The following is a 144,179-nucleotide window of genomic DNA, read 5'->3' on the forward strand; positions in this document are numbered from 1 at the left end:
CAATGGTTACCGAACAGAGCATTTTCCATTGATTCAAGCTCTTCCGCTCCCGCAACCAAATATTCTAATACAGCTGATAATAGATCAATGCCTCCAGTACCAACGCGTTCGGCGCACTCTACACCAAACAATGATCCGCTGCTGCTGCTGCTGCGCTGCGTTTTACCAGTTTGCCGAGTCCAGTGAGGGAGATATAACCGCAACTCTCTGCTGTCTGCTCTAGTGCTCTGTACCGTACCGATGCCAATGCGAAAATGATGCCGTTCGCCGGCTTACTTCTGATTATATACCAGAGCAAACGGCAGCAAGTTGTAACAAAGGCGGATCAACGTAGGGCAGAGAATCATAGACACGAAAGAAAGGCGGTACAACGAAACCGTACTCCGTATACATTGTTTGAACAAAACCGGTGTCCGGTGCTTCCTTAATGAAGAGCTACCAGTTTCTGCAGAGCAATCTAATATGAAGCATCGTCTTCATGCCACCGAAAACCAGTGGAAAGGCCGTAAAGCGCGATAGGAAAAAGAAGAAGAAGCCACGCCACTAGGAGAGCAACGCTATTTTCTTTCATTTATTGCCGACAGGGATGGCATGGCAGACGTGCACTCACAGTTGTGTGTGGTTGTGCCGGGTGAGTTTGCCAAGCGCGCCGTCTCGGAAGGTACCAAAGTATACCGGCCTATAGTAAATGTATCTGGTCAGGCTTCTGTAACTATACAACAATTGCCCTTTTTAGGGCCTAATATATAAATGTAAATGAAGATGCAATTCGATTTTCTCACTAAACGCTTAGTCTCGAATTACGAAGTGGCGCAGTTTTCTTTTGCCAGATAATGTGGCTTACTCGTTTCATGCTTTTAGAAAGAATCTTAAATTCGTATTATTTTGCATGTGTAGGTATATGAACAATTTTGTTCAGAAATATTCTTCGGAAGGTTTGTCTTAATACAGTTTAAACATATAATTTCTGACGGGCTCATACTTCGAACGCTCATACTAAACTGCCAACATCACTTTAAAATGTGAGAAAAATCAATTTAACTGCTTCGTATACTTTTATTCAGTAGTTCTTAAAAGAACTGATTGTTTTCTACCAGATAGTAGTAATGCAAATCAAGGAAATTTACATCTAGGCAGCAGTTTTTTTCGGGCACCTTCTCCGCTGGAACGACTTCCTTTGACTGGGGCTTTCGGTGCCTTTGCTACGGTTTTCATTGGCTTAGTAGATTTTTGTTTTAATCGTAGTACCGTAGTTAATAGTAGTACCGTTTTAATCGGAGCCGCCTTTGCAGCAGTTAGCAAAGATAAATTGTTTTCGTCCGTTTTATCAACCTTGAACAAATCGGAAGCGCCTGTTCTTTTTTTTTTGGACCAGCTTTTCGACAGCTAATTTCAAAACCTTTTTCACAAACGTGTCCAACCTTGGAACGTCACAATTGCGGCTAGCGGCGATTTACTTCTAACGGCTTGCAGCGAGGATCCATTGATTTTACTGGGTATTGATAGCAGCAAAAACCATATCGTTCGCTGGCGGGCGAGTCGGTTACTTCTTCGGTTTGTTGGCGTCTTGCTTGGTGAATTTGAATGTCTTTGTCTTCGATGCGTTATTCCGAGCAAGCAGCACCCACTGAAGCTCAACAATTTTCGCGCGGATTCTATAGAGCGTAAATTAAATACAATCAAAGGTCAGCTTAACCCATAGCTCATCTCGTATATAGGGTAGCACGGGGCAAGATGCCCACCTTATGCTCAGTATAAATTATATCCGTTATAATCTAAACCAAAAATGTTAAAACTCTCGACAGGTTCTCTTTTAGAGTCTTTTCTATAACCTGTATGCTTATTTGGTGCTAAAAGTTATAACGCTTACTAAATATACGCGAACACAAATTCATCGATTTTTGTGCATTTTACTAGCCTACGGGGCAAGATGACCACCCTTGCGGGGCAAGATGACCATGCTTTCCAAAAGGTATTAAACCTTCGTTATATTTCACGTATTATTTAAATAATCAATATTATGAGTTGAAGCTACCCATAAACTATTTTAAAAATAATTTGTATAATTTGGACTGGTTATTTTAAACCATAAAAAGTCAATCATATATATCTGTCCTATCTTAAACAACATACTTTTATAGAAAACAAATTAATATGCATGTTTATTTCAGCATTTTGCACAAATTATAAAGAAGATAAACAGAATTAATCAATTAGCAAGTTGGGCATGGTCCACCGTGGCACAGGTGATACCACTTGTCACACTCAGTGCATTTATTCCAATTTGCTCCATCGTTGGACAATGCAAAGTTACATCCACATTTGTCGCATAACGAGTCATGGCTTACCAAGTCAATTTTACGTTTTTTAAATCTTTCGGTGTTCGCTTTCGATGCTATTCGTTTTTGTTTACGGATATTGTTTATATCTTTAACAGCCATCGACGATTTCAAAAAATTTCGATTAGGACTGGATGTGATGTTGGCAGCTTTTTGTTTCTTCGAGCAAGTTTTCTTCCTGGATGCCATCTTTGGAAGTGGCCTTATCTCTGCTGGTGAAATCTTAAACACTGATTGAGCTATTGATTCTTCTTTCACTGGCTTAGATTTTGCAATTGTTTCCGACGTAAGATTTTTACCGGCAACATATCGACATGAGAATGATAATCCGAGCTCACATTCCTCGAATCCGAAAAACGGAGGTTCATCTTCAGCGATATGTGGAACTTTTGGCACACTAACAGGCTTGCCTTCTGTGACCAGCGGTTGTTCCCCGCATAGCATTGGCGACAGGTTGGTAGGAAAATTTTGGTTTTCATCAGCTATGAGTAGCGCACCACTAGATGCTTCGGCGGATTCGTTATCAGTATTCATCGTTTCCAGCGCAACCGGGGACACATCAGCAGGCTCATCTTCCGTGATCGGTAGATCTGATACATCGGCAGCGGCAAAATCATCTGCTCCGAATACAGACCTGTTTAGAGGCACTATTCCAGTTTTCGCGAAACCGTTTATGGAAGTGGAGGGTAATGCAGATGCAATGAAGGCTTTTCCGAAGAGTGAGCTAACGTTATTGATAGTCACGGTTCTTCCTGGGTTGTTTTTCATAAATATTTCTACGGCCTTCGAGAAATGGGACTTAAGTGATGCCATATAGCTGACGTCTAGTGGCTGCATTTTGTGTGTGCAGTGTGGAGGAAAGGAAATTACCGTCACGTTCGAAGATCTTGCCTTTTCCACAAAACCTAGATTTTTAGTATGCGAGCTGTGGCCATCCAACAGTAGAAGTACTGGGTTTTCCGCTGTAGGCCGGGTGTGCTGCACAAAATGGTCGAACCACTTACAAAATTCCTTTGCGTTCATCCATCCGGTTGGATTACATCCAAATAGTGAATCAGGAGGCGCACCGTTCCTCAACTGCTCTGTCATCCTTAGTCTGGGGAAGATCAGCATCGGTGGGATATAATGTCCTGTGGCAGACATGCAAATTACTGCGGTTGTCAGAATGCCTCTTTCCGCCGATGTGACACAACCTATCTGTCGCTTGCCACGAAGAGCCAACACCTTGCTTTTCTTCGATTGAATCTGTAGATAATGAAAAAACAACATAATTCAAAGATTTCTAAAATAGATCAAAACATTGCAAAACATGCCGTTAGAATAGACGTTTCATCGACATTGTAGATACGCGAAGAAGAAAATTTTCCAGTCGCAAAGGCCTCATCTAGAATATCAAAAAAGCGCTCAACTGCTACCTTGTTGAAGCCTTGAGCTCTTGCGACTGAAGTGGCTTCCGGTGTTCTCAACGATATTTCGGGATGCCGCTTTCTGAAACCAGCCAGCCAATCAGGCCCGGCCAACTCCGTCGACTTGTTGAATGGATGCGGTATCTGATTTCTCTCTGCTAAATCAAAGGCCAACCGTCGGATCTCCAGCGTCGTCATACCATAAAATCGTTTTTCCAAATCCAAAATATGGTTAATGAGCACCTGCTCTTGTCTGTCTGTGAAAACGGTGGCATAACGGCCCAATTTTTTCACCTCCTGGCTTTTTCTCAAATGGCGTGCCAGAGTTCGTCTTGGCAGACAATAATCGAAACTAGCCCTCTTAATCGAACATCCATTCTTCACTGCTTCGATTGCGGCACGAATGTCCCCAATACCCCACTTCTTCCGATCGGAAACGCGCTTATAAGTTCGGACCATTTTTCAACAGCCAACTTTTGAACTAAAAACAAACCTTTTATGTTATGACAGTTGCTGATTTGAGGTTAGGATACGCAACTGCAGGGTGGCGATCTTACCCCGTAAAAAGGTGGTCATTTTGCCCCGCAAGGTGATATAAGTTTTATTAGCAATTTGTGGTAATTACATTATCTGCATAATTGCTATCAATGGCAACATCTGATTCACAATTAAAATCAATACCACCTTAATTCACTTGTTGGGTAAAAAAATTTCAAAACAATGATTTAAACCTTATTTCATGGGCGCGTAACCTTATAACAAATGCAGTATTTTTCATCGTCGATCTTTTTTTCATGTTATCGAAGCTATCAAAGAATATTTTTTTCTATTTGTTTGAATTCTTGCTTGATTTAATGTTTATTCATGCATATAGTAACTAATTTTATACCATAATATCGTAATTGATGATTATTTGAAGGGTGGTCATCTTGCCCCGGGTGGGCATCTTGCCCCGTGCTACCCTATTTCTGTCATCTGTGCTAGGGAAGCATTGGCGTGGGAAGGCAAAAACATGAAAATAATGAAATAATGAATATACGTCTAATATTTTCTCAATTATTAAACGTCTGTTTGGGAAACATGGAATCTATTGTATTGTTATGGATTTTTTGAAAAATTTCCAATCGATTGATACCAGTATCTCTAGAATCTGTTGACGGATGACTGAGTTATAAGCGTGCAAACCATAACCACTTTTCGTTACATGTTCCCTTTTCGTTTTTCTAAAGTGCACCCCAATATAGAAATCAAAGAAGTAGTCCTACTTCAAAAATTTCTAAAGTTAACTTGAATCCATTGAGTACAGTAAACCGTCTTGAGCAGACAATTTTTCTTAAGCCCACTGATATAGCTGAAGTTTCCTCTTTAATAAATGATCTTAAGGTGAAACGGTACGGAAGCCAACATGGCCGAATCGATAGCACCCATATGCTCACATAGACGCCATTTTTTCGGCCATATTGGGATTCAGTACCGTATCACCTTAATATAAAGAAAAGATGTGGACCTGATAACCTTCCAGCTAGCATTATTAAACATAACTAGTATGCGTTTGCAAATATCTTTACACATCTTTTCAATCGAATACTGCTCCAAGGAATGTACCCAGACTGTTTTAAAGATGCCAGAGTGGTGCCTGTTTTTAAAGCTGGAGATGTGTCTGACCCTTGTAATTACCGTCCTATCTCCACACTGTCTATAATCAACAAAATATTTGAAAAGTTATTAGTAAATAGACTAGCCAGCTTTTTAAACAAATTCGACGTGTTGTACAAATTTTAGTCTGGTTTTAGAAAAGGCTGCAGTACTTCTACGGCGATAGTTGAGCTTGTTGACGTTTTACTCAACAAAATAGATAATAAAAGTATAGTTGGAGGTCTCTTTATTGATTTATGTTGCGTATTTTGACGAGGAAAAGAATGGTTTACTACTGACTACACTAAATTTATTAACAATCAAATACGTTAAGTAGTTAAGATTCAAACGACTACATTTTGCGACCCGAGAATAAGGAATGGTGTAATAATCATTTCCGCTTCGGCTGACAATTGTCAAGAGTGCCAACTATCGAGTAAGCACAGTAATTGGCTCGAGGGGCCTCAACATCTCCCTTTTTATCTGTAGAAGTACGGGTTGTATCTAGTGGACATCCGGCGGATCCGAGTGGACCTACGGAGCGGAACAAGCGGGCGGTCCCGCGGTAGACGTGGCGCAGCAGGAACCGGTTGATCTGCAGTGGTCCCTTCATGAACTTGAACTCTTGCAGCAGGATATGCAACGGCAGGTGATGGTTCGACGAAGCTTCTTCCATATGAACCTCGACTTTAGTGTTCCCCCGAGCACGGAGTTGATTGGTGTGTGATCTGTTTAGCCTGCTTCCATCCAGTAACACATTGTAATTGACACTACCAACACGTTCGATGACGGTACCAGCTAGCCATACGAGTTTTCCATGCTTGAGACGTATGAATCACGAGCTACAGAACCTATTTGGAGAGATTCCCATCGTCATCTGGCGAAAGTCAGTAGGTTACGGTCGGCCGGACACGTCGTAAGGATACCGGACGTCAGTGCAACGAAAACAGTTTGCTTCAATAACTGCACTAGCACCAGGAACAAAAAAGCTTAACGTGCAAAGATGGCTCGACCAAGTCGAAAGTGATTTGCGACTTCTGAGACTGGGAAATTGGCGACGAGTGGCCCAAGATCGAGTTGAATAGAGGCGACTGCTGGAAACACCATAAGTCGGGGTGGTTACCAGGCTGATGATGGCTACTGACGGCGATGACAACGGCGCGTTTGCGATACCTAGCAAAAAAGAAAACATTTACCCAGTGGGAACACATACACTGAATTTTTTTGCAGTTTTTAAATTACAATGGGAAAATTGTTGGAGGGGGCCTGGCACCCCACCCCCTCTAGCTTCGCCAATGTTTGTTTGTTGGGTTAATCTTAGTAGCCCTTAACCATTGTTCTCCACTCATTTCCACTACATTGTAAAAATAGCCAATTTTCTAAAAGTGTTATGGCTTCGTTCACCGGAACACTGGGGAACAAAGCCGTTACGTCAAATGATATCATGATTTCCTCAGCTCTAATGTACCTGAGGTATTCAAATTTTCAATGAAGTCTCTTATGCTCTCAACCGATCGGCTGGGAAACTTCTTTGGCATAACTTGAAATTCTTTGACTAGCCACTTTGCTACATTTTCGGTTGGGGATCCTACTGCAGACATAATTTCCCTCATTTTATTACCAAGTTTGTGGATTTTTAGAAGGCCCTTTATTCTCGGGAGAACAGGGTTAGAAATACGAACAAAAGTATGCCATTCGAAAAAAAGAATAAAATTAGACAAAAACTACGCTCAGTCTTGGATCGATTTTTTTTATTGATTTTACACCTCTTTTGTGCAGTAAGCAAAAATAAAGCAAATGTTTTGTTGATGCAAATAAACGATAGTTTAATAAGTTAATAGTTTAAACTGCCACCTGACAATTATTCAATATACTTTGGGATGGAGAACAGATTCATCAATGATCTTTTTGTACGCTTCTTTCACATCATCAACTAACAGCTGCGCGTATTGGGAACGTTTACTTTGAGATCGCACTTTTGCTTCTGGTCCAAGATAAAGTGTAGGAAGTGACGCCGACCGACCTAATGCAGATTGTGACTGTGCAATACGTCCAAGTTGTAAAAGGAACATAATACATTCCTCTATGAGTGGAGGGAATGCCTCTGCAAATCGAGCTATGCTTGGTAGAACTGTTCGAAACATTTCAATCCGTGTGTCACCAGAAAGTACTGAAAAGGAAAATAAGTTAAATCTATTAAATGATGTCTCTATTAATGATAACTTTGCTTAATTTGTTAAATGTGTTAGCACTATGCATAGAAACTGGAAAATACAGGGTGATTTTTTTGTGGTAACCGATGTCAAATAATACAAATACGAAAATAAATTACAAACTGAGTATTGCGGAGAATCTCCCTTTTTAGACTCCCACGCGAAAATTATTAGCGTGATTATTTTCTGCGTTTCCCACATATGCTTGCAATTTAGTAATTTGAACCATCAGTTTTTCATTATTGCCTCCCCACTGCACCCCGCGGAGCCCGGCCTGCTTGACATGTATATTTTCAATGTAATTGGTAAGTACAAAATAATTTTTATTAAAACACTAGCTGGCCCGAAAAACTTCGTATTGCCATAAATTAAACTGTGTTGTACATAAATCCTGAATTTGAATGAATTTTGGCTGGCAAATCAGTGAACATGTGCAAATATGTCACCTCTGTTTTCTAACTCCTATCTCTACCTCCACGAGGTGCCGGCTGGGGTACGATAGCCAAAGTTGCACACCCGGTGGTACGCAACCTTGGTTGTCGTATGCAGACAGAGAAGGTGGAACACTCGCCGTGTGGTTTCCGGCTACCTAATCATGCAGTTCGGCGCAGGTTTTTCGGAGGGCGCGGCTGCGGGGTGTGGGCATACCGGGAAAGAGTTATTTTCTTAGCTGGCTTAGCACACAGAGAGAGAGAGAGAGAGAGAGAGAGAGAGAGAGAGAGAGAGAGAGAGACTCTTAATCGGTCTGTTTTACACAATCTGCTGTTACGCCCTTTGGTGGTAGGTGCTGAATTGTACGTTTGGGCAAAAATTGAGCCACGGGACCTGATCCTACCGGGAGTCGGCAAATCAGGAGCCCCTAAGTCAAGGTCTAACTCCGTGCCGATGACTGAATGGCTGGAGGGGTGAAAACATGCCAGTCGCGTACGGAGTGCTTTGGGCATCTTGTCCCTACTGTGCCATGCGGGGCTCTGGTACGGTCGATCTTTGTTGTCCCTTGCGTTTCGTGGGAACAGCATAGTAGTCCTGCCCAATTTCCCTTATGGGTTTTACGCCAAGCGCGTTCTGGCCAACATAATTGGCTTCGCTTACAATTTGCTGCCTGATCTGTGTTGGAGATTGTTTGTGCATATACTCCGCTAGTCAAATAGTTAGAGTCGCACAAATAAATCTTCAACACAAACGGGCAGCAATGGCTCTGTCACCATCGCATTGGTTCAGGGGCCATATTTTCGCAAGGGGTACTTTCATTCGACGGATATTGGAAACCAGAACATTACTGTTTTCAGCAAGACTGGTATGACAAATCCTCGTTTGATGCCCAGGGCATGCATATTGTTGCATAGGTCAATAAATGCATGCCTTATCTCTGAGTTGACTACTCGAGATATGCAGTCACAGTAGAACTCGTCGTGGATGATGTCCATAGGCGCTATGTCTACTGTTCTGCATACTTACCACACGATGAACCGTCTCCCAGCGACGATTTAAAAAATGTGGTGAGATACTGCCAATCTAATGGGCTTCCGCTCATTGTAGGCAGTGATGCCAATGCCCATCACATCATTTGGGGCAGCTCGGATATCAATCTGAGAGGCTCTGATTTGATGGAATATTTGAGTAGTACCAACATTGGAATACTCAACATTTGGCAATTGTCCAACTTTCATACGAGCTGGTAGAGAGGAAGTGTTAGATATAACACTCTGCTCTAACAGGATCAGTCGTGAGTTGGCACAATGGCATGTTTCAAATGAGACACCAATATCTGATCATTGCTTTATATATTTTGATCATTTGAGTGTCTCCTTGAACGCTGCTACCTTTCGCAATCCGAGATTTTCTGACTGGGAACTCTTTGAGGAGGAACTAACAACGAAATTTCAAGTATTCGAACCGACGATTGAGTCATCGATCGACTTGGATGTGGCTGTAGATGTCACAACATCTTTTATTGCGGAATCTTTTGAAGTAGCTTGCCCGCTAAAAACTATTAAAACGACTAGAGGAACACCATGGTGGAACTCTCATCTCGCGGAACTAAAGAAACGATGCAGGAGAGCCTGGAATAGATGTCGTAGGAATGGCGTGGAGCCTTTCAAGCAGGCCCGGAAAGCCTATGCAAAGGCTCTACGATCTTCAGCACGCACGAGCTGGCACAGGTTATGTAGCAACGTTTCCAGTTTCGGCGAGGCAAGTCGACTTAATAAAATACTGTCAAAATCGAAAGATTATCAGGTTAATAACATTCGAAGTTCGAACGGTGAATACTGTTCGAATGACAATGAAATCCTTTTATATTTTATATATCTCTTTTATAGTCACTTTCCGGGCTGTGTGGAACCTGAAGTTCGAAACGATCCAGAAATCGTTTTAGGTGGCTTAGACTCATGGGCTTTTGCTCGGAGACTTGTCACAACTGAAGCGATTGAGTGGGCCGTGAACAGCTTCTCTCCGTACAAATCTCCTGGAACAGATGGAATATACCCTATCCTACTGCAGAAAGGATTCAAGTACTTCAAACACATTCTGAGAAGGATGTTTGTGTGTAGTGTTGCTATTGGGTACATCCCAACTCAATGGCGTGAAATAACCATTAAGTTTATTCCTAAGGTGGACGCGCGACATACGAGAAAGCAAAAAGTTTTAGACCAATCAGTCTAACGTCTTTCTTGCTTAAATCACTTGAGCGGATTGTTGATCACCACATCCGCGAAACAAGCTTTGTAGAAGTTCCTCTGCTAAGCACAACATGCTTATCAAAGTGGCAAGTCTACAACCACTTTATTACATGATGTGGTGGATAAAATCGAGGTTGCTTTTTCACAAAAGGAATCTTGCTTAGGACCTTTTTTGGATATTGAAGGCGCGTTTAATAACGTATCTTTCGCTTCCATTTTGGAGGCTGCTCGTTATCATAATGTGCCTTCAATAATCATAAAGTGGATAGAACAAATGCTTAGTAACCGAATGCTTTTTTCGTCCTTACGGCAAGCAAGCATTTGGAAGCAAAGTGTTTGTGGATGTCCACAAGGTGGCGTTCTCTCGCCTCTTTTATGACCTTGTGACGGATGGCCTACTGAGGAAACTCAATGGTCTAGGCTATCCGTCATATGGTTTTGCGGATGACTATCTCATCCTAGTAGTTGGAAAGTGCATAAGCACATTATTTAACTTAATGCAGCAGGCACTACGCGTCGTGGAAACGTGGTGCCGAGAAACTGCACTTTGGTAAATCCGAGCAAAACATCTATCGTCTTATTTTCAAGTCGTAGAAATACCAATGGAGCTCGCGCTCTGTGCTTTTACGATTCGGATGTTGATGTTGTGAACGAAGTGGGTTGATTCTCAACTCCAAGCTTGACTGGTCCACAAATATTGATTTCCGTATTAAACAAGCGTGCATGGCCTTTGGGCAATGTAGACGAGCAATTGGCAACTCTTGGGGGCTTAAACCCAAATACATACACTGGTTATACACGGTCGTTGTCAGACCAATACTGGCGTATGGTTGTGTTGTATGGTGGCAGAGAGGGGAAGTTGTGACTGTCCAGACAAAGCTAAACCATCTTCAAAGGATGTGTTTAATGGCAATGTCTGGTGCATTTACTACAACTCCTATTGCCGCCCTAGAAGCTATTTTCAATATTAAACCTCTACACTTCCACCTGAAGCAAGAGGCACTAATATGCGCTTATCGACTACACGCGATTGGCCTTTGGCAGTCTGTGGACGGTTCCACTGGTCATACTTGATTGTGGTCGCAAATTGTTGCTGAGGACAAGTTTGCCCTTGCTCCTAGCGATGTAACGCTCATGCGTACTTTCCCGTATAGGACTTTCTCAAGTGACTTTCCTCCTAGAGAGGATTGGATGTCAGGCTACATGGAAAGGAAAATTTCCGACTATGTGGTCTGTTATACCGATGGTTCCTTGTACGAAGGTCGCGCGGGTACTGGTGTTTACTGCCGTGAGCTGGAATTGGAGGAATCCTATTCGTTGGGTAGTTACTGCACCGTTTTTCAAGCTGAAATCTTTGCAATTATGTGCGGAGCTCAGTTTGCACTTCAGAAAGAACTGATAGGCAAGATTATCTACTTCTGTTCTGACAGTCAAGCCGCTATAAAAGCCCTTTGTGCGGCTAATTCTAAATCTAAAACAGTCATCCCCTACCACACCCAATTAGAAGAACTAAGCATTCTAAATGCCGTTCATCTGGTTTGGGTTCCTGGCCATTCTGGTATAACCGGAAATGAATGGGCTGATGAACTAGCAAGATCTGGAGCAGAAAAGTCGGTTTTCGGACCGGAACCTGCTTTACCAATTGCGGCATGTTAGATAAAACAAAAGATTCGATCTTGGTTTTCATCTGAACATGTACGTTATTGGGAAAATCTTGAAACTTGTCGTCAAACGAAAAGTTTCATTGTTAAGCCTTGTGAGAAGGTTGCGAAATTTCTTTGCGAAACACTCGAAGGTAAATTGCAGTATTCTTGTCAGATCACTGACTGGTCACTGCAGACTAAATTATCATATGGCTACGATTCAGCGAGCTGAATCGTTTCATTGTAATTTATGTGAATCCGACTACGGTACACCATATCACGTAATTTGCAACTGTCCTGCAGTAGCACAATTGCGTCATAGGATCTTTGGATCCTACGTCTTAAATGAATCGGATTTTAGGAAACTAAAATTACGAGACATTTTGATGTTTCTTACCGAAAGCGGTATTGAGCTATAAGCTCTTATTTATCCTGAGTATACCCCCCAGGGGGTGTACTTTTGATAACTGAACTACCAAGGATTGCAGTATCCCCTCGGGGGTACAAAAATCTCTCGGTATATATATATGTTTGTGTTTGTCCAAATTCCTCATCCACCTCTTCATATTCCTCCTGTTTTCCTTCCCATCCTCATCAGGTAAATGATGACACGGGCAAGATGGGCAAGGCACAAATCTTCCACATGATTGTGAGGAACGTGCTGCTCGAGCCTGCTGATACCTGGTACCTGTACATAAATCCTGAATCTCGGATGACCTTTATCACAATCTCGAATTTTGCAAGTTTCTAAGGAGCTCATGGATGTTTTATTATACAAATTTTCCTGATAAAATAAAGCGGATAGCATTTAAATATTCGCCATCATTAAAAACCATTTCGCCGAAGACCATTTTGCGGAACACCAATTCTCGGCTGACCATAAAGCGGAATATAGAGTTTCGCAGAATACCATTTCGCGAAAAACCTTACGCGGGATGTATCATTTTATGGAAAATCTTTTCGTAGAAAGTACTATTTCACTGGGGTGACCCAACTGAAGGAAAGTAATAGAGGTCAGTAGATCTAGGAAAATAAATAAACCTAGATAGTGATCTCTACGGGGGGCTACGGGGGAAGTAATGATCGTACCAATGCGCAGTATAGCGAACGAAGACAAAACGGATCGAAGTTGCCTGTTAGCTTTTGAGATAATCTCTTCAAAGTGCAAACGAAAGGTGAGAGCACAGTCCAGATTCACTCCCTGGTCACGAATATGATTAACCCGTTGCAGCGTATGACCCAGAATAGAGTAATTAAAGGTAATCGGGTTCAGTTTGCGGTAAAACAACATAACACTGCATTTGTTTACACTGATTGTTAACAAATTATTCGTACACCACGCCTCAAATAGGTCAACCAGCTGCTGCAATCTCAAACAGTCAAGTGTGGTTTTTATTGGCAGGCATATCTTAACATCGTCCGTGTAAAACAGACGACATCCAGCAGGTAGCAGTATAGAGAGCTCGTTGATGAATAGTGTGAAAACCAAAGGGCCCAAGTTGCTTCCTTGTGGAACCCCTGATAGATTACAAAACAGTTCCGATTCTACCGAACCGATTTTGACGCATAAACTACGGTCAATGAGATAAGACCTCATCCATCTGATAATAGCAACAGAAATTCCAAGTTTCTTCATACGATTCAACAATATCGCGTGATCAACACGATCCAAGGCAGCTTTTAAGTCTGTATATATAACATCCACTTGCGCATTTTCCTCCATGACGTTTGGGCAGAACGAGACAAACTGGGTTAGATTAGTGGCAACTGATCTTCTAGGGAAATATCCATGCTAATCAACGGATAAGTACTGCGAACTGCACTTTCGAGCAGGCATAAAGTGATGTGATACCCCGATAGTTTTCCACGTTCCTCTTATCTCCTTTATTGTGCACGGGAAACATGATAGATTTTTTCAATGATTCAGGGAATACATTCTGTCGGAGAGAAGTTTCGAATAACAACGACAGTGGGCGAACAATAGCTGCAGCACATTTCTTCAGAACACAAGAAAGAATTCCGTCAGATCCAGCAGCGAACGAATATTTGAACTTTTTGACCGCGGTTGATCATTTATATGGAATATATTCAAGTTGATTGCATCACATGAAGTATCTCTGATTGCAGAGGCAGTCTGCATTTCCGAAGCAATAGAAGTGTTAAAAGAATTCTTGAAATGTGTGAGTGGCAGTGAGTGGCAAAGAGCTCGCCTTTTTCCACGGCACACAGTGGGGCAGATTGAGCCGGCGCTCGGACAAAACCTCATAACTTCTTTCATATGCTTCGTAGAGCTTTATTGTCTTCAGCAACATTGTTTGTTATAAAATTTCGCATCTTTTTGTAAATTTTAAGTAGTTTTATTTTCATTCCTATAGATGGCGTTGAAGTCTAACTTTTTAAATAATGACTTTAGAAATATTGTGTCTTCAGAAAAGTTGTTTGTCCTGTAAAGTTACGTAAAGTTACTGAACATACCAAAATTGTAGGACTTACGGGAATCAAGTTATAAATATTTTAAATATCCAAACACCTTTTTATCAGAATGCAGTAAAAATTGGTAGTCAGACGACCTCCTATACAAATTATCACAATCTGTATATCAAGAGTAATTTAGTAATATTATTCTGGTATAGGGTATATCAACCATTTGTGGACCTTTCTATAAATTATTTTGAACTCGTAACGCTAAGCACCCAACCGATGGCACTTACAATATTAGTAACTTTCGAATAAGCCTAAATATAACAATTTATACTGCAAATCTTTAAATTTTACATATTTTTTAAAACAGATTGAAATGTCCATTTTCCTTTCATGGACCCTTGTAGTTTACAATAGAATAACGACCGAGTCCATTAAATGAATTCTAGTGTATTTTGCATGGAGAGGGTCCGCTAATGGCATTGTGAACCATATAATGGACCTTCAAACCTTCCTGCAAACACGTGTCAACATATTCGACTCAAAATAAACAAAATGGATGCTAGTTCAATCGAGTTGAAAGTCTATCCGAACATATTCTACTGCCAATTTGACTTGAAAGAGAGCTAATTGGGATATAGCTGTTAAGTGGTCGCCTTTCCAATGTCCTAAATGCCCCTTATCGACTCCAATGTATCTCATAACGATAATAAAGTTGTGTCTTATTTACACAAGCATGACTATTCAACGTACAGCAGGAATGAACTTCGCACTGGCGCGCGCATTTACTACTTTGTAGCCGAAAATACCGAAAAACATGCATTCGCAAAACTTGAATATCTCCGAACATCGCAACTAGTAGCAGCTAATTTTTTGCTTATTACTAGTTAACACCTTGAATGTTGATTTGATGGTAGTGTCAGAGCGGAAATCTGTGGAAATCCTTTTCTACACACTATTGAAAATTGACAAAAATAACAATTTTTTTTGTTCTACAGCACTTCGTCAGAACAAAACCTACTAGTAAAAAATCTGTCTTAATATCACCTAAACTATTAGTTTATAATCCCTTTAATGTGAATTGTCTTTTAAAAGTATAGAATTTTAAGCAGCATGGTAGCTAGATGCTAAAAGATTAAACGATATTTATTTTTTCATTTTCCAAATTTTTTTTACACTGTGTTTCACCTTCTTTAATGCCTATTGAAAAAACACTTATTAAAACAATTTATGCATATTTCTTATAGTTTCTATGTCTACTATACGCAGAATATTAGGTTTGACGGAATATCTCAAATAAAATTTTTGAGGTTTTGTCCGAGCTTTTTCGGGTTCTGCCCCATAGTGCGGCAGTGTTCGCACAGACGGTACCGTCATCCGGGGCGAGATACTGCCAAAAAAGCATATATTTTTGTTCTTTAGCTCAGTATACACACAATTTAGGAACTAAGTTGATTGCAAACCTGTCAATATATATTAAATTGTTCAATTAACAACTACCGTAGAGATGGTTTAGTAACAATGAAACCTAATTTTACTGGAAGTGCATGAACTTTGGCCTAATCTCACCCCTTCTAGGGGGTGACATTGCACAGTGGTCCAGGAGACAATTTTAGGCGGAAATTAAGGTTTCTAGCCTAAAATTGAGCTTCCAGACAAAACTTGTGTTCGACAAAGTTGTTGCATGCAGAAAGGCGCTCATTTGTGTGCTATCAAATTTTAGGGTGGTTCTTATTTTCAAAAAAATCGAAAATCTAACTTTTTTATTTCGAAAAATAGAAGTAAACATTGTTCGTCAAAGTTGTAGAGCTGTTAATTTTATGCAATTTAAAAAAAAAATTTTTGTTGTATCTCTGAAATTGACTGATTTGGAGCCTTTTTCCTGAATCGATTTAGGGTGACTCTTAAAAAAACGGTTTTTTCGTTGTAACTTTTTAATAGCGAAATTCTCGCAAAAGTTGTCTTCAGATGACTTTTAGAACTCTTTAAGACAAAAATTTTGCAGCATAGAGCGTGCTTATCTATTGAGCCAATCATGAGTAATTAGCATTTTTATTTATAAAATACGCCTTTTTCAAATGTTGATATCTTTAGTGGGGGCAAACGAAAAAAATATTTTTTGATGGCATTTTAAAGAACATACTTTGCTCTTTACTATATAAACGACTTGAAGATATGTTATTTTTTTATCTCGAATAAATTAAATTTGAAAACATCAAGTTTTACATATAATTCAACGCTTTTGAATCTATATTTGAACGCAAGTATGAGCTAGCGAGTACTAAATCGCATAAAGATGGGTTTTTTGGTTCAAACATTATTCCAGTGTGACAAAAAATTACCTTTCTTCACTATTTCTTTTATTGAAAACATCGGCAATGCTTCGTTTTTTAGCAACTAGTCTAGGCATCTATGTTTCGTGACTTTTTTGAACAGCGTGATTTTTTACAGAAATACCCATAAAAATTCCAAAATTATCAGAATTATCAAACACTTTTATTGATTTATTTATCTGCTTCAATTGTGGCCTGATTATTGTATGCGGTTGTTTATGCGCTTATTTACTTGAAAAGTGCTAAAGATGTCAAATACCGCAGAGAAACCATTCGTTCAGGCCTTACAGAACAATTGGGGATTAGCGGATAAGCAAACCTAGCTAGAAGGAGAAAACTCCAATTCTGGAAACATTGGCAGCCGTTTTTAAGAGACAAAAAAGTTGTTGCCAATTGGTATTGCTGACGCCAGAGGGGCATCTGCTGAATCCACCCCAAGTTCCTGGTCGAACTACCGGGAACCGCGTAGGGGCTGGGCTCTCACGACCTCTTTTCAGGCTAGCTGTGAAAAGCACGAAGGCTCTCAGAGTTGGCTCCGGGTCTACTTTTCAATCAAGGAATCAAAATCTCACCACTTACTACTCACAGAACTATTTTTATTAAAAAGTCTACAAACTCACTGTGCTCATTTTCACGTGGTCGGTCGATCATTCAGTTAACGATGACAAATTCATGACGTACTACGGCGGACTGCGAATGTTGTGTGGAATCGGAGAGCAGCTTCGTGATCCTATTGACTCAAACAACCTTTCCCAGCTGAGATTCAAGCATACGATGACTGACTTTTTGGACCAGCGTCTTACATCGGGGGTACATGGGAGGCGCATTCAGTATCTCAAATTAATTGAAATACTGAAAATCAATAGTTTCAAACATTAATACATAAACAACCGCATACAATAATCAGGCCACAATTGAGGCAGATAAATAAATCAATAAAAGTGTTTGATTTAGTAATTTTTTATGGGTATTTCTGTAAAAAATCACGCTGTTCAAAAAAGTCACGAAACATAGATGCCTAGACTAGTTGCTAAAAAACGAAGCATTGCCGATGTTTTCAATAAAAGAAATAGTGAAGAAAGGTAATTTTTTGTCACACTGGAATAATGTTTGAACCAAAAAACCCATCTTTATGCGATTTAGTACTCGCTAGCTCATACTTGCGTTCAAATATAGATTCAAAAGCGTTGAATTAAATGTAAAACTTGATGTTTTCAAATTTAATTTATTCGAGATAAAAAAATAACATATCTTCAAGTCGTTTATATAGTAAAGAGCAAAGTATGTTCTTTAAAATGCCATCAAAAAATATTTTTTTCGTTTGCCCCCACTAAAGATATCAACATTTGAAAAAGGCGTATTTTATAAATAAAAATGCTAATTACTCATGATTGGCTCAATAGATAAGCACGCTCTATGCTGCAAAATTTTTGTCTTAAAGAGTTCTAAAAGTCATCTGAAGACAACTTTTGCGAGAATTTCGCTATTAAAAAGTTACAACGAAAAAACCGTTTTTTTAAGAGTCACCCTAAATCGATTCAGGAAAAAGGCTCCAAATCAGTCAATTTCAGAGATACAACAAAAAATTTTTTTTTTAAATTGCATAAAATTAACAGCTCTACAACTTTGACGAACAATGTTTACTTCTATTTTTCGAAATAAAAAAGTTAGATTTTCGATTTTTTTGAAAATAAGAACCACCCTAAAATTTGATAGCACACAAATGAGCGCCTTTCTGCATGCAACAACTTTGTCGAACACAAGTTTTGTCTGGAAGCTCAATTTTAGGCTAGAAACCTTAATTTCCGCCTAAAATTGTCTCCTGGACCACTGTGCATTGTGCCAAAAACATAAAGTTAGGCTAAAAACCCAAACATGAACATTAGCATGTTTATAAACAATACACATAAATATCAGTATAACCCTCTAACGGGCAGCACCGTAAAAACGATGCGATCAAGCTGATGACTATTTTATCATGAAAGTACGTACAAAAAACCTTAAGTTCTGATTTTCATGCAAAAATAATTATCTGGAGGAGCGCCAGATAACAAAAAGTCCAGTTTCTCTTTTTCTTTTTTCATGTCTAACGCTCCGCCCAGATATTTTTTCAATTGAAATATATTACAAAATTAAAATAATGCATAAAATTTACTCACAGAAAAACTTTTTAGGTCTATCATTTTGTTCTAGATGTCCTTTTCCTTCAAAAGTAAAAAAGGGAATATTCGCGCAATAATTATTTTCGGAATTTTTCGAAATTTTTGATTTTGAAAACTTCTGAGTGCATGGTCAATGTTATAATATTAGTATCAAAATGTCAAGAAATCTGTTCTGAACACATTTTGGATATTGCCAATTAAAAACAAATTTCGTATGCGGCTCTGGAGCTCCAAAAGTAAAGGCCGTCTACAGACGGTCTTACCCGTTAGAGGGATAAAGTAGTTCACATGGGGCCGTCCATGAACTAAGTGGACTATTACGGGCAGGAGGTCGGCCAAAAACAACGCATCATACAAAAAGTATGAACGAAAATAACCCGGAGAGGTCTGAAATAACTAAAAATGAGTTCGTAGTCAATGGACAGCCTTTATATAGCCAGTAGCGTTTCTAGGGTTAACAAGGGGGTGATATATGAAGGGGTATATCCTAAGGGGGCATACCTATTTGATCATTTAACAAAAGTAACCATTACTTCGTTCGTGAGCCCGCGGCCGCAGAACATGTGGCCTATCCCACCCCCTCCCCCCTCCTTAAAACTGGCAGTTTATACACGGTATAATATATTCGTCTTACATTAGAGTGTTTATTCAAAGTATCTGAAATTTCCAGAGAAAAAGTAAAAATTAGTTTAAATTGTTTAGCAGACCTATGCACAGTGGTCCAATCAGCGAAATTCGTGATCGTGTGATATTGCGCCTAAACGTGAGGTTTTTCGCATATAGTATCTTTAGGAACATTTCTTGGTATAACAAGCCCCTTCTTGTGAGAGAAATCTTTAGGCGATTAATTCCCTAAACTGTTTTGTCCCTTAACTGTTTTGAAGGGCCTGTTCATGAATAACGCTTCATAGACAATTTCCATGACGAGATACAAGTATGGTGTCTTTGACAAAGTTGTTTGTATTAATATTTACTACAACTTTGCCGAAAGTACTAAACCTGTATCTCGAATATACAAGAAAATAAATCTCTTATCTCACTATTAAGGGAATTAATCACCTAAAGATTTCTCTCACAAGAAGGGGCTTGTTATACCAACAAATGTTCCTAAAGATACTATATGCGAAAAACCTCACGTTTAGGCGCAATATCACACGATCACGAATTTCGCTGATTGGACCACTGTGCTATGATGCCGTTTGCTCCAAAATGGATGATGCAATCTAATCTGTCAAAATATTGTGCTCAATAGTACCGAATGTGAGTGTGCCGGTCATTAAGACTGTCGCAGTGGCCCTTTAACCCAATGCCCTTCTGGCATACAAAAAAAAAAGAGTGTGCCGGTGTATACTGACGTATTTTTGTTCTGTATGTGAAATCCACAAATTGGATCGATCATTATGGCTTGGCACAATCTCACCCCCGTGAAGCTCGAAAAGTACAAAGTTTCGAAAAATATTATTTTCGTAATCAAAACTTATCCAACGCATAATAACCTTTCGATACCTTGTAAATGTTTGTTTATATACCTTCAAGATAGCAAGTTGATGCGATTTCTTGTTTGCGTTGGTTTATGCGGGACATTTTTTACAAGCATTATTTCAGCGTATTTTTGATCGCGAACTTTGAAACCCTGTTTAGACTAAATAATTTGCTAATATTATCTGTGTTCCATTCTAAGTTATGAAGAAATATGTTATGTTCATCATCATTTTGAATTTAGGTCGCCAGTTTCTATAGATATAATAAATTTTCACAAATAAACATGTTTGGTTTTTGGCACAATCTCACCCCGGATGGCGGTACCTAGAAACATGTTTACAGGCAGTCCTGTCTCATTTTTCTTGAAATTCACGAACGACCAGAATGACCAGAAGGATTCCTGCGCAAGTTGGATTCCATTCGTAAAGTGTTCCTTTTGTACGAGACTAGATTATAAGTTCGGTAATTGTTGCTGGCTATGTTAAACTGTCGCTTAGAGAATGGACATCGAAGCTTACTATATTTTCGTAGAGCGGAAGATCTAAGGCGCTTCAAAAATCGCAAATGAGCATCGCCCCACGCTGGTTTACGACGTGGTCTACGAGTGGGAACACAATCGGAGATCAGGTGTTTCATGCTTTGGGTGAAGTGACAAACAGCATTGTTAACATTCGCAAAACATTCGAGGCAACTCCAATCGACTCGACCGATTACTTCGGCTAAGGCAGAAAAATTTGCTCTTCGAGAGTCCAAGTCACTTGCGACGACAATATCTTCAAATTCAAAGGAGACTGGCAGGTCCACTATCACTTCAACAGCGAGATGATCAGCGACAAGTGGAACTACCGGGTCAACAACTCCATGGACTGAGCAAAACGAGGTTGCAGATTCGTTGCCCAAAACAAGATCAAGCAGGCGTGAGTTTCTGTTGACCGCCGTATTTATCTGCGTTAGACCATGCAGATAGAAACCGTCTAAAAGAGCATCGATCGCAAGCTGTCAACCACAGGCGGTGCATGCCCAGAAAAGCTCCAAACAAGACCAGATTGATTATAATCGCCGAATAATAGCGTGAAATCCGAAAGGCTGAGGTCTGAGTAAACCGCCTCGATGGAACTGATATGATCCTTAATGCTGTTCAGATCCCCTTTGCGATCTGGGGGAAGGTAGATAACTCCTACGCTCATTGTGTGACCAGGTAACTTAACTCTTATCCATTTTTGTTCGAGTGTATTGCATATGGGGGAAGGATCGCTGGAAGCACTTAGCCTCGTTGAGACCGCAATTAGCACGCCACCACCGCGTCATTTGTTGCTATTGTGTGAACTCCGATCACAACGAAATACCGTAATAATCGCCGAACAACTGCGCTGAGTAGATTTTCTCGTCGAGCCACGTTTCGGTAAGAACGATGATGTCGAAGTTTGATTCAGCCACAGCAATAGTCATCTATTTTGTTCCGCAATCCCCGTACATTTTGATAAAACACCAACAAGCCCTTTCTCACAGTGCTACGCGTGAGTGTAGTATGCTCCGTGGGAGATGGTAGAGGTGTGAAGCCGCTTGAATTTTGAGATACTTCAGGCAAAATACCGTCACCGGATGATAAGTAGTTGCCTGAGTCTGCGGGCAGGAAGACCCCTCCTCCGGTTCCAACCGCAGGACCGGGACGACGGTCACGAACGCTGGCGGTGGGAGGCTCGACTGGGTCGCACGAATGAGGGGCTTCCGAAATATTGTACACGTTGCGTCCCGGAAGAGATGATCCAGCAGCTAGGTGGTTACATCGATCGGTGTGAAAAGCTAAAATCCGAAAAGCAGTCAGGAAGCGATGGAAGTTCATAAGCATTGCGGTGCTTGCCAGATATCACGGGTTGGAAGACCCCGACCCGAAAGCCGAACCCAGGACCGAGACCACTAATAGGAACAGTGACAACGAAAGGAACGACCGGGTCGGGGAGGGGCTTCCATGATGCATCAGGTATCAGCATCTTTGGCTCGAGCAGCACGTTCCTCACAATCATGTGGAAGATTTGAAGATTTGTGCCTTTCCCATCTTGCCCATGTCATCATTTGCCTGTTGAGGACGGGAACAGGAGGAATAGGAAGGGGTGGATGAGGAATTTGGACAAACACAAACATATATATATACCGAGAGATTTCTGTACCCCCGAGGGGATACTGCAATCCTTGGTAGTTCAGTTATCAAAAGTACACCCCCTGGGGGGTATACTCATGATAAATAAGAGCTTATAGCTCAATACCGATTTCGGTAAGAAACATCAAAATGACTCGTAATTTTAGTTTCCTAAAATCCGATTCATTTAAGACGTAGGATCCAAAGATCCTATGACGCAATTGTGCTACTGCAGGACAGTTGCAAATTACATGATATAGTGTACCTTAGTCGGATTCACATAAATTACAATGAAACCATACGACATATGATAATTTAGTCTGCAGTGACCAGTCAGTGATCTGACAAGAATACTGCAATTTACCTTCGAGTGTTGTACAAGAAATTTCGCAACCTTCTCACAAGGCTTAACAATGAAACTTTTCGTTTGACGACAAGTTTCAAGATTTACCCAATAACGTACATGTTCAGATGAAAACCAAGATCGAATCTTTTGTTTTATCCAGCATGCCGCAATTGGTAAAGCAGATTCCGGTCCGAAAACCGACTTTTCTGCTCCAGATCTTATACTTATACCAGAATGGCCAGGAACCCAAACCAGATGAACGGCATTTAGAATACTTAGTTCTTCTAATTGGGTGTAACAGGCGATGACTGTTTTAGATTTAGAATTAGCCGCACAAAGGGCTTTTATAGCGGCTTGACTGTCAGAACAGAAGTAGATAATCTTGCCTATCAGTTCTTTCTGAAGTGCAAACTGAGCTCCGCACATAATTGCAAAGATTTCAGCTTGAAAAACGGTGCAGTAACTACCCAGCGAATAGGATTCCTCCAATTCCAGCTCACGGCAGTAAACCCCAGCACCCGCGCGACATTACTTACTTACTTAGGCTTGCCGTCCTAAGACAAAGCCTGTTAAACAAAGTTTCTCCATGTAACTCGGTTGAGGGCTACCGCTCTCCAATTCCTCGAACACCGGGTACTCTCCGCCAGATCTCGCTCCACCTGGTCTAACCATCTTGCTTGCTGCGCTCCTGGTCGTCTTGTTCCTACCGGATTTGAGGCGAACACCATCTTTGCAGGGTAGTTGTCCGGCATTCTTGCAACATGCCCTGCCCATCGTATCCGTCAAGCTTCAGCTACCTTCTGGATACTGGGTTCGCCATAGAGCTGTGCGAGTTCATGGTACATCCTCCGCCTCCATACTCCGTTCTCCTGTACACCGCCGAAAATCGTTCTTAGCACTCGTCGTTCGAAAACTCCGAGCACTCGCAGGTCCTCCTCGAGCATTGTCCATGTTTCATGCCCGTAGAGAACAACCGGTCTAATAAGCGTCTTATACAGGGTACACTTTGTACGGGGACTTAGTCTGCTCGACCGCAATTGCTTGTGGAGCCCATAGTAAGCACGACTTCCGCTGATAATACGCCTCCGAATCTCACGGCTGGTATCATTGTCCGCCGTTACCAGTGAGCCAAGGTAGACAAACTCATCGACTACCTCAAACTCATCGCCGTCGATCAATATACTACTGCCCAAGCGGTGCCGTTCGGCCTCGGTTCCGCTGGCCAGCATGTACTTTGTTTTAGACGTATTTACCTTTAACCCAATCTTTTCTGCTTCGCGCTTTAGTCTAGTGTACTGTTCAGCCACCGCCATAGATGTTCTGCCGATAATATCCATGTCATCGGCAAAGCAGACGAATTGATTAGATTTGTTGAATATCGTGCCCCGCGTGTTGATATCCGCTCGGTTCATAACACCTTGTAGCGCTATGTTGAACAGCAGGCATAAAAGACCATCACCTTGACGAAGCCCTCTGTGTGATTCGAATGAACTTGACAATCCACCCGAAATCCGAACACAGCACTGTGTACCATCCATCGTAGATTTAATCAGTTTGATGGGCTTCCTGGGGAAGCTGTTCTCGTCCATGATTTTCCATAGCTCTTTCCGGTCGATGGTATCATATGCGGCTTTGAAGTCAACGAATAAATGATGCGAACCCGCGTGCCCTTCGTACAAGGAACCATCGGTATAACAGACCACATAGTCGGAAATTTTCCTTTCCATGTAGCCTGACATCCACTCCTCTCTAGGAGGAAAATCACTTGAGAAAGTCCTATACGGGAAAGTACGCATGAGCGTTACATCGCTAGGAGCAAGGGCAAACTTGTCCTCAGCAACAATTTGCGACCACAATCGAGTATGACCAGTGGAACCGTCCACAGACTGCCAAAGGCCAATCGCGTGTAGTCGATAAGCGCATATTAGTGCCTCTTGCTTCAGGTGGAAGTGTAGAGGTTTAATATTGAAAATAGCTTCTAGGGCGACAGTAGGAATTGTAGTAAATGCACCAGACATGCCATTAAACACATCCTTTGAAGATGGTTTAGCTTTGTCTGGACAGTCACAACTTCCCCTCTCTGCCACCATACAAGACAACCATACGCCAGTATTGGTCTGACACTGGCCATGCACACTTTTATAATTCGGAAATCAATATTTGTGGACCAGTCAAGCTTGGAGTTGAGAATCAACCCCACGTACTTCACCTCGTTCACAACATCAACATCCGAATCGTAAAAGCGCAGAGCGCGAGCTTCATTGGTATTTCTACGACTTGAAAATAAGACGATAGATGTTTTGCTCGGATTTACCGAAAGTGCAGTTTCTCGGCACCACGTTTCCACGACGCGTAGTGCCTGCTGCATTAAGTCAAATAATGTGCTTATGCACTTTCTAACTACTAGGATGAGATAGTCATCCGCAAAACCATATGACGGATAGCCTAGACCATTGAGTTTCCTCAGAAGCCATCCGCCACAAGGTTCCATAAAAGAGGCGAGAGAACGCCACCTTGTGGACATCCACAAACACTTTGCTTCCAAATACTTGCTTGCCGTAAGGACGAAAAAAGCAATCGGTTACTAAGCGTTTGTTCTATCCACTTTATGATTATTGAGGGCACATTATGATAACGAGCAGCCTCCAAAATGAAAGCGAAAGATACGTTATTAAACGCGCCTTCAATATCCAAAAAAGGTCCTAAGCAAGATTCCTTTTGTGAAAAAGCAACCTCGATTTTATCCACATCATGTAATATAAGTGTAAGTGTAATGTAAGTGGTTGTAGATTTGCCACTTTGATAAGCATGTTGTGCTGAATGAAGAGGAACTTCTACAAAGCTTGTTTCGCGGATGTGGTGATCAACAATCCGCTCAAGTGATTTAAGCAAGAAAGACGTTAGACTGATTGGTCTAAAACTTTTTGCTTTCTCGTATGTCGCGCGTCCACCTTTAGGAATAAACTTAATGGTTATTTCACGCCATTGAGTTGCGATGTACCCAATAGCAATACTACACACAAACATCCTTCTCAGAATGTGTTTGAAGTACTTGAATCCTTTCGGCAGTAGAATAGGGTACATTCCATCTGTTCCAGGAGATTTGTACGGAGAGAAGCTGTTCACGGCCCACTCAATCGCTTCAGTTGTGACAAGTCTCCGAGCAAAAGCTCATGAGTCTAAGCCACCTAAAACGATTTCTGGATCGTTTCAGGTTCCAGCCCGGAAAGTGACTATAAAAGAGACATTCCAGGATTTCATTGCCATTCGAACAGTTTCCCGTTTGAACTTCGAATGTTACTTATTTTTTTATTATTTATTTATTATTATTAAAGTCAACAGGTAAAACATCACCCCAATGAAAGAGCTAACTACACAACTACAGATAAATTATACTACAAGCAAATATACAACATAAATCAACATAAAACACGTCTAAAACTACACTTATTTGTTTCTCGTGATACATTAAAATTAAATACATAGTAACATGTGTTGAAAATACGAGACATACCACGTACTGGCTCATGTAAGCCATAATTTGTTCTTGCTGCAGTAACGTTGAGAAACGAATGAGATCGAAGACTACGGCGACGTATATTGATATCCAGCATGCTGAGCAGTGTAGAGGAATCAATATTACCCTGCAGAAGACCACCAATAAAACATGCTTTTGCCACATTTCGTCTCTCCTCTAGTAAATCCAAGTTGATGAGCATACAACGACTTTTATAGCTGGGTAGGTTCAATGGAGCCGTCTATCTAAGATGACGTAAAGCGAAGCGGATGAATTTTCGCTGAATAGCCTCGACGCGTTGAGTTTCATTTTGGTAATACGGGGACCAGACAACCGACGCATATTCCAGCACAGGTCGCACAATTGAGCAATATAATGTCTTTAGGCAATAGATATCCTTGAACTTTTTCGCAAAGCGAAATAAGAAGCCCAGCTGTGAAGAAGCTTTAGTCACTACGTATGAGATGTGGTCCTTGAATGTTACTTTAGTGTCCAGCAGAATTCCCAAATCCTTCGCTGTGGATTTACGGTGCAAACGTGCGCCTTCTATGACATAGTCAAAGTGAAAGAGTGAGCGTTTTCGGCCAAATGAGATTACCGAGCACTTAGATACATTTAGCGATAAACGATTGATTCGACACCATTCAGCGAAGACTTCCAACTGTTTCTGCAGAAAGACTGTGTCTTGGGGCTCCTGTATCGTATGGTAAAGTTTCAAATCGTCAGCATACGGGAGTTTCAGGCATTTTAAGATAAAGTTCACATCGTTCATGTACAGTAGGAATAAAAACGGCCCTAGGTGGCTTCCTTGTGGAACACCAGAACAAACTGGAAATGGCGATGAAATGTGATCACTGATTTTTACAGACATGCTTCGTCCGCTAAGGTATGATAGAAGCCAGAGAAGCATATGTTCATTCATGCCAAGTCGTTCAATAACCCTGATAATCTTTCGATTTTGACAGTATTTTATTAAGTCGACTTGCCTCGCCGAAACTGGACCTGTGCCAGCTCGTGCGTGCTGAAGATCGTAAAGCCTTTGCATAGGCTTTCCGGGCCTGCTTGAAAGGCTCCACGCCATTCCTGCGACATCTATTCCAGGCTCTCCTGCATCGTTTCTTTAGTTCCGCGAGATGAGAGTTCCACCATGGTGTTCCTCTAGTCGTTTTAATAGTTTTTAGCGGACAGGCTATTTCAAAAACTTCCGCAATAAAAGATGTTGTGACATCTACAGCCACATCCAAGTCGATCGATGACTCAATCGTCGGTTCGAATCCTTGAAATTTCGTCGCCAGTTCCTCCTCAAAGAGTTCCCAGTCGGAAAATCTCGGATTGCGAAATGTTGCAGCGTTCAAGAAGACACCCAAATGATCAAAATATATAAAGCAATGATCAGATATTGGTGTCTCATTTGAAACATGCCATTGTGCCAACTCATGACTGATCCTGTTAGAGCAGAGTGTTATATCTAACACTTCCTCTCTACCAGCTCGTATGAAAGTTGGACAATTGCCAATGTTGAGTATTCCAAGGTTGATACTACTCGAATATTCCGTCAAATCAGAGCCTCTCAGATTGATATCCGAGCTGCCCCAAATGATGTGATGGACATTGGCATCACTGCCTACAATGAGCGGAAGCCCATTAGATTGACAGTATCTCACCACATTTCTGAAATCGTCGCTGGGAGACGGTTCATCGTGTGGTAAGTATGCAGAACAGTAGACATAGCGCCTACGGACGTCATCCACGACGAGTTCTACTGTGACTGCACAAATATCTCGAGTAGTCAACTCAGAGATAAGGCATGCACTTATTGATCTATGCAACAATATGCATGCCTTGGGCATCAAACGAGGATTTGTCATACCAGTTTTGCTGCAGCAAATTGTAAGCGAAGCCAATTACCAATAGTGCCAGAACGCACTTGGCGTAAAACCCATAAGGGAAATTGGGCAGGAATCCTATGTTGTTCCCACGAAACGCATGGGACAACAAAGATCGACCGTACCAGCCCCGTATGCCCCGCATGGCACAGTTGGGACAAGATGCCCAAAGCACTCCGTTCGCGACTGGCATGTTTTCACCCCTCCAGCCATTCAGTCATCGGCACGGAGTCAGACCTTGACTAAGGGCTCCTGATTTGGCGACTCGCACGACAGGATCAGGTCCCGTGGCTCAATTTTTGCCTAAACATAAAATTCGGCACCAACCGCCAAAGGGCATAACTGCAGATTGTGTAAAACAGACCGATTGAGAGTCTCTTACTCTCTGCGCTAAGCCAACTGAGAAAATAACTATCTCCCGGCGTGCCCACACGCCCTCCGAAAAATCAGCGCCGAACTGCATGATTAGGTAGCCGGAAACCACACGGCGAGTGTTCCACCTTCTCTGGCTGCCGTACCCCAGCCGGCACCTCGTGGAGATAGAGATAGGAGTTAGAAAACAGAGGTGATATATTTGCACATGTTCACTCATTTGCCGGCTCCGATAAGCAGTCAGCAAGCGATGGGAGTTCATAAGCATTGCGGTACTTGCCAGATATCACGGGTTGGAAGACCCCTACCCGAAAGCCGAACCCAGGACCGAGTCCACTAACAGGAACATTGGCAACGAAAGGCACGACTGGGTCGGGGGGATGAGGGGCTTCCATGATGCATGGTGTAGCGCGTCTCGGTGGGGAACTGGGACTCTCAGTTGTGAAGTGAACCATCTTGCAGCAGAGTGAGTAGAATGACGAGCAGGGCAGTGTTTCCTATCATCAGCAGCAGGCACGACTGTGACGGGGGGATCAGGGGCATCCATAATGCCTGTTAAAGGGAGTCCCGAATCAGCAATTGAAGAGTCACTCGAGCGTATGAATGAAGTCAACATATTGTCAGAAGTGCGCGCACTCCGATCGCCACGAACTACAATCATTTTCGAAGAGTCGGTTAAACAGCTTCGGGTAGATTTATCCCCAACATCGATCCAACGTATCTGTTTTTTGGCATGTCCCGAAATAATAAGCCCGTTGGCCGGGAAGAAGCCGTTAGTGCAAGTTGCTTGAGATGTGGGTTCAATTCCATTTTGAATGACACAAACGTAGTTTCGATGAATCAGATCCTTTTGGAACCAAACGAGCGATCTCAAAAGTATCATCATCATTAAGATTGAGACAGCGAGATACTACTTTAGTAACATCAGCATTTGTTATTGCCGGTAAGAAACCAGACAAATAAGGCCACCACTTTGCTGGACGGGGGGTAAGAGTGATAGAAGCAACCGACAAATCCGTAAAGTCGATCGTGCTAGTGCCACGGTCTGCTGAATCACGTACAGCTTTATCACTATCAGCGCGCCGACGTTTAACACCCAGTTTCGGCCAGGATGTAATAGTTTCGGCCTGCTCATTTCGATTTTGCGTTAGACGATCAACTTTTTCGCTCAAAGATCCAACTGTTTCTACTAGCTGTTGGAATTGAGTCGATATGGCAACATTCATCGGCTGATTCGACACGCAATTCAATTTATCAGCCAGATAGGCACGAATGCTTCTACCGTTCAATTCTACTTTGCAGGCCGGGTAAATAAATATAGCTTTGCCCTGGGCGAACAGCTCTTTGTGTGCGCGGCCGTTAAATCAACAGTACTGCTGACCGATGTGAAAATACGAATCACAGAAGCCGCTACGCACGGGCTCCAGATCATTGATAGGTAGCTGACATTCTCCGCAGAGTTTTTTATCCATATTGCTGTCGGGTGCTTCCACTTATAACAAAAGAACCGCATTCAAAGCGCTCGTTCGTCTGCAACTATTAGCGATCAAAAACACTGTCGAATTTGGGACCACAGTCAATGATACCGATAAAACTTCACTATGAGCGGGTAGATAATTGTTCAAATAGTAGGATTCCACGAAAATTAGAATAGAAACAAGCGTTTTACATCAAAAATAATTCAAAAATTCACTTCAATAAATAATCGTTACAACGTAAACAAATAACAAGGTTGTCGTGTATGTATAGGAGCCCTCCCCCCACTATTGAAGGAGGAGGGATCATAATTCCCCTCCTAAAGAGGGGAGGGGTCTCAATTCACCATAGAAAAAAATTTGCCTGCAAAAACACCCACATGCTAAATTTGGTTCCATTTGCTTGATTAGTTCTGGAGTTATGAGGAAATTTGTAAAACTTCACTATGAGCGGGTAGATAATTGTTCAAATAGTAGGATTCCACGAAAATTAAAATAGAAACAAGCGTTTTACATCAAAAATAATTCAAAAATTCACTTTAATAAATAATCGTTACAACGTAAACAAATGACAAGGTTGTCGTGTATGTATAGGAGCCCTCCCCCCACTATTGAAGGAGGAGGGATCATAATTCCCCTCCTAAAGAGGGGAAGGGTCTCAATTCACCATAGAAAAAAATTTGCCTGCATAAAAACACACACATGCCAAATTTGGGTCCATTGGCTTGAATGGTTATGAGGAAATTTGTATTTCATTTGTATGGAAGCCCCCTCTCTTAAAGGGGAGAGGAGTCATAATTACCCTTCTAAAGGGGGGAGGGCTCTCAATTCACCATAGAAAAAATTCTTGTCTCCAAAAACTCTCACATGCCAAATTTGGTTTCATTTGCTTGATTAGTTCTCGAGTTATGCAGAAATTTGTGTTTCATTTGTATGGCAGCCCCCTCTTAGTGGGGGGAAGGGTCTCTAACCATCATAAGAACCTTCCCTGGCCCCAAGAAGCTCTATATGCAAATTTTCACGCCAATTGGTTCAGTAGTTTTCAATCCTATAAGGAACATCTCGACAGACAGACAGACAGAAATCCATTTTTTATAGAAATTACGTCAGTTTCCATCATCTAATATCCAATAAGTATTTTAATTGAGTGGGTCAGAAGGAAAGGGGTGTAAGTGACAAAAAGTAAATTTCGAGAAAATCAGGTTCAAAGTTAACATTGTCTAGAAAATTCGTCAGATTATATAATAGAAAACTAATGGCGCACTATGGTTGTGTTAGCTTTACTTTATTAAATTCTATTGAAATCTTGGAAAAGCACTTTGATTTTCGGAATTTATAAGACATTTTTGAAAATGTTATTTGCACTTACACCCCTTTCCTTCTAAGTTATGCACTTGTATCCCTTTCATTCCAAGCGATTATAAGGAATTACTACTTGGAGTGAAAAGGGGCAAGTGCAAATCTTGGAATCATATTACAATCGTCTTCATTGAAAGGTTGACTAGCGGGCAGGCAGCAGTAGTTCAGGACTTTCTCGCTACGTGGCGCTAGTGCAGAGGTAATATTCTTGTATAGGCTGTATCTTTCGCTACTGACTATTTAGAAAGTTGCAGTCTTCGGGAAGGTTGTTCAAATGACTGTCATCTCGGAAATGACACTGAAAATAGTTCAGAATATTCTCAACGTGCAGCGCTAGTGTATATGCGAACTCGTTTTATTTGCTATAGCTTATAATTCATGTAACCTAAGGTATTACTTTCTTAGGCAAAGTTGTTTGAGTAATAGCAGCTTTTCAGATGGTATAGAAAATAGTGCGGAATTGCCTCACTACGTGGCGCTACCGTATATGTAATATTACAGTATACGCTGTAACTTACGCTACTGATTACCTAGAAAGTAGTGGTCTTCGAGAAGTTTATACAAGTGATTGTCACCTTCAAGATGGTATGAAAAATAGTTCAGAATTTTGTCATCGGCGGGGCTAGTGTATATGCGTATACGTTATATATCATGATATGAGTAACTAAAAATGTTACTTTCTTCGGAAAAACGGTTTTAGTAACAGCAGCCTTTTTTCCATGTGTAGACTCATTACTGCGACCAGTATAGAGATGATCTATTGTAATATCGCCCGGGTGCTTGCTGTATGACCTGCACTGCATTTCTTTTTGCTATAACGGCTATTGAGAAAGCAATATAGTTATTAAATTTTATGCGTGCTTGTGTGTATTGGGGTTTACCCTTCCTTCAAAGCTTGATCTACTTTTCTCACTTATTCTTCGCTGCCAGCACTATCCCATATTATAGCCGTCCCTGGCGAGGACTCCCTCGTTCCTCTGACCTATAACTATAGGAGGGACTTTTGCACTGTCAAGTCAAGAGGCTTCAGTGGTAAATATATAGAAATTCAGCATGAAGGAAGGGTAAATGAGGGGCCTGAGAATAAACCCATGCTAAAGTTATTTGACATCGAATGGCTTTGATTCTACTAAGATTCGAACCCACGACCACTCGCTTGTCAAAGCCGACTCGGTAACCTTGCGGCCACAGAGCCCCCCTTGCTGATAGTAGGGAAAATAGTACAGAAGTATCTCATTGCGTGGCGACAGCGTACATGTAATTTACTTATGTGGGCTGTATCTTGCGCTACTCATAGCGCACTCATAGCGTTTCGGAAATGGAAGCATCGTTAGACATCGATTTTCCTAGAACGCTAATTGTATGCAATCCCCGATTTGCCTGATTAAAAAAATCTCATTGTTTGTTTCTCGCTACCATCCCCCCCCCCCCCCGGCAGCCATCTTAAGATCAAAATTTTGATTAAATATTTGTAATGGACTAATTCAGAACGGCTGAACCGAAGAAATAAGTTTATATGACGTAATTTGTTCAATTATTCTCGGCTATAGTGGTAGCCTGCTTAGAGCACTCTAATTTGTTATGCGAAGAATTTGATTTGTTATTAATTTTACAGAAATGAGTAAAATTTGGAAATTTTTGAAAAATTGTCAGAATAAAACAAAAAATCCGATAGAGTGCCCATTAGTAGCTCTTCGCCAGATTTTAGAACATGTTTTAACTTATCATTAATAAAAATAAGACGAATCAGAGGGGACATGTTTTGAGATAATTCATGTTTTATGCTTTTTATTTTGATTTTGCAAAGTTTTTTCTTTCAGCGTATTTTTTTCGAAAATACACTTAATTTCCTTCAACTTTTCCGTTGACGTCATTTTTAACAAATAAAGTAGTTTTCAAGATACATTTAAAAAAATTATTTATAAATACGCCTTTTTGAAAAGTTACTCCAGACGAAAATAATTATGTTTCATGGAAAATGAATCCTTGCGTAGCGTCCAACATATCAGCTAAATTTCATCCCAATAAAAAATATTCGAGACAAACCATCTGTTAGTTGAGCTGGCATTGCTCATATAGTGCACTTACACCCCTTTCCTTCCAAGCGAAAACCAACTTTTATTTTGCTGATTTTTTTCATGTTTCTAAAAACGTCATCAAACGGTAAAATTTTGACGTGAATTTTCTAGCATGCATAAAACCATGCTCAAAGTATCGTTTGCTACCATTAACTCGATTTTTTCAATTTTGTCACTTACACCCCTTTCCTTCTCACCCCCTCAATTTTTACGATATCCATGTGCATTATTTAAGCTTGTTACGGTTCTTAATTGTACAATAGGAGGTGCTTGAGCTAAAACGAAACAAATAATTAAAATAACATATTATTACAGAACAGAAGTGGAAGTCCGAACGATTCGGCGATCAAAACTGGTAACAGAGTCTTTCTTGTTTTTATTTTTCTTTCGGAAGGTTTTCGCATAAAAGCGAATAACAGCAATATAAGCAGAAAGCTCGCTACCAATCGCATAGCAGCTTTCACATGCTTTCGTGTGCATTCGTCTGACATATTTTCTTCCGGAGTGAATCCACAAATGAACGTTGTATTTTCGAACGTGGCAAAAAACAAAGGCCACTCCTCAGGTTCGCCGGTAAATATAGGCAGCTCTTTTGAGACTGCGTGACGAGCAGCGATTTGACTTTGATTAAGCACCGCAGCTCCTACTGTGGACGGATCGTCATGGTAATACGATGAGCAGAAACCTGGAACACCAACTCGTGGACGGTTTCCAAATGAAGCGAAAGCAGGTGCAGCCGAACGTCGATTCCCATCAAAGTGAGGATGTGTTGGAATGTTGGGACTGCAATTGGCCCGTAATGGAACAAAGCTTGATGTACCGGGATGCTGATTGACGGGACGATCAGAAAACGCTGATATATGCGATTGCTGGTTCGTTTGTGGAATTGTCGTATCATTAGCACAGTCACTAACTGCCATACGAGACAATGTATTAGCAGAAACGGGGGGACTATTATTCTACTAATTAAATTTAACCGAACGAATAGGCGCAGAGATGTTACTCATTCCAGCATCAACTGAAATTTTCTTAGTAAAAATTTGTGTTCAAGGGCTTCTTCCTCTTTCAAGAGCTGGATCCGAAGCTCTGGTGGTAGTTTGTATATCAAGTCCGGATCGATACTCACATCACGATCGGAAACCAGTGTGTGAGAGATTGGTGTACGTGGATGAGGTATGGGCTTTTGTTGAACCACTACTTGTGGCGTACGAGGGCGAGGGATCGGCATCTGCGGAGTTGACACTCGTTGAATAGGCATAGGTGTTGCTGACGGTCTAGGCGCTGTCATTTGCGGTGCATCTGAAGACGGTTGAGTATGCGGCCCAGCGGCAACTGCTGGCGGCAATTGTGGAGCAGGAACTGTAGCTTGATGGCATTCCTGGCAGCTCCAATCTCGATTTGCCACATCCTCGTTTACTCCGACGCATAAGAAATGAAACCACCGCTGGCAGTAGTCACAGCTTACCATTTCGAGGTTATCCGGATCTTCACAGAGCGGGCAAGATCCCTGCTCTCGTTGACGTCTTCGGTTCCTTTTTGGCATTACGGGTTAATCCAAACGAATTTTTTAAAATGTTGCGTATGCAACGAAGGAAATGATTCCGTATTTTTTAATTCGATATAGTTTTATTGAAAACGTGAAATTAAAAAATTCCTGCAACAATGATTTGTTATCTAGCTTTTTTATAATACCTGTTTTTCAATTTTATTATTTTACTTACGTTTATAAACTTTCCTTATCTTTATTTTATAGAATGGATTGATGCTTCTATTGCTTGTCGCCAAGAAATCCTCCTTTTAATAGTATTAATTAATTAAGTATTATGCTAATTCTCTATGTGAAGCGCAAACCATACTTGCAAATTAACTTAGATGTATGTCCTTTAACAATTTAAGAAGCACTTGTCCTCCAACCGTACTACCTAGCTTGTAAGTTTTATATTTTATTTAGCTGCGTACAAATTTTAGTTTAATGTAGCAATTAGGTTTTATGAAATTTTCGACGACCAAAGGAACACGTTTTAAACAACTTGTCTAACTCACTCGTAGTGACAGTTCATCGTAACGCGAAGCAAATTAATTACAAGGAACGGATGTGTTAGCGGCCAATGCGACTGTGAGTAGGTGCGACGTTAGCGAATAGCGTACGCAACAACAGGAATAACAACAATATCAACAGGAATAATTACAACAACAACAGGAATAACAGCTATATTTCTTTCGATCATCCACAACACAATAACATCAGCAATCATCGAAATCATCTTCCCCCGGATAGAGTACTACTTGCGGCTGCTAGACATCACTTTTCTGGACCACCTTTGAGACCTGCAATACAATTTCAGCGGAGAGAAACGCTCAACCCTTACACAACAGATGACGAACCGCAACGACCGATGGCATCTAATTCTTCTGCTACACATTGTATGGCTTGCCTGCAGCAACACTCGTGTTTTTGATGGAATAAGTCATAGTTCGGTAAATATGTTTGATAACCACGCTACTATTAATACTCATTCCAAACATTGCTTGGAAAATATGCCAAATAATTTAATCATTGAAACCCCATCAACTTCTTCACTTAATTATTCTACGGTAACTGAAGTTTCGGTATACTGCCAAAATCTAAACCGCATGCTCATAAAATTAATGAAATTCAAAAGAAAATCTTATGTTGCTCCTTTTCTATAATTCTTGTAACCGAAACTAGTTGGGATGATAGTGTACATAGCGAGGAAGTTTTTGGTAATAGATATAATGTCTATAGAAATGATCGTAATTATCAATTGTCTGAAATGAAATCAGGTGGCGGTGTATTAATTGCTATTCTATCAGAACTAGACTCAGACATCATAATCACTCCATCATTTACCGAATTTGAACATGTATGGGCGAAAGCACGAATAGCTGGTGAGACACATGTCTTTGCGTCCGTCTATTTTCCTCCAAACAATGCACGTAAGAAAACTATGAAAAGTTTTTTGAAGTCGCGGAAAATGTCTTATCTGAGCTCTCTCCTGAAATAAAGCTTCACATATACGGAGATTTCAACCAACGCAATCTTGACTTCATTACAGACATTGACAACGACAGCATTCTTCTCCCAGTCGTTGGTGAAAACGAAACCTTGCAATTAATATTTGACAAATCTGCCAAGGCCAACTTGGGCCTTTATCAGATTAATCACATAAAGAATAGGCAAGATTGCTACTTAGACTTATTGTTTACTAACATAGGCGAAGACTTCTGCGTAACTGAATCGCAAATTCCATTATGGAAAAACGAGGTATTTCATACCGCCATCGAATATTCGTTATTTATACATGAAAATCTGCGACCCTACGAGTGCGAATATGAAAAAGTATCGGACTTTCAGTCCGCAAATTATGGGAACATAAAACAAAGGCTTCACAATATTAATTGGCAACATGTATTTCGAAATGAAAACAATGTAGAAATGGCTGTCGAAGCCTTCTATAAGCTCATATTTGAAATATTAAAAGACGAAGTTCCTATGAAACAAAGAAGACGTCAGGCTCATTCAAAGCATCCTATATGGTACAACAGTCAAATAAAAAATATAAAAAATCGCAAGCAAAAGGCACACAAAGCATACAAAAACTATAACAATGACAATAACTTAGCAAATTATCTTGATCTCTGTGATCAACTAAACCAAGCAATAAATGTTGCCTTTGAAGAGTATATACAAAAAACCGAGCGTGAGATAAAATCAAAACCAAAAAACTTTTTCAACTATGTAAAATCAAAATTAAAATCAGAAAACTTTCCATCTAGAATGCATTTGGACGAAAAAACCACAGATAACATAGAAGAAATTTGCGACCTTTTTGCCACTTTCTTCCGAGATATCTATGGTACATTCACAGAAGAGGATCGCGATTACGGCTACTTTACACATTTTCCAGAATCCTCAAATGACGTAAACGTTAGACAAATTAGTGTATTAGAAATATTAGACGCCTTAGAAACATTAGATTCCTCCAAAGGCCCCGGACCAGACGGTTTACCTCCAGCATTCATAAGAAAACTAGCAACAGAGCTAGCTACTCCACTATTCTGGCTTTTTAATATGTCCCTTCAATCTGGAATTTTCCCAAGCATCTGGAAAAGATCTTTCTTAGTGCCTGTGTTCAAAGCTGGTAAGAAATCTGATATCCGTAATTATAGGGGTATTGCAATTATCTCTTGTATTCCAAAACTTTTTGAAGCAATTGTCAATAAGAAGGTATTCTCGCAAATAAAAAATAGAATTACTCATACACAACATGGTTTCTACAAAGGACGCTCAACCACAACAAATTTACTCGAGTTTGTTAACTTTTCGCTTAACGCAATGGATAATGGAAACTACGTTGAAGCCTTATATACCGACTTTAGTAAAGCCTTTGATCGTATTGATAAACCAATGCTTCTCTTCAAATTGCAAAAAATAGGTATACATCAAGAACTTTTGATATGGATCGAATCATATCTCACATACCGCCAGCAAATTGTTAAATTTAAAGGAAAAACATCTAAACCCATTCAAGTCACTTCTGGAGTCCCTCAAGGGTCTCATTTAGGACCGCTATTGTTTATTTTATTCGTTAATGATATCTCATTCGTTCTCAAGAATATAGAAATCCTTATATACGCCGACGATATGAAATTATACTTAGAAATAAAAAATGAGACAGATGTCAACACATTTTGTAACGAAATTCAAATTTTTTATAATTGGTGTAAGAAGAGCTTACTTCAACTAAACGTGAACAAATGTAAATCAATTAAATTCAGTAGAAAACGAAATACACCTATAACCAATTGGAGATCAAATGATAGAAAATTGTGAACGAATTAGAGATTTGGGAGTTATTCTAGACTCAAAATTAACGTTTATAGATCACTATAATACAATTACTTGTAAAGCAAGCAACATGCTCTCTTTCATAAAACGCTTTAGCTTTAATTTTCGAGACCCATACACATTAAAAACACTTTACATTTACTACGTTCGTTCAATTCTTGAGTACTGTAGCGTGGTATGGTCTCCGTTTGCCAATGCACACATAAATAGAATAGAATCAATACAAAAACAATTCTTGTTGTACGCACTCCGTAATTTAAATTGGACGAGCCTTCCTCTTCCGTCATATGACGACCGCTGCAAGCTTATAAATATCGAACCATTAAAGGCACGTCGTGAATTTGCAATGGTCTCATTTGTTAATGACATAGTCTCACAACGTATTGACTCTGCCGAACTCTTATCTAAATTAAATTTTTACGCACCTACTAGAAATTTACGTATTCGTACACTGTTTGCCACGGATCATTATCGAACTAATTATGCTAAATTCGGGCCCATAAATCAAATGATGGTGCTATACAACAAACATTGTAATTTTATTGACTTCACAATTAAAAAAACCAAATTGAAGCAATATTTTAGGACAATAAGTAATTCAAGTCAATAACAACAGAAAACTAGCAGAAACGAGCAAACATAAATAGAATATGTAATCGATTGATAACATTAGGTTAAGCTTGTATCACGGTCTACACACGATTGACTGCAAATAAATAAATAAATAAATAAATAAATAAATAAATAGAATATGCAGCAGCTTGAGACGAATTGTATCATATCAATACAAAAATCATGCGTTAATACTCAATACATTCTCGTTTAAGACGTACTCGAATTTAATTTGAGTTTACTTTTAGACGAAAAACACTTCAAGTTGATGTCTTACTTCATTATATTACACGATTCAATTCTACTCGCGCGCGATTATAATAAACAGCACATCGATTTAAAATTTACTAATAAATCGAACAAAACCGCGCAAACCGCCCGCCCGAAACAACACATCTCGCAAAGAATCGAAGGCATGATCTTGAAGATATTTGTTTATTTTTTTGTGAGAAATATTGAAAAGGAAGTATTTTTACTTGAGTTAAAAATCTTTTCTACTAAGAAAAACCCCCCGGTTTTCTTCCCCATCCCCATCTCTACTACTAACAACCTAGGACAGGACATGACACGTTGTATCGCAAAAAAGCCAATTCGCTGTCAAAAAAGAGCCAGCTTCCTGATTGGCTGATTTCATGCGTGCAACTGTAGAAACAAAAATTCACAAGGGAAGCGCAAAAGTGTTGCTGGAAACCACAGTAAACCTTGAAACAATCAAGTTTTTCACGTTACTAGGTTTTTAAGAGTTTGTTTATCGTGGCGTGTTAACATAAAACAAACTAAATCAAAACGTAAGTATTATTCGATCAGATTGGATCTATTTTTGTGTAATTAGTGATCAACTAGGACAAGTGGCTTCTATCATAAACTGCAGCTGCATTCTTGGAAACACTTTTCACAAAACAAAACAAAACAAAACAAAAACAAGAAGAAGAAGAAGTCACATGTCATGTCCTGTCCTAGCTAACAACAAGAAAATAAATTCTCTACATCTCCCAGCTAATATTGAATCTGAAACTACAGTATGTTATTGATGCCAAATCTTTAATTTAAAAAAAATCTATTATAGATTTTTCCCTATCTGCAAGATATCGCAAGACAAACCGTGCATTTAAACGCGCACACTTGCCAACAAAGCTCACGGCTCACGCATTTCCAAAAAGAACCGATCTAACCTATAAAAAATCTACAAATATCACAAACACCAAGTTATTCATTCATAGATGTTTTCGATAAACGGGCTTCAAGCGTCCCCAAACACGCTCATCTGCCATCCCAAAGATGGAGCGAGTTGAGCGAAGCAGGGAGCGAAAAACGATGCATTTGCAAGGGGTGCACACAAGCATTATTACATTACTCGTAAGTAGCAATTTATAACGTTATGAATGAATGCACAACGGTATACTTATCAAATATTTCCAATATAAGTACTTGAAGCAGATTTAACTGATTACACGGAAATATTTTTTGAGACTTCTCATTGCTCAAGAAAGGTAAAAATGTGGGTCTGTTTGGATTATGTGCAATTATTACAATGCAAAGAAAATTATTGAACACCCCCTGTAAATAAATCAAGTATACTCAGCTTATGACAGGCGTTCAAAAAATCTTTTCGTTGATCCCATCAAGAACAGCGGTCGAAATGCAATCCTTTATTATCCTGGGTTAACTGGCACTAATTTCCACCCATCACACACTAATTTCACTGCCAATACGGCTTAAAACACAAATATTTTATCACATTTTTACGGAACGAGCCAAACAGGCTCACGAAGCGATCAGTGTTCCCAAATCTCTCATCCAGTTTTTAACAAAATTGTAGAAGAAAACTGAAGTTCTCGAAATACTATGTGATTGACATTAAGGGGACATGAACAACTAAACATTTTTTAAAAAAATATTATTTTTTTTTATTTCAGATTTTGATTCCGCAATCTTTTCCGCTTATTTTGATACTAAATTTGTAATGATCCGACCACGGGAAGTTTTCGAAAAACGATCATAATACACATAAGCAATCCAGTGCGGCGTGGAACAACTTCGGCGGAATAAAACGCCGTTCCTAGAAAACCACGATTTTCTTCTTTTTCGTTTCTCTCAAGCTGTGTTTTGTTTACGAAACTGAAAAGTTATAAAAGTCTTTGCCAAGCTACTACCAACAAAACAAAAACAACTTTGTTTCAATACGTTGTGTAGTTTCTGAGAAAAAGGTACATAAAATTTAAAAATCATGGTTTTTCAGGAGCGGCGTTTTATTCCGCCGAAGTTGTTCCACGCCGCACTGGAATGCTTATGTATATGATCGTTTTTCGACCACTTCCCGTGGTCGGATCATTACAAATTTAGTATCAAAATAAGCGGAAAAGATTGCAGAATCAAAATCTGAAATAAAAAAACTATGAATTTTTCAAAATGTTTAGTCGCTCATGTCTCCTTAATAAAAGGACAGGCGTTAATAAGATAGTCCATAACCGCATATGTCGCTTGTTTACAGTATTATGTAGCAAGCAAAACGCCTGAGCCTATCAGCTGGCTTCGAGGTACGGCACTGGTTTAACATGCCAGACGTCGCATGTTCGAATATTGACTGGAAGAGGCAGTAAAAGTCAATAAGATTGTAGCACTAGTCCTACAATTGTCTTGTACACTCACAGTTGGCCACGAAGTCTGTCGTATAAAAACAGAAAATCAAAATTCCAAATCGGAATGTAGCACTTAGGCTTTAGTGTGCTTTATAGATCGGAAGTGAGGCTTGTACAATAAATTTCCAAACGATAATATCCAATTTTAGATTACAGTGGAAAGATGCTCAGAAGTCGAGCAACGAATGAATGACGATAAGAGCCAGTTTCTTTTTATGTCATTTCAATAGTCTTTACATGTCAAGACGGCGGAACTACGCAAGTTTATTTTGCTTCTTTGTCTTGAAGTAGCAGCACCCACAAGCTTACTATATGTAATGGTTGTCCGTGGCCAGCCACGTAAGGGAGGGGGAGGGTAGGTACTGGGGCAAAATGCAAGGTAGCGAAAAGACGATGAAAGAACGATGAAATGACAGCAAATAATAGACGAATAGACAGTGAAATGCCTGCGAAAAGATATGACGAAGAATTGAAGACAAGTAGGCGAAAAAAGACGACAAAAATACGGTTAAAAGACGCCAAAAACGTTACAAACAGCGACAAAATTCCCAAAAAAAGCCATACAAAACGACGAAAAGTCTGTAAATAAATGTAGCCTTTGGCTAAAGGTATAAGAAAAACAATTAAAAGTCTGCAAAGCAGTGACAGGTTATGCCAAAAAAGGCACTAATGACGATTTCATCAAACCAAAAACGCCACAAAAAGCAATAAAAAATGACAAACAACCCAAGCAACAATGTAAGTTTTATTGTACTCTTATGGCGGTCTTCATGACTAATTTTTGTTTTAAATGCCATCATAAGAGTGTAATAAAACCCAAAATGTTACTTGGAAAATCACTGAAAAGAGACAAAAAGGCGATGATAGAATACCAAATAACGAAAAACGACCAACAACCGTTAAAAGACAACAAAAAAACGAGAGGTCAACACGGTGTAGTGGTTAGCATTCACATTTCTCACGTCGAGGACTCGGGTTCAAATTCCAGTTCCACAGAAACCACGAATGACCCAAGCTATTAAAGTGACTATAATTACATTACAACAAACAAAACCCCCGAATTAATTTACCTAGCGGTGTGACCTAGCCTTTCTACTGCCGCAATAATTATTTTTTAATTCCTCAGGAACATCTATAATTAACTTGACTATATTTTTAAATATCCGTTCCTCATTTTTCAAAATCCTTATCCAGAAAAGGTAATATCTGAATTTGAAAAAATAACTGAGTAGAGAATTAGATATGAAAAACGAAAAAGAGAAATTGGACTTTTTCTTAGTTGGCGCTCTTTCAGTTAATTATTTTTGCATGAAAATCAACTAAATACTAAACTAAATAGCTTCTTTTGAATAAACTTTAATGAAAAAATAGTCATTAGCTTGATCGTATCGTTATACGACATTGCCCGTTAGATGTTTTAGGAAACGATGAGATCAAAGAAACAAAAGCAGCGCCATAAACATGCTTGAGGATGGCCATATGAACGATATAATTTTTGGCGCTTGTTATTTTTGCTGGTATGAGTGGACCCATATTTATTTATTTATTAAAACATGATACATAACATTTGATATTATCTTTTAAAGTGTCACTAGCGAAAACAAAAGCAGCGCCATAAACATGCTTGAGGATGGCCATATGAACGATATAATTTTTGGCGCTTGTTATTTTTGCTGGTATGAGTGGACCCATACTTATTTATTTATTAAAACATGGTACATAACATTTGATATTATCTTTTAAAGTGTCACTAGCGAAAACAAATCGTGCAGAATTATTAGTAACCTTTCTTCCTCTTTTTCATATAAAATTTCTAAGTTCTAGCATCTATTGATTGGAAAAGCATCTATTGATGCACAAAATTGGTTTGAAATTGGTATAAACTTATTTGGGAAAATCAACTCATTAGTATATTAGTATTTTCAATACTATACACCACAATCCCTATACGATTAAATCAAAAACTTTTCTTCACTTTTTGCTTTGCTCGTCTGATTGTGAGTAACAGCAAGTAAAGAAAATGACAATTGAAATGTTTCTCACTCTTCTTGTATTTCTATGCAAATTTCAAAACTGCAAATCGCATATACAAACATACACACATACACGCATACATACACACATACATACATACATACATGCATACATACATACATACATACATACATACATACATACATACATACATACATACATACATACATACATACATACATACATACATACATACATACATACATACGTACATACATACATACGTACATACATACATACGTACATACATACATACGTACATACATACATACACGCATGCATACATACATACACATACATAACACACGCATTGAATACAATCGACCCTAATTTATTTCGATTTTAAACATTTTAAAGGTTTAACCCATTTCCTTCCAGCGTTGCGAAAACGCAACGCACTTTCATTCGATTCTAGAGAAGGCCCGGTTTAAGATATCAACTTGGATCCTGAGAAACATTGGAAAAAAATCTAATCGACCTGTTTTTGCTCAAAGGTCAGATGTTACAGCTGTGACAAAACAACAGGTTTTGCTATTTTTCAGACAGTTAAGGAAAAATGCTCATAAAACTCGATTTTACCTATATTTACGCCTGACCTATTAATCAGTGTTAGTAAGAATCGGTTGCTTGCCAAAAAACACTTTGTTTCATAATTTTGATTATTTTTGTAATTTTAAGAAAGCCTTTAAGCATTGCGTTGCGAAAACGCAACGCTAGGAAGAAACGATATTCAAAATTTGCAACGGGAACCTTTGTTTTCGTTCGTTCGCTGTGGTGTTTCATTTGATGTCGTTGTTTTGCCTTTCTACTATATAAATATATAGTACCGTGACCGCACATAATTGCGATCAGCTCCTAATTCCGATCACTCAACCTACATGGTCAATTTTTAGAAAATTGAGCCAAAATCTGTAGTAAATGAGCACGCTTAGTTATTGTGCTATGTGTTTATGTGTCAGTTGTTGAAAAATGACTGCCTTTGGGGCACCATGCACTTCAAAATAAATTAAATTCGACCGGCAGTAGCAAAAAACGTCATCAAAATGTATTTTCTTAGCCAAAGTGCTAAGCGCTCGATCAAATTTGCTAAGATCATAGCAGCGTGAAAACATATTACCTTCTTCGGTATTCTATGATAACAAATAGACACAAGCATATGTAACCGTTCTATATCAAATTTGGCTGAAAAAATGCTGAATTTGCGGAATTTATTCCATTAAAGTGATTGATCGGAATTATGAACATAATTTTTTTTTCTGCTTCTAATTCCGATCACTATATCAAAGTATATAAACTGGCAAAATGCAAGCTAACGAAGTAGCTATTTGGATTTTAGAATTAATTGCAACATGATAACATGGTAGGATTATCGAAATTTTTTGACGTAGAACTACGTCTTACGGCAGGGTGTCAACCAAAATTTGGAGTCTAGCCACCGTCACGAAAGAATGAAAGATTTTGAACGCTAATAGCTCTTCCAATTTAAAACGGATTTTGATCATAAACGATGCAGCAATTGTATGGCTTTCTTGACAAGATTGTTTGCCAATCGCTAAATAGTGAAAATTAACGAAAGCTTTCAAGCTAAAAAATTTCCATACATTTTCCATATGATAGTCTTGCTTCCCAGGCACGGACGACCATTACACACACCAAGCTTGTGGCTGCTGCTGATTAGCATAAGCAAGCATAAGCATAAGATTCCGCCTGTGCTCCGTTATTGACCAGGATCGATGAAAATTGCAAAATGGTGCTGGAAAAAGCATGCTTAGGACAGCGCAGTTTTACTTATCGTGCAACCTTATCAGGTCCCTGCGTGCTGATCAATACCGACGCCGGCAACGTCCGAATACGGTTCCTGGTGGGATGGGAAGGAATGTTAGTCCAATACTTGTTGACCAGGGAATCTTCTGCATCTTCACATGCATCAAGCTTGTGGCTGCTGCTGATTCAAGACAAAGAAGCAAAATAAACTTGCGTGTTTTTTGCTTACTACAGAGCACAGCATAGCCTAGGTGCTACATTCTGATTTGGAATTTTGACCTTCTGTTTTTATACGACAGACTTCGCAGCCTGTAAGACTACGGGACAATTGTAGGACTAGTGCTACAAATCCTTTGACTCTTTCAGCCGAGATTCGAACATGTGACGTCTAGCTTCCCGATCAGATGATTCTAACAAAAATCTTACAGAATTGTTACTCAAGTTGATATTTCTATCAAACTTTGTTATAAATGTTTCTACTAAGTTCTGTTACTTATAAACGCAAGCAGAAGATGACTGGTAGGGGGATTGTCGTCAAACTACATAAATGCAATACATTTCAGATCCATTAGGTACGAGTTGACAATAGTTTTATAGTTTAATAGCTCATCATGACGTGATCGGAATTAGATACACCTGTGATCGGAATTAGAATCACCCCTTATAATTGATGATCGGAATTAGGTGCACTGATACATCATACTTTGATGCATTTTTTTAACTTTCGGTAAATAATTTAGGTATTTTAGTATTTTTCCATGAAACAACTGAAAATACTTGCCAAAGACACATACCGTGTAAATAATTACCAAAGCTATATTTTTCAGTAGGGACTCAAAGATGAATCATGCCTTAGGTGATCGGAATTAGGTGCTTTCACGGTATAAAGGTATAGAAATCACTTGGAAAACCGGAAATGGAAAGAAGGTCCTGCGGGCCGAATGTCATATACCATTCGACTCAGTTTCGAAAACTGGGCATTTTCTGTGTGTGTGTGTGTGTGTGTGTGTGTGTGTGTGTGTGTGTGTGTGTGTGTGTGTGTGTGTGTGTGTGTGTGTGTGTGTGTGTGTGTGTGTGTGTGTGTGTGTGTGTGTGTGTGTGTGTGTGTGTGTGTGTGTGTGTGTGTGTGTGTGTGTGTGTGTGTGTGTGTGTGTGTGTGTGTGTGTGTGTGTGTGTGTGTGTGTGTGTGTGTGTGTGTGTGTGTGTGTGTGTGTGTGTGTGTGTGTGTGTGTGTGTGTGTGTGTGTGTGTGTGTGTGTGTGTGTGTGTGTGTGTGTGTGTGTGTGCGTGTGTGTGTGTGTGTGTGTGTGTGTGTGTGTAACGCTTTCAATCTCACTCACTTTTCTCGGAGATGGTTGAACCGATTTTAATGTTCTTAGTGTCAAATGAAAGGTCTAGGTGTCCCATAGGTTGCTATTGAATTTCATACTGATCGGACTTTTAGTTCAAAAGTTATGTATAAAAATACGAAAAATATGAGACTTCATTATCTCACAGGTCCCTTAACCGATTTGAACAAAATTGATTGCATATGAAAGAGGAGTCTTGCAAACCCTTAACTTCCAAATTTCATGACGATTGGCCTTGAAGTTTGAAAGTTACATAAAGAAATGTAAAAAAATAGTATTTAAAACATATTTTTGAAACATATAAACATTAATTCAATGAAAAACATCAAACATTTTATTATTATTTGAAAATTACTGCTGAGATCTATCAAACGAAACCGAGTTATTTAAAATCGGACGGTTCATTCAAAAGTTATTCAAACTTTAACACTTGAGCACCGTATATTAAACCGTTAAAACGTGTGAAATCAAAACATATCAATCAAATGTTGATTGTATTCAATGTGTGTGATGTATGTATGTATGTATGTATGTATGTATGTATGTATGTATGTATGTATGTATGTATGTATGTATGTATGTATGTATGTATGTATGTATGTATGTATGTATGTATGTATGTATGTATGTATGTATGTATGTATGTATATATGTAGGTATGTAGGTATGTATGTATGTATGTATGTATGTATGTATGTATGTATGTATATATGTAGGTATGTATGTATGTATGTATGTACGTGTGTATGTGATGACAATTTGCAATTTTCGAATTTGCATTGAAATTCAAGAAAAGTGAGAAACATGTCAATTGTCTGAAGTTTTTGAAGCCTCTTAGTGGAATACGAACTCTGAAATTAAAGAAAAGAAAAAACTTTTACTGACTAAATTCCACTATTTAATATTCATTCGCGACAGATACGTAAACGCTTTGAAATAAGACACTGATGAAGCCTGCACGTCGTAGGCAAACTACGTATCTGTTGCAAATAAATATTAAATAGTGGGATTCAATCGAAAAGTTTTTTCTTTCTTTGATTTAAGATTTCAATTGTCATTTTCTTCACTTGCTATTACTCACAATTGTACAAGAAAAGCAAAAAGCGAAAAAAAGCAGTTAATTTAAGCATGTAGGTAAAGTGGTGTATAGGAATAAAAATACTTCAAACAAATTTTGCGCATCAATAGATGCTCTTTTCAATCATTAGATATTAGAGCTTAGAAATGTTATTTGAAAATTAGGAAGTAAACGGTGCACGGTAGTAATTTTGTAAGATTTGTTTTCGTTAGTGACATTTTAAAGGACAGATGTCTTATGTCATGTATCATGTTTTAATGAATAAATCCAAAATGACACGCGCTGGAAATCATGTCGATCATATTTTTCATTCTCAAGCATGTTTATGGCGCAACTTTTGCACTATTTTTCGACCTCTTCTTGTTTTCCTAACCCTCTAACATTGTAAAAACGATGCGATTAAGCTAATGACTATCTTTTCATGAAAGTACATTCAAAAGAAGCTCAAGTTTTGATTTTTATGCAAAAATAATTATCTGAAGGAGCACCAGCTAAGAAATTTCTCTTTTTCATATCTAATACTCTATTCAGTTATTTTTTCTAATTCAGATATGTTGCAAAATTGAAGCCAAACAAACTAATAGTAAAATTTTCAGATTAATCATTTTGTTGTATCCTTTTTCTTCAAAAGTGAAGTATAATAAGAATTTTTCTGAACTCTTGTTTTTCAACGATGCTAACTTTTGAACGCATGGTATTAATATCAAAATATCAAAACATCTGCTGTGAACACATATTTCATATTGTCAATTCAAAACAAAACAGTCTAAGTTAGTTAGATACTGATGAAGGTCACACGTCGAGACCAGGGCTTAAAAAGGGATCGCAAGTTGAATGTGACTGCCGTGAATGCGAACTTTCCGCATTCATACTCCGATTTTTGAACGATCATTTGACCGTTTTTTTAGTCCAGTCAAACTGCTGCTTGCGCTGCTGCCGTCGTACAATTCATGCGGCATCTCAGCACAAGCAAACAGTCGATCTCCCGTTTTGCTTTGCGCTTTGAGAATATAAACTGCAAACTGACTGGAAGCATACGGTGACGTATTTTTTCGTTTCTCTTTTTGTCTCCAAATCGGCTGCTCACAGTAAAAGTTTGTCACCCAGACGTCGGTCCGACGCAAGCAAAATATTCGTTTGTATTGGACGGAGTCCGACCGACTTCTTCCATGCACATGTAGTGGTTGTTTTTTTGTAGTATTGAATCATACGATTGTGCGGTTGCTTTTCGTAGCGTGGTGATTGCCAGTCATTTGACTGTTTTGCAGTCATTCGCTGCTCCAAACGGTAAAGGCAACTTGATCGAAACGAAAATGTCAAAAAGTTTTAGAAGCCGTTCGTTCTGCAGCGTGCAGTCGGCGTTTGACTGAGCAAAATGCCAGTTGTGTTATGCATAGCATTCGTATTCCACCTCTAAACGGACGGTGTGAACTTGAATGCGCGTTGGTGTGACTGCGGTAGAAAAAAAGGATCGGTCGAAGCCCTGGTCGAGACCGAAATACGTATTTATCAATAAAATACAGTAGTAGAATTAAAGGATATAAATAACTTTTTGTTTTTCTTCTTTTTTATCAATTCAAAACAAGTTTCGTATGTGGCTCTGAAGCCCGAAAGTTAAGACCGTCTGTAGACCCGTTAGAGGGTTAATTTCTAATTTTCTATATATATTCATTCAAGTCTGCAAAAATTATCTTTTGTGTTAACATTATTTTTCTGTTCTGTTCAGATGTTTCTGAGAAATTAAATAATGATTATTGTGGAAGTATAAAGGCTAGGTCACGCCGCTAGGTGGATTAATTCGGGTTTTTAGTAAACAAATGAATGTAAATCTTATCTTTCGGTTGTTCAAAATATCCCGGAAACATTATAAAAGTTTACATAACATAGAATTCGCAGCTTCAAACACTGATGGTAGATGTAGCCGTTGTGATAAGAGCGTAATAAAATCGTTAAAGTAACTTTGCCTCTGGAATATCTGGAGGAATTCAGTGACAGCAACGACTATTTCATGGACCCAAATTTAATGTTACAACCTTTCCGGAACATGTTGGTAGGCATTTAATCATCTGCGATGACATGCATTTGGCATTCAAACTGCATACTATGCGTCTAGTGCAAAGATGGTCTCCAACCCAAATGTTTCGATATCTATCATAAAACATAACATGTAATACTCTTAGTCGTTTATTTGATCTTTATTAATACTCAAAACCCCGAAAAAAATCCCAAGTTTGATTTAACGGTAAAGAAGTATGAAATATTTATATTCATAATAAGGCCATTACAAATATTTTATAAAGTTTTTGTGCTTCCGGTGTTCGGCCACTGAAGGGGGGGGGGGGGCGAAAAAAAAACAAAGCGAATTTTTTAATCGAGCAAAAAAAACTTGGGTTTAAGCATTTTTATTGAAAGTTTAAACCGAAACCATGAAAACCGAATCTATTCTTGCTTATAATATATACGTTATCATTTTCTATGCAAAAATCTACGAAAAAAAACAAAAACGAAGGAAAATTTTTTTGAACGATTTTCGGAAATTCGATTGTTTGAATTTCCATTTTTGTTTCGTGCTTTTTCTGTCTCCCGATTTTTCAAGCCAATTTCCAAGGGGGGGGGGGGGGGGTGGTGACAAAAACTTTGAAAATGATTTGCAATGGCCTAATGAAGGTATGCAAGAATGGTACTTATACCCTTAACGCCCAGCGTTGCGTTTTCGCAACATGGCGTTGCGGGACACAGGGTCAAAACTAAAAATACATGTCAGCGGCTTTTTCTTAGTTGACCTAAAAGAGAATTTTTCTGAAAGTTTCAACTTTCTATCCCTGAATTTGAATCGATCGTCCGAGGATGTTTCTTATTGAATTAATGCTTATATGCAACAAAAAGCAGTTTTAAATACATTTTTTTTTCACATTTCTTTATGTAACTTTCAAACCACAAGCCCATTCGTCATGAAATCTTGAAGTTAAGGTTTAAAAAGACTCCCCTTTCATATGCAATCAATGTTTGTTCAAACCGGTCAAGGGACCTATGAGATACTGAAGTCCCATATTTTTCGTAGTTTTATACATAACTTTTGAACTAGAAGTCCGATTAATATGAAATTAAATAGCGAACAATGGAACACCTAGACCTTTCATTTGACACTAAGATCATTAAAATCGGTCAACACACACACACACACACATACACGCACACACACACAAACACACACACACACACGCACAGAAAATGCTCAGTTTTCGAAACTGAGTCGAATGGTATATGACATTCGTTCCGCTAGGCTTTCTTTCGATTTTCGGTTTTTCGAGTGATTCCTATACCTTTATACTATATTTTCATATAGTAGAAAGGCAAAGCGACAAGAAGATGACAATAACGGCGGAAAAGTTGACGGAGTATACTTATCAAAACAAAAATAAACGAAAAATTAACGACAAAATACAAAATAAACAAACGATGAAAAGAGAAAGAATTTCTTTTTTCTTTTTTTTCCTTTTTTTCGGGTTATCCAACTGGTCGCTTAATCTATACCTATAAAAATGGATTTCTGTCTGTCTGTCCCTATGTATATTCCTTATAGAATCGAAAACTACTGAACCGATCGGCGTGAAAATTTGCATGTAGGGGTTTTTGGGGCTAAGGAAGGTTCTCTCGATGGCAAAAGACTCCTCCCTTCATTAGAGGGGGGGGGGTCTTCCACACAAATCTATGCCTATAAAAATGGATTTCTGTCTGCTCTATGTTCCTTATAGAATCTAAAACTACTGAACCGATCGGCGTGAAAATTTGCGTGTAGGGACTTTTGGCGCCAGGGAAGGTTCTTATGATGGTTAGAGATCCCTCCCCCACTAAGAGGGGGAGCTCCCATACAAATCTATACCTATAAAAATGGATTTCTGTCTGCCTGCCCGAATGTTCCTCATAGAATCGAAAACTACTGAACCGATCGGCGTGAAAATTTGCATATAGGGGTTGTTGGGGTCAGCCTCCCCCCACTAAGAGGGGGAGATCCTATACAAATGAAATACAAATTTCCTCAGAACTAATCAAGCAAATGGAACAAAATATGACATGTGGGTGTTTTTGGAGACAAGGATGTTTTCTATGGTGAATTAAAACCTCTCCCCGCTTCAGGAGGGGAAATACAAATTTTTTCATAACTCGAGAACTAATTAATCAAATGGAACCATATTTGGCATGTGGGTGTTTTTGGAGGCATGATTTTTTTTCTATGATGAATTAGGACCCCTCTCCCTTTCTAGGAGGGGGGCTCCCATACAAATGAAATACAAATTTCCTCATAACTCGAGAAGTAATCAAGCAAATGGAACTAAATTTGGCATATGGAGGGTTTTGGAGGCAGGAATTTTTTTAAGATGGTTTGAGACCTCTCACCCCTGTTGTAGGGAGATAAAGATTTCCATACAAAAAAAACAGAAATTTTTGCGTAACTCAAAAACTAATCGAGCTCGATAAATTTTAGACTTTTTCATAAAACATCCCCCCATTCATTCATCAATAACAATTCAGTGTGAGACGGCCACAGGCCGCGAGTGTTGCCGGCGACCTGCCGTCGGAAGCGCCGGCCACTGTGGGAGGCAGCCCCCGTAGAGATCACTTCTATTTAGGTTTATTTATTTTCCTAGATCTACTGACCTCTATTACATTCCTTCAGTTGGGTCACCCCTGCGAAATGGTACTTTCTACGAAAAGATTTTCCGTGAAATGGTACATCCCGCGTAAGGTTTCTCGCGAAATGGTATTCTGCGAAACTCTATATTCCGCGTTATGATCAACCGAGAATTGGTGTTCCGCAAAATGGTATTCGGCGAAATGGTTTGTAATGATGGCGAATATTTAACTGCTATCCGCTTTGTTTTATCAGACTAAGCAATGGGGGGAGTTGTTTTCTACTTTACTGTGAGGAAAATTTGTATATTAAAACACCCATGAACTCCCCAGAAACTTGCAAAACTCAGGATTGTGACAAAGGTCACCCGAGATTCAGGATTTATGTACAACACAGTTTAATTTGTGGCAATACGAATTTTGTCGGGTCAGCTAGTCTATACCTATAAAAATGGATTTCTGTCTATCTGCCCGAATGTTCCTTATAGAATCGAAAAATACTGAACCGATCGGCGTTTGCAAATGGGGGTTTTTGGGCAGGGATGCCACATATAATTCTGTGTTTTTTGTTGGAAAAATCTGACAATCTGTACGGCGAGGAAAAATATCTGTGCACAAATCTGTCCAATGCAAAACAATGAGAGTGAAAAAGATAGAGAGTCATTTTGCTGACTATTTCCGTCTCTTTCACTCTCATGTAAAAGCTCAAAAATCTGTTTAATCTGTGCAATTTGGCGAAAATCTGTATTCTATGCATACAGATTCTGTACAGGTGATTTCTTTTAAATATCTGTTAATCACAGAATAATCTGTGCATGTGGCAACCCTGTTTTTGGGGCCAAGAAAGGTTCTTATGATGGTTAGAGACCCCTCCCCCCACTAAGAGGGGGGGCTCCCATACAAATGAAACACAAATTTCTGCATAACTTGAGAACTAATCAATTTTGCACGCAAATTTTTTTTCTATGGTGAATTGAGACCCCTCCCCTCTTTAGGCGGGGAATAATGACCCCTCTCCCTTTTAAGCTCCCATACAAATGAAATACAAATTTCCTCATAACTCGAGAAGTAATCAAGCAAATGGAACCAAATTTGGCATGTGGGGGGTTTTGAAGGCAGGAATTTTTTTATGATGGTTTGAGACCCCTCACCCCTGTGGTAGGGGGATAAGGACTCTCATACAAATAGAACAGAAATTTTTGCGTAACTCAAAAACTAATCGAACTCGAGAAATTTTAGACTCTTTCATTAAACATTAGTCAATAACAATACCACCAAAAACTATCAATAGTAGTGTTTGGGAACTGGACCTTAGTTCCCGGACTGGTTCTTCCCTTGCGCGTGGACTGTATCACGGAATCCGAAAATTAGCCAAATCACAGCGCCAATCGCTGTCGCCGGGGTAAAACATGCGTGTAGTGTTGGGGGTGAAATTCACTGAAGGCACCGTTACTTCACCAGGAATTTTTCTGTCGCCAAATCAGAATAATCGCGTACAGAAAATACACTTTTATTGCTTTATAAAACTCCTACACCACAAACAACTTTATTTAAACGTAACTAGCATATATTTTCTTGTAATTATAAATTGAAAGTAATTTCAGCGTCCTCGCTGTTTCACGGCAAAAATGGCAATGGTGACCACTTTTAAGAATTTATCACAGTTCGCGCTCGTCCCTCCAATCAGCTCTAAACCGAAGTTTTACTCCACTCCGCCTCAGGTCGATTATCGTAGAGCTCCATCGGATGAGTTGATCCTCTTTCGGATAATTGCTGCCACTGGATAATTGGTGTTGCCACTGATGATGATGATGACAGTTGCCGCTTAGCGTTAAGCCCGCAACCGACAGGGTTGGGTTGAAATGGCTCGTGATTGTGATATTCACTATCGAGTTTGTGATATTCGAAGTTGCCAACAAGTAGCATTAGATGATTCAGAACGAGACGGTCACAGGCCGCGAAAGCGCCGGCCGCTGCGGGGGGGCAGCCCCCCGTAGAGATCACCTCTATCTAGATTTATTTATTTTCCTAGATCTACTGACCTCTATTAATTACCTCCAGTTGGGTCAACTCTGTGAAATGGTACATTCTACGAAAAGATTTTCCGTGCAATGGTACATCCCGCGTAAGGGTTTTCGCGAAATGGTCTTCTGCGAAACTCTATATTCCGCGTTATGGTCATCCGAGAATTGGTGTTCCGCAAAATAGTATTCGGCGAAATGGTTTGTAATGATGGCGAATATTTAAATGCTATCCGCTTTATTTTATCAGGCTAAGCATTAGGGGAGTTGTTTTCTACTTTACACTTAAGTCTTTTTTTACACGGTTTGTTTTTTTCGATTACTCTAGAACGGTGCAACTGAGGGACCATTTACAAACTACGTGACGAATGTTGGGCCTCTCACAAATGTAATGAGAAATCAATGAATGGTCCCTGAGTTGCCCCGTTCTTAATAATCGAAAAACAAACCGTGTAAAAAAAAGTACTTGAGTGTACTGTGAGGAAAATTTGTATATTAAAACACCCATGAACTCCCCAGAAACTTGCAAAACTCAATATTGTTAATATTTTTTTGAAACGATGATTCTACATGCCTACATTCTATGCCTGACCGCATTTCAAGGTCATGACTAAAGTCACGAGTTTGGTCAATATTGTGACAAAGGTCATCCGAGATTCACGATTTCCGATTCACGATAACTGTGTTGTTTAATTTGTGGAATACGAAGTTTGTCGGGTCAGCTAGTCTATACCTATAAAAATGGACTTCTATCTGTCTGTATGTCTGTCTGTCCCTATGTTCCTTATAGAATCGAAAACTACTGAACCGTTCGGCGTGAAAATTTGCATGTAGAGGTTTTTGGGACTAGGGAAGGTTCTCTCGATGGCAAAAGACCCCTTCCCCACTTAGAGGGGGGATCCCATACAAATCTATGCCTATAAAAATGGATTTCTGTCTGCTCTATGTTCCTTATAGAATCGAAAACTACTGAGCCGATCGGCGTCAAAATTTGCATGTAGGGGTTTATGGTGCCAGGGAAGGTTCTTATGATGGTTAGAGATCCTTCCCCCCATTAAGAGGGGGGGCTCCCATACAAATCTATACCTATAAAAATGGATTTCTGTCTGTCTGCCCGAATGATCCTTATAGAATCGAAAACTACTGAACCGATCGGCGTGAAAATTTGCATATAGGGGAAGAATTTTTTCTATGGTGAATTGAAACCTCTCCCCACTTTAGGAGGGAGGGCTCCTACAAATGAAATACAAATTTCCTCATAACTCGAGAACTAAATAATCAAATGGAACCATATTTGGCAGTTGGGTGTTTTTGGAAGCATGAATTTTTTCTATGATGAATTAGGACCCCATACCTTTTTAGGAGGGGGGCTCCCATACAAATGAAATACAAATTTCCTCATAACTCCAGAACTAATCAAACAAATGGAACCAAATTTAGCATGTGGGTGTTTTTGTAGGCAATTTTTTTTTCTATGGGGAATTGAGACCCCTCCTCTCTTTAGAAGGGGAATTATGACTCCTCTCCCCTTTAAGAGGGGGGGCTTCCATACAAATGAAATACGAATTTCTTCATAACTCGAGAACTAACCAAGCAAATACAGTGAGAACCCGATTTTGTCACTCCCCGATTTTATCCCTCCCGATTTTGTCACGTTCCCGGCAATAAGCAAATAATAAAACAAAGCCAAATCATTTTGGTTAAATCTAAAGCAACATTGCGCTGTTGTGTAAGTACATAAACAGTTTATAATACAACTAAAGTTTGTTTTTGAGCGTCTTAGCAGAATACGAAAATTGAGTGAACGAAAAGTCAAACAAACAATTCCTAGATTCTCATGCCTTCAACCATGTGAGATGGCAGCAGCAGAGGTGACACAATGTCAACTGTGCAACAATACCATTCACTTGCGCAAAGCAAAATGCAAAAACAAAATATCAATGCCTAATTGCTTTTATCGAAAATCTGTATTGTATTGACGAAATGAGCAGTATATATCATTGTTTAGGTTTCTATATAATTTATATGAAATCAATTAGTTCTTCGCCGGAGTAATACGCATCGTTTTGCATCTTTCGATAAATCCCTGTTGCTTATATCGCCTTATATAGTTTTGATACAAAATGAAGTGCTCAATCGGAATGTTTTTGAAAAAAAGTGTACCACTGAGAAAAAATTGCGTACGTACGGACAGTTCTCTTCGCGTCAATGGACTCTATTTAAGCTTCGGTCTGGTGTAGCAATTTTGAAAAATGTTTGCGATGGTCATGCTGAACAGTTTGGTCGTTTATACTCTGTGTCACAAAAGGTTTGCTGCAACCCTTTAAATTTGCACATTAAGCCTCGTCGCAGGCAGTTGAAAACTGTATCAAATGTTTATCATCACAAGTTTAAACGGTTCTTTCCACAAGCCATCGAAGGCCAAAAGTTGTATATAGATTGTTATCAAGCAGTGAAAAAGGCAACTGGGAGTTCATCGCCCGAAAGAATTGCTATCAACCCAACATGTAATGATTAGTTTACTTTTTCGATTATGTTACGAATAATTTCTTTTATAATAACAGTGGATGTAAGACAGAGTTGTGATAGCTCTGACAACGTGGACAACGACACATTAAATTTTGATGCAAGTCTACAGAGTCTGAACTGTACCCTCTGCTCGCTCAATCTATCGCCGGTGCAAAAGCACAGCATTCTCCGTGCTAAGAAGTACCCGTCGCAGAAACTTGCGCTGGCTTCTACACACTTAAAAAAAAGTGCCGAAGTCAGCAAAATTTTGCCGAGATTTGGACAGCCGAGCGTTCGGTAAAATTTTTTATGATGCCAAACGTTAGTAAAGATCCGTAAACGTCGATTTGCAAAACTGAAATTTTTACCGAACGCTCGGCTGACCAAATCTCGGCAAATTTTGCTGAGTTTTTTAAGTGTGTAGGGCACTAAAAAAATCATTCAACTCAGTTGTAAAAGTTGAAAGTGACTCTGTAGACGAGTTGAATACCACAGACGAAACGGAAATCGAAATCATTAATCAACTAAAGGAAAAATTTCAAATGTGCAAAAATGCTGACGAAAAAATTCAAATTTTATCTGTGCTGCCCAAATCCTGGAGTGTTTTGAAAATCCAGAGTATGCGATGCTGCTAAATCGACTCTTATCACTTTTAATCATGATTTTACCATTTTTAAATTTTTCAGTTGAATTTAAATGCTCAGAACGTTTGGTTCGAAACACGAAGCGATACGTGGAAGAGAAAGGTGTCCTATGTTCGCCAAATCCAAAAAAGGCAAGCCTTTGTCACTTGATGTGTTGTCGAAAGTGCAACCGTTCTACCGAGAACCGGATGTTAGTAAAGAATTGGCCGGAAAGAAGGAATGCATAAGCGTCCGAGAAGATGGCGTTCGTGTCTTAAAGCAGAAGCGTTTGGTTCTGGCGAATTTGAAGGAAATATATGCCCTCTTTAAAGAAAAATTCAGGCTACGATTCATCCGTTTGCGGCATATACAGTACAGGAAGGAGTTGTTGGACCTCTGAATTGTGTCATAATTTCAGACACTTTAGAGCACAACACAAATACTTTCCATGTTTTCCAGCGACACTTCATTGAATTTTTAAAGGGCAGGGTTACAAATTTGATGAAGATTATCTATTTTTCCGATGGGGCAGTATCCCAGTATAAAAACAGATTCAACAACTTGCTTAATCATAAAAAGGATTTTGGTGTTCCTGCTGAGTGGCACTACTTCGCTACAGCACATGGAAAAGGACCGAGCGACGGATTAGGAGGAACTATCAAAAGATTAGCAACACGAGCAAGTCTGCAGGGTATAGACTGTGTGCAGAATGACAAGTGGCGCTGCCAGCGGTCAACGTGTAAGTTTTTGCGTAACCATTTTTAAGGACCATATTACCGCGCATGGTAAATAGCGCAAAAAAAATGACTAAATTAATCGTATTAGCACATTGATGGTTAATTTCGAGCATGCGGGATTATTTATTATTATTTCATAAGCAAGTAAAGTAAAAAATCCTGTATTTTGTGCTTTTATCAGAATGGAAATACGTTTGCGCTATTCGGCTACCGTCAAGGAACTGACTTTTTGAAAATCGATGGTTGAAACGGAAAAGAAATATCAAGACTGACCATATCAATCCATAGCAAAATCTAGATCTAAACGGTAATAATATAATAATAAAAGTTACATTATCCGTCAATCGTCAATCATTGCGACTGCATCTATTGCACAGCTTCACATAAATTTCAACAAGATAATGATTTTGAATTCAATAAACACGCAATGGAAACGGTTAGACTTTTGTTAAATTCTATTCTTTTATGGAAAAGTGTATAAATTCCTGTACTTTTAGTAAGAATTTCGAAAGCTCAGTACTACTCACCAGTTTTAGAGTTTCATACGCGCTCTCTGAACTACAACTTTTTGGAGCAATTATTTTTTTTTATTAGTTATCTGAACCTAACCTTTAGTTACCTAAGGCCCATTTGAGTTGAAAGAACACTAATTAAGCCGACAATCATACCAGTTATACGAACAAGTTGCAGTAGAGTAGGGCTTATCTTTCTCCAAACAATGCCTGTGGTGCGTAAGTCGGGTGTTCTGAAACCTAGATTTAAACGAACAAGGACATGTACAGTTTTCTAGTAGTGAGCACTGATCGTTTTTAGAAACTGCTGTCTGTCCTTTTGTGGAGTTATTCAAATCTATGAAAATATGCATGTAGTAAACTAAACGTGATTAACGCAAAATACATGGATTGACCATCGATTTAGAATTTTATCTTGCATTTGCAATGCAAACTGAAATTAACATGGAATCATTCTGTCTGAAAATTTAATATGAAATAAAATATGTTTAATATCCAAAGTCACAAATTCGTCCTGCTAAGAGGATAATAGTACAACCATTTGTATTTATTTAAAAGTCGAAAAATTGGATGTGAGTTCGATCGGTACTTGATGCGTTGAATATGAAAATTTGCTAACTGCTAACAGCTGAGTTTCATAAAAAAAAATCAGCAGTAAAGTGTTAATTACGAAGCACATTTATAGTTTAGAGGTGAATTATCGTGTGATTTGGTTCATATAAACACAAAATTCTTGTCAGCTAAAATCAAATAAAATCAAATTGTTTTGTTCCAAAAGATTTAGGGTTAAATTTTGATGCTATTTCAACGTCTCGTACCACTTTTTACATGAAAATATTAGCTTAATCTGGATTGAGTGCCTGTTAGAGAGTTAACGATGGAAACAGCTTTCCATTCTTTTCTGAAACCGTTAAACTGAGTTAAAATGTGTATTCAGAAAATAGTTTTGTTGGGAAGCAAACTAAATTACATTTGTTGGTGTGCTTGTTTTTGAAACTGGGTTTGTAGCCAGCACAGTCTTTGCAAGAAACTTAGTTTCTAATTTTGTTCGAAAGCATAAATGTATGATTTAGGTATGGAAAAATAATATTTTTCTGGTAATTACCACTATAAAATATCATTAAAACAACCGGGTAGAACTATAACATTAAGCATCAGCGCATAAATGTCGGAATTAGAGTTCCACAAAAGCTTACAAAATCCACCACTGGTAACGCTGGTGGTCATGCAGGCTATCGCCCCGCCTTTCTGCACACTGTCTATAGCCATACAGACGCCCAAACAACTTCATGAGTGGGCGCTAAATAATTGTAATCTATGTAAATTCAGGGACTACATATAAAGTATCAAAAAAATAAGCAGAAAAGGCACAAGGAAATAATTATTTGGAGAAATGAAAATATATTAATACTGTTAATACTGATATAAACAAACTTTAGTTGTATTATATACTGTTTATGTACTTATACAACAGCGCAATGTTGCTTTAGATTAAACCAGAATGATTTGGCTTTGTTTTATTATTCGCTGATTGCTGGGAAATTTTATTTTGTTTATGATTTTACTTGAAAAATTGGGAATTGTTTGTTTCAAAACGCTATATCTCGAGAACGGGACGGAACACCTCGTGGTTTTGAGTGATTCTTATGTAAAAAAGTCTGAGGAACACGATGGTGTCGAAATTTTTGAGATCAAATTCTACTCATTGAGAGAAAAATACAAATTTAGTTTTCAGATCGAAAACAAAAGTATTTGGCAGCACTGCCGCAAAAAATAATATTTTTTTCGGATTCCTCCGACGATTTCCCATGAAAATGTAGAATACAGTTTTTTCTAAATTGAATATTTACGAAGATATAAGCAAAAGAAAATAAGCGAATTTGACGAAAAAGATGTTTTTTCTACTTAAAGGGAGGGTTCCCAAAAATCGAGGGAAAGTCCAATCGGCACCAAACTTGGGATTGGGATTTTGGGATGACCCAAAACGAACAATCTGACCGAGTTTGGTCAAATTTCGAGAAGGTCGATTACAAGTTTGTACTTTTTCTCGGTCACTTGACGTATATTATTAATATCATATATGTGGAAAGCTGGATGATGGAGTGGATTCCCAACCTGAATCCTTAAGGTCTGAAGCAAATATGGCACTTCTCAATTCAAAACAAACAAATCATCACGTGGGTTAAAGTTGGTACAGCGAAATTGATTATTACATGGAAGGATCATAATGCTGGAAGGCGACACTTATAACCCCGGAATGCGCACAAGTGCCTCTGCTTGTGGGTCCGCCCAATCCCTTTTGGCACTTCTGTAACAGCATTAGTGTGAAATTCATTTGATAATCAAATTTGGATCTACTGTAATTCTACCTACATACATAGGCAAATCCTTGAAATGATGGTGGCTTTCCCCTACTAATTTCATCATAACTCCAGAACTAATCAAGCAAATGGAACCAAATTTAGCATGTGGGTGTTGAAAACAATTTTTTTTCTCACCAGCAGGCAATTTTTAGGAAGGGAATTATATCCCCTCCCCCTTCAATAGTGGGGGGGCTCCCATACAAATGAAATACAAATATCCTCATAATTAGAGAACTAATCAAGCAAAAGGAACCAAATTTGGCATGTGGAGGGTTTTGGAAGCAGGAATTTTTTTTATGATGGTTTGAGACCAATCACCCCTGTGGTAGAGGGTTAAGGACTCTCATACAAACAAAACAGAAACTTTTGCGTAACTCAAAAACTAATCGAACTCAAGAAATTTTAGACTCTCTCATAAAACATTAATCAATAACAAGACCACCAAAAACTATCAATAGTAACATTAGATACTTCAGCGCGAGTGTTGCCGGCAACATGCCGTCGGAAGCGCCGGCCACCTCGGGGGGCAGCCCCCCGTAGAGATCACCTCTATCTTTATTTATTTATTTTCCTAGATCTACTGACCTTTATTACTTTCCTTCAGTTGGCTCACTCCTGCGAAATGGTACTTTCTACGAAAAGATTTTTCGTGATATGGTGCATCCCGCGTAAAGTTTTTTGCGAAATGGTATTCTTCGAAACTGTATATTTCGCGTTATGGTCAACCGAGAATTGGTATTCCACAAAATGGTATTCGGCGAAATGGTTTGTAATGATAGCGAATGGGGGGAGTTGTTTTATACTTTACTGTGAGGAAAATTTGTATATTAAACACCCATGAACTCCGCAGAAACTTGCAAAACTCGAGATTGCGACAAAGGTCATCCGAGATTCACGATTTATGTACAACACAGTTTAATTTGTGGTAATACGAAGTTTGTCGGGTCAGCTAGTCTACATATAATATTAGGAATACTGTTAAGTCACTAAGCACGGATCATTTGTACTTCACTTGAAGGTCAATTCCTGCATGAATTTATCAAAACATAAATTTCAAGCTCTTGACGCTTGTTTCAGACCATATAAAGCACGATTCAGACGACACACTATACCATTACTCTGCTCGTATCCCCCCGGTGGCATCATATAAATCTCCTCAGTTATTTTGCCGTTCAAAAATGCAGTTCGTACGTGTATCTGATATATGTGCAGTTTCTCTTGATTTGCAATCGCCAAGATAGTTCGGATCGTATCCAATTTGGCAACTGGAGAATTTGTTTCGGAATAGTCGAATCCAAGTTTTTGAGAAAAACCACGCGCCACGAGGCGAGCTTTGTAACGATCATCCCTTCCATCATCAGATCGCTTTATTTTGAATACCCATTTACAAGTGATCGGTCTTCTTCCTTCTGGTAGCTTGACATATGTCCAAGTATCATTTTTCACCAGCGAATTTATTTCTTCACTTATAGCTTCTTGGCATTTTGGCCAATCGGTACGCGTTTTCATGTCACCTATCGAAGTTGGCAAATTATCAACGAAACTGTCCGCGTTCAGAGCAAATCCAGTGTAATTCAAATCATAATCACTATGCCAACCTGGAGCATTACGCATTCTTTGAGGTCTTTGACTGCCGTTGAGTATTGCTTCGTCCTGAATTTCTGGCTCCCTGCATAAATCCTCAGTTGCACTGTCGAAATTGTCCTCAGTATTCTCACTGCCGGAGTCTACTTCAACGGGACCAATCGGCATGCTTTCACTGCGCGAATGCTTGTTTTGTACACACGCAATCTCGAAGTAGTCGTTTGGCGTCATCTTCCTTCGGAGCGATATGACCGAAGTTTTCCAAAAATATGACATCACGTGCTGCAACTATTTCGCTCCGCTTAGGATTCCAAATGCGATACCCGTTAGTGGTATACCCGATAAAAACCCCTCGCCATGACTTTGCATCTAGTTTCTTTCTACACTCTTCCGGTATATGCACGTATGCATCTACCCCAAAAACTCGAAGTCTATCCACATTCGGTTTAAAACCATTCCATACTACGAAAGGAGTCTGGACCATTCCATATTTCGAAACTAGTTCGAATGGTGCGGAATTAATAGCTCTAGCTGGACTGCAATTCATCAAAAACGCCGCGGTTTGAATTGCTGAACCCCAAAGTTTCTTCCAGCCTAGAACGTGCGTTCTCGACTAAGGTTCTGTTCATACGCTCAATTGTACCATTCTGTTCTGGTGAATATGGTACCGTCCATTCAATTTGTATTCCTTTTTGTTTACAAAAATCAGTAAATGTGCGGTTTTTATATTCTCCTCCATTATCACAACTGAATCGGGAAATATTTCTACCGAATTTAGCACTCGCGATGGCCTCGTACTCAAGAAATAAACGAAACAAAGTAACAAACGTCTGAATGTATAAGTTCGAGCACTCTAGAAGAACGACTATCTTTATGCGTGGTGAACGGTTCACGTGTCTGCTTACCGGTGATGCACGACTCAAAAAAGATTTCAGTTTCACACCTTTTTACGGTTTCGAAATCAGTAAATGTGCGGTTTTTATATTCTCCTCCATTATCACAACGAAATCGGGAAATATTCCTACCGAATTTAGCACTCGCGATGGCCTCGTTCTCAAGAAATAAACGAAACAAAGTAACAAACGTCTGAATGTATAAGTTCGAGCACTCTAGAAGAACGTCTATCTTTATGCATGGTGAACGGTTCACGAGTCTGCTTACCGGCGATGCACGACTCACAAAAGATTTCAGTTTCACACCTTTTTACGGTTTCGAAATCAAGGCCGTCAACCATCTCGTAACACGCAAGCTCCTTCAAGTTCTTCGCGCTTAAATGACCGTACCAACGATGCCAAAGTTCGAGCTCTTTAGGAATCCGACCGCAAAAATGCGAAGATGAATCTATGTCGCGGAAAAAATCCATTTCATACAATTTTTCCCGTCGTGTTCCGACTGCGATCACTAACTTTACCGTCAATAAACACGATTTTTGTTACGTTGTGATATATAATAAAAAGGCGTACACGTAACAACTAACTAATTACTACCCAGGTAACCAATAAGCATTAAAATAAGCAGTAAATCAGTCGTTTATTAGCATCCCTGGCGTTTTATACTGCAGGGTGTTGTTTATCAGCTTTTTGACTGCATAACTGTTGCAAATTGGCATCCAAAATTCTATTTAAATTCTTCTTGTTGGTAACTAGCTGCAAATAAGCATTGTCAGCACTATAAGAGGGCTAGCAGTAAAGTAGCCGCATATTTTGCCAAAATATACGATAGTAAGACGATGACATGTCGACGCTACCACTTATGTCGAAAATGCTTCTCCGATTGTGTAGTAGCGTTAGAGGGCCTACCCCAATAATTTTTAATCCCGCTGTTTCCATTTTTCGCACAGAAAGTAAGTTTACTCTCGATTCCGGAATATACAGTACGTTATTCAGAGTAATCGGAATGGACTCACCATTTACGATGGATGTCAGATTCACCTTGCCACAGTGCTTCGCGGTGATGCATTCTCCTATCTCCTTCCTTTGCAACAGCAATTTGAACCGGTCTCTCGATCGGAACCAAACACTCGAATAGACTCCGGTCGTTTGTCAAGTGTTCCGAAGATCCCGAATCTATGACCCAGCTCACCTGTTGTATTTGTGAAGTGTACCGTAATTGTTCACCTATGAAGCATACACCGTCTTCACTTTTTCCAAAATGCGCACTCTTTTTCATAGCATCATTTTTCTTATTTCTGAGTCTGAAATTTTATGGCCTTCTTCGTTACAGCCAAAACACCGAATCTTCTTCTTTTGTTGCAGTTGCTTCCTACCACTTGAACCGGCAAAAGCAGCATCGTCATTTTTAGACACGGAAGAATCATTGCTAGCACTATTTGCTTTATTTCGGCATCTAACAAACGACACTTCACGACTTCTATTGTTAACTTTTTTGCAGGTATAGTTTCCAATGCCGTCACAACGGTCGCATACTTCTCATCGAGTGTTAGTGTTAGTAGAAGGTGACACACTATGTCAATGTCGTCCAGCACAGCACCAGTCGGTTTGTACTCGCGACCAAAACGGTCAAACACTAAAATTTATCCTGTAGGGAACCACCATTGTATCGCAATAACACCAATGTCTTTAAATGGAAACGGCTAGCGATACTTCTTCGCTCGAAAATTTGTTGTAGTGCTAACCAAATTGCTCTCGGTGTGGGTTTATCTTGAATATATAATTCCAGTTGACTATCATGTATCCGTGCGATTCAAACGGACTTGCAGCGTCGATCCTTTCTCTTTCGTTTTTCAGCTGCGTTCTCTTTTTGCTCCTTAACGGGAATTGCATCTTCCGGCTTTGCGACATACTGATCCACTTCTTGAAGCTCCGATTCAATGCACTCTAAAAGTTCATGCTCTTCTAGCACGACTTGCAACCGGAACTTCCACGATGGATAGTTTGTACCGTCGAACTGCGGAACAAGAGCAATTTCGGCCTCCTTTTCCATTTTAGTTTTCACATTTGAACATGATCCACTCGCACTCGCGCTCGCGAATTCACTGGGCCAATACCCTTTTGAGAGGACAGTGATGACCAGCTCAAAAAGGAAAAACAACGAGTTTGCTTAAAAGTACGAGTTTAATATAGAAAGGAGGTTTTTCAGCTTCGTTGGCCCTCCAGCGAAACAGGGGGTTGGTGTAGCAGGCTTTGCAAGCCGTCACCACGAAAAATACTAAAGCACGGAAAGAAATACAGAGTTCCCACGCATCATTTATTCGTTGACTTCAAAGCCGCATATGATACCATCGACCGGAAAGAGCTATGGAAAATCATGGACGAGAACAGTTTCCCCAGGAAGCCCATCAAACTGATTAAATCTACGACGGATGGTACACAGTGCTGTGTTCGGATTTCGGGTGGATTGTCAAGTTCATTCGAATCACACAGAGGGCTTCGTCAAGGTGATGATCTTTCATGCCTGCTGTTCAACATAGCGCTACAAGGTGTTATGAACCGAACGGATATCAACACGCGGGGCACGATTTTCAACAAATCTAGTCAATTCGTCTGCTTTGCCGATGACATGGATATTATCGGCAGAACATCTGTGGCGGTGGCTAAACATTACACCAGACTAAAGCGCGACGCAGAAAAGATTGGGTTAAAGGTAAATACGTCTAAAACAAAGTACATGCTGGCCAGCGGAACCGAAGCCGAACGACACCGCTTGGGCAGTAGTATATTGATCGATGGCGATGAGTTTGAGGTAGTCCATGAATTTGTCTACCTTGGCTCACTGCTAACGGCGGACAATGATACCAGCCGTGAGATTCGGAGGCGTATTATCAGTGGAAGTCGTGCTTACTATGGGCTTCACAAGCAATTGCGGTCGAGCAGACTAAGTCCCCGTACAAAGTGCACGCTGCACAAGACGCTTATTAGACCGGTTGTTTTCTACGGGCATGAAACATGGACAATGGTCGAGGAGGACCTGCGAGTGCTCGAAGTTTTCGAACGACGAGTGCTAAGAACGATCTGCGGCGGTGTACAGGAGAACGGAGTATGGAGGCGGAGGATGTACCATGAACTCGCACAGCTCTATGGCGAACCCAGTATCCAGAAGGTGGCTAATGCTGGACGGATACGATGGGCAGGGCATGTTGCAAGAATGCCGGACAACTACCCTGCAAAGATGGTGTTCGCCTCAAATCCGGTAGGAACAAGACGACCAGGAGCACAGCGAGCAAGATGATTAGACCAGGTGAAGCGAGATCTGGCGGAGAGTACTCGGTGTCCGAGGAATTGGAGAGCGGTAGCCCTCAACCGAGTTACATGGAGAAATTTTGTTCAACAGGCTTTCTCTTAGGACGGCAAGCCACCTAAGTAAGTAAGTAAGATTTTTCAGTGATGACAATGTAAAAAGAACGAATATAATGTTTCCGTAGAGAGCCTTAGAGAGTCGCCATCTTAAACCGAAAATTCCAATCGAACGAAATCAGTTGTCAAAAGTAAGTCCAATCGAACAAGAGACTTGTCAAAACACCGATTAGAGAGCGTAGCTTTTTTGCACCAAAACTGTTCGTTTTAGATTTTTGTGCTACACCATTGCTACACTTTTTCTGCACCAGCTGCACCAGAAAAAAAGAGTGTAGCTGGCGCAGATAGGAAAACACCAGGGGGGATAGGGTTCGTAACAGGGGGAGAGGCCATAACTCCGAAATTCCCGGACGGTTATTCATCAAACTTGGCACAATTGTTCCTTGACGTAAGAGAATCAGCACTGGGGGGTTAACAAAAACGAGCTCTCCTTGATAGGGGAGAGGATCCCTAATAGGGGGGAGGCATAACTCCGAAACGCCTTGACCGTTCTTTATCAAACTTGGCACACATGTCCCTTAACATCAGGGAGTCTGAACCGGGGGTTGACAAAGGGGGATGGGAGACGATAACTCCGAAACGCACTGACTGTTCTTTATCAACCTTTCATACATGTTCCTTGATATAACGAAATCAGAACTGAAGGGGTTGATAAAAGAGGAGGTAACAGGGGAAAGACTCCGAAATGTTTGGACGGTTGACTCTTCCTTAAGTGACGGTGGGACAAAAGAGGGAGCTGATGACAAGAGGTTGCTGACAGGAAGGGGGGAGTAACGCCCACATGACTATAACAATTTATCCGTAGAACAGAAAAAATCAGAACCAGAAACACTAAACGGCAATGCTCGCAGCTGTAGATTTGTAGATCAAGTGTAATTATTCGCCGAATCAAAGTGACCCGTATTCGACAATTAGTTTTAAGTGTGTAACAGGTCCGCCTTTTCGCTGATTTCGGAGTCAGCCGCCCCAGTAGAAAAATACTCAAAGAAACTAACAAGAAACGCAAACCGAACACATGAAGAATCCCTTTCAACCCGACTGCATGGAGGTTCGACGCATGAACTTAAATGCTCGTTTCTATCGTACTACTGCAGTATATTCTCGACGTTAACAATATCAGTTGATACACTACTGGCATTTTGTGTTTCCACATATCCACATAGATTTATTCTTTCCACTTGCCTAGGCCTAATCATTTCTATTTTCTAATCTTTCCCATTCATTCCCTACTCGCTAGCGGTGTGTGCAAAAAAAGAACGTTCGTTCACTGTGCGGTGCGGTGGGTTGCTACCAACCGGCTGCTGTTGGTTTGGTTAGGATCTCGGCCCTATTCCAGTCACATGCGCATGGACAATTTACAAAAATAAATGTACTCACTCAATACCCGGGGTTTACATGAGATTTACCGTTGCTGCTGGAGGTCGGTGAGGTTTAACAACAAAATGGCGGGGCCGCCATCGCTATCCTGGGCAATACGCAATCTATCTGATCCGCGCCACTTACTTACTTACTTAATTGGCCTAACGTCTTATGACAAGGCCTGCGCAGTATAATTTCTCCATCTGTTTCGGTCCATGGCAACTGATCTCCAGTTCCGCGGGCACCCAGTGCTCGCCAGATCTCGCTCCACCTGGTCTTGCCACCTCGCTCGCTGTGCCCCTCTTCGTCTTGTTCCTACCGGATTTGATGCGAGAACCATTTTTGCAGGATAGTTGTCCGGCATTCTAGCAACATGTCCTGCCCAACGTATCCGTCCAGCTTTAACCACTTTCTGAATACTTGGTTCGCCGTAGAGACGCGCGAGCTCGTGGTTCATTCTTCGCCTCCATACACCGTTCTCTTGCACTCCGCCAAAGATGGTTCTTAGAACCCGCCGATCGAAAACTCCGAGTGCTCGTAGGTCCTCTTCTAGCAATGTCCACGTTTCGTGCCCGTAGAGGACAACCGGTCTAATTAGCGTTTTGTACAGTGTGCACTTTGTACGGGGGCTCAGATTGGTCGACCGCAAGTGTTTGTGGAGTCCGTAGTAGGCCCGACTTCCGCTGATAATACGTCTTTTAATCTCACGGCTGGTATTGTTGTCCTCTGTTGCCAGCGAGCCAAGGTATACGAACTCGTCGACTACCTCGAACTCATCCCCGTCGATTACCACGGTGCTGCCCAAGCGAGCCCTGTCGCGCTCGGTCCCGCCCGCCAGCATATACTTCGTTTTAGACGTATTTATCTGCAATCCAATCTTCTCTGCTTCGCGTTTCAGTCTGGTGTACTGATCTTCCACCGCCTCAAATGTTCTGCCGACAGCATCCACGTCGTCAGCAAAGCAGATAAATTGACTGGATTTATTGAAAATCGTGCCCCGCATTTCGATCGCCGCTCGCCTTATAACACCTTCAAGCGCAATGTTGAATAGCAGGCAGGAAAGACCATCTCCTTGTCGAAGTCCCCTGCGAGATTCGAATGGGTCCGACAATCCACCCGAGATTCTCACACAGCACTGGATCCCATCCATCGTAGCCATGATAAGTCTAGTAAGCTTACCCGGAAAGCCGTTTTCGTCCAAAATTTTCCATAGCTCTTGTCGGTTTACGCTATCATATGCGGCTTTGAAATCGATGAACAGGTGGTGCGTGGGGACTCGGAATTCGCGGCACTTCTGGAGGATCTGCCGCAGGGTGAAGATTTGGTCTGTTGTAGACCGACCCTCCATGAAGCCGGCCTGGTAACTTCCCACAAATCTATTGGCTATTGGCGATAGTCGATGAAAGAGGACTTGGGACAGCACTTTGTAGGCGGCATTCAGGATAGTGATGGCTCGGTAGTTCTCACAATCCAGCTTATCACCTTTCTTGTAGATAGGGCAGATAACCCCGTCTTTCCACTCCTCCGGTAGTCGTTCCGTATCCCAAATCTTGACAATCAATTGATGCAGACAGCCGGCCAACTTGTCCGGGCCCATTTTAATAAGTTCCGCTCCAATGCCATCCTTTCCCGCTGCTTTGTTGTTCTTCAGCCGCTGGATGGCTTCTTTAACTTCCCTTATCGATGAGGGTGGCACATCTTCGTCGCTTGCTGAACCAATGTGGTCACTTCCTCCGCTATCATGGTCTTCCGCCTGCACGCCATTCAGGTGTTCATCGTAGTGCTGCTTCCACCTTTCGATCACCGCACGGTCATCAGTCAAGATACCTCCATCTTTATCTCTGCACATTTCGGCCCGCGGCACGAAGCCTTTGCGAGATCCGTTGAGTTTCTGATAGAACTTCCGTGTGTCGTGAAAGCGGTACAGCTGTTCGAGTTCTTCGCACTCCTTCTCCTCTTGGTGGCGCTTCTTTTCCTTGAAGAGTCGGGTTTGCTGCCTCCGCTTCTGTTTGTATCGCTCCACATTCTGACGGGTGGCTCTACGCAGCATTTGTACCCGCGCTGCGTTCTTCTCATCCAATATCTGCTGGCATTCCTCGTCAAACCATTCGTTACGTCGATTCGGTGCCACACTGCCTAGGACGTTCTCCGCTACGCTGTTAATGGCTGTTTTCACGGCATTCCAACAGTCTTCAAGAGGGGCTTCATCCAGCTCTCCCTCTTCCGGCAGCGCGGTTTCGAGAGATAACGCGTAGTTTTCGGCGACCTCTGGTTGCTTCAGTCGCGCTAGATTATACCGTGGCGGGCGGCGGTATCGTATGTTGTTCACAACAGATAGTTTTTGACGTATCCTTACCATCACTAGGTAGTGGTCCGAATCAATGTTAGCGCCCGGATAGGTTCTGACGTCGATAATGTCTGAAAAGTGCCGACCATCTATCAGAACGTGGTCGATTTGTGATTCTGTCTGGTTGGGTGATCTCCAGGTGTACCGATGGTAGAGGTTATGCTGGAAGAAGGTACTACGTATGGCCATGTTCTTGGAGGCGGCGAAGTCGACAAGTCTTAGGCCGTTTTCGTTCGTTTGCGGGTGAGCGCTGAACCGTCCAATCACCGGTTTGAATTCCTCCTCCTGACCAACCTGAGCATTACAGTCCCCGATGATAATTTTGACATCATGTCTTGGGCAGCGGTCGTATTCACGCTCCAACTGCGCGTAGAATTCGTCTTTGTCATCATCGGTACTTCCGAGGTGAGGGCTGTGCACGTTAATTATGCTTATATTGAAGAATCGGCCCTTGATTCTTAATCTGCACATTCGGGGGTTGATCGGCCACCACCCGATCACCCGCTTCTGCATCTCGCCCATCACTATAAAAGCTGTGCCCAGCTCGTGTGTATTGCCGCAGCTCTGGTAGATGGTATGACCATCTCTATACGTACGTACCATCGTTCCTTTCCAGCATACCTCCTGCAGCGCTACGATGTCGAACTTGCGGCTCTTCACTTCTTTAGAAAGCACGTGGGTACTTCCGAGGAAATTTAGAGACCGACAGTTCCATGTTCCTAATTTCCAATCGTTAGTCCGTTTTCGTCGCCTGGGTCTTTGCCGATTGTTCCGATTAGAGTTATTATTATTACTTACGGAGTCCATTGCTTTGGTTTTTTTAGTGGTTCAGGCTTGCAAAGCCCGCAACCAACCCCACAGTATCGCCGGAGGGCCAACGTAGCTCGAAGGAGCCCTCCTCCCCTGTCAGCATACGACCTTGGTTTCCACCGGGGTTGGTTACCCGATCTCCACCCGAGGTTGCTCGTATCCCGGCTGGTACCACGAGGAGGTTGGGGTAGGAGTTGCTAGGTAAGAGGCTGTGAACCACTGTGGGGTCTATTTTATGCCCAGTGCACAAGGCACCGATGGTACGCATTACCTAGCCATTTACCAGCGCGCCACGCGGATCCCGAATTTCACTCCTGCTGTTAACAAAGCACGGTTTGTGCGAAACTGGCTGCTTTATTCGACGCTAGTAGTCTATCCACTCGATGCTAGTTGCTTGGTGTTGGATGCTGTCGATTGTTGTTCGGCCAGCCTATCCCGTACAGGACGCAAATTGACGGCGCTACCCTCGTCCGGCATTGTAGCGGGCCGGGAAACCTTGAAGCTGACGGTGGGGTCAGGAGCAGTCGATGACAATGTTGCAGGGTGTCGATGACGTGTTCCGTGGCGAATCTATCATCCGAAATTTAAAAGAAACCCACACGCAATTTTACGCACACCGCCTTTTGGTAAAAATAGGTGCCCTACCTCTCGCAGCACACTTGCAGGCACGAACTGCGGTCGCACACGGGTAGCACTTTTAAAAAGAGAAACGTTCTATCACTGCCTATCTATGGGAAAGGGAAAAACTGCTTATCTGGCTAGAAAAAGAATCTCCATGTGTTTCACTACACTCTAAAAAATCGTCAGGTCGCATCCACGTGAAAAATCATGTAAACTTCTGTACAGCAACTTACATGTACTAGTTAATGGGAAAGTTGATAAAATTTACCGGGATTGCACGTAAGCTGGTTAGTATGTGTGCAAGTTACCAACAATCCATGTGAATGTTACATGAAAAGTGTGATGGATGAGAATTACCTATGTTTTCACGTAAACTTGACGTGCCGATTTTTTTGAGTGTACCTTTACTTCCAATCACGTCGCGAGTCGAAATTACGGACACTCCTGCCTCTTCCACGGATCAGATTAAAGTGAAATATCAGGGCAAAGTGATCCTCAAATAACCGTCCTTGATCGAAACCTGCCTAACGAAATTCTTTATCACTGTGTTCGAAAGTACGAAGTTGCATTTTCGTTTAAAGTGATCTTCTTCTAGCGCACGGCTTACATCTTGCCAACCCGATTAACCCCCCAAGGTTAGAGAGCAAAGTGAAACACTCTCCCGACTGCGGGTGGGTCATCAGCCTTTATCAACAGGTCAACCTCCTCGATCGAGTTAGCGATGATAGGTAAATTAGGCAATGTAAGCGAGCGTCTGGGATATCATTCTGATAGCAGCACGTATGCAAATTTGATTTGATTTTGTGAGTCGGCGCGCGGTATAGCCAACCACAGATTTTTATTGAAAATTTACTTGGAAAAGTATCGATATGGAAAATGAATTAATATTTAAATTTACAAATAATACTAACAATACTAATTATTGAATTTTGGCAAATATTAAATTAATTCTAATTACTATATATGTGTGAGTTCGTTACAAGTGTTGCTGCCCAACTCTACTTGAGCCACAGGGGCAATCATTCAAACAGTGTGGAGTTGAACTGAGAAAACCCTGTTTTTGACATGGTCAACTTTATGTGGCATGTTCCAGAGTGGGCTCGGCCAATAATTTGTGCATACTTGCTCCTGGTGGTGAAATTAAAAACATTGTTTACGAACAAGTTTTGTCTTAAAGCGAGATGAAAGGAATAAGAGGTTTTTTGTATCCATGTATCCAAGAAACACTATTGCACCTTCTACTTTTTTTGAAAAGTACAATAACAAAACATATATAACAAGTAACAATAACAACAAATAACAAATAGGATAAATATATTTGTTTCTCTTTCTTTATAGGGTTTTATAGGGATTTCCGTAAAGAAAACAGATGTGTAAGTGGCCGGGTAGACAAAAGAGGCGGAGCTAACAAATGGCGAGGAACGCCCAAAAGAGGAACAAGCGTTATATTTTTGCATTATAAGCATTTCGGTTACAATAACTGATGTACAAGTGACTGTGAGACAAAGGCGCCCCTAGTAAGATCGGGTACTCAGCTAGTATATATATAAAAGTGAGCGTGAATATGTTTGTATGTTCCACCATAACCCCAGAACGCGTTGACCGATCTCCACCAAACTTGGCACGCATGTTCCTTGATATAAGAAAATCAGCACTGGGGGGTTGACAAAAGAGGGGGGTTCATAACAGGAGGGGAGCCCTTAAGTTCGAAACACCTTGACCGTTCTTCATCAAACTTGGCACACATGTTCCTTGACATAAGAGAATCAGCACTGGGGGTCAACAAAAAAGGGGGGAAGGTTCCCTATTAGGTGGGGGAGGGTCCCTAATAGGGGAGAGGCCATAACTCCGAAGCGGCTTGACCGTTCTTCATCAAATTTGGCACACATGTTCCTTGACTTAAGAGGGGGACCAAACTGTTTGGACGGTTCTCCCATAAGTGACGGTAGGACAAAAGGAGGAGCTGATGACCGGAGGTTGCTGACGAGAAGGGGGAGTAACACCCATGTGACTGTAACAATTTATCCGTACAATAGAAAAAATCGGAATACGAAACACTAAACTGCAATGCCCGCAGCTGTAGATTTGTCAAGTGTAATTATGCACCGAATTAAAGTGCCCTGTATAAAAAGTGTTCGATCTTTAGTGCTAATTGTTGTTGGCCGACTCTGTTTGAGTCACAGGGACAATCATTCATACAGCGTGGAGTTCATCTGAGAACACCATATGTTTCCCATGGTAAATTTTATGTGGCATGCTCCAAAGTGGGCTTAGCCAATAATTTGTGCATACTTGCTCCATGTGGTGACACTAAAAGCTGAGATGAAAGGAATGACAGGTTTGTTGTATTCATGGAAGAAACACTGTTGCACTTTCTACTTTTTTTATTAGGATAGCATGTAATACTAAACTAATAAATAAATAAAATGCTGTATTTAGAAAAGTACAATAACAAAACTATTCATTTCCTATAGGTGAAGTGGCCATTGTTAAAAGCGGAAGGTGCAAATAGGGAAAATGTCTTTGTTTCTCTTTCTTTATAAGGTTTTATAGGGACTTCCGTAAAGAAAGCAGATGTGCAGGTGGCCGGGTAGACAAAAGAGGGGGAGCTGACAAATGGGGAGGAACGACCGAAAGAGGAACAAGCGTTGTATTTTTGCATTATAAGCATTTCTGTTACAATAACCGATGTCCAAATAGCTGTGAGACAAAGGTTTCCCGAGTAAGATCGGGCACTCAGCTAGTCTATACCTATAAAAAAGGATTTCTGTCTGTCTGTCTGTCCCTATGTTCGTTATAGAATCGAAAACTACTGAACCGATCGGCGTGAAAATTTGCATGTAGGAGTTTTTGGGGCTACGGAAGGTTCTCTCGATGGCAAAACACTCCTCCCTCTACTAAGAGGGGGGGGGCTCCCACACAAATCTATGCCTATAAAAATGGATTTCTGTCTGCTCTATGTTCCTTATAGAATCGAAAACTACTGAACCGATCCGAGTGAAAATTTGCATGTAGTGGTTTTTGGTGCCAGGGAAGGTTCTTATGATGGTTAGAGATTCCTCCTCCCACTAAGAGGGGGGGGGGCTCCCATACAAATCTATACCTATAAAAATAGATTTCTGTCTGTCTGTCCGTATGTTCCTTATAGAATCGAAAACTACTGAACCGATCGACGTGAAAATTTGCATATAGGGGTTTTTGGGGCCAGGGAAGGTTCTTATGATGGTTAGAGACCCCTCCCCCCACTAAGAGGGGAGGGGTTCCCATACAAATGAAACACATATTTCTGCATAACTCGAAAACTAATCAAGCAATTGGAACAAAATTTTACGTGTGGGTGTTTTTGGAGATACGAGTTTTTTCTATGGTGAATTGAGACCCCTTCCCTCTTTAGGAGGGGAATAATGACCCTTGGGGCTTCCATACCAATGAAATACAAATTTCCTCATAACTCAAGAACTAATCAAGCAACTGGAACAAAATTTGACATTTGAGTGTTTTAGGAGACAAGAATTTTTTCTAAGGAGAATTGAAACCTCTCCGCACTTTGGGAGGGAGAGGACAAATTAAATACAAATTTCCTCATAACTCGAGAACTAATTAATCATATGGAACCATATTTGGCATGTGGGTGTTTTTGGAGGCATGAATATTTTCTATGATGAATTAGGACCCCTTACGTTTTTAGGAGGGGGGGCTTCCATGCAAATGAAATACAAATTTCCTCATAACTCGAGAACTAATCAAGCAAATGGAACCCAATTTGGCATGTGGGGGGTTTTTGAGGCAGGAATTTTTTTAATGATGGTTTGAGACCAATCACCCCTGTGGTAGAGGGTTAAGGACTCTCATACAAACAAAACAGAAACTTTTGCGTAACTCAAAAACTAATCGAACTCAAGAAATTTTAGACTCTCTAATAAAACATTAATCAATAACAAGACCACCAAAAACTATCTATAGTAACATTAGATAATTCAGTGCGAGACGGCCACAGGCCGCGAGTGTTGCCGGCGACCTACCGTCGGAAGCGCCGGCCACTGCGGGGGGCAGCCCCCCGTAGAGATCACCTCTATCTAGATTTATTTATTTTCCTAGATCTACTGACCTTTATTACTTTCCTTCAGTTGGGTCACCCCTGCGAAATGGTACTTTCTATGAAAACATTTTCCGTGAAATGGTACATCCCGCATAAAGTTTTTCGCGAAATGGTATTCTGCGAAACTCTATATTCCGCGTTATGGTCAACCGAGAATTGGTGTTCCGCAAAATGGTATTCGGCAAAATGGTTTGTAATGATGGCGAATATTAAAATGCTATCCGCTTTATTTTATCAGGCTAAGCAATGGGGGGACTTGTTTTCTACTTTACTGGAACATTTGTGTATTAAATCACCCATGAACTCCCCAGAAACTTGCAAAACTCGAGATTGTGACAAAGGTCATCCAAGAGTCATGATTAATGTACAATACAGTTTAATTTGTGACAATACGAAGTTTGTCGGGTCAGCTAGTTCCTAATAAAAACAACGTGTCGAAATCGAAAATATTGATTACACGTTGCGGGAAACTGCAAAACTCGCACTGATTGACTTGAACATGCAAACTAAAATTGTTTTTTACTATTTTTAACTTTACTCTATCCTACAAATTTAAGGTGAAACGGTGCTGAATCCCAACAGGGCCGGATCGATGGTACCCATTTTTTCGACTATAGGATATGAAACATAATTTCTATGGCAGTTCACACATAAATATAATTTCTAAATCATATACCTTTTATGGGCTGCCTCATAATAAATGAGAAATTTCTTTTGATACATATTTATTTCACAGGTCTGCAAAAATAAAAAATTTCCGGATGCATGAGATATTTTAAGTGAATTGTGTTTTTTGGTACTGAATCCAAAACTGATTTCTGTTTTTCTCCATCACGTACAGATTTTTTGCAAATTATGCTTCTTATATGGATAAGTCAAAAATTAGATGGAAAAAATATTATCACAGATTCATAATAAAAAACCTAAATAAGAACTATTTTTATTATTTTTGTGAATTTTTACTTAATAAATACAGGAAAAATGCTATTGGACTGAAATATTTTATCTTCACTATTTTTTTTCTCTTCAACACAGGGTTACTGTACTCAGCTGCGCTCACTTACGCACATTCAACATTCAGAAGCAAAATCTGTAAAAAAATGTATGAGGCATTTGTAAAGCTAAATGTAATCTACAATTTTGTTGAATAGAGCAGTGTATTATTTTTTCCATTTATAATAGAAACGGCATTTAGACCATGCTATATAAATAGAACGTTTGTTTGTGCTAAGGATAAAGTTGCAACACTATTACTGCGTAAATACAAATAATGACGGAAGATTGTAAATTACATTCAGCTCTAGAAATGTTTCACACATGTCTTTAACCGAATTTGTTTCTATAAGGCAATACATTCGATTGAGCGCTAGTGGGTGTATTTGAACGCACCAAATCTTTAAAATAATATTCTCCATAGTTTCTCCATCACATATGGTTTTCTTCCAAAACATGGAAAGGTTTACATTAATAAATACAATTCTGATGTAAAAATTAATTTTTTAGAGTATGTAAACTACATCCGGGATATTTCTGCTGCTTTATGTCTAAAACTAACTTTCAAGATTATTCAACAAGTATTGCATGAAAACGTGACGTGATGGACAACTTTTAATATTTTTTCTGAATTCAGTGGACAAAAAGCAGAGGTGGGCACCGCTAACCGAAATTTTAGCTTCGCTAACAGCTAATTCGCTAAATCAAAACGTTAGCTTCGATAACCGCTAACCGCTAAATCAATCAACAATTTAGCGGAAGCTAACGCTAACCGCTAACAGCTAAATTTGTAAGCACTGTAGAATCAACATTACTTAAGCGAAAAGCGCTGATTTCGGCAATAAAAGATAATTTTTGTTTCAAAGGTAGTAATAAAATTTCAAGTTTTTAGTAAAAATACATTGAAATCAGAATAAAGGGAATTAGCAGAAAATTTGTAAAAAACATATTTTGTTGATAATAATTGTCCTTGGTTGTTGTGAAAACTTCATTGCGTTGATACTTGGCCCAACACTTATGAATTTATTTAACTAGTGATGTTCGAGAAAATTGAAAAATCTCCCTTGATGTTTTCAGTGAATGTAGGAGGCCTCGATTTTTTTTAAATATCGATTTATTTGAGCCCGCGTACAAAAGTAGTCCTCTACGGACTTGAGACAGCAACTTTGTTTACGGAAGTGCACTTGCCGTATTTGAACGAAAGGTATTGCGAACTATTTTTGGCGGAGTACAAACGGATAGCGGAGAGTGGCATAGGCGTATGCACCATGAGTTGTAGTCACTATTTGGAAAAAGTTGGGAGACTACTGTGGGCCGGTCACATCGCAAGGATACCGAACGATTGTGCAGTAAAATCTGTTCTCTACAAGAGCCCCACTGGCATTAGGAATAGAGGGGCCAAACGAGTTAGATGGCTTGACCAGGTTGAAGCCGACTTGCATGTGCCGAGACGCGTAACGATTTGGAAACGAGTAGCCCAGGACCCAGGGGTGACATTGCGATTCTCGTTTCGAGTGATTTTGGTTCGTTTCGACCACGTTAAACGAACGGGCGAAACGAACCAAAATCACTCGAAACGAGAATCGCAATGTCACCCCAGAAGTACAATGGAGAGGAATTCTTGATACGGTAAGAGCCACCCTGGCTCTTGGCTGGTAAAGTACGTACAAAAGTTTGGAATTTGGAACCCTTCAACCGAAGCCTGTGTGATATTTCTCACAAATTTTCCTTCTGCCAAAAAAAAGTTAGCGGTTTATTTAGCGGTACATAAATTTAGCGGAAGCTAACAAAAACGCTAACGGTTATAAAAATTAGCGAAAACGCTAACCGCTAACCAAAATGTTAGCTGAGCTAATTAGCTGTTAGCGGATTAGCGGAATTGTGCCCACCTCTGACAAAAAGCTATAAGAATCAGTTGTAAAATCCTATGCAGTTTTTTTGATGCAGACCTGTGTATTTAAACATATAAAAATAATATTTTGAGTAACATAAAAAGTATGTGTTCAGGTCCAATAATTGTTAGGTTTAAAATTTTATAAGTGTTGATTTTTTTTCACCAATGTATGGATGTTTAACATATAACAAATTTGTTTATTCAACCCGAAATGAAATGAGATAAATTTTATCTATCAAATAGGAGCAAACGAACACCAAAAATTCATCCAATTCCAACCTGGACTGAATAAATAAATTCGCTGTTATGGAAGCATATCTTCATCCTCACCTTATATATGCACTCATTGAGTAAAACAACCATCAATCTGTCAAATATGAAATGGTTCGCATTCTGAACTGATTTTAACCACTCGAGGAGAAATAACCATCGAACTGTCAAATTTTAACTAAAAGGTTAAAAATTTCGCGAAAAAAGATTAAAAACAGGCTTAAGCAGTTGCTGAAGGCTCGACAAACCACCTACCATTGGGAGGGAGCCATGTCAAATAAATGATTACGAATAAAAAAGAGATCTTACAATATTACACTACTTATTAAAAAGCGAAGAAATGCGCTACTTACCGCCCAGTAGTGTGGTTAAAGTATTCAAACAAAGTTTGGTGATGCTAAGAGACTTCGGTAAAGCATACTGAAGAGAAAGATGTGATGTTAGATCAATGGCGAATATCTGCTTGTCCATCTCTGCCATGCTTAATAGTTCCGGTATAAAATCCAAACAGATATGCATAGAAGGTATTCCTCGAACAGTCATATGTAAAAGTCCTCTTGGATATCCTTGAAAATGAACCAATTTAGCAAGCGATGGTTCTGCTATAAATATCTGATGGATGTACGAACACACAACACCACGCACTTCACGAAGCGCCCACAATCCGCCAGGTTTTGTGTTGTCGTTTTCTGACTCAAGACATGCTTCTAGTAATATTTGCACAGCTACACTTTCCTGTGAAGCTACCAAAGCAAGTTTGAGTTCTTCTCTATCCGTATCAGATTTAATTTGCTTGCCCATTTCAATTAACGGTTTATCAAGCATATGCCGAGAAAGTTGGCTTTTGGAAGCAGCAAGCGTGGACTGCAAAATTCTTAACACAACAAATAGTGCACTGGCACATCTAAAAACACGCTCATCACATCGTAATATCTGAAGCGGATCAATGAGTATTATTTCCTGGGAGAACATGTAACTGCTGTTGGTAACATTGTCTTTCGGCATGAGCGCATTTATTGTCATGACCCAAAGTCGTCGAGGGTTTATCGTATTTAATCGTATCCACACATTTTTATATAGTTCCTGCATCAAACGGGGTAAGTTACTACAAACAATTTTTTTAAAATAACGAATAAACGTTTCAGCTATTGGCCATAATTCTTTTGGAGACTTTTTCAGCATTAATTTTAAGCACTTTATTGTCTTTCCAGGGTTACTATTGATTTGCTGAAGGGCCTCTACAACATTACATTCGCTGATAGTTGCGTTAGACGAAGGTTCCGAAGAAATATTTTCTTCATCAATCCAGTCATCTACTAGTGAAAGATGAGGAAAATGTGTAACAATTAAACGAAGTAAGGGACTGAATAAAACGCTATATTCCTGTTGGTTCTTTTGGGCTTGTTGCAACAGATATTTTATAGGCAATTCAGACATGAATTCGGCAGAGTAGGCTTTCACTTGCCGCCCACTAGTAACAATATTAACCATATTACTTAAACGAACGTCCTCGTACAATAGTAGGTAGTACAAAAGCAGTAGCTGTGGTGTTAAATTAACATTTTTGTTGCATCCTTCGTCTTTTTTGCCAGCCATTGACAAATCAGAGTCATTTTGATCGCATTTATCATTTTTCTGAAAGTAGATAAAATATCGGGTATTAAATACATGTAAAACCAGCAGCAGGGCTGTCATTCGTTCACACTATGCGCCCAATGTTCCAATTTTATGCCTTGTCGCAAAGAGCGATTCGGCAACACACTTCAACAGCTAATATGCACACAGCGTATGAGCGAAAGCAAAATGCGAGCAAGCGACGGCACTCAGTAAAAATCGCACCAGAAAGAGATCATTTAAGGTGCAGGTCGTTAGAGACCAGCTGCTTTTTTACTTTTTTGACGTAGGACTATGTCTTTGTTTATTATACACTGGGACTGGGTAGCACTTTGTAAAAACGAAAAATAGAAGTGTAACGTTTGAATGAAATATTTCAAACGCTAATAGCTACTATACTACTGAACGAAACATAACAATTAATATGTCGTTGGATAGATAAAATAATTTTTTATACGCTAAATAGTGAAAATGTGTGTAAAGTTTCAAGGTCGAATTTTCCCATACATTTCCCTTGTGATCGCCTAGCTCCACAGGCACGGACGACAATTAGATACACCAAAGGATTTGGATCCAAATGATAACCTTTGAGACCACTTTGTAAACCACACCCCTTTTCCAATCCAATTGGCAACATCGATGGCTATTGACGGCAACACTGACCCCGAAGACAAGCGGAATCAGCGGGCAATGGCCAACGTGAATACCACACGATGCACTTTACGTTACATTTTGCATTATCCCCATCGCAGACATGCGAAATTGTTCGATAGCTTGCTCAATCAGTGTCGGACAATCATTTAAGCAGCAGCAGCCGATATGGTTTCCTCCACCACCTACACTAGCTTACAAGCAGCAGCGGAAGTGCCAGTGACTATAAAATGGTACACTTAGTTCGTCGCCTGCTCATTTATCGCACGATCGCACTGACGGACGGTCAGTATTGATCGTCGACGGCTATTGGTGGCGAAACCAACGGCATTTGGCGGCAACACCGACAGCAATTGGAGGTAAAAACTATGGCATTTTGGCGGCAGCACCGGCAATTGGATGCAAATCCAAGGACTTTTGCGGCAATTAATGGCAATTCGAGGCATACCCGATGGCATTTTGGCGGCAGTTTCAATGGCAATTATCGCAAACCAACACTGAAGGCAAATGAAAACGGATCGACTGACGGGCAGCAAATTCAGCAGCAGGCCATTGTGGTCTTAAACAGTTCTTATGAGAACTAAATAGTAATTGAAAAATGGAAAGATTTTTCTACATTTTCTAAATGGTTAACGTTCCATTTTGCGTTAGACCATGGTAAACATGGAAAATGCTTGCTCATTCAGCGTCGGATAATCATTTGAGCAGCAGCAGCCGATAGGTTTCCTCCACCACCTACACTAGCTTACAAGTAGCAGCGGCAGTGCCAGTGACTATAAAATGGTACACTTGGTTCGCCGCCTGCTCATTTATCGCACGATCGCACTGACGGACGGTCAGTATTTACCATCGACGGCTATTGGTGGGGCAACACCAGTAATTGGCGGCAACGCCGATGGCAAATGGCGGCAAAAACGATGGAATTTCGGCGGAATCACCGGCAATTGGAGGCAAACCAAGGGCTTGGGATGGCAATTGGTGGCAAGACCAAGGACATTACGCGGCAACGCCGGTTGTTAGTGGTAACATTAATGGCAATTGAAGGCAAAGCCGATGTCATTTTGGCGGCAACTTCGATCGCAATTATCGTAAACCAATTTACTGACTGGCAGTAAATTCAGCAGCAGGCCGTTGTGGTCTTAAACAGTTCTTATAAGAGCTATAGTAATTGAAAAATGGAAAAAAAATTCTACACTTTCTAAATGGTTAACGTTCCATTCGGATAATTATTTGAGCAGCAGCAGCAGCCGATCTGGTTTCTCCCACAGCTACACTAGCTTACAAGTAGCAACGGCAGTGCCAGTGACTATAAAATAGCACACTAGGTTCGCCGTCTGCTCATTTTATTTCCTATCACTCCTGTATTAGCGGGCAACTATCATCCTAGAGTCTAAAGGACCGAATAGTGACATCCATCTATATATTGGTAACAGTAATTATTTTTAAGAAGTGCTATCAGCTCAAACATAGTTCTTTTCAGGGCCACCAAACAATTTCAAACGGTTTTTTTCAAAACCACCATTGATTCAAGGAAGAATTAAATAAGAATATTTCGCTCTTCTTTTACAAATAAACACTCAAACAATGATACTCACAGATACTCAAATATGCAAATGCCATAAATGCAGTTTGCATTAGTCTTTGATCTTTGATCTCCGAAGACCTGTGCTGAGAAACGCGGACTAACACGCTTACGGCCGAACAACGTCAAGATTTAGATAAAAACTTCTCGGTCGGTGGTCTCTACAGTAGGTGGAGGAAGAGGCACAATTTGTGTCTAAAAATTGCCCAACCCATGTCGCTACAGTAATAAAAGGGTGTTCCGGATCGTCGTTAGGGGGGCCGATTACCAACGGGACTGGATTTCTTCACACTAAAATAAAACGTTAGATTCATCTTACGGCAACCATCCGCCAACAGCGGTGGTTGCTAGTGCACTGTATTGATTGCTATTTATTATTCGCCTTTTATACACTTGCGGTAGATATATTACATGGTCAGAATAATAGCCTTTGTGCATCACGTTCAGTTGAACGGACAATAGCGTTTTGTGACTAGCTTCGGCTGGACAATAGACGCTAACTGCGATGGATTACAATGCGGCTTTCTGCCGCAACATACTCCACTACCAAAACCAACGGTTTTTCACTATGGCGTGCGGAGGAACAGATGATCACATTTAGACGGAACGGATGAACGATGATGTCAGTGGGTTAGTTGAATTCTGCTTCTGGCGAACGACGCGGACGGTAATTGCTCGCTGGTCACAGCGGCGCAATCCAAGCCTGACTATGCGTAGTCCTAGGCCTGCATTCCCAGACGAATTTCTCGAACCGCAAACTGACCACTTCCAGAAATTAATACATTCTCGGATGCTGCAAGCTTCCGTGCTGTACAGCCCTCCTACTACTACGCTGAATCCAAGAACCGGGGACTCAGGAGCTGAATGTATCTTGCTAAGCGGCTGTGATTCGCCCACACCGGCATAGCTCCGCTGGGGGAATTGATTGCTAAGCGGCTGCGAAGTCACCCACACCGGCATAGCTGAAGCGTAAATGTCCGATAACGATTGCACACCGCACTACCGCATACCAAATGTTCCACCTCTAGCAGCTAGCCAGCAACACGGTCGACGAACTTGATGTCCCGCGAGTAAAATGATGTTGCTGAAATCACTAATTCAGCGTCGAAAATGTCACGTGTTGCCGCGAACCGATAGCACGAACGATAAAACTGAAGTCCCGTTGGTAAAACGTTGTTAGTGCCAGGACAAATCCTGGTCACGGCACCAATGTTCCGGATCGTCGTTAGGGGGGCCGATTACCAACGGGACTGGATTTCTTCACACTAAAATAAAACGTTAGATTCATCTTACGGCAACCATCCGCCAACAGCGGTGGTTGCTAGTGCACTGTATTGATTGCTATTTATTATTCGCCTTTTATACACTTGCGGTAGATTTATTACATGGTCAGAATAATAGCCTTTGTGCACCACATTCAGTTGAACGGACAATAGCGTTTTGTGACTAGCTTCGGCTGGACAATAGACGCTAACTGCGATGGATTACAATGCGGCTTTCTGCCGCAACAAAGGGTTTGTGCGAACTCCATTTGTCCAGCGCCTCTGTGGTTCATAGGTACACGGGTACCAACGAGCCACATGCCCTGGCGTGTGTTGTGGGTTCAAATCCGGTTATAATCTCAGATTATAGCTTGGTTCGACCCATGCACCTTCCAGCATTGGACAAAAGGTAGGAGTCACAAAGACAACTTGTTAAGCGTAGCTACCTATCCCCCCCTTCCTTTCCACTCTTTCCCCTCTATTCCCAAAAAATCCTTCTTAATTACTTTGCCTTACCGTCCCTTGATCAATTGTAGAACCATCGTTTCAAAAAAAATGCCTGACCGCATTTCAAGGTCAAAAGACTAAAACACAAGTTTGGTCAATGCTTTTTACTGATTTCAGTACTTGTTGCCACTATCGTTTTGTTTATGCTAATTTTATGCTGAGTTGCTAGTAGTAGGTAATAATCTGTTATGAACAATTATGAAACGTAGAATCGCGTAAATCTATTTTTGCTGTTGAACTAGATCCGAAAGTAATTCTATCACATAAAATGTTGTTTACGGTGAATTTTATTATCAGCGAATTTTATGAGTATATTATCGACGCACTACGACACTTAATTTAATAGCAAAAATAATTGGTCAATTTCATGATCAAATGTTTACGTTGGCATCACTATAGAGTTGGGTCCGTTTCCTTGGGAACGTATCAATAACGACGGTCGTGGATTCGGAATTGCAATCGAAACGAAGTGAAGTTTTTCCTATCAATTTAAGTGAACAGGTTGGGCAAAATCATTATAATATCTTACTAACTTATTACGGCTTGCAGGTTAGTTGAACTAATTTTATTTTTTTGTGATGGTTTCCCGAGTCTATGGGAGGATGTTGGTACACTGAAGAAGGGAAGGGAAGGGTGATATTCGGTGCCATGCTGACTGCCATAAATGTATTCTGACGACCTTGTCGTTAAACAGCACTTGTGAAGGGGCCTTACGGGCCCCCTCGATAAAGTAACAACTGCGAAGGGAACCGGATCGAAATGTTAAAACCCGGATTTACCTTTCCACCGACCTTAACCGGCCGGTGGTCAAGTCACAAGAAACCCGTATATTTTTCGTTACATTGGTTTTGTTACTTAAGTCTAATGAGAGGAAAACCGTCTCCTATTCTTAATTTGTCACAGTGACACTATAGTCACCCTGCTCTAACAGTTAATTAATTGCCGCGCCGCGTCTGTCTGCCGTCGCCCTTCACCTTCACTCGGGTGTTCATCCGGTCGCTCGAATTTGCGACGAGAGAACCCTGATAAATAATTTGAGTTAGGTGAGAAGTCTCTCGGCTTAACTCTCACGCTGTGCAATGCAACTCTTAGATGCCCAAGAGGCTAGCGACTTGGTTGCGATTGCGCAACAGAGTGTCTATATTTCGTCAGCCACAAAGGTGCGCTAAATCAGCACTTTGATGGCTTATTTGATTTCTGTTTCTAGAACGCGAAAGGCTTGCGCAAGGTGAGTTGAAATAGGTGATCTAGTTTTCATACTTTGTAGAACAGAAGTGCGCAGTACGATTGGTTAGCAACCATCGACGTTGTTTATACATTCAACAGTTTCCGCTTTGAAAATTTCGGTGATCGTCAAGGGTAATCCAGCGGGGGTGAAAAACAAATTTGAACATCAGAAAACCTCTCTTGACTAACCCTGGGCTTGCGTTTCTTGGAAATGTTGTTCGAAATAAATTAAGTAAATTGAGCTGGGCGTTGACCATCCTACTTTGGGTTCAACACCACTTGATGGCGAGATATGAAAAAAAAAGTAATGGAATGTAATTGAAAATGACCTGATTTGATCCAGGATTTTGTCCTTCGGATCCAGGCAGTATTAGTATATGGGAGGGTAGCGGCAGGGTCGCAACACTTCCCCCCCTCCCCACCTTACGAGCTGTTGAGCACCGCTGGAAGAGATGCTCGACGAATAGTGCAGGGTGGCCACTCAGTCGGGAAAATCGGGAAAAAATCGGGAATCACTAACAGTCGGGAAAACCGAGAAAAAGCCGGGAATTTCACAAATAAACCGGGAAATACCTGCCCGAGAAGTTTTTTTTTCAATAGCTGCATTTTTTCAATCAAAATCTTCAGGGCGCCTTTCAGGTTTTTTTTCATCTTGCCACTTCAGTTTGACTTCAGCTCAGTTCATTCGGCTCACTTCTACGGAATTGTGATTTGAGCCCGAACCCCGCTCGACTATCCTCTTGGTTCGATTAACAGCGTCCAACTGACCGAAGTGTCTTAGTTCGGCTGGTCAATACTTACTTCGTTTGCTTACGAGTTAGATCGACACTACACTAGCAAATGGCACCTTCACTAGTCGTTCACCGAGCGGAAAACAAAATATTCCAAAATCTTTTGGAGACTTGTGAGGCATTATTAGGGGCAAGTCACCCATAACCGGACACTTAAGGATTTTGACATATAAAAAATCAACACTGCATAACTTCAGTTTTTTCACTGGAAGAGTAATATAGAAAGCTATTTTCCAATAAAAAAGGATACACGTACTTGAATCACTAATAAACCATTTTAGAAGCGAAATGAGAAATCGATAAAAATCATTACTTAAAAATTGTGTCTCCCAGTACCAGACACTTATCAGAAATCATAAAATAAACCAATTAAGGACTTATATGTCTGAATAAAATATGCCAAAATGTTTAAAATCTCTTATTGCTTGCATACTTGCATACTTGAATGAAACAGATTGCTTTGCTTTTCCCGTGTAAATCTTATGGGAGAGTTTGCTCTAACTCTTTTGTTCATACGGCTTAATCGTACGTGTCCCACCCCAGTGTGGGATGGAACCTGGACACGCCAGTAATTAACCTTCTAACGGGCAACATAGAAAAAATAATGTGAACAAGCTAATGAATATTTTTTCATGAAATTTAACTCAAAATTTGATTTTCATGCAAAAATATTTATCCAGAGCAGTGCCAGAAAACGAATAGTCTAACTTCTCTTTTTCATTTTATGTATCAAACGCTCGACCCAGATATTTTTTTAATTCAGATATATTACAAAATTTAAATAAATCATTTAAATCACTCATAGAAAAAAATTAAATCATTTTGCTCTAGATGACATTTTTCTTCAAAAGTAAGAAAGGGAAAATTCGCGGAATATTTTTTTCGCAATTTACCTGAATTCTTGTTTTTCGAAAACATCTACATATCAATTTCAAAACAAATTTCGTATGTGGCTCATGATATTACACGTCACAATTTTAGTCAAAAATTTAGGTTTTCTTGCCACAGGAATTGATCCCTAGCCATATCATACATTTTTTCACGAACTTATCCGCTAAAACAAACTTGCATCCGTTAAGAACCATCCCGCGAGTAGGAGCTTTGAAAAACTTGACCCCCGATAATTGGTTGTAATTGACTTTTGCATAAATTTCTCCTCCATGATCCATCGCGCTTCGTCAGCACCTAGGACACATTCCAGCGTTACGAGACACCACGAGCAACCGTTTTTTCGAAGCAAAATCGTCCGTATTTTACCAACAGTCTGACAAATATCTTCCAAAATAGGTGTTTTGAGCTGCTATTTAGTAGTACTTTCTCAATACGAGGGCGAAATATTTGTTATAATAAGCAACATTGAATAGTAGCTGGATACTTTTCGTTACGGGATATGATACAAACATGATATGAACATGATACAAACATTTGCAAAACTCTGCTCTGTTTGAAGTTTTTAAGGTCGACCTGTTCCGAAGATTTTTAGCTGATGGCAGCCTGAAACTCAAAATGTAAAAGTATATTCATGTTTTGTGTTTAGTTATTAAAATATAACAAAAATCATTTCGTTACGGGACACCATGCGCTGTTGAGCAAACGGTATTCTGCAAATGGTGTCCCGTAGCGAAAAAAGTAATCTGCATTATATGGTTCATTTTCTCTAGATTTCTGTTCAGGCCGTCATATTTTCTGTATTTAGTCTATGTGTACTATATTCCGTAACAATAGTGTACTGATTTGGTGTATTATAGGCTTGTGATAGACATACGTAACGAAGTATATGTAAGGTAAAGTTTACCTCCAGGTAAATATAGATGCTCATATGAGAACTAGACTAAAGTATTATGAAATGATTGCCTAATCATCGGATTTGGACATATTAGTTATTGAAATATAGGGGCTGTGCATTATGTAACGGGTTTTTCCCATTTTAGGACTGGCCGCCCCCTCCTCCTATGTAAGATTTTGCATGATTTTGGCCAAAATAACAAAATTCAAAATATTTATTTAAACGAGGTTAAAAGGATAAAAAAGGTTCGTGTTGATGCGAAAGGTATGCTTTGTTTGCGCTGATGCTAAAATGATATTAAATAGCAATTAATCGAAAAGTAGGTGAGGGGACTAGGGGCAAGACGACCAACCGGGGCAAAAGTGCCACTTTTCAGTTTTTCATGAAAACGACGAAGATTTTTAATATGGTAATTTTTTATGGTTTCTTAAGTGCCTTACCATAAGAAAGTTCATTAAAAAAAATTAAACTCACGCATAAAAATGATTTTGAAGTTTTACTTTTTGAAATTGGTTAGTTATGTTTATGACGAAAACTAGCATTTAGAAATCTTATTTGTCTTTATGTGTTTATTTTTGGTATGACAAATTAATTTGACCTAAATCCCATAGATAGAAATGTAAAATTCAACATTTCTCCACTTTTGGCCGAAAGATTTTTTTTTCATTTACACTAACTTTAACATTAACTTAAGCCAATTATTCTGATTCTTGAGGTTGTTAGCATAAGGTCCCTATCCCGCTGACGGGGCTATCATTTTAAGGTGAACCGGAGCCACTGTGTACTCTTCCCTGTTAGCAGGGCTTGTTCGTTCACGTTGACTCAATTTTGATTCATTTGATAGTACCGTCTCAGTCGAGCAAAATTTAACAAAGTTATGTATGGAACATTTGTAGAACTAGTAATCATCTTCAATTTTGCTGAATAAAGTTTTGCTGTATCTGTTGTAGTTACGATGATACAATGCTAGTACGTCGTTAGTAACTAAATGAGCATTCATTTAGTCACTAATAAGGTACTAGCATTGTAGCACCGTAAATACAAAAGATACAGTAAAACTTTATACAGCAAAATTGTAGATAATAACTGGTTCTACAAATTTTCCATACATAACTTTGTCAAATTTTGCTCGACTGAGACGATACTGTAAAATGAATCAACATTGAGTCAAAGTGAACGAACAAGCCCTGCCTGTTAGTGTACGACAACCGAGGTTGCGCACCCCAGTCGGCACCATATGGAGGTAGGGTAGGAGTTAGTGAACAGCGGTTATGAAATGCCACCCTCTGCCAGGTCAAATCGAGAGACTCTGCAGATAGTTATTAGAGTACAAAACAATTACGGTGATTTATCTATTTTGGGTAGGCTTTAGGCGTATTTTATTTTGGACACTTCCATTTGATTTTGCTGTAAATGTCCAAAATAGCGTACGCGAAACGCCTGTCCAAAAGAGATAAATCACTCTACGAGGCTCGTACAAGGATCCTACTGACTATGGCAGCACCATCCAGTCGAGATTCGAACATACGACGACTGGTATCGCACTTCGAAACTAACTGGGTGATTACGTATTACGCATCAGGCATCATCATTTTTTGCGGGTGTCTAACTTTCAAAAGTGTCCGTTTTTCCGTACAATGTCCAGAAACTATGATTACTAGGTAATATTTCCGATGATAAAGTATTAATTTTGTAAGAAATTTACTAGTAGTATGGTTATATCAAACAGATATTTGTGTAGATAATAAATTTTAATTTTGTCTCTGCCGCACATTCCTTAATATTACAATAAATTATTATATTGTAATCATACTTATACATACTTATAATAAATACATATTTACTTGCATTCAGTCATCAAAATAACAGATTTGTTATCGACGATAAAGATTAGATGAATCATGATGTGATAAGTGCTTTTTCAGTCAATTACTTTTTGCGCTAAACAAAACGTTACGGGACACCATTTTGAAGCACCTATATAAAATAGGTACATAAAAATGCTTATCAAAAGTCAAGTACATCGCGATTTTGATGGTACATATATGAGTGAAGAAAATCCATAGTTTCAAAAAATTCGGATTTGAATTATCTGGTATACGGAAATAAATGCAACATTTTCGTTACGGGACACCACTCTAAAAGTACCTGTTTTTAATGACCGCTTATCTGGAAAAGGCTCTGAGTTTTCAAAAAACTCTGTATGAACAAAATGTTACCCTGATAATGGAACATGTTTTGACGATATACAGTTTTAAATTATTTTGGTTTACAACTATTGACAGCGAATTATCTTCACCCTTATCTAAATGTTTAAAAAATCCATATTGTTAACCTCCCATTTGAAAGGCGCTTTTTATTATGAATTGTTAATAAACAATGTTGCAATTCATGATTTTTGTAAGCTTTAGAGTATGTTTGAACATCCTACATACAAATACTTTTAATATTGCTACTTTCAAAATTTGCTCTCATGGGATAGATACGCGTGGAATGTGTCCTAGTCGTACATCTTACATGCCCGAATTCTGGCCTGCTCGGTACCACCTGTAGCCTTTCAAATTCGCCGTACAGTGTAGCAGCCATCTTCAGTTTTTTCTCCAAATCAATATGAGATATTGGGATTAACCTTAACTTTCCGAATGATCTTTACCCGCAGTTGACGATCAAGGGTTTCACTCCCACGTTTGGTTTGCAGTTTTGCACTTTGCGGGCAGTCGTGAGAATTTTCTAACATATTTTGTTAAAAAGTTTTTGGTAACCCACGCCTCTATAACTTTCATCATTCATTTTTATTTTCTCCTCTTGCATGATAAATATTTCTGAATCACATTAGTTTTAGACTACAAAAAATATAAATCAAGCAGAACTGTTTACAAGCAACATAACGCAGTCAAAAACTTGCATATCCGACTGAGAGCACCGCTATCGCCAAAATAAATTACCCCGTTTCTAAACCATCTAAGCTTAATTTATTTAAATTCAACAATTATCTTTATCAAGCCCTCAAAACGGTTTCTCAAACTGTCAAACAATTTTAAAGTAATCCGACCAATTGAAAAATTTTTCGGTCGGGAAAATCATACATAAACCGGGAAAAAGTCGGGAAAAAATCGGGAATTTCAAATTTGAAATTGTGTGGCCACCCTGCTGGTGGGTAATGGGCACTGTGCACTGTGCAAATCAAAGTGAAGTAGCGAAAATGGGGACACTCAATCGCGGGTGGCGGATAAGTAATTCTTCAATGGTAAATACAATATATATGGATCATTCCACGGGAAATTTAGTCAATTTTTTTTTTCTCTTCGGAATATTTTTTTACGTTCTTTGTTAAAAAAAAATCGACACGTATTATTTTATTTTGATGTTACTGTTGGAATTCGCAAGATATAATTTTTTAAATTATTGTAATCCGAAAAAATCACTATTTTTTAAATGCTGATTGTAAACATAGTTTGTAATATCAAAAAATTACTTTCTACCAGATGTGTCCACTATTCCACAAGCTTTCAAAATTGGTATACCATACCTCCTCTCGATTGTTTTTCAATAGGTAAATAGTGCATTTTTATAAATAATTGCAATTTTTTCAAAGTTGGAACTTTTTTTCTCGATTTTTTATTTAAAATATTTGCTGATCTTTCTCGAAAAAGCCATATGTGTGGTGTAAAATAGCGTTAAGTAAATAAGGTTACATCAGTGTTGCCACATATTCATCTGTACTGGAAGGTAAAAAAATCTTTTTCATCTGTACTTTTGCTTTCAAAAATCTATACCAAAATCTGTACCACAAAGTTGGTTTGTTACATAGGGAAACCTGGTTTGTTTGCTTTAAAAAATAGAAAAATCGCAAATTACTGATTTCTTTGATGATATTGGTACATTACCTTAAAGACAGACATGTTTTGTTTTGTTTGCATTCATGTCAAGAGGTGCTCCTCTATTGATTTCAAGTAACAAAACTGAAAGAAAAATATTAGTTTTTGACACCCAAAAAAATCTGTACCCATCTGTACTTTATGACAAAAATCTGTAATCTGTACCGTACAGAATCTGTACCAAAAACTTCGGAAAAATCTGTACTTTTCCAGATAAATCTGTACATGTGGCAACACTGGGTTACATAACATTTGCCCGAAAACCATTCCCCAGAATTTTTTGCCAGAATGCAATTTGTCCGAAAACCATTCCCCAGAAAGTACCATTTCCCAGAAAAATTTTTTCTAGAATGTACCATTCCCCAGAAATATTTTTAACTTTTAAAAAATTTAATAAATGAAACCATTTTTCGCATTTTAGTGAAAACCATCTTGCGGAATATATCAATCTGCGTCGTACGACTTTTCCCCGAAAACGATTTTCCATTTTCCAGAGTATACTATTTTCCAGTGGCGTTGCAGTGGAGTACGCCAGGAAGCTTCACCAGCGAATCGCAGAACAGCAGGTAGAAGAAGAAGATATAAATGGGCTGTGGAGGAACATCCATGGTGCCATCCAAACAACAGCGAGAGAGGTGGTAGGCACGACGCGTGGAAGACAGCGTAACAGCTGGTTTGATGCCGAATGCCAGAGAGTGACAGACGAAAAGAACCAGGCCAGGAGTCGCATGCTCACTGCGGCAACGCGTCAAAACAGAGAGAGATACAGAGAGACTAGAGCTGCGGAAAAAAGAATCCATCGTCTAAAGAAACGCGAGTACGAGGAGCACGTGCTTGCCGGCGCAGAGGAGCGATACGCCAGCAACGACACACGGAGTTTCTATAAAACGGTGAGAAGCAGGAATTTTGCCATGCCTGTGATGTGCAATGATAGTGCTGGCAACCTGCTTACCGACAAAACGGCGGTAGCAGCCAGGTGGAAGGAGCTCTTCCAGACACTATTGAATGGAGAGGTAAATGAGGAGATCAGCAGGGACAGGATAGAAATTGTAAGCGATGGTCAAGCTGTGGAGCCACCAACACAGGAGGAGGTTAAGAAGGCAATCAGTGAGCTGAAAAACGGTAAGGCTGCTGGGAAGGACGGTATCCCGGCTGAACTTCTAAAAGCGGGGAGCGAGCGGCTGTACGAAGCAATCCACCGGATCATTGTCAGGATCTGGGAGGAAGAACAAATGCCGGAGGAGTGGTTGGATGGCCTCATCTGCCCAATTTTCAAAAAGGGGCATCGAATGGAGTGTAAAAACTATCGAGGAATTACATTGCTCAATTCTGCCTACAAGGTGCTTTCCCGTATCCTGTTCTGCAGACTGAGACCGTTAGCGGAGTCCTTCGTCGGCGAGTACCAAGCTGGTTTTCGTGAGGGTCGCTCCACGACGGATCAGATGTTTACCCTGCGCCAGTTGCTAGACAAGTTCCGGGAGTACAACTTGCAGACACACCATCTGTTTGTGGACTTTAAAGCGGCGTACGATTCAGTTAAACGAAATGAGCTGTGGCAGATAATGCTAGAACATGGTTTTCCGACGAAACTAGTTACGCTGATTCGTGCGACGCTGGATGGATCCAAATCATGCGTTAGAATAGCGGGTGAGACCTCAGCTGCTTTCGTGACGTTGGATGGACTGAAGCAAGGGGACGCACTCTCTAATCTGCTATTCAACATTGCCTTGGAAGGTGCATTACGAAGAGCAAACGTGGAAAGGAATGGAACTATCATCACGAAATCTCACATGCTTCTTGGTTTTGCGGATGACGTCGATATCATCGGAATCAACCGTAGAGCAGTAGAAGAGGCCTTTAGGCCCTTTAAAAGGGAAGCTGCGAGATTGGGACTTACCATTAATACCGCCAAAACGAAGTACATGGTTGCTGGTAGGGAACGTGGGAGCTCAAGTGGTGTTGGTGCCGAGGTGGAGTTAGATGGGGAACGATATGAAGTAGTGGAGGAATTTATATACCTTGGTACACTCGTGACATGTGACAACGATGTAAGCCGCGAAGTGAAACGACGAGTTGCAGCCGCGAATCGGGCTTTCTACGGATTACGTAGCCAGCTGAAGTCCCGTAGCTTGCAAATTCGCACAAAACTGGCGCTCTACAGAACACTAATCCTCCCGGTGGCCCTTTACGGACACGAATCATGGACGCTAAAGGAAGCTGATCGGCGAGTGCTTGGGGTTTTTGAGCGTAAAATTCTGCGATTTATACTTGGTGGCAAAATGGAAAATGGAGTGTGGCGCAGACGCATGAATCACGAGCTGTACCAAGTATACAAATATGCTGATATAGTGACGGTAGTGCAATGTGGCAGGCTGCGGTGGGCTGGACACGTGGCCAGAATGCCCGATGAAAGAGTAGCCAAAACTATTTTCAGCAGAGAACCAGGAAGAGGCCGTAGACTCCGAGGCAGACCCCGCACCCGGTGGGTGTGTGCTGTCGAAGACGATGCACGTTCAGCTGGTGTTCGTGGGGATTGGAGTACGGCAGCCCAGGACCGACGGTACTGGAGGACTATAATTCGTTCGGCGCAGGATCGGTAACGTACCGTTGCCACTAAAGTAAAAGTAAAGTAAGTACTATTTTCCTAAAAAACCTTTACGCGTAGTATAAAGCAAAGACTTGACCGTTCTTTATCGACATATTCCGCAATCGGTAATTAAGGTACAGGATAATTACGGAGCTAGTGTAACGATCCTACTGTCTATATAGCAGCGTTACGCGTAGTACAACTCTCCCGAATAGACTGTTTCATCTCTTTGCCCAGTTTCCCCTTTTTCCCGATATTTTCTTTCCCGAAATTATATTTCATAAAAACAATTCAAAGTTAATCTTTTGCGTTTAAGCACAATACGGTATAACGAAGAAAAGAAAAAACTTCAAGCAGGATGTCGATTATTCAGCGAAAATAAAATTCCCTGACTTTTCCAGGTTTTTCCAGGTATATTTCAAAAAATCCAGACGCAAAATATCTCGTTAATTTCTCTTTTTAAAGTGTTCATTTGGTTGTTTACTCTTAAATTATTATTTTCTAATGAGTTCGTTTTTCGTTTTCATGCGAAATTTCTTTGTGCAAAATTAAAACTAATTCGAACTTAATTAACGCACATCGATATTAAAGAATTGAGCTAAATAAAAATTGCAAGATGTCTTTTCGGAAAAATGAAAATAGTCTGCTGGTTTATCCATTTGCCAAAAGGTGGTGGGATAAGCCGTTTTGTCTATTTGATCACATGTAATGAATAGGTATAAATCCGTTTCAAACATTTAACTATGCAAAACAATAAATATAGAAGTTGGTTGATGCTGGTTTTTTCTAAATATAAATGAAGATTTGTTCTCCAAGCAACGAAGAGTGTTTTAACAATCTTGCTGAATTGGCCGCAGTGAAAACAGAAAAAGTATTCTTCCAACAAAGTATGCGCTTTGTGTGTCAACATTCACCAATGAACTACTGGTATATACCGGGGGGCAGCCCCCTCGCAGCCTCACCTTAATTTAGGTGCAACTCGATTTTACCTCTATTAACGCCTGACCTATCAATCAGTGTTAGTAAGAATTGGTTGCTTGCCAAAAAAAACTTGGTTTCATAATTTTGATTATTTTTGTAATTTTAAGATAGGTTTGAAGCTTTGCGTTGCGAAAACGAAACGCTAGGAAGTAACAATATTCAAAATTTGCAACGGGAACTTCAAAATTTGTTTTCGTTCGTTCGCTGCGGTGTTTCATTTGATGTCGTTGCTTTTTAGTAAACAAATGAATGTAAATCTTATCTTTCGTTTATTTAAAAAATCCCGGAAACATTATAAAAGTTTGCATAACATAGAATCCGCAGCTTCAAACACTGATGGCAGATGGAGAAGCTGTTGTGATAAGAGCGTAATAAAATTGTTAAAGTACCTTTACCTCCGGTATATCTGGAGGAATTGAGTGATTACAACGACAGTTTGATTGACCCAAATTTAATGTTACAATCTTTCCGGAACGTGTTGGTAGGCATTTAATCATCTGCTATGATATGCATTTAGCATTCAAACTGCATACTATGCGTCTAGTGCAAAGATGGTCTTCAACCCAAATGCTTCGATATCTATCATAAAACATAACATATAATACTCTAAGTCGTTCATTTAATCTTTATTAATACTCAAAATCACAAAAAAATCCCAAATTTGATTTAACGGTAAAAAAATATGAAGCATTTATATGCATAATAATGAAGGTATGCAAAAACGGTATAACCTTAACGCCCAGCGTTGCGTTTTCGCAACGTAGCTTTACGGGACACAGGGTCAAAACTAAAAATACATGTCAGCGGCTTTTTCTTAGTTGATCTAAAAGAGAATTTTCCTGAAAGTTTCAACTTTCTATCCATGCTGGGAAAAGGGTGGGGCTTAATGGGTCAATAGGAAATTATTCGAAAACTAGACAGCAAGACATTTTTATTGTTTCAAGTATTTATCATACACTTGATCCATGTATCCAGCTTTTTACGAGCCATAATGGCCGACGTGTTCGTAATATTTGAACGGTATTTTTGACATTTCAGTAATACATCACACGGCTTGTTTCCGCATGTTCACGGTAAAACTAAAGGAACTTGCGGAAACAATGAACTCTTCTTCGGAAGTTTTCTTCTTACTCCATATCAGGTATGGAGCCTAAATCCCAAAACGGTCATTGGCTTTATAAACCATGTAGTACCGAATTGGAACACAGGATCAGGCTTCCTTCATACTCTGGGTTTTTTCCCTTTCTCCAGCTTTTGCTGGCAAAATGCAGAAGAGAAGTTTATATGCTCCCACTGTCATGGAGACGTCATGCTCTTTCGAACGAAGTTGCGTTGCTGTTTTTCTTTGTGCCAGCTTTCGGCTTACGTCCATAAGAGATTTATATTTCATCGAACAGTGTTGGTGCGTGCTTGGAAGATTTTTTTCTCGCTCTATTTCTGCCAGAGCTTTGCATAGCGTTTGCTCTTCAGTTAACTGAGCAAGTGCAATATTAGCTAATTATTCGGATTAAAACTGTTTTAGTGGCTGTGATTCAACATTTTGCTCAACATCACAAAATGGAGTAAGTTATGCTTTTCAAATAATATGTTGTTTCTGATTTTTAACTGAAAATAATTAGCAATAGTGGCAGTTCTACGTCATCAGTCGGATTGTTCTATTGATGAGTTTTATTTAAGGAACACCTTTTTAAATCCTGGAAAGCGATGGAAGAAATAACCGGGTCTTTCGAAACGATTCGAGCGCCTTCGGATCCGTGTAATGCGTCAACGTCTCAACCTCCCTGTAAAATAAGTCGACTTGAACAGATGCTCCAGAAAAATTTTGAATCTACAGCTAATTGTGAAAGTATGGCGAATAAGTTGCGAAAATTTTGTGTTGTAGAACGACTTCCTTTGGAGACAAATATCTTAAACTGGTGGAATGAAAACAAATTGACAGATCCAGACCTCTACCGATTGGCTTGCATTGCTCTTGCCGTTCCGTGTACACAAGTGAGCGTGGAACGTGCATTTAGCGGTTTTGGACAAGTCCTCATACCAACCCGTACCAGATTGTCCAAGGAGAAGCTGGAAATGATCTTGTTTATAAAGCTTAACGCTGAATTGTTCGAGAATTATGACGTTAACATAAATTTGGAAGCGATAACTACATAAGAACGAAGTTCGAGATGCAGTAGCCATATTTTGTATTGATCCTTGTTTCGTTTTACTTACATTTTTGGGCAGTTTCTTTAAACAAAATTATTAAAAAATTATCATTTAATTTATTCGTTTTAAATTTCAAAAATAGATCACAAGCCCTAATAAAATGCACTATTTTATCGCAGGAATAAAAACAAACAAACTGTGTAAAGCTATGAAACTACATACCTGGCATCGCTGTCTAGAAAATCCCAATGAAAAATCGATAAACTAGGTTTTACCCAATGGAGATTTATTTTTTAATATTTTCTTCTTGTTTATCAATTTTAAAGTTTTTTAATGGTAACAATTTCTCGATAGCATTATTTTTCGTTCTTGATTTACGGCCGAAAAATTAGCAATTAACATTGGCACATAGCCGCCCCTGAAAATTTTGTCCGAACCTTTTTTCCAGATTATATTTTTCTTGGATTTTCCACGTCGCAGCAGGATTAAAATTTGTAACCGCACTGGCAGTTACTAAATTCGTAAAGTGCACGTATGTAAAACATAGTAGTGATTTATTTATGCAAGCGCTAACATATCGCCATCAAATAAATATACTGCGGCTACTAGGTATATCGTCGAAACAAACACATAATCCTGCAGAATCTTATATGTTGTTTAGCATTGGGGAAAAAATGGATAAAAAAAAGCCAACATCGATTTCTATTACTATGATCGATACAGAATGAAACTCTCCGCATTGTTGCAATCTATTAGTTTCAATATAATCAACCAAATTTAAGAAATAAAACATTCTATGGAGAAGCTTCATTCTATTCTCTGCTGCCCGCAGAGCATCTACTTTCAGTTCTCCCCATTGCAAAGGGGAGATATTTACGGAACACTCAACTGCCTTCTCCTCAACGCTGGTCGGATGGTAGAATGAAACAGAGCCGAAAAGAATTCATGCTCACACAGCAGCAGAGCAAGTTTCTACAAAAAATTGAATCTCACAGCTGCTGTGAGACCCACAGCTCTCCGCTGCTTTGTTGTAACGTTGAGTAGAAGAAAGCCTGGTTGCAATCAATGCCGCCTTAAGAGAAGTTTTTCTTTTATTAAAGGTACTTTATTAGGCTATTTTTGGCATACATACCATCTTAAAGCTGTTATATCTATAGTATAATTTGGTGTTTCCCCTTAAGAGAAGTTGACTGGAATTTAATCAGCAGTTGCGATGATCCGGATGAAGCAGTCTCTAGGTTTACCGTAAAAATACAAGGTCTTATTCTGCAGCATGTTCCCAGAGTTCGACAGCGTCCTAAGCTTATCTGGGGAAACCGGCTTCTTACTAGGCTTAATCGCTTACTGAAATCCGCTCTTCGAGCCTATCAGAGAAATCGAAACCCTGTTAATCGATATCGTTTTACTTCGGCAAGCAGAACACATAAAGCACTGAATAGAAATCTTTATAAAAGTTTTCCGAAAAGTGTTTGGAGGTTTATTAATTCGAAACGAAAAGAGGACGGGCTTCCCTCTAGCATGTTTGGGCTTCCCTCTAGCATACAGACCTGAAGGCGGCATTTGATCGTGTCGATCATGGAATACTGTGTGCTAAGTGCAACAAACTCGGAGTATCTGTCGCGAAGGTAGAATGGTTGGAATCGTACCTGCGGAATTGCAAAATTGCTGTGAAATTGGGTACGTCACAATCCAGTTGGTTTAATAACAATTCAGGGGTTCCACAGGGCAGCATTCTGGGACCCCTGCTGTTTTCGTTATTTATCAATGATATCACAAAGCTGTTACCTCGCGGTACACGACTCGTGATGATTGCTCCAGACTTCAAGCTTTAACTAATCTGTTCGAAGACTGGTACCGACGTAACTACATGACATTAAGCATTTCAAAATGCACTGCGATGAACTTTCACCGCAAAAAACAGCCTTTGTTATTTAACTACCGTATTGATGGCCCAAGTAACAATTTGGGTTTTATTACACTCCTATGATGGCATTTAAGACCAAAATTAGTCTTCAAGACTACCATAAGAGTACAATAAAACTCACATTGTTGCTTGGGGGGATATCTCTTCAACGCAAGGAAATCGTAACTGATCTTGGAGTAATTTTGGACGCTCAACTGACATTTAAGCAGGATTACTCCATGATCATTAGCAAGGCAAATCGTCAGCTAGGTTTAATTGTCAGAATCGGCAAGGAGTTTGACGATCCTGTGACCTCTATAACTCGCTGGTACGCTCCATTCCAGAGTCTGTGTGTGTTGTATGGGACCCGTACTATGACATTTGGGTGCAGCGTATTGAGCGTGTTGGAGACGTGGATATCCCTACATCGTTATTGTCGGAGACGTCGACATTCGTAACATCGTTACGGCCAAGCTCTCTGGTCACAGTGACAGCTGTCATCAGTTGATGCTCGCCAGTGCTGACAACAGGACGTTCCTGTTCCGTTTTACCGCGAAAATGAGACTCGCACAATTGTACCTCGTTATCTATACCTATAAAAAAGGATTTCTGTCTGTCTGTCCTGTGTTCCTTATAGAATCAAAAACTACTGAACCAATCGGCGTGAAAATTTGCATGTAGAGGTTTTTGGGGACAGGAAAGGTTTTAGTGATGGTTAGAGACGCCTCCCCCCACTAAGAGGGGGGGCTCCCATACAAATGAAACACAAATTTCTGCATAACTCGAGAACTAATCAAGCAAATAGAACCAAATTTGGCATGTGGGTGTTTTCGGTGACAAGAATTTATTCTAGGGTAATTTGAGACCCCTCCCCTCTTTATAAGGGGAATTATAACTCCTCTCCCCTTTAAGAGGGGGGGTTTCCATACAAATTTCCTCATAACTCGAGAAGTAATCAAGCAAATGGAACCAAATTTGGCATGTGAAGGTTTTCGAGGGCAAGAAAATTTTCTATGTTGAATTAGGACCCCTCCTCACTTTAAGAGGGGGGGCTCCTGTACAAATGAAATACCAATTTCCTCATAACTCGAGAACTAATCAAGCAAATGGAACCAAATTTGGCATGTGTGTGTTTTTGAAGACAAAATTTTTTTCTATGATGAATTGGGACCCCTCCCCACTTTAAGAGGGGGGGGGGTTCCTATACCAACGAAATACAAATTTCCTTATAACTCGAGAGCTAATCCAGCAAATGGAACCAAATTTGGCATGTAGGTGTTTTTGGAGGCAAGAATGTTTTCTATGATGAATAAGAACCTCTCCCCACTTTAGGAGGGGGGGCTCCTATACAAATGAAATACAAATTTCCTCATAACTCGAGAACTAATCAAGCAAATAGAACCAAATTTGGCATGTGGGTGTTTTCGGTGACAAGAATTTATTCTATGGTAAATTGAGACCCCTCCCTCTTTATAAGGGGAATTGTAACTCCTCTCCCCTTTAAGAGGGGGGGCTTCCATACAAATTTCCTCATAACTCGAGAACTAATCAAGCAAATGGAACCAACTTTGGCATGTGAAGGTTTTCGAGGGCAAGAAAATTTTCTACGGTGAATTAGGACCCCTCCCCACTCTAAGAGGGGGGGCTCCTGTACAAATGAAATACAAATTTCCTCCTAACTCGAGAACTAATCAAGCAAATAGAACAACATTTGGCATGTGGGTGTTTTTTTTGGTGACAAGAATTTATTCTATGGTGAATTGAGACCCCTCCCCTCTTTATAAGAGGAATTATAACTCCTCTCCCCTTTAAGAGGGGGGACTTCCATACAAATTTCCTCATAACTCGAGAACTAATCAAGCAAATGCAACCAAATTTGGCATGTGAAGGTTTTCGAGAGCAAGAAAATTTTCTATGGTGAATTAGGACACCTCCCCACTTTAAGAGGAGGGGCTCCTGTACAAATGAAACACAAATTTCCTCATAACTCGAGAACTAATCAAGCGAATTGAACCAAATTTGGCATGTGTGTGTTTTTGGAGACAATTTTTTTTTCAATGATGAATTGGGACCCCTCCCCACTTTAGGAGGGGGGGTCCTATACAAACGAAATACAAATTTCCTCATAACTCGAGAACTAATCCAGCAAATGGAACCAAATTTGGCATGTAGGTGTTTTTGGAGGCAAGAATTTTTTCTGTGATGAATTAGGACCTCTTCCCACATTAGGAGGGGGGGCTCCAATACAAATGAAATACAAATTTCCCCATAACTCGAGAACTAATCAAGCAAATAGAACCAAATTCGGCATGTGGAGGTTTTTGGAGGCAAAAATATTTTCTACGGTGCATTAGGATCCTTCCACACTTCAAGAGGGGGGGCTTCTACACAAATGAAATACAAATTTCCTCATAATTCGAGAACTAATCAAGCAAATGGAACCATATTTGGCATGTGGGTGTTTTTGGAGGCAACCATTTTTCCCATGATGAATTAGGACTTCTTACCTTTTTAGGAGGGGGGGGGGCTCCCATTCAAACGAAATACAAATTTGCTCATAACTTTAGAACTAATCAAGCAAATGGAACCAAATTTGGCATGTAAGAGTTTTAGATGGCAGAATTTTTTTTCTGTGGTGTATTACGACCCCTTCCCTTTTAAGGGGGTGGGCTCCCATACAAATGAAATACAAATTTCCTTATAATTTGAGTACTAATCAAGCAAATGGAACCAAATTTAGCATGTAGGAGATTTTTGAGTCTTGAATTTATTTTATGATAGTTAGAGACCTCTCACCCCTGTGGTAGGGGGATATGGACTCTCATACAAATAAAACAGAAATTTTTGCGAAACTCAAAAACTAATCCAACTCGAGAAATTCGAGACTCTTCCATAAAACATTAATCAATAACAAGAACACAAAAACTATCTATAGTAACACTAGATCATTCAGGACGAGCCGGTCGCGAGTGTTGCCGGTGACCCGCCGTCGGAAGCGCCGCCCACTGGGGGGCTTGCAAAACTCGAGAAGTGACAAAGATCATCCGAGATTCATGATTTATGTACAACACAGGTTAATTTGTGGCAATACGAAGTTTGTCGGGTCAGCTAGTTGTTCAATAAAGTTAAGTTTTAATTTGTTTAATGTACGGGTCGTGTTTAAATACATTCATATCGGTCACCCACGAACGCGAACCGTAACAGTGGCGACGAGTACTGAAACGCGGAATTTACTCATCAGTCAAAATTCCCTCACCCACGTGGACAATTAAGCGGGTTCATCAGGACATAACCCCAAACAGCAGCAGCAACCACCGGGAGTTAATCAGCAGCAAGGCCTATTTCACAAGCAACAGTAGGTCAAAACCATCCCAAATGCACCGTTTGCCCAGTTCTTCCAGCAAATGATGCAGCAGCAGCAGATCTTCATGCAACAGCAGCAGCAGCAGCAGCTAATGCACCAGCAGCAGGAATTCTTCAGAAACGTTATGTCATCCATAACTGTCCAGGTCCCATCAAACCCGGAAATAATTCTCGATTCACTGGCGAATAACATAAAGGAATTCCACTACTGCCCGGAAGAAAACATCACGTTCACTGCCTGGTATGCTCGTTACGATGATCTTTTTGAAAAAGATGCCGCACGACTAGATGATGAAGCAAAAGTTCGTTTGCTTATGCGGAAAATGGGAACGACGGAACATGAACGATACATCAGCTTCATTCTGCCGAAAGCTCCGAAAGAATTCCCATTCACAGCGACAGTCAAACAACTGAAATCGCTATTGGGTGCTGGTGAATCTGTCATCAGTAAGCACTATCGTTGTCTTCAAATAGCGAAGCAGCCGTCGGAAGATTTCGTCACATATGCATGCCGATTAAACAAAACCTGCGTCGAATTCGAGCTCTGCAAACTTACAGAGGAGCAGTTTAAGTGTCTTATGTTTGTATGCGGGCTTAAGTCGGAGGAAGATAGTGAGGTGCGTACACGACTCCTTGTCGTGTTTAAATACATTCATATCGGTCACCCACGAACGCGAACCGTAACAGAGCGTGTACAAAAACATTTCATCAGACGTATCTGTCGTACACTGTAATGGAGAAATCCTGAGAGTTTGCCATCATATGAAGACCTCTGCTTGCTAATTGGAATCAAACCCCTCGAACAGCGACGAAGGCATATCATGTCTCAAATGGCCCACAAAATTCTAACCGGTGGCTACGACTGTCCTAATATCCTCGCTATGTTACAAATGCATGGTCCTTTGCGCCCGCAACGCCATCAACATCTTCTACGCTTAAACGTTTATCGTACGAATTACGGCCAACATGAACCCATCCATCGTCTGGAAGTGGCTTACAATCAAAGTGATATTACTTTTAACTTTTAATATTTGTATAGATCATTACACGGGAGCTCCTAACCACATTTTTTTGACAGCACTTGGTGGTTTGTTTACATGGTATTTAAATTTTGAATTGAGTTTTCTATCTTTGTCCGGCGGAAAATGATAAAAATTTATAGTTTTTATTTAAGAGAAAGTGCCTTACATGCATTTTACAGAAACTGATGCAGTAATCCTTCACAAAATTTCAAATCGAAACTGCTGGATGTGACAAAAAACATGTAAACAAACCACCAAGTGGTGTCATTTACGGCAAAATGACGTCATCGCAAAATGATCTATACTGCTGTTTTTTGTTCATTTTAAATTATTGTAATTGTTATTCTTATCCATTTAAGTTATTGTAAAGTTGGGATTAATTGATAACTTTTATTACTTTAAAAAGATGCAGGGTTTTTGTGCCGGCTTGAAACTGTCATTTGTGCATTTCAAGGTGGCTTTTCCCTGCCATATTTCAATATTACAACCTATGTCGGATGGAATAATCAATAAATAACAAATAACAAATAAAATTTATTTGTTAATCCTGTTATTTAATAACAAATATGTGTGTGGAGAAAAGAGAGGGGGAGAGAGAGAGAGGTGAAATCTTAAACACTTGCCTTCGTTTTCCTGCGCATGCTTCTGTCTCGGTTCATTATTGAATCCCTTCGATGGGTGACCCTCCGGAAATTATCAGAGGAAAACCTAATCCAGATCCAGCATGTACTTATTCTTCTTACAAAACAGGTTTTTTGACTGATAACACGCTTATCGAATGAATTGCGTAATGAAGAGACTCAAAGCATGCGCAAATTGGATAGAAATTAAAGAAATTTGGCTAATTTTTTTTAATACGTAAAATTTCTTGTTCAATTACTTTATAGAGCACATAGCACAATGACATAAAATTTATCTTTCAAATGCTTGAAATTTCATGATAGTATAATTTATCATAAGAAAAATGCTGCGAAATTGAATATATCATCGTTTAGTAAAAAGTTTCATAAAATTGTAAAAAGTTGCAAAAATTTCACTCACAACGCTCTTCCTGGGACTCTAAGCTATCAAAAGGCATCAAAGATTGTGATGAGAAAAGGTGAGAACATAAACAAATATCACTTTAAAGTAGCAACATATTTGTGTTAATTTGCTATAATAAATACTGCTCGCTTGTCATCATTATATTCATTGAAATCTAAAGTCTATATCAACAAATAATTGTAAAATCTTTGAGTTTCAAAAGCCTTTTTACAGCTGGTCGATGGGATATATATTGCCTTAGAAATGTGAAAGGCAACATCCTTACCTACATGAGCGAAAATATATGGCCCATTTTTACTCGACAGGGTGTCGATTATCCGGTGAAAATAAAATTCCCTGACTTTTCCAGGTTTTTCCAGGTGTATTTCGAAAAAATCCAGTTGCAAAATATCTCGCTAATTTCTCTTTTCAAAGTGTTTATTAGACTAAATTGGTTGTTAACTCTTTAATTACTATTTCTTAATGAATTCATTTGTCTTTATCAATTCAAATGCATCTTTTTTGCGACGATGAAGTGAGCAACGCAGCTTCGTTCTATTATTTGAATCCAGATCTTATATTTTTATTCGATCTACTTTTAATAACGTCGGGTTTATGATTCTATGGACTCTGTGCTCCCCTGGGTGCTTCCAGTCGAGTATCAAACATATGACTGATTTGTTGGACTAAATCAAGATTTTGATGCTGAAATGGTCTATCCTCCGAAAACGAATTAATCGTAGGTTTTCACTAGTGATCGACATCAGAATAAAAATTAAAGTCCGGGTTCCGGCACAAATGGGTTAAATGCCGTAGCTTATTTTCAAAGGCTGATTTTGGTTCAGTTTGATTCGTTCTCGTTTCGGTTACAGTCTGATTTCGGTCCGGAAGTCTGGAATTATCTAGATGCAAAATTTCTTTGTATTAAAAGTTGGACTTTTCTAAATGTCATCTCCCATGACCCAATGAATAGTTGTTCTCGAAGCGTAGAATAGTGTTGTAAGAATCTTGCTACATTGGCCGTAGAGAAAACAGAAAAAGTATTGTCTCAACAATAGTGATGCACAGATTAAAAATATGTCAACATCCACTAGCCTAGCATGGACTTTTATGTCACTTTCCATGCAAAATAAACTAATTAAGCACAAAAGTTGTCCCAAAAACTTTTGTGCTAAATATCCGATCAATATCGAAGAATCCAATAAATATTGAAATATTGATAATGATCAATTAGGTGGTGAGCGGTGAGCCCTTACGAAAATCGATCAAATCGGTCCAACCGTTGATGAGAAGCGTTGTCTGGTAAAGAGCGGGTCAGTCGCACATTCATGAAATTCGAAGCTCTGTGAAATTTGTACGCAACAGATTGGTTGCACGTGAGTCAAACTCAAAATAACGTGCCATCTTTCATTTCATTTGTGCATTTGTGATGGCAATGAATAACAATGTGCCAGCTACTTGAAATAAATGCTATCCTTGCCAAGCCATAGCTTTTTCGGTATATTTTCTTCACCTGTTAAAAATCCCTGACTTCAAATGAAATTCCCTGACATTCCCTGACTTATCCAGGTTGAAACGAATTTCCCTGACATTTCCAGGTTTTCCCTGATTTTCCAGGTAATCGACACCCTGCTCGAAGTTTAACAGCTCTATGCAAGATGTAAACAAAACAAATGGTTTCAAAATTAACGTTACATTGTGTTACTGTTACATTGTGTGATAGGTATCTGGGAAGACAGCGAGGTTTAATTGGAGGAAATTGAACGAGTTTCAACTTTCCTCATTTTGGCCAGCTTTTTGGTCTAAATACTCCTCTGTGGTATGGTTTTCTGGAAAATGGTTCATTCTGGGGAATGGTTTTCTGGGAACTGGTTCATTCTGGCAAATATTAAATTTTCTGGCAAGTGGTTTTCGGGCAAATGTCATACAATCGTAAATAATCGTGCTAAATAATTGTATCGTATTCTTGGTATGTATGTTGTGTAATTTGTGATGCCAAAAACAAATATTTTTGCAGTGCCAGAATCGGAATACAGCCTGAATACGTTAATTGGGTCTCGACTGCACTTCAGCTGGTTCACTAATTGGGCCGACTGACAATTATTTGAAATTTTAAACCCAAAAGTTCAATAGAATTTTGACATTCAAGCTGGAGCATGGCTCAACTAACGAACACCCAATTAACGAACCGTATCTCCCTCACGTAATTTGTAATTTGTAATTTATTATCACTAATTTGACGAAAACCTGTCAGCTACATCGCTTTTACTCAAGTCAAGGAAAGTACATTTATAAACATTGTACCCAGCTATTAACAACATTTTCTCGTTAATATCAAACACTATTCACATATATATGTATTTTGATTTGATATCAAAAAATTTTTATGTTAAAACGGTTTGACTGCGCTACAGGTTGAGAAATCCAAATTTTTGCAAGTCGATAATCTTTCAGATCGTTTTATTCATTTTAATGATTGAATGCTACTAAGTAAGGTAAAGTTGTTTGCAAAATGTTTTGTACCTTACTGCCTTATACTGAGTTGACGGTCCAATAAACATTAGCACCACTACGGATCTCTTCTGCCTTGTCTTCTCCATCATTTTCGAAAGAAATTAATGCTTGACTTGAATAGCAAAGAATTTCAGGCAACCAATTGACGCAAAGCAGCAATTGAAACATTCCAAACTATTCTCGGATAAAAGAGTCGCTGATTTTCCTCACTTGAATTGCTGCGTTACTTCACATACACAAATATTCTTTCAGCCGTGTTTTCTTGTAAGATAAAAGTTCCGAAAAAAATCTTGCAGTACCTATTTGCGACTGCGAAAGCTAGAGCTTTTTAATCCTGTTCGCACACGAAAGTCCGTTGTCAAAACTTGCGTGGAAACAAAAGCAAAAATACTTCCTTCACTTTTTTAGCAACACAAATATTAGCAACTTTGTAGTCGCGAAAGTGGATACAATCTGACAAAAGGATAGGATTGCTGCTCACTTTTCTGTGACGTTTCACCTTCAGGACTTGTTGTCAATTTGGACTAGATTCAGTGTTTAAAAATGAACTAGGTTGAATAGAAGGGGTGGTCTTATGCTTTAGCAAAATTGTTTACTTTCAGGACATCAAACAGGACTAGGTTTGTCGCAGTCTTTAGATATCTTGTTGGAACGAGAGGACTTCATCCATCACTCTTTCTGGCATACTTCTCAAGCACAATTAGTATAAGTCTAAACGTCGTAAATAATCTTCGACCTATTGGGACGAGGGGGTTTTGTTTTTTTTTTTCTAAACATAAAGTAATCGAAATCACAGTAAACAGATGGTGTGTAGTGTGTTTAACTGTCGTCCCTGCCTGTGGAGCAAGGCGATCACAAACAAAATGTATGGGATAATTTGACCTTGAAACTACTATGCCCCCCCTACCCCTTCCTAGAAGAGATTTATGACCCCCCCCCCCCCCCCTAGAAAAATGAACCTGGCCGACCAAATAAAATTGTCAAAAAAAATGCCGAGGGCTTTACTGCCCCTCTTCGCATAACAGTCCCATGGCGATTTTTGGTGATTTTGAGTTTATTGCGAATATTAGTTTGATTTTGTCTGTACTTTAAGAAAAACTTATAAAATAGTAGGCTTTGTTCGCGAAGAATAGAAAAACAAAACCCACTTGTGTTGTCCCATTTCAAAAATATTCGCATAACAGTCACATCCATTTCTGCCCCTTATTAAATTGAAATAATGCCTCATAAATGCATTATATTCAATAAACTGACCATATTGTTTCTAGATATACTTATTTTGTATTATTAAATAGGGAATATAACAACTTTTGCACCTGTACCTGTTATTGTCATTTGCTAATAAAGTCTTATTTTTTTGGAACGCATCGTTTGCGACATATCGTTTGCGTTCATATTTGCGTATGTGCTTAAGGATTTTATTTAGTTTCAAATTAGATAATTCATTTATGGCCCTTTTAAATTATCGATATTTTTATAGTTAATCAAACATTTTCGATGATTCTGAAAATGATCAATTTGGTCACTCTTGCTCCGATAACTATAATCGTTAGATTTTTAAGAGAGACAACAGTTTTTGAAACCCTTAGGGTACCGCCAGACTAAACGCGACACGACGCAGCTAAACGTTTAAATACGCAGCACTTTTTCGCCGGAAGCAGGGTTGCGTATTTAAGCGAATGTGAGCGAAGTCGTGTCTCGTCGCTGTCACGTTTACTCTATACGGGGCCTTACTTTTCCATTTCATATTTAATTCGTTTCAGTTATTTTACTACATTTTTAGTGAAAATTATCACCAGTTTCTTAATAACTGGAACCAATTACAGGTCAGCCCAAATATTGACATATGAACATACACAGGAATGGTCCGATCTCTTTGACTCAATTTTGATTAATCGAGCATATTGATCGTAGCAAAAAGAATCATTTTTTAAACATTTAAATTTGATAGCTATTCATAGTCAATCAATATTTTATGCATTGTTAATTCATTGCCGACATATCAAATCGCAAGTTAATGGCGGTTATTATAATTTGGAAAAGGCGGTACACGTTTTGTGACGCGGTTTGCGTAAGCGGCCAATATTGCCCCTATCACCGCTATTACTTGGAATATGGTATCATGTGAACTGAGGGGGTGGGGGTAGAGGGGAGTTGAGTTGGACGTAACTATCTTTTAGTCTTCAGTTTAGTTCTCTTTAATAAAAGCAGCAAGTAAATCTCGAAAATCATACCATACATTATCGACAGTGTGCCGGTTATGCGAAGATTTTGCTGATTCAATCGAAAATTATTCGCATGTCAGTCCCTTTGCTATTTTGTTAAGATAAACTGATGATAATTGAAAATCTGTAACTAATTTTTGTTTAAAACATTTGAACGTGTTCATTTTAACAAATTTATAGTAAAGGTTCGCTTGAAAATAACCTGTGGGAGCGTAATTAAGTAAAACTGACGAAAAACTTCAATCGCCGTTTTCTACGCTTGCTATTTTTCGCCATGGGACTGTTATGCGAAGAGCGGCAGTTTAGCCCCCCTAGAAATGAGCGCTAGTTCCGGCTTTCTGGTGAATGGTGCATTCTGGGAAATAGTTTTCTGGGGAAAGGGTCATTCTGGGGTATGGAATTCTGGGAAATGGGTTTCTGGGGAATGGTATACAATCGTCAAAAGTTATTTAATAAAAAATGATGAAATTAAACTTTGATATGAATGAAATAGAATGGCATTACAGAAAATTATTCATAACTTATAAACCAAAACTTAACAGGTTATGTATACATGTTCAGTATTAACTTTTTGACTTACGACTTACTTTCACTTGTACTTATTCAAACCGAATTTCACAAAAAAATAGTGTAACAAATTTTAAAAGAGCTCCGACTTTTTTCAAATTTTGTAAACTTATTCATTTTTACACCGGTATTTTTTCAATTGGCGTTTGAGATGCCTCTTTCTGAGATAGGCTGGGCCCAAATATCGTCGTTTTGCCACACTTTTTTCAAATCATATCTTTTGAAAGGCTGAACCAATTTTCATAATATTGATACCAAATAAACAATATTTTCTTTAAAATCACTAACTGTCAGTAGACTTGATATCAGACGACTAGCACAGCGTTGACTAACAGTTGAATTATGTTTTACAGGCGTGTCGATTTCTATCTCAAATAACAAATTAAATGGTACATATAACAAAGATTCCTTTCACCACCAGGTGGATTAAATCGGGTTTTTATTAAGATTTTTGAATCGATGCCCCTTTTTGCGACAAGTGTTTAATTAACATATTTTTTACGATGTCTATCAGGACTAATCCTGTTTTTCCACGGTATTTTTTCACGCCACGTATCCCGCTTATAAGTGTATTATTGTTGTTGCAGTTGAAAACCGTAATAATCGACGTGCGACATTCGGTTTTATTCTTGTTCTGTGTGTCGTCACTACGTCGCACAGAACAAGAATAAAACTGAATGTTGCGAGTCGTTTATTACGGTTTTCAAATGCAACAACAATACAACATGGAAATTTAAGAAAGCAAATATTACCTGTAATGTGCTGAAGTTGATGTTCTGAAAAACTTGTTGAATTTCCTGCTCTGATAGCGCCTTGTGTGCATGTTCCATTGAGCTTTTTTGGTTTGGTAAAATAATGGAAATCACATACACTTCAATTAGAGCAGGTAAAACAGGATGCAATGGCGTTATAGACGTACATATTTGTTTGAAAATCCAATTTTTTATAGGCACTTTATGTTTGGAAAAAGCGCGTGATTTGAGCAACTGATGGATACAGTGTACAGGTAAATAACCTGGTATTGTAGCATTTAAATTTATTGTTACAGGCACTCTAATGGCGTGAGCAGCTACCACTTGCTCTGTAAATATTTCCTGCGTGAAAATTTGCCGCATACGACTGATAGTGTTTGGACGCAAAGGAAACTTCATCCCCAGAGTGGAACATGCTAATTCACATATGTGAGTTAACTGATTACTATGAAAATGAATAGCCATAAGCAGAAGCATTTCACCAAAAGACGACGACGCCTCGCCAGCATTCTCAAAGTATGCTTCCTCTTTAATGAGCCACTGAATCCAATCAATTATTTTTATATCTACACCTTGGTTGGCTAGCAGTGAAGGGCATGCAATTAGCATGCACAAACCAAGAGATACAAAGCGAATACCGGAAGGTGTTGGGGGAGGTTTTGACGTGATGAGTTGAATTAAATAAAAAATCTCTTCGTCCGTAAACTTGATGCCAGAAATTCCACGCAACGCACAATATAGCCTCAACATAGCTGCCGATTGCACCACATGTTTTTCTTGCAATTGACAATTTTGAGATAAAATTACAATATTTTGTAACTGCTTCAGAAGTTCATCTCTCAGCAGATGTAATACATCTCCTTTTCTTTTTTGGCTTGATCGTACGTATAACGCAAAATAAGCACGAATATTTTGATCGTTTCCTAATAATAAACCTGAAATAAAAGCAACCTGAAAATAAATAGATATGAGTTTTATATTTAGGCATGCTTTGGTTGTAGTATTACTAAGTTTTCAGTGTCCTTTAGGCTTAATTTTAACATTAACGACGGCATTTTGGTATGCTCAACACAAATTGTTCTCGTTGTCAGTGCTTGTCCTGGATTCATATCGCAAAGCTCATATAATGCTGTAAGTCTTAATTTTCCGTCTGGATTATCTTCGTCTCCATTAGTTATCAGTGCAGTTACGACCTCACGAAAGCAATCTGGCATATTAGCAATAACCCAGCAAATGATTTTACTTCCATTATTAACGTACAGAAGAGTTTCGACAACTTCAAGTACATTTAACAAGGAGGGTAATTCGGCTAAAGCTATGCAAATAATGTCTGCGATTTCCTCAAGATATATGTCATTATCAAATAATTCTGACTTTTTTGTGGTACTTTCTGACTTTTGGGCAGAGGTTTGAGATGCTTGTTCATTAATTTGTGCTTGTACATTGAAAATTTCCGAAAGCACAACTCTGACCTTGTTAAGAATATCTGCTCTTTCGAAATCCATTACAACACCATTTGTAAGACTGTGAAACTGTGAATCCTGTGCTGTATATCCAATTTTCTGCCTGAGATGTAGACTTATTTAATTATAAACCCAAAACAGTGTTTAAACTTATTACCTTAACTGCTGCTCTTTTTTAACATCTAATTCCAACTCATGGAAATTTACCTGTAGTAACGACACAATATTATTTACTACTTCGATACCGGAAAGAATTGTAAGTAACTGTTTTCGGCTAGCTATCCAATTGTTTGTGCTGTCTAGCGCAGGAAGTAAACTCATTCGCACTAAACATGGTAATAAGGGACGAATTTCCCATTCACTGCAGTGTGCTAATTTAACAGTATTTAAATTTTGTATAGAAGAAAAAGCTCTTGCAGTTACCATTGAAAAATTCATGATAATAAAAAAATGTTACTGAACTGAACTCATTAAACATGTTAAACTTATGCTATGCCTGAGCCTGTCCTATTCGCGTTGACGAACGTAAGCTGCTGCCACCTCGAAAAGTTTACTGTAGGGGTGAAGCGGAATAGGAATTTCTTAAAGAGCGCAAGAGATCGAAACATTTTGACAGATTTTCACCCACACGTACATATGGGCATTCCTATGAGTGTGCAAGAGATCGTTTAATGCCGTCAACGCGAATAGTTACTATATATATAGTTCGGCGGATAAAAAATCGGGAGCCAAATAAACGTCAAAAGCGGAGCCAAAAGCTTTTCAAAATCCAAAATGCAGGAGTAATGGTAAAAAAATACACTTTATTTTCATAGAACTAGTCATTTTCAACACCCGCCAGTGATTATTTTTCGTAAAAACCTGCACATTTCACCATAATTTCAAATTTAATTTCATAAATCAGGGATGCCAATTCGCCTGGTTTTCTATCCGCCGAACTATATATATAGTAACTATAGCCTGTCCCTGTGCCCTGTGGCCTGTGCTGACGTAATGAGCGATCAAAGTAAATTGATATATACCAGGTATGTGACCATCGAGGGTTGCATTAGTGTGTGTAGAAAGAAGAAGAAATAGTTCTGAAATATGGTGGAACTTGCATGAAAATTAAAACTAAATTAATTGTAATTAATGAATGCAGCTATATTATTCCAGAGAAATATTTGAACATTTACAATGAAATGTAAGGAATATATTTTAAAGTCATTTGCACTTGTAGCCTTCTTTATTATACGTAAAAAATTTGAGAACATGGGTGACTAACTATTTCGATGTGCAATTGAAAAATGAATTAATGTTTCTAATACTTCACGATCAATACGGTATACGGTTGCTTAAATTAAAACACGTTCCATCCAACATTTTGCTTGCATGATGCTCTTGAATATCTGCCTTTGATGTCTTCTTTTAAAAAATAGTTTTATTCGAATAGATGCTTGTGCTATTGCTTGAAAATCCTTAAGTTGAAGTCACTGTTCCAAGATGATACCTTTTTATCATAAATTTACCCGTCGCAACACTATGTAGAAAACCATAAAAAGTAATCTTAGATTGCTACAAAACGGTCTTAGAAGATAATTAACACTTTAAAAGCTTACCAGAAATCAGACGAAAAATATCGCGGGCGGATAACAATGTTGCTCATGCTGCTTATTGAGCAATCATGTCCGAGCATTTTAAAAACAAATCTTTTTTGTTTTACTACTTGTAGGAAAGCGATATAACGACATTTCTTTGAGACATCTTGATACCGTTTTGATGAAAAAATTTCCGCTTGCAATTTGGAATGTTGCACTTCATTGTATTCATGAAAATACATACTAGAAATAATGTTCTAAGCATAAACATAAAAACTGTGAGGAAAAAAATAGACAAATCTTGCGTATCCAACGATTTTTTTAAAAAATTAACTAATTTTCCATACAAAATGCTCGAAATCTCAGAACTAGTGTAGATGTGTTAGTGCAAAGTGTATATGACAGCTCGCATTGTCATATACCTGGTATATATCAATTTACTTTGATGAGCGATATCATCAGAAGTACAATGGAGAGGAATTCTTGATACGGTAAGAGCCACCCTGGCTCTTGGCTGGTAAAGTACGTACAAAAGTTTGGAATTTGGAACCCTTCAACCGAAGCCTGTGTGATATTTCTCACAAATTTTCCTTCTGCCAAAAAAAAGTTAGCGGTTTATTTAGCGGTACATAAATTTAGCGGAAGCTAACAAAAACGCTAACGGTTATAAAAATTAGCGAAAACGCTAACCGCTAACCAAAATGTTAGCTGAGCTAATTAGCTGTTAGCGGATTAGCGGAATTGTGCCCACCTCTGCAATTGTACCAGCGTTGTACCTGTACAATTGTATGTCTGTCACCGTGTACAACGATAGAATCACGCAAGCAAAGTGGTACAACGGTGGTTTCTGTACCTACCTCTTTCACCGTTGTACGAAGCTACAACTGCTCGATTTTTACTGCGCGCAGCGCCAATGACTGGTAGTTGTGATAACAAAAACTAAGCAGAATTTTAAATTAATTATTACTTTGCAAGATTTTGGCGAAGATTTAACGCTAAACGCTCGTTATCTTGAAATTTGTGTTTACATTTCGTCAATAGGAACAAAAACCAACGCTTAGACCATGCAATTAGAGATTATCGGTGATGAGCACAACCACGTACAACGTACAGCAGTATGTCTGTCACCCTTCCGTTGTACATGTACAACGCTGTACACGTACAACGCTGGTACAATTGTATGTCTGTCTAGGGTATTGCTGATTGCAAGGAAAATTGTACCATCCAAAGTGCGAAATCGCTCATAAAACTGCGATCCAGCATTAAATCGTTTCGGTGTCTTCGGCGCACTTTTTCGTTTCATTCCAAGCAATAAGTGCGCCGAAGAGACCGAAACGATTTAAGCCAAAATAGCACTTTTATGAACGATTGCGCACTTTGGATGATAAAATTTTCCTTGCAATTAGCAATATTACTTTTTGCTGGACCAGCATAGGGAAATCAACCCTCACTCGGTTTGTTTACGCTTGCGACATTCGCCCTTTTGTTAATTCTATCTTAAATTATTATAAATATCTACACTTAGTGTGACTATATAAATACAGAGTGGCGACAATGTCAAAATTGGAATAATGATAATTCCGGAGTGATTCGCGATAAGGGCGCAACTAACAAAGTGTGAACAATGAGAAATATCACTGTGATAATTTGCCAGTACATTTTCAAATCTTAATTTAAATAAAAGTTACAAAAATCAAGTTTAAAGACATAAATTGGTGTAAAATAAATCAATCTTATAATTTCACAACAATACTGCATAAAATTTGTGCATTCAAGCTCAAAATCTAAGTTTTATAGTTGAACCCCTTGGAATGAGCCTCAAAGCATTTTGACAATGAGATTCGCCCAGCCCTGTTTCGCCTTGTTTTGATTTTTTTTATTTAATTTCGCCTGTTTACAATGCGCCTGTGTTTTGAAAACAACGCAGTTTAGCTCTTTACTATCGCCTGTTTACAAAACAATTTGCAAATAAGCCTGTCACTTCATAACAATGCGAGGGGCTAAACTGCAAACTGTCTTTTGTTTTGGTTAAACATTTCTATCGCCCATTACTAAAAACTTGTTTTAAATCATTCTAACGATTAAAACAGAAGAAAGGATTCTTGCCAAGGATATTATCAGTCTTTTTAAGGCTGATGGTGTGATAAAACGATTTGTTTACAATTTGTAGTTGAGCCCCAATCGCGAATCACTCCGGAATTGAAGATAGAATTAACAAAAGGGCGAATGTCGCAATCGTAAACAAACCGAGTGAGGGTTGATTTGCCTAAGCTGGTCCAGCAAAAAGTAACTCTCACCCGTTTTGTTTACATTTGCGACATTCGCCCTTTTGTTAATTATATCTAGAATTATCTGTCAGTGTCATTGCAATCGAGCAGACGACCTATCCATCAACGCGTATGCAGGAAAGAGAAAGAAAAACCTTGGAAAACCCGCATTGCATACATTTGGGATGACTTTTCGCCACTCTGTATATAGTCACTCTATCTACACTGAAAAAATTTCAAACATTTTTATCCAGGGGTGTCAAATAGACAATTCTAGAATTAACAAAAGGGCGAATGTCGCAAATGTAAACAAAACGTGTGAGAGTTATTTTTTGCTGGACCAGCATAGCAAAATCAACCCTTACTCGGTTTGTTTACGCTTGCGACATTCGTCCTTTTGTTAATTGAAGATAGAATTAACAAAAGGGCGAATGTCGCAAGCGTAAACAAACCGAGTGAGGGTTGATTTTCCTAAGCTGGTCCAGCAAAGAGTAACTCTCACCCGTTTTGTTTACATTTCCGACATTCGCCCTTTTGTTAATTATATCTAGAATTCTATCTTCAATTTTATTCGCTATGACCTTGGCTATCGACTTTTTCGCGTGCCATGGCGGCTAGTTAAAGCCCTATAAAGATATACATTTATAGGGCTTTATGGCTTGTGGGTACAACTAACGGAAAAAATAAAATACTTTTGGCAACTCTGCTCACGTCATGTTGACATTTTCCCCTTGAAAAAATCAGAGGGGTTGTGTACAAGACACGACCGCACCTATATACGCAGGACTACGTAAGTCTCTTTGTAGTGATAGTAGCATGTATTCATGCTTGTAATCATTCGATTCGTCATGTATACATGCTATATGCAAATTATATACATGCTATATGCGTTGCATGTAACATTTATCAAAGTAGTAACATTGCATACGTTCAATTCTCAAAAGAATTGTGCATTTGAAAACCATTTAACAAAATCAAGAACACAAACTATTGCTTTCCTGCTACCTTACTGAAATTAAAGATTGTTTTTATTACCCATGGTTCTCCACGTTGAAGGGATTTTACCAATTCAATCCTATTTTATCAACAGCACATCTTTTTAATACACTTCTAATGAAACGGTCGGTAAGCATGCGTATTCACGGGAAACTAGCAGTAATTGACTTTTCATCGGAAAGCCCAATTTCGGAAGCAGCTTTTCGGCGCAAAAGCGGGATTGTGTTTATAAAAATGTATATACTGCATTCTTCTTGCCAATCTGAATACAGCGAATATATTTTCATAAACCGAATTTTTGTTTCAGACAAAAAAAACTGCTTTTGAAATTGGCAGAATCGATGATGACTAATTTCACCTTCATACAGAGTCGTATTATAACCGAACACTACAGCTGTAGCACATTTTTCCAACACAGATATCAAATTCGCCGAGGTTTATTCGTCTCGCAGGAAAGAATTTGCGATCTGTTGGGACAATGAACTTGTGTCGTTTTTTTCTGGCACACTTCCCTAACACAGACATCAAATTGGACTAGGTTTAATCGCGTTCGTAAGAAATTTGTTGGCACGAGGGGGCTTTGTCACTCTTTCTGGCGTACTTCCCAAGCAAGGACATCAAAATGGTCTAGGTTTAACCGCGGTGTTAAGAAATTTTGTTAAAATGAGGAAACTTGGTCACTTGTTTTGGCTTACTTCCCAAGCACAGATATCAAATTGGTATAGGTTTAGATCATCGCAAAGAATCTTCCAACCAATCACGAAGCGAGAATTCTGATAAAACATACACACTTAATTCCAAAATAAAGTCTCGGTAAAGTAAAATACCGAACTACACAAAAATAGGCCTGTTTTCCCGTGATATCGGTGAACATTTCTCGTTTTACCGTAACTTGGAAAATTATTTTACTGAGATATCGGAAATGAAGCTTATTTACCGAGATACTGCAATCTTATTTGCCGAGAAGATCAGTAAAACAGTAAACCCCCGAGCTCAGTAAAATAAAGTGCCGAATCTAGATACTTCAATATCGTTTTAACGAAATTTCGTTAAATGCTACTGAAAAAAGCCACAAACTGTTTTACCGAGATTTCGGAAAGCAATGTCAAAAATTAACTGTGCGCGATCGACAGCAGTTTCGTTACCGGTGAAGTTAAAATGGCTATCATTCGGTCTAAGAACCCTACCAGAGGCTGTAAGCGCACGCGTGATGCAGCCGCAACACAAGAAAATCCTTTGAACGGGTTGGTGCAATGGATTGGAGTAAGTTTTTTTTAATTACTGTACTGAATTTTGGAAGATAAAATATGAATAACATTTCTCTAGGTTGACGATTCCCTCCCAGATTATTATTATTATTATTATTATTTATTTATCTTAATTCCAACCGACCATAATGGTCTAAATGAAATATTGTGGCTGGGAAAAGCCACTTTGAGTAGAAATAACTATTCATCCTCAAAGCGGCATAAAAACCCAGCATCTTTTAACAGCACAAATTACAAAATATAAAATAATTACAAATTACAGAATTACAACGTAAATTACATAATCAAACTGTCAAAAATTAAAATCGTGTCGACTATTGTAAGTAATAGCCATACGCCGAACTGGTTCATTCAGACCATAATTGGTACGCCGTGTTCCTACTCGTAGAAGCTCTTGGTGTCGTTGAGGTCGGAAAGGGCAATGCAACTGAAGCGAAGAAAGTATAGATGGACAGTCATACACTCCAGCTAGAATTTTATGTGCCGTCGTGGCTATGATGTTTTTCCGTCGTTGTTCCAGCGAAGTGACACCGATCAGCAAGCAAAGGTTCTCATAGGGTGGAAAATCGTCCGGATTTCTCCACGGTAATGTGCGACATACACTCCGAACGAAGCGTTTTTGGATGCTCTCAATCCGCCTAGACCAAAACTCAAATTGCGGATCCCATACAACACAGCTTGTTTCAAGTATTGATCGCACCAGTGAACAGTATAGTGCACGCAATGTACCTGGATCCCGAAACTCTCTTCCAATTCTTATGATAAGTCCCAGTTGGCGATTAGCTTTGTTGATTATCATATCATAGTGCTGTCGGAAAGTTAACTGATCATCTAGCACGACGCCGAGATCAGTTACAACATTACTACGAAACAGAAGCTGGCCGCAGATGTAGTAGTCATGAATCAGTGTTTGCTTTTTGCGAGAGAAACTAATAACTGAACATTTGGGGACGCTAATCGTCATATAGTTACAATCGCACCACTCCGCAAACATGTTGATCAGATCTTGCAATCTCAGGCAGTCCACTTGTGTACGAACGGTCGTGTAAATTTTAGTGTCGTCAGCATAAAACAATCGTGTGCAAGGTGGTAGTAGTCGGGATAAGTCATTTATAAATAACGAAAATAGTAAAGGTCCTAGAGTGCTACCCTGGGGTACTCCTGAACCATTTCCGAACCAGTCAGACAAACATGCACCTAATTTCACAGCCATTTTGCGGTTTTGTAGATAAGAGGCAAGCCATGATACAAAAGTTGCTGAAGCTCCCAGTTTATCAAGCTTAGCTAGTAGAATACCATGATCGACCCGGTCAAATGCTGCTTTCAGGTCAGTGTAGACGGCGTCAACCTGATCTAGCTGGTCCATAGTCCGCAAGCACAAAGAAGTAAAATCGAGCAAATTTGTAGAAACCGATCTACCTGGAAAAAATCCATGCTGCGATGTGGATATATAGTTTTTCACGTGAAAGAAAAGATAATTGTAAACAATTGTTTCCAAAATCTTCGAGCAAGCACAAAGAGACGTAATTCCTCGATAGTTTTCCACGTTACGCTTATCACCTTTCTTGAAAACCGGAAACATGAAAGACGACTTCCAATGACTAGGAAATTGCTGGCTTTGCAGAGAGAGATTGAATATTGCAGCAATCGGTGATTTTAAGACATTGCCACATTTCTTCAGCAGTACAGCAGGAATACCATCCGGGCCAGGGCTGTAGGACTGTTTCAATTTACAAATAGCCACGGAAACATCATCTTCAGTCACCGTAAAAGTTGTGATCCCAAACTCATTGCTGGGTACCAACCTCAATGCTTTGGCGATACTATCATCTTTGGCAGGTTCACTGTTAAAAACTCCCGAGAAATGCCTAGCAAACAAGTCACATTTACTGTGTAGAGAAGTCGCTTCGTCCTTATTCAGAAATACGCTGGAGGGTAAACCGTCCTCCTTACGTTTCGTGTTTATAAACCTCCAAAAGCTTTTCGGTTTAAAGCGAAGGTTTCGCTCAGTTTTCCGAATATAACTGAGATAGAGCCTCTTATTAAGCGTTTTGTATTTCCTACTAGCCGTGGTAAAACGTATCCGGTTGGAGTCAGTTTTTGTCCTCTGATAGGCGCGAAGGGATGATTTCCGTTTACGGTTTAGACGAGAGAGTTCATTATTTCCCCAAGCTGGTTTACGGCGAGGACGAACTAGAGGAACATGTCGCTCGATCAGATCATGAATCTCCACAGTAAATATGTTCACAGCTTCATCTACATTCGTGCAATTATTTAACGGCGACCAATCAATTGAACAAAAATCTTCATTCATGCTATCGTAATCGCCACGTCGGAAATCAAACTCATAACACAAAATCGTAATAGAAAGTTCACATTAAATCGTTTTCATGTCAATTTCACATTGGAATTGTATAATGATTAGAGTATGTCAAATCGAAGTGAACAATAAGTTGCTTTGCAGTCGTGCGTGTCTTCATATACAATTCATGACTGTGAATTATAAAGCAGGATAGACAATTGCAATATTTGATTATATCTTAATCATATATTTAGGAGTATTTAGTTGCGTGTTATAAAAACTGCGCAAAATAGAATTACAAATAGTTGTCAAAATTTTCGCACGTATTTCGCCTCCATTTTGGTACATATATGTTCTTATATGGCGTGAAATATAACTTTTTCGTTCAGATATGATTTCGTATACCTCAGTTGCAATCGAGATATACAAACCAAATGGTTTACTGGGCTCCCAACCCATAACGTGAATCCAGTGCTAATAATTCGTGGTGAGATGTTGCAGTGTGGAGGCCAATGCGTCATCTCATGGAAAGAATACAACATCCCCGTTGGCTGCTGCCATGCAGTAGTAGGCTTTCTTAGACTATGCGAATGTTACGATGTATTTGCCACCAACTGCATGCCCATCGACAAGCAATTCTTTGTGTTTATCAGAGCAACAATTTTTTCAATAGGCAAATTAACCACTACAAGTGAAAAATTTGCTCGTTCTACGTGGTTCTACCATTAACTTTGCCTTTATATTTCTTTTAACTTTGCCTTTATATTTCAATAGTTTATACTATTAACTATACTATTACACCGTTAAACCACAAACTATACAGACACCACGCGAACGATTTTTCCAGGTACCAGAAGGGACGTGAGAAAGTCACTCACGGTCCCTTCACAAGCACTCATTTTTCTCACTCGTTAGTTCATCAATAGGTTTTGTAGCAACGCAAAACAAACATTTTTAGTTACCATGCAAAACAACATTCCCTTGCCAACCCAAAGCTATGGGCAATAGCAACGGAAGGTACTGTTATTTTTGTTACAAAACCTGGTGATACGATGTTGGTGCTAATCAGTAAAACCGACGAAGATTCCTACGCGCCGCGAAAAGATCTCTGAACGGGGACATAGTCCGGACATTCCTTCTTGGCGAAATCGATAATCCATCGGTTAGAATACTCCGCACAAGGGGTCGGTCACTCGGCACAGCCGTTTTTATGTTAGGCGACTTGAAACGAACCGAACTGTGCCGGTGCTGTACCGAAAGTGCCGAACTGCAAGATTTGTTAAATTCGTTAAAATCTGATAGATCTGGCAACCGTGCGAGATGATTTTGACAACTGGCAGTGCTCCCATTTCATATGTAAAATTGAACCGGAGGTGTATAAAGCCCTATAAATGTTATTTTTATAAGGCTTTAGAGGTGTGCCGTTTAATATCTCTGCAGTGCCGGGGCACTATGTGCTGAGTGTCCGACCCCTTGACTCCGCATCGTTCGTACTGTTACGATTTCGCATTCGACTAGCGATGCTGCAAAGAGTACTTATCGCTGTTTCTCGATAATTCGTTCACGAGCCAGCGCCAATATCCACGTTTTATTACTTTCATCATGCTCTTCATCTGTTTCTCAAGTACCTGGTACTTCTAGAGCAGATTTATCGAACCTTATTTTCGTAAGTCCTCATACCAGGGTGGCAACTCAACCAGGAAAAGACCAGGAATTAGATGCTTGCTGATTGCTTAATTACTTGTGTGGCCATGTCCGTTGGTTCGACAAAACCAAAAAGTCTGCTTTCTCATCTGTCGACGGTCATATGCCCTGACTTTCACCTGTCGCCAGGAGAGGTTTGCATCAATAGTCTGAATCAATTGACTGACGTTGACGGCGTAGCCCACCATTAGGCTCTAGATTTCCCTCTTCTACTCTCCCTGTGGATTACACTTGAGTCCAGGTTTCCTGCAGATTTCGTTCGATTCTCTTCTCAAAATATGTCAGATCCACCCCTACCTACGTTCCCAATTCTCTGTTTCTATCTGGCGCTGGTGATATCGACGATCGTGTGTTAGACCACTAAGCCCGAATAATGTATTCAGGCAACGATTAATGAAGACCTGCAGTTATCTCCGCTGACGCACTACGTCTCGCAGGCAATAGACTGGATTTCTCGTTAGAATTGAAAGTCCGTGTTTGAGTCGGCTGATTTGAGCACCAAACATTCCAAAGTATATTTTTATTTTTCACTGTTTACTCAATATCTTATCTATTTGTTTTTTTTTTGCTTTTGTTTCTGTTAGGCTTTGGCTGATGCCGATAACAGCTCATCTCGCTATTGTTTTTTACATGATGCCTTGATACGGTTGCGCAAAGATCTGGATAATCTGCTGGCAACAGCCGATGATTCCAGAAAGCAGAGCCTGCAGAAGGAAACGTGTGGCTTTGAAGCGTTGTATCGTCGTTTTCTGCTGGAAGATGGACCATCCATACAGCGGGATCTAATTCAGAAGTTGCCCCAAGAAGCGGTAAATGATTATTCCAGCTTACGAACGCCACAAGAATCGGAAATTCAAGTTCGTGGTATGCTGGACAAGTTAGTGGTTGTTAAACTGAATGGTGCTGTTGAAACGTCCATGGGCTGTCACGGACCGAAAAGCGTTATTCCTGTACGCAGTGATCTGACGTTTTTAGATTTAACGGTGCAGCAAATCTAACATTTAAACAAAACGTATAACGCTAATGTTCTACCTGTTTTAATAAATTCAACACTAATGAGGATACTGAAAAGGTGATCCGTAAGTACAAAGGCTTTCAAGTTCGAATTCATACCTTCAATCAAAGTTGCTACCCTCGCATTAGTCGTGATTCATAACTGCCAGTAGCAAGAGATTCCAACATAGAGAGCGTGGTATCCACCGGGTGACTTTTATCAAGCTTTCCAAAATTCTGTATTAGGTACTTAAGAAGTTTATTGAGGAAGATCGAGAGTATTGTTTGCTGTCTAACATCGATAATCTTGGAGCCACAGTAGTTTTGTAAATATTTTGAATCGATTGCTTGGTGATGACCGCCAAGCTGACAAACAAGGTGGAGTATACCCTTGTGAATTAGTTAAGTAGCTCGATATCCTTGTGAAAATAATGACCTGGTGAGTAATGGTTGAAAATTTAATAGCCATAGTTTAATTGAAATTTTTTATGCAGATCGAGTAACCATTAAGCGACAAACATGCTCTTGAGTTAGGCCTTAGAGCGATCGCAACAGGTGGTGAGGCGCGGGTGGAAATGCGCAGCACTTTATCGCAAGTGATTGAGCAGAGAATCATTATTAAACATATATTGCAAATTGAATCAAAAGTTGCGAAACACAAGAATCTTGCAAACAGGTATGCATTTAATGTTTTTATTGTTTCAGCTATTAATATGTTTTGATTTCAAATTCTCTTATAAACATTACTTTATCTGAGCAACTATAGATACATTAATTTTCTTTCCATGAGTAGGTGGTTTGTCGATTCCTTCGACAACCACCTAAGTTTTCGTTTCGTGTATAGCATGTAATCTAAACTAATAGCCCAATTTAGTTATATGTGTAAAATATAGTATTGCATGATTTACCTTTTGCATTGGCGTAGCTAGAAACTTTCCCTGGAGGGGGCCTAGGGGGTGCCTTACAAAAAATTTTTGATTATGATCTTGTTACTCTGGCTGTCACCTCAAGGTTTTGTAGGGAAATACCAGGCGGGCTTGATGAGGGTCCGCGCGATTACCAGATATGTCGGGAGTACAACCCGTCCGCGTGATTTCAAAGCAACATACGATACAGTCTGTCGAGACCAGCTATGGCAGTTAATGCACGAACACGGTTTTCCGAATAAACTGAGGCAACTGAGCAGGGCTACATTGGAGAGAGTGTTGTGTTTCGTGTGCATCTCGGGGATACTTTCGAGTTATTTTGAGACGCGCCGAAAGTTGGGACTAGGTGACGGCTTATTTTGCATGCTATTCAACAACGCGTTGATCCGACAAAATCGGAATCTAGGACAAGTGTTCTAAACGTAAATGCGGCCAAGACCAAAAACTCAAAGGAAACGAACGCGTGCCTCTCGCGGATGGTAACTGTTGATGGCGACGAAGTAGACGTGGCAGATGGGTTCGTGTATTTGGGATTGCTGGTGCACACGGACACCAACACTAGTAAGAAGATCTAGTTGCGCATTTAAGCGGGAAATTAGGCTTCCTTAGCCCTTCGCAAAACGCTAGGCATACGCTATTTTCGAACGGAAGGTTCTGCGGACGATATTTGGCGGAGTTTAACTGAAAGCGGAGAGTAACGGAGACGTATGAATCATGAGCTACAAACACTATTTGGAGAGATTGCCATCGTCATCTGGCGAAAGTCAGTAGGCTACAGTGCGACGAAAATAGTTCTCTTTGACAACTGTACCAGCATCAGGAACAGGGGGGCTCAACGTGATGGCTCGACCATGTCGAAAGTGATTTGCGACTTTTGTGAGTGGGAAATTTGCGACGAGTGGCCCAAGATGCAGTTGAATGGAGACGAACGCTTGAAACAGTATGAGCCGGGGTGGCTACTAAACTACTGACGACGACGACAACTACGCTTTTGCGATCCCTAGTGAAAAAGAAAATATCTACACAGCGGGAACATATACACTGAGTTTTTTCCCGGTTTCCAATTCCAATGAGGAAAATTTCTGGAGGGGGCCTGTAGAATTCTGGAGGGGGCCTGGTACCCCAGGCACCCCCTCTAGCTACGCCAATGACCTTTTGTGTACTTCCGTTCCCACTTCATAAAGTATGTCCGTAGTATTTTATCGGTCCTCCTCCACTATCCACTTTTAAAAGCGGCAATTACCGTCACCGGGAATAATCGGGGTAATTCTAATGATTGCTAGGTTTGCCAAGTGGCCGGTTTTTGGCCGGCCCGACCGGTTTTTAACTTACAAAGCTACTGGCCCGTCAATCCGGCAAAAAGGCCGGTTTTCCGACATATAAAGCCGGATTTGTACTTTTTGCTTGATTTGTAAAATTGCAGAAAGTGGATTATTGAAGAAAGCCAGTTTTGCCGCGAAATACCTTGCTTTTGGCTATAATTTATTTACGTTAAATTATCCACTAGCGCCAAAGGAAATAGTTGTCTCTCTAAAACTAGCTATCTTCAATAATCTGTTCAATGTTCGTTGTGGTTGTGACTGTGATGTCCTGCCGTTCGCTATTGTCGTGACCGTCTCTCGCAAACCGTACGCTGAAGAACAAAACCAACCGATCGTCTATACGTCCGTCCATAAACTGAAAATCTAACCCTTCAGAGCAATTTAATTTACCCAGTTCTCTTTGTTTTGTGGTTTCTCTTCCCACCGAGAATTCTCTCACACCCACATTCAATACAACTTCGGCTGATCGAACCGTATTGATACCGAAACAAAGCAATACAACCTGTTTCTCTTTCTCTCTTGTTACCCCGAACGAAAGCCAACACACACATACATATTGAGGGGCATGCTTTTCAAAGCAGATCTAATACGAAGCAACCCATGCTTATATGTTATATACTACTCAAAACAGAGTGCCGGTACTTTATACTTTTCAGTTACACTGAAATAAATCACATTTGAATTTTTAATCTAAGTATCTGGCATATTCTCTACATTCACCCCCTCTCCTACTCTTTAGGTATATGTAGTACAAAACATTTTGTTAAATTAATTGCCATAACAGCACAATTCACAAGGGTAGTTTCATCAGACAGCAACAACTCGATCCAGTAGCAAATTTGTTCCACTAATCCGAATTCAAATTATGAAACTTCGGAATCGCATAAGCAGGTGTTTTTTGCACTTGAGAACTCATATATGGACTCAACATCATAATACCCGTAATGTAACAGTGCGAATCAGTCGACTCGGATACCTCATCGCTCGATGAAACGTTGAAATAGATGTCAAATCCTGTACTTCAGCATAGTGAACCAGATAACCATTTCATTCTCTTATTTCAATACTTTATGAAACGTTTTTCACAACAGCAGCAAAAAATGAAGCATCAAGGACCCGCCAACATATCCATAATTCACAATTTAAAATTATTGTTACTAACATCATTATGGTCATCATTACCATCAAATTATTCTTACTACCATCATCATATTGATCTTTACCATCATCATCATCCTCATTACCATCAACATCATGATCGTGATCACCATGACGGTGATCATCATTATCATCATCGTGATCATTACATTTAATAGTACGATCATTTCCGTCATTCTCATGATCATTCCAATGTTAATTACCATAATTATAATCATTATGAACTTTACCATCTTCATCACCATCATTACGTCAATTACCACAATCATTTAAAATCATCATGATCATTACCATTTTCATCATAATCATCGTCGTCATCATCATGAATAATACTCTCACTATCTTCATTATCGCCTTGAACGTTACCATCATTCTCATCCTCATTAACATCAACATCATCATGATCATTACCAACATAATAATCAATAACATTCTGGTGATCATTACAATCATCGTGATCATTACTAACAGCATGATCATCTCTTTCATTATCAGGATCATTCTCATCATGTTAACTACCATAATCATAATCATTACTATCATTATAATCATTTCATCTTCATCACGATCATTGCCATCTACATCATGATGGTTACCATCACGATTATTACCACTATCAATTACAATCTCATAATCACTGCCATCAGTTTCATGATCGATACTATGATGATCAACATGATCATTCCCGTTACGTTCATTATCATCTTCATGATCAATACTATCGTTATTATGATCATAACCATCATCCTTACCATTTTAATCATGATGATGATGATTACTATCATTATCTTCATCATCATAAACGTTACCGTCATTCTCTAGATTATTACTATCATAATGATCATTATCATCGTCATGATTATTACCATCCCCATGATCGTTACCGCCATCATGATCATTGCCAACAACATGATCAATACCATCATGATTTTCATCATTACAACCATCGTAATCATTACCATCAACAGTGTGATCATATCCGATATTATCATGATCATTCTCATGTTAATTACCAAATTATAATGATTACTATCTTCATCACGATCATTACCATCATGTACAAAATTTCCCACAAATCCATGCACATCAACTAATTGCGCTCATAAGCTTTCTTTCAGTCTCCCTCTCACAGGGAAAAAATGCCGCAGTCCCACAGACAGTCATACAAGTTTCGTATTTGTTGACTATGGACACAAACTATTCTCACGCCTACAAGCGTTCGTTCGGTGTCCTTCCCAGAGGAACAAAAAGTACAATTTCTGTCACTCCTTTCCGAATACCCCGCAAATACGCACAAAAACAGATTGATAATTTTGACACTCGCAAGGGTTCTTTCGACGTCCTTCCCTCCTTCTCCGGAGAACCATCGCACACAGGCGAATCAAGTTATTTTCAGCTCACGAGCATTCTTTCTCAGAGGAGCAAAATCAAACACATTTTTGGCTGTCATAATCGAAATGCACATAAGCAAACCAGCTCTTTGACGCTCACAGGCGTGCTTTCAAAGTCCTTCCCAGAGGAACAAGCACGCACACAAGCGGCTCAACAATCTGACGCTCTCAAGCGTTCTATATCGATGTCCTTCCCAGAGGAACAAGCACGCACACAAGCGGTTCAACAATATGACGCTCTCAAGCGTTCTATAGTCCTTCCCAGAGGAACAAGCACGCACACAAGCGGCTCAATAATCTGACGCTCACTAGCGTTCTATCGATGCACTTTGCAAAGGAGAAAAAGAAAACCAAATTTTTCGAACGTCCCGCCACCACGCTCTCAAGCGTTCTATCACCAGCCTTTTTGTGGGCCGCCATGTTTGCGAGGCTATGCATTGACCTGTTTGCGGGCGTAGCTGATAATGCCATTTCGGAAAATCCACCATTGACCACCGACTATTCGAAGCCGAGCAATTTATGCCTTATTAAACGCGTACACTGTCTGAAACAAACAAACAGGCGACTTTTCTTTCTTTCTACAAGAATACTCACTCTTTCTGGAAGCGTTTTGCGCCATGTCGTGACCGTCTCTCGCAAACCGTACGCTGAAGAACAAAACCAACCGATCGTCTATACGTCCGTCCATAAACTGAAAATCTAACCCTTCAGAGCAATTTAATTTACCCAGTTCTCTTTGTTTTGTGGTTTCTCTTCCCACCGAGAATTCTCTCACACCCACATTCAATACAACTTCGGCTGATCGAACCGTATTGATACCGAAACAAAGCAATACAACCTGTTTCTCTTTCTCTCTTGTTACCCCGAACGAAAGCCAACACACACATACATATTGAGGGGCATGCTTTTCAAAGCAGATCTAATACGAAGCAACCCATGCTTATATGTTATATACTACTCAAAACAGAGTGCCGGTACTTTATACTTTTCAGTTACACTGAAATAAATCACATTTGAATTTTTAATCTAAGTATCTGGCATATTCTCTACAGCTATGTCCATAATTGACTGCTTATCCCATATGCACGGGAAAGCAAAATTCTCTAATATGCTGCCACAACCCCGCCCCCTGCGTTTTTTGAAGGCAGGACCGATCGGCCGGTTTTTGTAATTTTCAGACTTGGCAACCCTAACGATTGCCCTCATTATACTGCATCTGCTCAATATGTCTTCTTTTCGATAGTATCTAATACTACTTTTTCGATACTTCTGAGCGATAACACTGATCTTCAATAATAGTCCGCACAAGTATAAAAATTACACAAATTGTTTCCTTTGGGTACTCTTACCACTAGGTCCAGTATATTCAACTATTGTGGTAACTTGGCAAGCCCCGTTTATTTCTTTTACTGTGCGCTTCAAGCTTGCCTATCACTTATAGAGGAATTGATAGGCTGGTAGATGGAGCGAGACAGGTGCCAATCAGGGATAACTTGATTTAAACCTAGGACTTTAAACCTATCCTGATCGGCGACGCAAACCAGATATCCCTATTTTGAGATACTGCAGTCTGCGTCCTATTAGTGCTCCACAATTGCAGAGCAAGTGTTCCGAAGTTTCGCTCTCGGTATTACACAGATGGATTGATGATGATATTTACTCGGACAATGTCCTGTCACAAAAGCGGTAAGCGTGCTGAGATATCTCTTATTGAGACTCAGCAACTTTTGAGTAATACTCGGCGTTATATTTTTTTTATTGTTCAAGCGATTGTACGGCCATCCAATTGGCCATAACGGTTCGGCTCTCCCATTGTTTCAGCTCATTTTTCAGGGCACAGTCAGGGATTCAGCAGAATGGACCTGGAACCGTGAATGGAGAGTTAGAGCCACATCTGGCTAGTTCATTCCCCTTTATACCGTAATGACCAGGAATCCAGTTCAAATTTACCGACTTCACTTGGTTTAGTTACCGGTAAATGCAATCCCAGATAATTTTTAAGGAGCACTAAAAGCTTTAAGGGCTTTTAGTCCGCTTGGCTGTCAGAGAAAATCCAGATATTAGCATGTCTCTATTTCGTTTTAAGACCGACGTTTGTACATTCTATTACAGCTGTTATCTCTGCCTGGACGACTGTTGGCCAGTCTCCCATAACTACAGAGCCGCCATACCAATGAGGCATAAGCTATCATAGGTCTCACAATGGCGGTTTAGACCCACATCACCATTTTTGGTTTGGGGCCCATGTTTTTCCTACCATTCTAGAACATACCCATAGGGCAGTGCTTGCCTTGCTAATTATTGAATCTAAGTGTGCGTTCCAAGATAGTTTAGTGTATAACCACAGACAAACAGACATAACACTCGTTCCATTCATCGTACCGATAAAACCGTCATTTCAAATTTGGGCTTAGTTGGGAATGTCTCCGTTTTGGTCAAAGTGGCGCTTTTTGATGAAAGAAGGGGAATTCCCCATAAAAAATACTTGCTACTTCGAGGAACACCCATATTGCTATTTGATATTTGGGAATGTCGATCATAGATGGTGCTAGTGTTCAGGCTAAATGTGAGGTACGATAATTTTTGTTGATTTTTCTTCCAAGAGTTATGTCTGTTTGTCTGTGGTATAACATTACTCCCAGATATTTAACTGAGACGCTACATTTAATTTCTTCTTCCCCAAGGTGTAGACACTATAACTTCAGTTTTTTCTTCATAGTGACAGGAACAGTTATTGTTTTTGAGGGATTGATGCCTAGGCCTTCTTTACTATCACCAAGACAGTGTAAGATTTAAGGCCTCTGCATTCTATCCGATACCTCGTCGTCGAATTTTCCACGAACCATGATGACCAAATCATCAGCAAAACAAACAACTTCGAAGCCTTTTGCCTCTAAGCTTCTCACAGAGTCAGGTCCAAGACTTCCTGCCTCATAGCATTTATGAACGTAGGTTCATTGCCTTTATTAGCAATGTCGATGTTGTTTGACTAGAGAAATTCTAAAAGACACCGCAACCTCTTGAATGGGACCCTCACGAACGTCACCAGGAAAGTAGGCCGATGCTACGATAATATCGAATTTTCCCCTGGCGGTTGGTACCTCAACTCTGATCTCCACGATGTCTCGTTTGATGAACTCTGTAATGGGAAAACAATGTTTGCGTTGACCAAGACAGCAGCTCTCGGAGAGTCATACTTGTAATCATAGGAGGGAGGCAGGGATCTCAATTCACCATAGAAAAAAACCCTCCAAAAATACTCACGTTTGCTTAGTTCTCGAGTTATGTAGATTTGTATTTCATTTGTATAACCCAAGTAATCATAAGCATTAATCTAAAACCGTATATTGGAAATAATTCTGCATCCCAAGTGTCAAACTTTTGTATATTAGCAATCTTAATGCTTATAAAACGTATATTAACATTGTTGATGCATAGAAGCATTAACGTAAATCAGCATTAAAAAAAGCAATATAGGGTAACCAACGTATTTTGGACCCCTTCAACAGCTGTACATAATTTGGACACTTACAGCAAAATCAAATGGAAGTGTCCAAATTATGTACAGCTGCTGATGGGGTCCAAAATAGGTTGGTTACCCTATGCGCATATAACGTAACAATATAATGCATTTAGTCAATTGCATTAAAACGAGCCGTAAGTGTTGATGAACGGCTTGTACTTGACTTCTTATTTTGCAATTCTGCGGCCACTATTTGTGCCCTCTTCCATCTGACGGTTGCCGTCTTTTTCTACCCTATTGGTAATGCAGGGAAGAAGCTATGATATGAGAGGGAATATCACCAAGATTTAAATACGACTAATTTCAACTCACTCAATCACATCCGCTATGGTTTAGAAAGCAAAGGTGGAAGGAAACGAATGAGGTTGCATGACTAACTACCGGTTCGAGCCCTGTCTAGGTGGTAAGATTATTCAGCATTTCAAAAAATGGTCCCGTTTATCCTGCTCCCCTTGAGATGCAGCAAAAAAAATCGCTTGCTTTTTTAAATCCCGACCGAATCTATTTTTATTTACCATAACAAGCAAACGATATGCCGTCGATACTTTTTCGATATGTCGATAATGTAGACAAAATGACGTTTCGTTTAAGCCTTAAACAAACACTGATAGTGTTTATTGGATGCTTGTGGCGTAGCATTTTAACATTTCGCTATTTCGCCTTTTTAGCATTATGTGAGCTCTACAGAAGTATATAAAGAAGGATATGCTTCTAATCATAGTTCTGTATGCTTATACAATGTTGTCCAAGGACTAGTGTTTAGTGCTTACTGGTTACTTGGGAAGAGCCCCCCCGTCTTAGAGGGGTCTCAATTCACCATAGAAAAAAATCCTGCTTCCAAAAATCCCCACATGCCAAATTTGGTTCCATTTGCTTCAATTGTATAGGAGCCCCCTCCCCTTCCCCCGTCTAAAGAGGGGTCTGAAACCATCCTATGAACTTTCCCCGGTCCCAAAAATCTCAGCAAATTTTTACGCCGATTGGTTCAACAATTTACTAGTCTATGAGGCACATGCAGACAAACAGACATTCATTTTTATATGTAAGATATTTTCTTTTTCTTTATATTTTCAGAAACATATTTTTTAAGAAAGTTGGCATCTGTTACTTGCTCCCGAAATATCGAACATAACCGGACTTCAGCTCTTTACAAAAACTAGGAATGAGCCAACTCCATCCAGCAATCACAACATTTAGCCTCCATTATGCGAACGGCAAGGATGGTTCGATCACTTTGACTCAATTTTGTATTGGACATTTGTGGAACTAGTTATTATCTACAATTTTGCTGAACAAAGTTTTGCTGTATCTTTTGTAGTTACGGTTCTAAAATGCTAGTACCTCTTTAGTAACTAAATGAACGTTCATTTAGTCACTAAAGAGTTACTAGCATTGTAGCGCTGTAACTATAAAAGATACAGCAAAACTTCTTTCAGCAAAATTATTGATAATAACCAATTTTACAAATGTCTCATACATCACTTTGTCAAATTTGGCTCGGCTGAGGCGGTACTCTCTAATGAATCAAACTTCAGTTAAAGTGATCGAACCATCCCTGGCGAACGGTATTGTTGCCAGGTGCAAGATCTACGTCTTAGATCTCCTTGATTCGTCGTGAATACAATACAATCAGCTTATAATGCCAGAGATCCCGAATGCTCTGCTGAGTACTTACGGTTTGCTCACCAACAAATGTTTTATATCTGCATCCACAGGCCACTGACGTACAGGTGTGGCTTTTTATTAGGCGGTCTAAGTGTGTCAATGAAAAAAAGAATGAAACCACAGCTTTAACCGCAACCATCGCAACTCCATGTCGTACGGACTACACGAAGCACCATTTGTTAGTACATGTTTTTCCTGACCGGTAGAGTGGCAGGAGCAGAAGAAGCGTAGCGTCGGGATTATCAGACAAGCCAGTTCAATCATCCTGCCACACGTATGAACAAAAAGCAGGTTCCGGAACTGCCAACAATGGCTCATTCGAGTCGGGAATTGAAGATTACACTTTCGGTACTTCTAGTCGAATAATTCAAAATGACATCCTCATGTACCAGCTAGGTCATCGTCAAATTATTTCCATCAGCAGACATTGGACCACAATAAATAGAGTTCCAAAACCGATCACAGTCACAATTAGCAAGTCCGAGACTTTGAAATATTTCAATCGTAAAATCTACTTCTACCAGCAGTAATGACGTCCTACTCGATCGAAAGATTTTGGCCGGCCTTTAGACTACCCTGAAACAACGGTATCCAATGAATGAACGAAGTGAGTATTTAGTTTTTGTCGTATTTCAGTGTTTATTCATTTCAGTGCTATTGTTCAAGTTGCGGACACAATACGAACGGACATAGCGAAAACAAGGCTCACGATCGATGGTATTTATTATGTGGTTGATCCGGGATTTGTTATGCAAAAACTACAAGGTATACAGCCTTATGGGTTGTATGAAAGGGTGACGTAGGACTATGTCAGATCATTAAGGACTAATGTTAACTGCATTTCTGGTATATGTACGTTTATAAGAATCTGTGAGTGCCATTGTTTAAGGGAATGTTTAAAAGAGAAGAGCGAAATATTCAGATTAAATTCTTCATTGAATGCAATGGTGGCTTTGAAAATACGTGAACGGGCATTCATAAGTACAACGCCTGCAACCATCGACATAGACATTTCTTTTAAAAATCACTTGAGTGCATCATAAAGGTTGAAATAGTAATGAATGACCAGCCGACAGATTATTGTATTAAATATGATTATGTGACATGACATGTCAAGTTTCAATAATCTTACTTTAACTCGCTAGTGGCCTTTAAAAAGGCCATTGGTTACAAATGACATTAAGAAAGCAAAGCACGTTCATCGCAAATCTGAATGTCCATCTCTTTTGACATGAATGGCAACAGGCACGTAAGTTAGCGGCGTCGTTTTACTGTCTTTTGCTACGAGAAGGTTTTACTAGTTTACTTTCACATCTTACCACTTGTTACATAGCAGACAATATGGCACATACGCAAAAATTTCGGTTTTATTTGTAGGAGAGTCCTTATCTTCTTACCACAGGGGTGAGAGGTCTCAAACCACCATAAAATAAATTCATGCCTCTAAAAACCCCCACATGCTAAATTTGGCTTCATTTGCCTGATTAGATCTAGAGTTATGAGGAAATTTGTATTACATTTGTATGGGATCCCCCTTTATAACAAAGACAAAGATCCTAATTCATTATAGAAAAAATGCTTACCTAGGTAGCTACCAAATTTGGTTTCTTTTACTTGATTAGTTTTCGAATTATGAGGAAATTTGAATATTATTTGTATGGGAGCCCTCCCTTCTTAAAGAGGGGAGGGGTCTTAATTCACCATAGAAAAAAACTACAAGGTATACAGCCCTAAGGGTTGTACGAAAAGGTGACGTAGGACTATATCAGATCATTGGATCAAAGGCTAATGTAAATTACATTTCTGGCATTTGTATGTTGATAAGAACCTGTTAGTGCCATTGTTTAAGTGAATGTTTTAATGAGAAGAGCGAAATATTCAGATTCAATTCTTCATTGAATGCAGTGGTGGCTTTGAAAATACGTGGAAGGGGGTTCATAAGTACAACGCCTGCAACCATTGAGACATAGAGATTTCTTTTCAAATCATTTGTGTGCATCATATTGACCTTTTCGCGTGCCTAATGGCGGCTAGTTAAAGCCCTATAAAGATATACATTTATAGGGCTTTACGGCGTGTGGGTACAACTATCGGAAAAAATAACATGCTTTTGGCAACTCTGCTCACGTCAAGTTGACATTTTCCCCTTGCAAAACTGTCTAGCGTACGTTAGCAAAGTTGCCAAAAGCATTGAAATATTTTACAAAAGTTGCGCCCACTATCCGCCATTAAGCACGCGAAAAGGTGGATAGGTTGAAATAGTAATGAATGGCCAGCCCACAGATTATTGTATTAAATATGATTATGCGTAGCTTGACATGTTTCAATAATCTTGCTTCAATTCACTTGTGCCGTTAAAAGGGCCATTGGTTACAAATAACATTAAAGCCAAAGCACGTTCATCGCAAATATGACGTGCCATTCGAATGTCCTTCTCTTTTGATATGAAGGGCAACAGGCACGTAAGTTAGCAGCGTCGATTCACTTCTTTTGCTCCAAGAAGGTTTTACTAGTTTACTTTCACAGCTTACCGCTTGCTACATAGTAGAAAATATGGCACATACGCAAAAATTTCTGTTTCATTTGATGAGAGCCGTTATCTTTCTACCACAGGGGTGAGGGGTCTCACCTCTGCTTCCAAAAACCCCGACATGCCAAATTTGGTTCCATTTGCTTAATTAGTTATCGAGTTATGAGGAAATTTGTATTTCATTGGTATAGGAGCCTCCCCACTTAGAAGGTTAAGGGGTCTCAGTAAGAAAAAATTCTTACCTCCAAAAACCCCCACATGCCAAATTGGTTCCATTTGCTTGATTAATTCTCGAGTTATAAGGAAATTTGTATATTATTTGTATGCGAGCCCCCCTCCTAGAGAGGGAACGGGTCTCAATTCACCATAGAAAAATTTCTTGCCTTTTGAAACCCTCACATGCCTTATTTGGTTCCATTTGCTTGATTAGTTCTCGAGTTTTGAGGATATTTGTGTTTCATTTGTATAGGAGCCCTACCCTCTTAGCAAAGCAAAGCCTTGGGTTTATACCGTCTTTAGACATTACCCTTCTTTATTGACATATTTCACAGCCGGCTATTAGAGTACAGGAAAGTTACGGGGCAAATGAAACGATCCTACTGAATCTTTCTAGCAAGAACCGCCTTACCGAGTTTCAAACATACGACGACTGACTTGTAAGACCAGCATCGTACCTCGAAGCTAACTGGGCGGTGAGCTACCCCCCACCCCCCCTCTTATGCCCTCCATAAAATTGCTCTCTTACCCCCTCCATAAAATTGCTGACGTATAAATTGTTCAGTTTCGTTCAGTAGTTTAGTAGTTATTAGCATTTGAAATCTTTCATTCAAACGCTACACTTCTATTTTCGTTTTCACAAAGTGCTACCCAGTCCCAGTATAGCAAACAAAGATGTAGTCCTACGTCAAAAATTTGCTTTCTGAAACCCCCATATTCCAAATTTGGTTCCATTTGCTTGATTAGTTTTCGAGTTTTGAAGAAATTTGCATTTCATTTATATGGGAGCCCCCCCTCCTCTTATGCCCTCCCTAAAATTGCTCTCTTACCCCCTATAAAATTGCTGGCCATTTTATCTATCCAACGGCATATAAATTGTTCAGTTTCGTTCAGTAGTTTAGTAGTTATTTGCATTTGAAATCTTTCATTCAAACGTTACTCTTCTATTTTCGTTTTCACAAAGTGCTACCGAGTCCCAGTATAGTAAACAAAGACGTAGTCCTACGTCAAAAGTCTATAACTCAAGAACTAGAATGGTACGTGAAAGGCTTCCGATGCTGGTTCCAGAAATCGTATTGATTTGACCACAACGGTACTTCAGCTGGGAATTTACGATTTGCTGTTGCTGGCTTCAGACCTATTGCCTAGCTACTGCACTCTTTATCTGCATTAGACAACGAAAGACAGTCGGCATGATTAGGTTGCCGTATAGCAGACTTTATCTTAGAAACTATGGTATATCCAATGAAAGAAGGAAGTGGGTATTATGAAGTCTGTCATATTGTTAGTGTCCAAGTTGCTGCTGAATATGCCAGATCTGGCCGGCTCTGCTACAGGCGGAACATAGCAAATTGTGGTTTTACCCGCGGATGAACCTATACTCGGAATGCAGGTAACCACAGTCTGCAAATCTACACTGCAGAGTCACAACAAAAACGTACGTAAAGTTCATGTTAAAATTATAGGTAATCTACAATATCCAGCTTTTTACGCGCTATAATGGAGGACGCTATAAATTGTGTTCGTAATACGCGAACACTCTTTTTGACAACTCTGCATCCATCAAAACTGGGCACTCTTCTTCTATACGGCAGTGTTGCTCTTTCTTTCGTTTACGCAAAAGAAGGAGAACAATAGTTTTGTTTACATTTCGCACATTTTTGTTCTCCTTCTTTGGCGTAAACGAAAGAAAGAGCACGGTAGTGTAGCAAGAGAAGAGTGCCAGATTTGATGTATGCAGAGTTGTCAAAAAGATTGTTCGCATATCAAGAACACAATTTATAGCGGCCACCATTAAAGCGCGTAAAAAGCTGGATATATATATATATATATATATATATATATATATATATATATATATATATATATATATATATACACAGAAAAATTTCATGGTAAATTCTACCATTTTAGGGGTAAGCTTGACCAGAAAAATATGGTGGTTTTCAACCGACTGGGAAAACTGGTCTAGACAACATTCTCATGGTTATTTCGACTATAAGCTTGAACAATGGACGCATGGTACGGTTGACCACGCATAGTAGGCATAACTATAATCTGTATACCATAAAATTGTCATCATTACAATGCTTTAGTTATCTTAACCACTTTTTGTATAGTTTTACTGACAAGAAAATAGTCATCTTGGACAAAAAAATAAACGGAACTAGCTGGTTGCAGTGACAATTTTATGGTAAAAATGACCATGTATGGTTGGGACAACTATAATTTAAAACTATACAATTGTCATCATGACAATGGTTTTGTTATCATGACCAGGTTTTGTATGATATTGCTGACAAGAAAATAGTCATCTTAAACACGCAATGAACGGGACGAGTTGGTTGTCGTGACAATTTCGTGGTAAAAATGACGTTATTAACTATTGTTGAAATAACCATGAACGTAGTCATCTCAACTATAAATTTTATAGTTTTTATGATCATTCACGTTATACTTACTCCGAATGAATCAAACGAATCTTTTGCAATAAATGAATGTGGTGCACCTGCAGGTATACTTGCAGAGAAACTTTCAAGTATACTTGCAGATGCACCACATTCAATTATTGCAAAAGATTCATATGATTCTTTCGAAGTAAGCATAATGTGAACGGTAATATATAAATAAATTAGACGGATTTCTCATTATTTCACAATCCAAATAACAAACAATCGGTTATGTCTATACATATATATCGTAGATTACTATAATTTTAACAGGAATTTTACGTACGTTTTTGGTGTGGCTCTGCAGTGTAGGTTTGCTGACTGTGGTTACCTGCATTCCGAGTATAGATTCATCCGCGGCTAAAACCACAATTTGCGATGTTCAGCCTGCAGCAGAGCCGGTCAGATCTGGCATATTTAGCTGGAATATACTGAAGTGAAACCACTGGCTACCTATTAGTTTGAACTGCCTGAACATTAATCGAATGTGGCATAGACTTCACGTTATCCTATTTGGGATGAGAAGCGGTTTTAGACGTGTGCTAAACTAACACATACCAATATTTACCTCAAAGTTGTCGAGCCCGTGTAGCTACTACTCTAAAAATCCTTATCATGATGGCACATCCAATGACGATCATCGGTTATTGGGACTTCGAATAAATTGGAAACATCTCCCGGGGGCATTATGCAGCAGAATCCTGTACGGATGGGAAAATCGATAATCCTGGAAATAGTTTTCTGGACATATGCCGTATTCTTGACTGCAGACAACACGTCTAACTTAAGCCTATCCATGATGCCAATTAACTACAGGATAAGATTCTCCACCGTGCACCATGCATTGAAAATATTGTTATTTCAACTGTTATAAACGGCAAGCAAAGGTGATCTCCGTCAAGTGATTTAACAATTGGTTTCTGATCAATTTCATCAGAACAGGTTGGTACAACCGACATAATTAGCATTTTATATATGTTCGGTTCTAAGGGAAAGTCTGTCATACGGCAATCTAATCATGCCGGCTGTCTTTCGTTGTCTAATGCAGATAAAGAGTGCAATAGGTCTGAAGCAGGCAACAGTAATTCAACTAGCGGAGCATCCATAAAATCAAACTGCAGGAAATCGTTAATTCCCAGCTGAAATATCATTGTGGTCAAATCGGTACGCTAAATTTTTGGAACCAGCATCGGAAGCGTTTTACGTTCCATTCTAGTTTTTGAGATGAAGACTTTTTGCTCAACAAATCCTGGATTAACCACATAATAAATACCATCGACTGTGAGCGATGTTTTCGTTATGTCCGTTCGTAGTGTGTCAGCAACTTGAATAACAGACGACTGAAATGAACAAAATTGAATAAACATTGAAATACGACAAAAATTAAATACTCACTTCGTTCGTTCGTTGGATATGCCGTAGTTTCGGGGTAGTTTAAAGGCCGGCCGAAATCTTCCGATCAAGTAGGACGTCATAACTGCTGGTAGAAGTAGATTTTACGATTGAAATATTTCAAAGTCTCGGAGTTGCTAATTGTGACTCTGATCGGTTTTAGAAGTCTATTGTGCTCCAGTGTCTGCTGACGGAAATAGTTTGACGATGGTCTAGCTCAGTGGTGGCCACGGTACACGCATATTGCGGGCTAAATCAGATCTCCCCAATAGATCCGCGGCCCTAAATGACTTCTGACATTAATAAATTCAACCTATAGTGTCCGTCCGCCATCTATCAAACCAGTTCGCGGGCCGCAAAGGCCAAATTCAAGAGCCGCAGTTTGGCCATCACTGGTCTAGCTGGTGTTACATAGGATGTCATTTTGAATTATTCGACTGAAGGTACCGAAAGTGTAATCCTCAATTCCCGACACGAATCAGCCATCGTTGGCAGTTCCAGAACCTGCTTTTTGTTTGTACGTTTGGCAGGATGTTCGAACTGGTTTGTCTGATCATCTGGATGCTACGCTTGTTCCGCACCTGCCACTCTACCGGTCAGGAAAAATATGTACTACCTTTTGATTCCTGTCGGTCTACTATATTGCCGCTTTCCTCTGTCGAAACGTATTTACTTCTGTTTTTTTTGCTGAAATATCCAGTAAAACACTGTACCTGGAAAACAACATATTAGCCTCAACCGTTTGAAACAGTCCTAATCGAGTTCATTGCTGGTCCTAAAAAGAGTTATTATGGTGTATTTGAAGATAATAAAAGATGATTTTTCTATTTCTTTACCTAAAGCACAAATGGTGCTTCCTGTAGTTCGTACGGTATGGAGTTATGATGACGGCGATTAAAACTTTGGATTGATTCTTTTTTTTCACTGGCCTAATAAAATAAAAAGTTTCACTGGCCTGTGGATTCCGATATAAAACATCTGTTGGTGAGCAAACCGTGATCATTGTATTGTATTTACGACGAATTAAGAAGATCTATGACGTGGATCTTGGACCCGGCAACAATACCGTTCGCACAATAGAGGCTAAATGTTGTGATTGCTGGATGGTATTGGCTCATTCCTAGTTTTTGTAAAGAGCTGCAATCCGGTTATGTTCGATATTTCGGAAGCAAGTAACAGATGCAAATTTTCTTAAAAATATGTTGCGGAAAATATAAAGAAAAAGAAAATATTGTACCCAACAAATATTTTTGTTATATAATAACTTATCAGGCGTTTGCTACTCGGTATTAGCTATACAATGGTTTTAATAAGGTATATACTATTAAACAAAAATGTTTGTTGGGTATACAGAAAAATGAATTTTGTCTGTTCTGCATGTGCCTTATAGACTAGGAAACTACTAAACCGATTGGAGTGAAAATTTGTATGCGGTTTTTAGGGCCAGGGAAGGTTCTTATTGTACTAGCTAGTGCTGCTAATGAAAATACGTCTGTGCCGCCCAGTTGTAAAGTTTGTACTTCCCAGTATGTATATTAAATAGCATATCCAAGAATCTATGTTTACTAGATCAACGGATAATAGAGTTTATAAATATTTTACTATACTACACAGGGTGGCTCCCATACAAATAAAACCCAAATTTTACATATCTCGAGAACCAATCAAGCAAATTGAACCAAATTTTGGATGAGGTGGGGTTTTCCCTTCTCTGGAAGGGGTTGTACTCACACAAATAAAGCGGATATTTTTGCAAAACTCAAAAACTAATTGAACTCGAGAAAAATTCTTCCATAAACATTAGTCAATATCAAGATCACTAAAAACTGCTTATATACACTAGATGATTCAGGGCGAGATGGCCGCAGGTCGCGAGTACTGCCGGCGGAAGCGCTGACCACTACGAGGGGGGGCAGTCCCCAGAGAAAACACCTCTGTCTAGGTTTATTTGTTTTCCTAGGTCTACTGCCCTCTATTACTTTCCTTCAGTTGGGTCCGAGCGAGCGACGGCGGGTAAGTGAGGATCGCACCCGCGAAATAGTACTTTTCGCTGAAAGGGTTTTCGCGAAATGGTATTCCGCTAACACTATATTCCGCATTATGGTCAACTGAGAATTGGTTTTCCACGAAAATTCGGCGAAATGTTATATAATCACGGTGAATATTTAAATACTATTAGCTTTATTTTATCTGCCGTAATAATAATGGTGGGAGCAGCCACGTAGCCAGGGGGGCCTGGCGGCCTTGGCCCATCCCCCGAAATATTTTGGCTCACATTTTTATCGCGGCACTGCAAGAGATCTGTCGCAAAGGCGAGAAGGTGTGGAGGATCCGTGGCGGTAAAGCCAAATTTTTCCAGAGCGGTGGAGCGATCGACGAGCTGGGAACGGGCTTCGTAGTATTGGGAAAAATGCAGGATCACGTAATGGACTGGAAAGCGATCAACGAGAGGATGTGTGTGCTGAGGATAAAAAGCCGTTTCTTCAACTACACCATCATAAACGAGCATTGTCCATACGAAGGTAGACCCGACGACGAGAAGGAAGCGTTCTATGTGCAGCTGCAGGCAACGTACGACAGCTGCACACGACAGGACATCAAGATCGTCATCGGCGATATGAACGCCCAGGTCGGCAGGGAAGCAATGTATAGACCGGTGATCGGGTCCCATAGCCTGCACACCGATACGAACGACAACGGCCAGCGATGCATGATCACCAGCGATGGTGATCAGAAGCACTTTCTTTTCCCACAAAGATATCCAAAAAGCCACCTGGAGATCACCTGACCAATGAACTTCGAACCAAATCGACCATATTCACATCGAGGGCCGGTTTTTCTCGAATATCACCAACGTACACTCCCTACGGGGTACGGATACCGACTCGGACAATTACCTAATAGCAGTACACGTGCGCTTAAAGCTAGATGCTTCGACCCTCGAAAACGGGTGGATTATGATACGCTCGGCCGTCAACGGGGTCGCAACCTCGGCGCTAGGAGTGGAAACCTCGAGCGGAACCAAAAAAGTGGTCTCTAGGAAACTCCGGTAATATACGTGGGAAAGGCGAGACCACACGAAGCCAGCTCCCCCTCGATCCAAAGTGTGTTCGGCTACTGGTAGTAAGAAAACTATG

At 39.7% G+C, this 144,179-nt stretch overlaps 1 protein-coding gene across 2 annotated transcripts; it reads right to left on the bottom strand.

Moving 5' to 3' along the window:
• Window positions 1–7,121: 7,121 nt before the first annotated feature.
• On the bottom strand, window positions 7,122–113,800 carry LOC128742811 (integrator complex subunit 2). Of its 2 annotated transcripts, XM_053839283.1 has the most exons (6): window positions 113,628–113,726; window positions 113,520–113,569; window positions 112,907–113,465; window positions 111,900–112,850; window positions 79,870–81,151; window positions 7,122–7,550 (listed from the first exon to the last, which is right to left on the bottom strand). In XM_053839283.1, exons 3-6 carry the CDS (start codon window positions 113,402–113,404, stop codon window positions 7,246–7,248), a joined length of 3,036 nt encoding a protein of 1,011 aa, XP_053695258.1. In that variant the 5' UTR covers window positions 113,405–113,465; window positions 113,520–113,569; window positions 113,628–113,726; the 3' UTR covers window positions 7,122–7,245. The 2 variants fall into 2 exon arrangements, with proteins under 2 accessions (XP_053695258.1, XP_053695257.1); XM_053839282.1 differs by having other exon boundaries at window positions 113,520–113,800.
• Window positions 113,801–144,179: the final 30,379 nt, after the last annotated feature.

The sequence above is a fragment of the Sabethes cyaneus genome, chromosome 3 (assembly GCF_943734655.1).
Source record: "Sabethes cyaneus chromosome 3, idSabCyanKW18_F2, whole genome shotgun sequence".
Taxonomy (NCBI): Eukaryota; Metazoa; Arthropoda; class Insecta; order Diptera; family Culicidae; genus Sabethes; species Sabethes cyaneus.

Coding starts and splice junctions, on each gene's coding strand:
- LOC128742811 (XM_053839282.1), bottom strand. CDS start 113,800: ATGAATTTTTCAATGGTAACTGCAAGAGCTTTTTCTTCTATACAAAAT. Junction 113,466..113,519: donor AAAAAAGAGCAGCAGTTAAG/GTAATAAGTTTA, acceptor TCTACATCTCAG/GCAGAAAATTGGATATACAG. Junction 112,851..112,906: donor TAAAGGACACTGAAAACTTA/GTAATACTACAA, acceptor ATTTATTTTCAG/GTTGCTTTTATTTCAGGTTT.